The sequence below is a fragment of the Meleagris gallopavo genome, chromosome 8, assembly GCF_905368555.1.
Source record: "Meleagris gallopavo chromosome 8, MGAL_WU_HG_1.1, whole genome shotgun sequence".
Taxonomy (NCBI): Eukaryota; Metazoa; Chordata; class Aves; order Galliformes; family Phasianidae; genus Meleagris; species Meleagris gallopavo.
The window spans coordinates 7,160,234-7,304,412 of NC_139411.1; the positions used below are offsets into that span (position 1 = coordinate 7,160,234).

Below are 144,179 nucleotides of genomic sequence, written 5' to 3' on the forward strand. Positions count from 1 at the left end.
ACTCAATCCAAGATGCAGAAGTCTCTGATTGTATTTAGAACAATAGTTTTAAACAAATAATCTGATCAATTCACTGCATAAAAACTGACGGTGTTTATCAGTGCCAACAATTTATGCTTGAAGAGACAGCATGCTTTCGAAATACTAAATAACAGGGAACCTTTCAAAAGCATCCTAATAGTGAAAATGAGGGCAGAGAGCTGGCCCTTTGCAGGCAGAGACAGGAACTCAGCAGTATTTACAGTGCATCAACCACATCTGAATTCCAGAAACCACACAGCTATAGCTGTGCTTGTGCGTGCAGAAAATGTCTGCCTGTGTGCGTGAGGCACCCCTTGCATCCATCAGATCTTAAGATGAAAGATTTAGAGGTCGAAGTGGAGTTCTTTTGCTCTTCCCATACACAGCCTGTTTTTTTATTTTATTTTATTTTATTTTGTTGTTGTTGTTGTTTTATTCTGGAACATGGGCGTGGAGGAAGATATCATGCTATCCAAACAATTGGCTGTAGTGCAACTGAAGAAGTAAAAATGCTCAAAACCAGCAAGCAGGAAAACCCAGTTATGTCAGAAAACTAGCTGAACATTGTTTTGAACCTGATTAAACCTACAAAGCTTTTGAACACACTGTGACTTATGCCAAACAGTGATTCTCCTCCTTTTAATCTTTCTCAGATTTTTAGTTGCTATAATCAGCAAAATGCACCTTGGTAGAGTTAAGATTTCAGATTAATGGAGAAGTAGTTTATCAGCTTTATGATCTACCAATGAAGTGCTTGCCTAAGGCAACCTTATTCACAATCATGGAATCTTTTGAATTGGCAGAGATCCTTAAAGGTCATCTGGTCCAACTTCCCTGCAGTGAACAGGGACACCTACAGCTCCATCAGGTTGCTCAGAACTTGGTCGTGAATGTCTCCAGGGATGGGAGGTACCCACCTCACTAGGGTACTTGTTCCAGTGCCTCACCACCCTTACCGTAAAAAACTTCCTTATATCCAGTCAAAATCTTCTACTTTGAAGTCATTTTTCCTTTTCTTATCATAGCAGTCCCTGCTAAAGACTCTGTGCCCTTCTTTCTCATAGCCTCCCTTTAGATACTGAATCCAATTGTGAGTGGCTAAATCTCAGCAGATATTCTTTTGCATCTTTATGAACTGGGTTCCCAAGTTCATCAAAGAATCAAAGAATGGTTTGGATTGGAAGGGACCTTAAAGACCATCTAGTTCCAGCCCCCCTACTGAGGGCAGAGAGACTTTGCGTTACACCAGGCTGCTGGAAACCCCCATTCAACCTGGCCTTGAACAGAGACTGGGCATCCACAGCTTCTCTGGGCACTTCAGAAAGACAGACCTAGAAGACGAGCAAGCCCTGGATGATGGAATCAGGCAAATGCTGCTGCACTGCAGAAATGCTCATGTCTCATTATTTACTGAGCTTGCATTGAAAGCTCAGGAGCCAGACTTCATTGCTATGATTTCATTGGTTTGCTCCAGTGCTAGTTTCCATCCACTGCATTATAGAGCTGTAGTCCTTTGCAGCTGTACTTCTTAATGAAAATAATGCAAAATCATTGGGAAAGTCCAATTAAGAGCTATGTGTTTTTAACTGCAACATGATTGAAGCATTTTTTAAGAGGAGAAATTTTAGTATCTTTAAAATAAAATTGCTAAGAGAAAAAGCAAACTTGTATAGAGTAGACAGCGGTGAGTTGAGGAAACTTACCCTGAATATGCCAATGATAAAGCAATGAAAAACATGATTGGTAGCGGGGAAAGATCTGGAAGTCAGTAGTCCCCTCAAAATAACAGCAGAAACACAGTTAGTGACCAGGTAGGTCATTACACCACCCACCTACTCTAAAATATGCTCTCAGCCTGACCATAGAATGTAAGTGGCTGCATGCAAAATGTAAGTTAAATGTAGAAATTTTAGTTTTGTCTGCTGCTCTGATGTTTTAAAAACTGCAATTCTGCATTACAAATCATAAAAGCTCCAAGGAACGTCCAGCCGTCCTTCAGCCAGGGACCCCATCTAGCATGCCGCACCTTTGCAGTGAGGGGCTGCCAGTTCAGGGATTTCTCCCCCAGGACATGAGCCAGAGCTTCTACCTTGGCAAATGTGCAGTAGGAGATGCTGGGATCCTTCAGCTTCAAGTGCTGCCCTGACGGCCCTTACAGCTGCCCCATGTCTCCCCAGCTGCAAAGTAGCAGCGCCGGCTGAGCTCCCAGCTTCAACACGTTCGTTGATAGATGTTTAAGCTTCTCTTTCCTGGGTAATTTCTTAAGAGCTTTGCTGTTACTGTTAGAAACATTTTGTTTTGTAGAATGGTGGGGGAAAGTGTTGAAAGTGAGTGAAGTGGCTAAAGGTGGCTTCTGACATCGTTTTCCTCTTAGTGCCTTTGTTTGATATAAGGGCAGAGAAGTATAATTCCAGCATTCTAGGGCCATACTCCCCACTAATCTCAGATCAGGAAAAAAAAAAAAAAAAAAAAAAAAAGAGCAGAAACAAAGCTTATCCTTGGCTCAGGTTCCTGTCCTGTTTCTGAACCGTTACAAATCAAAGTGCACATGCTCCTGACATGCAGACACATAATAAACCACAAATAGAAACATGCAGGAGATTTCTTTTGTCTGAAACAAATGCCAAAATGCCTTCAGTGGTTTTGGACTTTTTTTCTTAGCTCTGCCTCATCATAACAGCCTCATGTTAAAACCAACACAAGCTCTGAGATAACTTTTCATCCACAGCTTTCTTCTTGTAGACTGTGGCAGCATTTACAGATTGAGCAATGATTGCTTGCCAGAAATTCAGCCAAAGGTAGGCTTAAGATTTCATGGCAGTCTGATCCTATTTTCCACAAATTGCATGAGACTGAAACAAAAATACTGACCACCCAACTTGAGTATTTCTAGGTCTGGTGTGCCTTAAAAAATAACATTAAGAGCACTTTATGTAAACCACAGAATTAAGTAACCACTTTTTTGTTGTTGTTAACCACAATGTCTAAAATGTTTTGATCTCTCTATTCTCTACAAGTGTCTAGATTCATCATTCAACTTGTTGCATATCATGAGAGAAAAATAACAAACCTTAAACAGAAATTTTAAACACAGGACTCAAAGGGCTGCGTGTGCTCAGCAGGTCACTTCAGCTCTAAAATATTTCTTTGAGTCTATTCAAATGCAGCAGGTTGTGCAGCCTCTTTGGTAGCTTACAGATGAGGTGGTGGCCCAGGATGTACTGCTCCACCTTGTCCTGGAAGCCATGGGCTGGGAGGGGTGCTGGTGGGAAGCCACGGAGAAGCTTGTGTAGGCTGGTGCCTGAATGGTCCTAGGGCTGTAAAGCATGGAAAGTATTTCTGAAATCCTACGGGATAAGAGATGCCATATAAATGTGGTAGACTGGTGTGAAAATTTTGCTTACTCTATAGGTCTCATTCTTCTCCCTTAGTGCAGAACTCTTCCTGTTTGAGGAATGTATTTCTTTGTAACATACAGTGCTTGTGGAATAACTCTGATTCAATCTGCTCCTTTTGTGACAGAGAATAACGCGTTTTATTTTATTCATTTGCTTTGAAAATACTTTTACTTGACCTTAGCAAGGCACAGTCTCTGAAGCCTCCTCATTTCTACTGCCTTTGTCCTATTTTCTGCCTTGAAAGTGGATTTGGACGTGGGTGATTCCCTTTGGAAGTCACTGTGATGTCCTTAGGCAGCAGCTGGGATTCTTTTGGCTACCAGCCTTTCTTTCCCTTTCTCAGCTAGGGGTTTTGCGTGTCCTTTTGTCAATGTGTCTCTAGCCAGTCAAAACAACTCCAAAGAGCTGAGGTCAGATTTAACATCTGAATGCTCTCCTCAAAGAACTGGGTACTGTTTTCCCTTCTGATTCCTCAAATTGGTGCAATAAACTTCATCAAGCACTGTATAGCAATTCCCTTTTAAGCAGCAAGACATTTTTTCTGGCTCCCGTTTGCATTGCTTCTGATGACTCGGAGGTCTGTGGAGCTGCTTCCCCTGCCGGGCTCACTCTCGGTGGGATGCTTTTGCAGCTGGTAGTTTGGATGCATGCAAACAGACGTGTGCTGTTTTCCAAGGCAAGCACCCATTTGTTAGCACGAGCTGCTCACACTCTCCTCTCCATGGGAGCTCTTCCCTGCTGAACTTTTGAACCATTGAAGCAAATCAAATCGTGTAGCTCCACAAAACAGAAACTGGCATTTGAGCTGCGTCAAGGAAGTGCTGCAGCCTCAGCACAGTTGCCCGGGGAAGCAAAATCAACAGAGGAACACATTGTCGGGGATGGCTAAAGAATAGCAGCCTGTGAAATGTGTCTTTTTTCTCAAGCTTCTCATATCTTACTTGTGCTGCCTCTTAGGTATGGCCATGTATGTATGTAGGTATGTAAGATGATAAACTTGCGTGGGATTTTTCTGTTTGACTGTGCGGTATCTGCTAATACAGTTTCCTGGGATGATAGGAGAGTAAGAAGCGTTGCCTGAAATAATAGTCCTTAGTTTGTAAAGGCCCTATGTATTTCCAGTCTTGTGATCAGGGAACATGCCAGAACTTACCAAATTGTGCTGCTCCTCATGCAGGAGACCGTCTGAGGCAAAGCCATGCAGCGGGCTGCTTGCTGCCCTGCCAGCTAATAGCTCCTCAAGTGACAGCAGGCCACATGTGGGCATGGCAGGGAGCGCAGTTCTCTGAGCAGTGTGCCTGGCAGGCCGGGCATCCCTGTGCACCTCTCCTTTGGCAGCAGTGTGGCTGAGCAGAGAGGAACGGTAGTGGTGCATCCAGCCGACAGTGAGCACTGGGCAGAGGTGCTGCGTGAGGTTTGTCTGAGGATGCTTAGATCTGACAGGTTGCGTTTGGTGAAAAGTGGAGGCAAGAAAAATAGTAGGTTTCTCTTTAAGCCTGCAAATAGTGATTGAAGAAAAAAGGGTTGATCTGTTATTGTTGAATGAATCACTTGAAAATGTCAGCATTAAATAAACTGCACTAGATGCACAGCTCAGACCTACCCCTTAACCAGAATCCGTTTAGAATGGCCATACCTGCCCTCAGAAAAGCTGTGGAACTGGAGACAGAGTTACACAGGAGATCGTGACCAGAGGCCTTTCCTCAGCCCCGCTGAGTTGTGTGTTGAAGTAAAGAATCTTTACTAACTGAGATTTGGGAAAGTGCTTTTCCAATAACACAATAGCTCAAATCCTGTCACATTTCAGGTCTATATTCTTCAATACAATGTCCTCAAGCTTGAGAGGACAGCACTGATTCAAGTAGGCTCAAACAAAACACCTTCATCTTTCACGCAAAGGTTCATACGAGCTTACACAACAGCAGTGAGTCATGCACATAGGATCATGTTTTTATTCATCTAGCGAAAGTAGAACTGGTGCTCTCTGACCCCAAACCCAGTGCTGCTAATACACAGAGTGCACATAATGGATGTGCCCCATGTCCTGGAAAAAAAGACGGATTTTTAGCAGGTGATGAGAACTCCATAGTGGACAATCATTCAATATTAACGTGTTTTTCATGTTCATTTTCCTTTCATCCAAGTGGAAATAAATCTGAATGACATTTCTGCACTTCAGCTGGGAAAGGAAAGGTCAAGGGTGCTAAAAGCCCTTCTCAGTATATGAGGTACTACAGATAGAGGTTTGCTCTTTGTCCTTAATACTATGTTAATTAATCCTGTTAAGGGTGGCGTGTGATTTACACATGCTTTAACAAGTGAACATCAGTCTATGACTGAGGACATGATTCAGTGAGTCCCTTTTGCTCCTGCCTGACTGTATGAGTGCTCTCATCTCACGGAAATGGGCTGCAGGAATGCCAGTTGTAATGCACTGCTGAAACAAGGCCTTAGGGCTGGATCAAACTTGTGGAATTAAGGAAAGAACATCAGCTTTCACTGCAGCTGGGATCAGATCTTCTGTATTTGGCTATCTAACCTTCAAGTTCCTAGCCATGGTCAGTCATCTGGATTGAGATTGGCTGGGGAGAGGGTCCCAATGCAGCGACGGCTAGGTGAGGTGCCTGTCCTATTGCATGGGTTGTAGAGGGGCTCTATCATATACATGGCAGTGCATGGTTACTGAGATAAATGCTAACTGCTCATTGTAGTCATCAGTTCATGTCAGATGTATAATCAGACCACACTGTAAAAAAAAAAGTAATAATAATCAAGAAAAAGGCACGTTAAGCAAAGGATACATGCCAGCAGAGAGTGTGGCCTTTGTTTTTTAATTGGGTATTTGGGTCTTTTAGCTGATGACCAGTGACACAGGATAAATTAGCTTTTAATTCTAAATTAGATTTCAATATGTAGAAATACACTACCATTCTTATGTCCAGTAAGCAGCCATGTTGTATAATATTTGAAAGCACAGCCATTCCAGCTCAGTGTTTTTTCCTGAGCGTTACCTTACTTCATTGTTTCATGTAGGGACCTTTACATGATACAAACTTGAAGACAACATAGAACAAATGTGTTCTTTTTTACTGTTGTTGCTTGATAATTTTCATGGAATTATACTGGTTTTGTACTGAATGATGTTTAGACATGGAGATCTGTGGTTATAGCATGCTGACAGCAGACAAAACAGAAAATACGTGTACTAAATTTGATATACAAATCAATAAATCATTTGTCCCTTTAAATAAAATGAAAGTAAGGGCTTGTATTGATCCACATCAACTGTGATTAGAGCTGCATGGTATTCTTTTTTGGAGGAGAAAAAAAAAAGTAGGATAGCTGCTGGTAAGTGAATTATAAGCATCAGCTATTACTTGGCTGGCTCATAAGGCAGTCAGATAGAAGATCTATAACAAGTAAGGAGCCACAGGACTTTGCTAGCTTCTATCAAATGGTGTGCATTTGAAAGAAGGGATTTTAAAGTATATTTTCTATAGCTCAAATGTTTTTCTGATGGTGGAAAAAAACCCCAAACACATAAGGAATCCCATCCCTCTGAGCTAAAGAAATGTCAGTGCACTTTGCAGTTTAAGATTTTGATTTAAGGCAAGCATGCAGAGTACACAGTAACCATGCCTACACTGCCATTGTATTCTCGGGTGAAGGGAAAGTCTTCCCAACATCCATCTTCACTTTCCTATGGCGCATGGATTTAAAAATAGGATATCTGCATGCTCTGCAAACTTGCATGTTCCAATTTACTGATCTGTGCTGCTCTGCTGGCTTGTGGATGCTAGCTAGATGTGTCTTCTGCAGTCTTCCCTGTGGAAGGGAGTCAGGTTGGGTAATGCAGCCTGCTCCAGCTCAGGCATTGATCAGATGCCAGGACCTCACAGAGCCCAAGTTCCTTGCTGGCTTCCTTTGCAGCTTGTTCAGTCGCACGTCGCTTTTTTTTCTGACTTGGGCTTGAACATGGCATATGTCTGGTTTGTCTGCTTTGGAAACGCTTCATCATCAGAACTTGTTTTGTGTCAGTTTTACTTTACCCTTGATTGCAGGTTTCCATTTGCTTATCTTTCCAGTTGTGCAAGGTGATGTTTTCAAGAGTGATGTTAAAAAGAGGACTCCCTGAGATTATTACCTTACACTGAAGATGATTAAAAGTATTGCTTTACTCTAGTATTGGATAAAGAAAATTATCACAATAAACTTAGCATCTCCCTACACCTGCATATTTTTCCTCAGCACCTTACCTCATCTCTCTCTTGCTGTAAATGTAGATAGATACACAAGTTATTATGGCACATAGCATCCTTGCCACTGAGGCTGCACCAAGGACCTTAGTCTCTCCCTTAGCCATGGTCTGTCAGCTAGATTATTTCTGTATTAATTGTTAGGCAATACCTACTTTTGCAAGAAAGTAGGCCAGTGCATCTTGTTCATGTTGATTACAGTCATAGCTCTAATTTCACAATATTATTTTATTAAAGGATATCACATCATCTTTTACACAAAAAAAACTTTTTACAAGCTAAACCTGCACATCCTTCACAGTGAGCAAGTGGCTGGCTTCCATGCCACATCCCAGCAAAACGGCTTTACTGAAGTACTGCAGGATTACTGGCAGACATTTGTGCAGATGGAAATGTATTGGGATATTCTGGGGGTTATTTGAAGCCAGAAATGGAGGAGCGCGCATGAAAGTGGAGCACCAGTAGTTAATGTTCCTGACTAATGTTTGTACAGAAAAACACTACTGAATTTACTCCATGAATAGAGTTTGAGAGTAATACTGTACTGTTTGTGTTTTCCATTTGCCACATCTTTATGTTTTTCTCATAATCCTCTAAGAACTCCAGGCAAATCAATTAACTGAAGTTGCACTTTGAAAATAGTGCATCTCCTTTCCCTTCATCAGAAGGGAATTTGATGTGCTGTACCTCCACAGGCACCGGAAAACACACCCTTTTTTAATGTAGCCCATTCATAGTGGTAATTGTTGAATTCTTTTTTATGCTGATTAAGAAGTACTGGCTGCCCACAAAAGATTAAGAATCCATACGGATCGCTTATCCAAGCTCAGATCTTGTATACAGTTAAAATCCCCCTGCAATTTTAGCTTGGCTTTGAAATTCAAATGGATTAAGAGAAAAGCTCCTTAAGCAGATTGCAACTAGTTAGATATTTTATTGTGTGTAAATTGTACATACATGCTTACAGACAGATATGCATAATGTGATAGTATCGTTTGCTTTATCAGATTCATAGGTGAATTTAGGAAGTCCCCAGTTCTAACCTAGCACAAAGTCACCCAATGTCCCTCTGCTGCAGATAAGGTCTGTATTTTGCCCTTGTTCTTGAAAAATCACAGATACTCAGTGCTAGTTTAAACTCACGTGCAGAGGCTATGTTTTATGTCTAACAGCCTGCAGAGCAGCACATCAGAGTTAAGAGGCAGAATACTGCTAATATTCAGTAAGAATTGGGCTAAGAATTGGGTAAGATCCTTCAGATGCTTTGGAAAAACTCCTATCCAAACATGGAAGAAGGAGAGACGCAAAACAGATTTCAAAACTTGCTTGGAACAACTTTTATAAACGTCTGATTGTGAAGCAGTTTTGAGGCCCTTCCTCTCCCAGTAATCCCCTCCCGTTCAGTGTTAAACACATCCTCAGCTCTGTGGAACAAGATTATATATCTTTAAAGCCATCATATTTTCATGTATAGAAAGCCACTTTTTTAGGCCAGGATTGAACTTAACCTCTTCTGGGCTTCAAGGCAGGGGTATTTTACAATGAAATGTCTGTATTCTAACGTGGAGAGCAAGCTGGCAGTGCCAGCTGCCTGAACCTGCTCAACAGAATGAAAACAGAACAAGTCCCAAGAGAGCAAGGTTACTGGACAGAGGGTAGAAAGACTAATTAAAGGTGTTTAATGAGTGTATTTATTCAATAGCTCTGTGGTTTATCACAGGGTTATCACTTCCAGACATTTCTGGCTGTATGTAAAATATGCGTTCCAGCCCTGTCCTTTTTCCACTTGGATATAATGTTTCATGGGAACAAAATATGTAGAAGTCAGAGATCAAAACTGAATGCTGTTTCCCCAATAATAATGATACACTGAACGCTGTCATGGAAACCTTCCTTACAGAGAGCCCTTAGCATAATGGGCAGTCATCCCACACTATGCAGCTCAGGCACTCATCTGTCACCACACCAGTCTATAACCCGTAGCCACAATGAAGCCACACTGTTTACTCACATGATACTGCTCACCTTCTTTTCATATCTGCATACCTGGCTATGCAGTGTAATGCTAAGTGATATCAGATGGACTTTGTTTCCTTAAGAAAATGGGAATTTCACTTTTCCTCTGAAATCCATATTAACATCAAAGGCTGCTGTGGTTTCATGATCACTTCTTTGCTTGCTTTTGCTTTTGGGTGCAATTCCTGCTTAATCTGTCCCATCAAAATCAACATCCTATCGTTACTCACCAACGCCTTAGTGGTCTTTCACAAAATCCTTGTGACTACTAGATATATCCTGAATTCATTTATCCTGCTTTAGTACAAAAATACATGGTACCAGATTTTCAGACAATATATCTACGCCTATGAGTGCTGGTGGTTCAGTGCCTATAGGCAATCTGTGAATATTTAAAAGGGTTCCACTAATTAAAACGTGTCTCAAAAAAAAAAAAAAAGAGAAATCTAATTTTGCATGATGGGAAGGCATAAGCCTTAATATAAGGAAATTACAAATGAAAAATTGAAAGATGCATGCTTCTCTGTCCCAGTATAGACTGTAGAGTTAACCTCTGTGCTCCTTATTGGGCTCCAAAGAATAAGGAGATGAGAGCAGAAGTTAAAAATGGGCATGGATTGTTAATGGGCTGGTAGCTCTTTGCTCTGTGGTGTCTTACACAAGATTGTCATGGCAGCACTAGAGGGACAGGGAAGGAGATGTGTCTTGCAGAATAGCACAGCAAAGTCTGCTGTTCGCATTGGTTTTAGCCTGATGTAACATCTGTGGCTCTGCCTTCTCCCCTGTCTACCAGCCCTGTTTTTCTGGTGAGTGAATAATAGAAAGTTTCATGCCAAATTTGTTAGGGGGTAAGCTTCACTTATGTTTTTGGACGAGTTAGACTAAGTAGGCCTTGAGAAAAGGAAAGCTCTTGCTTTTCTTTCAGGTTGAAGAGGTGCATCTGTGGTGGTGTTACCTCATGCTGTGCTTCTTACTTCAGAAAACATTGTTAATGGCTTGGTGTGATTGATCTCTCTATGCTGACTGACCTCCGGCCCCAGTTCTCACTTTCTCTTTTAGTTACGCTGCGATAGTTGCAACAAAATGAGATATACTAAAAAAAAAAAAAAAAAAGAAAAGGTTTAAGTTGTATGGGTCTTCCCTGCCAGACTTTAGGAGGCCCTCCTTATTGTATCAGAGAGAATATTCATTCTACCTGGCTTCGAGGCTGTACAGCTGCATCAGGAAGGAACGTCTTTCCCCCAAAATAAAGATACAAAATAATAGCAGCTGACTTTCTATTTAATATTTAAATTGCTCTGAAGCCCCAGTAAGTTTTGTAAGAGGTCTTCTGCCTTCTGCTTTCATTCCCTCCCATTTAATAGGAAACTCTTTGTTCCTACTTCTGAAAGTGAAGGAAATTACAATTCATTAAGCCCGCAATTGTTTAGAACTCAGAAGTATAGATTGATTAGCAAATACTCTACAATAGCTCTTATAATGAAGAGCTCTAAATAAATGGGTTCTAAACTATTCTTACAGTTCCTAGTGCTTTTTCTACAGTCTAAACATGCTGTGTACACTATTCTTTGACTCTGCTGTGTTCCTGGAGGGGAATGAATTGGAATATTCTGAATGCCTTATGTAACGTGTTTAGAGAACTTTTTTGTTTGTATCTTTGTTTGAATTTCTTGGACGGAATTAATTAATGGCAAAGTATAAAGGCCAACTTTGAAATCCTAGCTGACTTATACACTAGAGCTCAATTTGTATTCTACATCAAGGAAATGCTTGGATTTGAAAGAAGGATGCCATTATCAAAAAGATTTCTGTAGATGGTTCTGTTCTTCAGAGCGCCATCTCTTCACCACAGAAGTGTGGTTGTAACACTTGGGTAATTCAAAAGGAAGTTGATTTTTTGATCAGAATATGTATTTAATTCCTTGTTAAAAAATAAATGCAGATCAGGAAAGAGTAGCTGATTTGAGAAAGGATAAATGTTACAAAAAATGAGCTTCCTTCAAGCAATTTTAATTTCAGAGGGAACACAAATCTGTTTGTGTTCTATAAGTCTGTAGCCAACACTTTTATGGTCTTGTGGAAATCTGACAGGATAACAGCTTTTCATAACCATATTTGCATTTTGATTTTATTACTAGATTCCTTTGTACAAGATTGCAGCAATGTGTAAGAAGTAGTTTCTCAGTGGGTATAAATTTGTCAAGATGCATTGAGGACAGTGGAATTGAGATAACTTACATCAGCTTCTAAATGATTCCTGCAACAATCCAAGAGGTTGGACGGGGACATCCTACCTTTTGACCCTGTAGATAAGGGGCTGTTTAGTGAAATGCCACATTGTGTTTTAGAGGCAAGCAAAGCAGAGTCTGGCAGTGTGTACATAGGATATGTGCTTTACCCTGCTGTCTGCTCCACAGTGGAGTGGGCTGAGGAGAGGAGCTGGAGCTGCTGCTTGCTCACCTACACTGCCCTATGTTTCAGGTTCTGCATTCAGGGCAGGCTCCCACTGCAGGCAAAGCAACTCCTGCAAGCAATAAATAAAGAGAAGAAAAAATGCAATTTTGTTTTATGGCACATACACCAGCTCCTGCTGAAGCTGCTGGAATTCCCCCGGAGTTTACTGTAAGAGCACCATTAACTCTTGGTCTGTACATGGTGGGGCTCTAGAGAAGTCTGACACTCATATTTGCAGCAGACAAGAACAGGGCCTGTGTGACAGCTGTGGCAGGGAGAGCTGCTCAGCCATGAAGGCCAGGAGATTGAAAGTGAAGCTCTGATAATACAGAGTTTTTTCTAGGGTACAGATCTCAAAGCTTGCAAAGTACCAACTGTGCTGGCTTCCTTCTGGTCTAGCTCTGGGTTCTTGGGCTTGAAATTTATACAAAGGGAGAGTAATGCACTGGTAGTTCATATATAATGCATAGTGGTAGGGTATTAAGATTTTGGTGCCAACAAAAAGTCTTGTCTCTGTTCTTTCTGGGATTACTCTGGCTCGCAGAGAGAGCTTAGACAGGAAGGAGTAGGGTGTTGATAATTTTTATTGCTTTTGAATACTTGTATGGTATAGAGAGGATTGGTTGAGATGCTCTGTTCTGGTTTTAGAACTGCGTTTCTCCTGACAGTGGTAACTCTTTTTTACTTAAGCATTGTTTTTTTATGTCTCATTTATTTATATCTGAGGTACAATGGCATGGTCCTGTGAAATGCTAAACGTTGTCTAGTCAGTGGAGCATCAAAGGCAATTTTGAAGCATCAAACTCTGAGTGAGAATATTTTTGGAAATCCCATCATGATCTCTTTTCTTCTCTGATGCCAGAAAACTTCCATGTTGTCGCAAGAGATGTGGGTTGGGATACAGGCAGTAGTTGCTGGTGTACAGAAGGGTGCCCAGTTTCCTTAGCCCATTTGACACTGGACAATTGTGGATTTCCTCCAGCACTGTTGACTGTGCTGGGACAAGCCTGTGTTTATGCTCAGGCAGTACAAAGTGAGCAGTGGCACTGAGGCTGCTGCTGGGCTCCTGCCAAGGGGCCCTACAAAGGCAGCCAGATCATCTCTGTAATGTGAATATGATGGGAGCTGTGGGAGGACAAGCCTGGTTACAGCCTCCTCCCCCTCTGCCCTCCCTAGTCCTGGTGCAGAGTGAGCGTGTGTACCTAGCAGGAGGTTTCCAGGAGTACTGACTGTGAAGGGACCAGGGGAGGCAGGCTGTCTTCTGAGCTGAGAGCTCACATCTGCATGGCTTTGGGATGGCACCAGCAGCATCCCAGGTCCTGAATGCCCCTTCATTTCTGGTGCCTTTGGAGTCTGGCTGTTGGCCACAGTGGGCAGGGCCGTTCCTCACAGGGGCCCCAACACCACTTTAACAAATCTCTCTTCTCTGCACCCAACGAGGGGACTGGCGGGAGCTGGGGAGTAGCAGCAGAAGGCAGCACGGATCCCTCTAACGAGTGGGCATCTCCTGCAGTTGTGAAGGAGGCTCTTTGAGAAGGGATCCAGCCATCTCCCTGTGCATGAGGTATGGTGGTGCCGGGGCAGAGTGAGACTGGGAATAGGGAAGGAAGGGAACTGCAGCGGAGCTCAACAACCAAGAGAGAAAGGTGCAGGTAAGAGCCAAGAAGCCAAGACTTGAGGGGCTTGGAGGAATGTGACCACTGCCTGCAAGGAAAGTGAGATCCAGGAAGCTCAGAAATGCAGAAAGTAGGGAGAACAATGATGCAGGGAGGAGCAGGAGCAGGATTATTGTAGAATTAAGGGATTGGTGCAATCCTGAATGAAATGCCTGAGGGATTTGGGTGCGAATGCTCATGGTGTACAGATATAGCTGATGTGCATTTTTCTTTAAATTTTTGGACTGCTGAAACTAAGTAGGCTTGTCTGGATCCCATATCTCCCGAGTTTAAAAACATAAAATTGTAGTCTTTCATGTTGCTGATCTTCTAAGCCATGGTGCTGCGGAAATCTTAACAACAACTTTCAAAACTGGTTTCTATTCTTGAAGTCGTTAAGTAAAGGATTTGATACATCTCAGGCCATCAAGCTTCTCATCTGTTCAAAAAGTTATGGCTCTTTCTGTGGAAAAAATACATTTCATTTTATTTTATTTGGAGGTGAAGAGAGAGTGCATGACTGTGATTTGGGAAGAAAATGTAACAGATAGTGTTCTCTTCTGGAGGGATAGTTAGACCTCTTTCGCATGTGATAAAGCTCGGATACGATTTGTTCTCTTGGACTTGAATGCCTTTGAATTCCAGATGCTCTAAGATAAAGGTTTTCTTAATTGTTGGTTGTTTTTTTTTTCTGACTGGGATTGTATTTATTTACACTGTGCAACATGATCTATTTTACAGCGTAGGATATCAGACTATTTAAGTTGATGCCTATTTTGGGAAATAGGTGATTTTAATCTGCAGATGAAGTGTTTTGTTTTTAAGTCTTATGGTTGTAGAACCCAATGGCATGGTGGGACTCTGGAAAATGAAGAATGACAAGCACTTGGCTTTGTCCATTTCTCAATGCTTTCTAACCTACATAAAATTTTTGCATATAATCTTCCATTTTCATGGATCTCATATTGATCAGCATGCTCAGATTTACTGATTTTTATTTTTTTAATTGAAATTCTTACTGGAAAGCTAGTGATGTGGAACATTAAATTCAGACTATCCTTATTATAGAATCATAGAATCAATAAAGTTGGAGAAGACCTCTAAGACCATCTAATCCAACCATCCACCTACCACCAATGTTCCCCACTAAACTGTGTTCTTAGTGCCACATCTGTGCATTTCTTGAACTGATATTTCTTAGAAGATCTGTTTGGTATTTAGAAGGCATGCTGGAGGCAGCTGGCCAATACAGAGAAGGTTTAAGCCTTCTCCTACCTTTATCAAAGGCACAAAACATACAGAACTGAAAATGGGACAGGATCCCTATCCCTAAATCCTAGGAGTTGCTACCAAACAGACTTCACTCACCAGGTAGTTGGTGCTCAAAAAGAGAAATGCCTTCTGGCAGCAGGTAGCAGTGTGCTGCATCCCTTGAGGCATTCAAGGCTAGGCTGGATGTGGCTCTGGACAGCCTGGTCTGGTACTTGACAACCCTTCACATAGCAGGGGGGTTGAAAGCAGATGATCATTGTGATCCTTTTCAAACTAGGCCATTCTATGATTCTATGATCCCAGCAGTGGGCTGACCCCGCAGTGGCAGGAAAAGTGACATCTGCCCCCACTGTGGTCTGCCATGGCTGCCTGCTGCTAAAAGCAGTCTGCTGATACCTCACTTTCTGGAGCAATGTTGTAGCATCTTTGTTTTCATTCAGAAGGTGCAATTTTGTGTTTTGTCGGTGGTGGTACGGAATGTTGCACTTTGGTATTTCTCTACTGATTTCAAGCTTTTAGGCTTAAAGGGTAGAGTAGAAAAAGATTCTTCCTTCTTTAAGCTTATAGCAATCAACTACCAATGTAAATAGCCTACATTAATGAGGCTTACCAAGAGTATCATATTAGAGAAGTACAAGCCATTAACTTTTCAGTAACACAGCATAAATGGCCCTTCTTGTTATTTGGGTGGGAAGCTATAAAACTTAATTTCCTACACATAAAAATACATTTTTACATGATAGTAACATAAGCACTGTGATGTTTTCTTAGTTTGAAATAGTACTGTCATTTAGTGCTGCCTTTTCTCCCCTCACCACCTTAGTTTCCCAAATTCTTTTGTAAAAAACTAATATGTTTTTGTACGCTTAAATATAAATATACAAACATGGGTGATGTTCTGTAGATAGATTGGTATTATGTATCCTCATTTTGGATACTGCTTTGGAGACTGGAACAGCACCATTAACAAAGAACAGAAAAAATTTATCTCTATCACTTATGTATAGTTTTGCTGTGGATTTGATAGGACATTTTGTTGCATTTGTTTTAGAATTTCTTAGTGTTGAAAAATATACTTATTTTGTGGTAATATACTACATTTTTGTGAAAAAGAAGCCATTTCCTTAGTCTTAGAACAGTAATTTTAATGTTGTTCTTATTCCAATAACAACAAAAACATGCTGAAAATCAGAGTTCTTCTCTTTCATGGTTGGACAAACACATAGCACGCAGAGACTAAATCTCACTGTACCAAACAGTGATGTGCTCTTGACAGCAGCAGACTCTTTTCCTTGAGTCTGCTGGGGGAAGGTGCAACGGTGAGGATTACACTGCTCTTCTCTGCATAAAGCAGTTTGTGAATTACTTCACTATTATTTCACTGTTTCACCATGTGCGAGATTTCAAGAAAACAGTTTGGTGTATACAGTATTCTAGCACTGTTGATGTCCTGCTGATATTTGCTGGAATTACACATAAAATCCTGCTGCAAATGCAGAGAATATTCAGCTTTTTCCTCCAAAAAGCTAGTCAGGTCTTCACATATGACGAGAGATTTGTTGACTGCAATGATAACAGCTACCATATTGCTCTACTCCCACATCAACACAAATGCTGGCAAATGCTACTGTGCCAGCTGCCCACTTACACACTCTAGTGGCACCTTTGGTATTCCTCAAATCCACAAATTGCTATTCTGCTCCAATTAATGCTCAAACACAATTTTTTTTTTTTCAGTCTCCTGCATTTAGCAGATTTTTGTGAGAAAATAAAAGATGAAGGTAGATACACAGCAATCTGTCAAGCCAGAACACACCTGGTATCATTTTTTAATGCCAGAAAATACCCTAGTGTTATCTGTGGGAATATTATGAAAGAGCCAGAGATTAGTGCAGTGAGTGAGGACGTGAAACCTCAGCTAGAGTGAGTGCTGATGTTCATTTCATGGTAAGCAGCAATACTTAGAGCTGTGGTGGAGCTTCCTGCAATCACAGAGGTCCTGCCTCTCATCCGACCCAGGGACAGACCTTCTGCAGTATCTACTCACAGACACACTGGTTGGCTTGTATAGGAGCAGACAACTAGAGAAGGCTTCCCATGGTTTGGTGCTTCTCTGTAACAAGATAAGATGACTTCCATAACCACCATTTTTATCTAAACTGCCCACATAGGCTTTGCCCTCCTACTCCCAGAACATGCTCCTCCAGCCTATGATATATTCACCATCAAGCCAAACATGCATACAGATGGAGGTTGCAATAATTTGTGTTAATTTTCTGTCTCTAGAAGTATTTCTTTCAAATCTAAGTCTCTGACAAGGGAATGTACAAAATATGCTGCAGGATCATACTTAAGACTTGAATTTGTGTCCATTTTTATTTCTACATGTGTTTGCCTGATTTTAGTGGGGCTACATTTTGAACATTACATGTTAAAAAAAAAATCAGCTGAATTTGGTATGTGCCATTTCTGTGGTTGTATAATCACTTTTCTCTGTCCGTGAAGCTTCATTCTGATTATTAGAAGGCATTTTATACTCAGTGACAAGCAAGAAGTGTATAAAGATCACACTGTGGTTGTTGTTGACCAGTGAAACACAAGAAAAAATCCTGCAACTCTGCTGTGCATTCTTTAAGAACTTGATGGCAGCTTCCATATTCAGAACCAGAACACTGACAGAATACCAAAATAAGTTAATGACATGCCAAAATGCAAATAGTACTTTTCTTGTCTGAAGTTTGTGTGCTAAATCAAGAGGGATTCTTCTGGAACGTCCTTGGTTGAGTGCTCTCAAAGCTTCTGGTCTTACAATCCATCACTGTTTGGTATTTTATTGTCCTCCACAGAGTGCTTACTTTTGAGATGAAATATGAGAGGGTCATAGTTAATCCTTTTAGCAGTTCTAGTTCTTCCTTGCAGCACTGTGAAACTATTTACTCTTAAGTAAAAACCTCTAGAGTGTGTACACTGCAATGGTATTTGCTAGTATTCCCTTCTGACCTAGCCCATGTTTTGGTGTGATGTTGTTTTATGGGATGTTTGAATAGTTTAGAAGGAAAGTGTAAAAACAGGCATCCACAGGTATGCCTCTAAAAGCAGGGCTCTTCTTCTGCCTAGATAAAGTTTCTGATATCCCCTGCTGAGGGGTTGCTGCACATAAAGTGCTCCTCTGGATCGCTACCAAATTGCTTGTTTACAGTTTCAGGGCATATTACCTTTAAGCCACTTAGATTGTGTCATAACAGATAAAAAAGTAATTATTTTAATTAACATTGAAATACAGTGTTATCAAGTTACAGGTGTCATTTCAGAACATCTTCCCGTGAAAATCCTTCTGTGCCATTCTGTTGAGGATCATTGGGCCGAATCCTTCTTTTGCAACCTGTGCATTGATGTCAGCAAACCTCCTTCTTGACAATCTTGGTCTCATTGGACTTTTTGTAAGAGATGTGTTATCCTTCCACTTTTCCTTACCATCTATTCCGTACTTGCAAGATACATAGGTGCTATTTAATAGAAATATTTCCCTATTCATGCTTTGTTATCAGGTGAATAAGTCAAGAAGACAACTTGGCAAAAGAGAATTGAGAGGAGGAGAATGAAAACCATGACTTCAGTGTAAAAGGAATAGCAATAAGTTTGTAGAAGCAGAGAAAATTTGTCACTTCAGAATTCTAATATGTAGTTAATACTGACTTTTAAAATAGTATCTTCTGGGGCATGTACAGAGGAGCACTAAGAAAGCTCAGTTTTCTAGTGACTGCCAAATGACACTGCTCTGCAGCCACTGCCTCCAATACAAATAGCTCGGCTACACTTATGTATTCTTATTGGAGGTAATCAATGACATCTCGAACAGAGCAGCCATAAATAAGGTCTCCTGTTCATGTACATTCTGTTATTTTTGCAACTAAGCTATATTGTATCCAAAAGAAATACTTGAATAACTGAATGTCTTCCTCCTAGAAGTGAGTGGGATGAAAAAAGTGTGAATTGTCAGTGTAGGTCAACAAATAATTAAAATTCAGAATTCGGTGTCTGGATGCATTTCATCTTCTGAACCAAAGCACTGCCACCCTGTACAACCTTTCAAAGACATTGGAGCCTCAGGCTTAAGTACCTAAATGTCACAGCAAATGAAGAGATCCAGACAGCCAACTTACTGCTCGTGATGGAAAAGAACACTGCAAGTGGAACAACAGTCAGTGCTGTAGGAATGTTATAAAAACTACAGAGATGGTTTAGGAAAATCATTAATAGAAAAGGCATCTTGGAGCAGGAAGGAGTTCCTCGTGCTTCTATTTCTTAGTGTGACAATTGATAGCAAAGCGCTCTAATACTTTTCTTTTTGTTAGTATGTCTGTCCCACAAAAAAGAAAGCTTAGTTTAGAAATTTCAGTTGAGTATGTACCTGCACACTGTTGGTTACCAGCTCAGCAGAACTCTCTCAAGGAGTTTATCTCAAGTTGGATAACACAGGTGTATCTATAGCAGCAGTAAGGAACACAGATCCAGGTGCTGGGCGCAGGGCAGCAGAGCAGGAGGCTGGCAGCACTGGTGGCTTTTAGCAGCAGTGCTGAGTTACTGAAGTAGGGAGTTTGGAGGGGTTGATATCATCAGCTGCTGTGGTAACACCTCAGTCACATGTGGTAATTCAGTACTGAACATGTGAAAGTCTCTTTCTCATTGACTAAATCTATCTACGTGATCAATACATCATTACTGTTTTTCCTCTATTAAATAAGAACATATACTCTATCTTCTCCAACTTTTGGCATTCATTTTTTTTCTTCCTTTCCCTTTTTTTGGCAATTTTTTCTACCTTATACTTCAGAGCTATTCCAGAAGCAAAGATAGGTGCAAACTGTGTTTGGATTTGTTCCATCTGTGACATTTAATTGTAACCAAAGCAAATACTGAGAGCTTTAACTTGTTTTTCCTTGACTTTGGCCTTGATCTTCTTGCCAAAGCAATGCACACCAATTGATGTTGGTGTTAATGCAAACAGAAAAAAAAGATGACACGATTTAGATAAAGGCAGAGTTTTTCATTTGAGCAGCTGATAAAACAGAGCATGAAAAGTATTTTAACGTTAACAAAAATGCCAGAATTACAATTTTTTTGAAAAGAAAAGGAATCTTATGGACTTTTTTGCTTATAACTGATGCAGGGGTGAAATTTCATTTGTTGCTTTTGTCTCTAAGGATCTAGTCTTTGCTGTTGTATTATTCCAAATCATTCACAGAATAATTTGCATAATGATTTTGGTTTCTGTGAGTCTCATCACCAGCCGAATTTGTTTATTAGAATGTATGCGAAGGACATAGCTCAACTGGATTCATTGAAAAGTTTGAGCAAACACTGGCGAATATTCTCCCAGAATATTCTAACCTCTCCTAAGAACTGATTCAAATCTCAAATTAAAACCAGCGAAAAACAAAATTCTAGGGACAATAATACTGAGATTTGTAAATCTGCCAGCCTTCTATGCCCTGTGCACAGAAGTAGAGACAAGACAGGCTGCCTCCTGATTTTGACCTTTTTTTTTCCTTAGATGTTTTGCTGAGTTCTCACGTCGTTCCACACAGCCTCCACCCATGGGCATTTTTAATCTCTCTGGCGTGTTCAGGTCTTGCATGTTGGTGTTTTGCCAGTTTATCTGAACACTGTGTTCTCAAAGCTTGCAGTATGATAAATGATATTACAAAGAAAGATAAACAAAGCTGACAGTAATAAGTATGAATTTAAAGGGGAAAAAGGGGAAGATCAGATGTTGGGGGAAATTTTTCGGTGTGTGATGAGGAGCTGGAACAAGGTCCCTGGGAGGCTGTGGATGCCTCAACCCTGGAGGCATCAAGGCCAGGTTGGATGGGGACCTGAGCAACCTGATCTAGTGCCTGCTACTCTTGCTTCTTTCTCCTCCCTTTATCTTTTGCTTCATGTTCTCCTCCCTGTGCCATTGGGATTTTAAACAAGTCCTTCCTTCTGTTTCCCTGCAATAAGCATGAGGAAGGAACAGCAACAAAGGAATGCAGCACTCTTCCACAGCAACAGGCAGCCAGTAACATGCATACAGCAGAAGCCTCTGACACAGCACACAGGGAGTCTGAGAACAGAGAGAGTAACATGGCATTGGTTCCTAAATCAGCCTGCAAAAAGTGTCAGACTGTCTGTGTCAGCCCACGATAGCTGGTTAGGAGAAGCAACTCCCTTTTTTCCAACCCAGGAACAATCCATTTGCAATTTCTAGACATTATGTTTTGGAGCTTTTTGTTTGGTCTTGTTTTGGTTTTACTTAGGATTAGAATTTACTTGCTTAGATACCTGCCTTTTCATGCACCGAACATGTACATAACTAAACATCAGCCAGTGGATAGTCTCACAGGATTCTGTGGTGAGACAACTCTTATTTAATTTTCTTGTATCTATTTAAAAGTCATTGAATTTTATTTCAGTTGGCTCTTCACTAGCTTTCAATACTCAGAAAAGGGTGTTAAGAAGGCAATACCTATGCTAAGGTCCAGATCCCCTGTGGGCATTCTGCTCCTTGCATGTTTGCTTTCTCAGTCCTTATATAATGAGATTACATAAGCTAAGGCTGTAATGTTCAAAACCATTTACCATATTAAAGAGCAACTACCATCAATGGATTTTTATCAGTTGCCTGAAGCAGAAAGGATGCACATGGCTGTGCATTTGGAGACTGCTTGTTTACAATACTCATCAATGCTTGTTGCCAACCCTGGGCAGATGTCATCAAAAGTCATTACGCAGATCTGAAAATAGAATCAGACTTGACCTGGCCAGGCCCTTAAATGATCAATAATCTGTCTCTGAATGATGCAAATGTTGGCCCATTCCTTCTGCGAGCCTCCTGTGGCTCATGGCCCCCGCAGACTCGGATTTAGGGCAGCGTGATGAGAGGTGGGCATCACAGGGTGTGTTTCAAGTGGAGTCTCCTCGCCTCTAAGAGTCAGAGTATCTCACTGTGCTGCTATCTATCCTTATAGAGGGGCATGTGACCTGCACATGCCTGCAGAACAGAGCCCTGTTGCACTACTCGTCACCTCCAAAATGGAAGTTACTTGTGCCACCTGTTGAAACTCAATTTTGAAGGAGGAAAAGCAGCCTTGGGAGCACCACTGTGGTGTTTCCTTGTCTGCTTCAGCCACTGGGCTGCGGCCCGGGAAGGAAAGAAGCAGCGTCAGGGTGCACCAAGACTCATGTGCTGTTTGTTATCTTGCCTGCTTTCCTGAAGTGTGAGAGCCCAACGTGGACAGCTAGCTTTGCATGGCTTTGACACCGCTGCTGTAATTGTTCTGTGGTGTGAAGGGGACAGCCTGCTATGGTGTAATGTTCATACATTTACTCAAATCTGACTTCTTCTGATTAGCTCCCATAAAAGGAGAAAGAGTGCAGAGAGTAATACTCTCTCACCTTCATTCCCTCTGCCCTCACACAAGGCTTGGGAAGAACATTGCCTTCTCCTTTCTTTTGTGAAGTGCTGGCAAGCACAGACTGTTACAGTCCACTTTGGCATCAGAACCAGTCAGCTGCTTCCATGCTCCTGTTCGCTTGCTGGCATGTGACAGAGGGCATGAGAGAAAGAGAAGCAATGCTATACTCCTGAACTATAGCACTAAAGTATAAGACACAGCAAGTGCAGCCTGCTTGCAGACAAACACCAAGCCAGCCCCTGATGTTTGTCTGCTCTTTAGTTAGAGGGGAGGACACTGCAAGGGATTTGTGCAAAGTCTCTTGTTGTCAGGAAGAGACCACAGTCCCCCCACAATGGGTGAGCACTGGTGATCTTTTTAATATTTGCTTCTCCTCCTTAACAGTCTCTAAAAGTGTGCATGTGGAGGGGCCTGCAACCTGTCCAGCTTCCCAAAGTGCTCTGCAAGAAGGACATCACAGCAATATTTTGTCCACAAGAACGTTAATGTGAATCAAAAGTTGTTACGAGCGACGCAGCAAACTGCACAATTATATTTGTGCAGGGAGCGATCTTTTTATTCAAAGGCAGTTGCAGAAACTGAAAAGATGTTTGTGACTACAGTTTCTTTTCTTTTTTTTTTCTTCACTTTTGAAAGCATTCTCCCTCTCCCCTTTTTTGTTGTTCTCCCTCAAGTTGTGACATGAGATCAGGGGAGCTTAAGAGCTTAAATGACTTCTCAGTGTACCATCATTTCAAGATGAATAAGTGTTCATGAAGACAGCCTAAGGGAAGGGAACTGATGTACTATTTAAACGCCCTGGCTCATAATTCATAGGAAACTCAGCAGGAGTGTGCCCAGTGCTGAAAACTTTGCCTTGGGGTTCACATGGATCAATCAGTGATAAGATTTCATGGCTGGCTGGGTGTGAGGAAGGGGAGAAAACAATTTAAAAGCAGTGAAAGATGTTCCCAACCATTGTAGCCAAACTTTTTCTCCCATAGCCTGTGGAACCACCACTAGACAGGCTGGAGAAATGGCCTTGCTCTCAGTTGTCTCCCTTGCTACCACAAGATTGCAACCCCAGTGCAGAAGAACTGGCTGATGGAAAGGCAGCTGGCAGCACTGCTCAGCTGTTTTGAGATAAGCAATTTTCTGTTCAGGTCAGTGAGTGCTTGCCAGAATAGAAAGTTCAGACCATCATCACTAGAGAGGGTAGAGAAGTCCAAACTGAGAAAATAGGACCATACATTCTCTCTAAAATTGGTTGCATGATCAATTTCCATCTGAATACGTTTGTCTTAGAACTTGTTGTTCTCTGTAAGATACAGAAAGATGAATTCACAGTTTGCAGAAAAGTTGTGTAATATTTCAATTTAGACTGTGCTGTCAGGCAGTCAATTTAATGACTGCTGAAAAACCTAACACCACTGGAATCTAATCCGACTGCTTGCTCCATTTTTTTTTAATGTTGAAATTCCTGGCACCCCTCATCTTGGTGTTCTGCAACCAGCAACTATGCATTGGGAGTGAGCACCTTTGTCCAAAATGTTGTTGGTGGTAATGACTGTTCTCAGAAATTCTAGATGGCAAGGTTTCAAATGCTGAAGTACTGCACACTGAAATAAAACCAGGCTCCAGACAGCTTGTTTTCCCTCACGTTAACCATCATATTCACCACTTTTTTTTTTTTTTGATTAATTAATTTTTTTTTTTTTGAGATCATTCTTTGCATGTTTTAGTGAAGAAAGCAGTTCTGAGCAGTCTGGTGAGAAGTGTAGGGGTAGCAACCTCTGCTCTCACAGCTGGGCTTCCCATTATGGGTCTCCTGTCTCAGTAATCACTCCTTATTCCTTCTAAGCATGAGGAGAAACATGAAAATGTCTTGGAGCATCCTACTGTTTTTTCTCCCTGGATTATTTGCTGTCCCATTTTTGTCAGACATCCCTACTGTTGTGCTGGAAGCAGTAGGGTTGCTTGCAATTCAGGTAGAGGCCAGTCATGCATTTTTTGGTGGTTGCAATAGACCTGTTATTAACTCCTGAGGGCATGAGACTTAGTGATCAGGCTATAGATAGCCTATGGATCTGATATCTACTAATCTCATTAACCTTGGATTTAGCTTGATGTGTGCTTCAGTTGCTCTCCCAGCTTCATAGTGGCATATTATTCAGCCACTATTGCACTGTTAGGCGAATGTGAGTTGTTCTTGGTCAATGCTGAAGAATTTCAGCTTTCCACCTGTCTTTTGGGTCACTCTGTGCCATATATATCTATTCTGTATACTTCACTTGAATCAATTTTATGAATGTAAATACACAGGTAGTAGTATGTTTCTAGATTTTTGGCTATAAAGAAACATTTGGCTTTGCTCCCAAAATACACACAAGTTTCAATATTATCTTCATACCAGGGCTTATTTGGTTCTGGCAGGTGTTTAGTGGTATAGAGAAATTAAGGGTTTTCCTAGGTGGTTTTTCTATATGGCTTCTGTATTACTTCAGCTGTATCACTTTAGAGGTGTCTATAATTAGGCTGATGCAACTTCTAAATTAATTTGGTGTAGCTATGGCTATAAAACGTATTTTAAAGGGTAGTGAATATTCAAAAAAATATATATATTCAAAAAAAAAAAAAAAAAAAATTAAGCAGTGTAGCTATTGCCAAAGCAAAATCTAGGTGACTAGCAATTAAACTCCAAACCTTCCTATAGCTCCATCTCATACAATTACTTTTGTTGATCTGCTATTCTAAAACTTTCCTGTCACTTATATGCAAATTCGTATCTCCACAGCATGACGAGGAATATGTTACAGGACTGATAAAATCCATGGAGACAGCTTTATTGTCTAGCAGCTGCTACTGTAACTAGTCACACTAAGGACAAGACACCAGTAAATTTAATTTCACTAAAAAGGACATTTTCAGCACTGAAAACAATTGCTTGACTTTTCCTTTGTTCTCTACCTCATTTCTCCTCCCCACTCAGAAATGAGCAGCTGGATGTCATATGTTCAAACCTTCAAAGTACTGTCAGTGGCTACACTGAATTTATGTGGAGATATGTTAATCAGAAGTTGGCATTGAGACAGGTGAGATTAGACATGGTTAGCCTAAAAACGGAGAAAAATAAAAAAGAAATAAGATGAAAAAGATGAAAAATACTGATACTGAAAGGGAAAAACATAGGAATAACTGTAGTAAATTAGGTAAGAAGAGCTCATGCGAGATAACAGGTTAGCAGTTAGTGAAAGAAGAAAAGAAAATTAGAACAAATCTACAGGTGACACTTTTGATGTGAGTTCAGCAGGTTTCAGATAAGCTGTGTTCAGACAAATCAGAAAACAGACCCACGCTCCATCACACAGGGCCACAGTCAGACCTCTGCCATCAGGCACCAGCTGTGCTTGGACAAATGACTGCTTGCCCTGCTTTGCAGCCAGCACTGTCCCTGCAAGCGTGTGATGTATGTTAAGCCCCTGAACTTTGGACAGGGAGTTGAGAGGCTTTTAGGAAGGCTAACGTTAGCATAGGAGGCACAGCTTTAGCCACATTTGTTTGCTGTTCTCGTTTCTCATTACAGTGTATCCTGCAGATTATCAGTGGTGGCTGTTACGAATATATAAGAATTATCTGGAGGGCATTCACAAAGACTAGCTTTAGCTTCAGGATGCTTTTCTCTTTCACCTTTCCGTAAAATCAAGAGAAAGCATTTCTGTGGAGGCAACTGAACATGACTACAAGGAGCTTTTGTGGAGACACGCTGTCTGGCAGTTTACTGCTCCCCACTGGCTGTGGAAAGATCCTAAGGCAAAGAAACCCCTTTGGCTAACAGTGACCTTTGCAGCTGTCCTGCTATGTGGCCTGGTGTAAGAACCAGGAGCAGGGAATCATTCACTGAACAGTTTTGGAACAAGCCTGTAAAGACTGCAGTGATGAAAATAAATAGCATCCTGTAGGGCTGTCATATATTCAGAACACGAGTAACGGTGATAAGATATTGCTCAGAGCAGAACATGGTTTAATTCAAATACTGGTGAATGTTAAAACAGTGCTATAAAGTTATGGTTGCTTTATTGTCTGCATACTCTCCCTATTTTATCTGCCTGGATATGGCTGGTGAAGCAGGCATACACTCCTATAAGAGCAAAAACTTGTAAAACACCGCTCTTAATTGCTGTTTCTAATGTGTTTCTTTGTGAAAATCTAATTGTGGATGCTGAACTTAATCAGAGATCTGAAAGAGAGTATAAGAGCTAGTAATAAGTGACTATGAGTCAAGTGAGTGAAATATAAAACTAGTCTCGCTACATATCTAGGCTCTGAGCCAATGAGAGGGAACGTCTGGGTGTTCCCCTTCTCATTCATTTAGCAAAATTTTCCTTCTGCTTCCTTAGCAGTTAATTAGCTTTTGTTCACAGCAGCAGCAGGGAATAAGACAATGATTTCTTTCCTGTCTTGCCACATCACCTGAGCCACAGTAGTCTTGATGGTACAAAAACTGGTAGGCACCAGGATTATTCTGGAATGACCATCTTCTGTGCCTATGCAAAACAAACCTAAAGCTCTGTAGGTGTAAGAAAACTAGGTTGGTAGAATCATTCACTTAGACTGTCTTTATTCCTTTTATGTGTTACCTCCCTTGTGAAAGGAGTTTAGAAAGATTTTCTATGTCATCCAATGAAGAGGTGTAGTATTATGAGGAAAATCTAATGTGCAGAACCATTCAAAATAATTATAGAAAGCCCTTTTGGAAAGGGGAAGGGCTGTGGGAAAGACTTCTTGATACTGTAATGGAAAGCCAGTAGAAATGTATCTCGTTTCATTGAAAACGGGAAATAATGAAGAAAGGAATTGGTCACTGTGGGCTACTTAAACAAGTAAAAGTAAAATATTAACTACACTGGAAACAGAAAACTGGAGGGCCACCAAAATAGGCTTTCACATTCTAATTTAGTACACATGAGAAAAATGGGAACAGGCAAAGGATGCACTGAAATGGTTGCCGAGAGGTTAAAGATAATGTGAAGAGGCTGTTTTAAGTCCTGAAGGCACAGTACAGCAAAACGACTTAACCAAGAAAATACTAATGGTAATTAATTTGTAATGGGGAGATAAATTCTGGGGCCAGTTCTTATTCCCAGTAAAACTAATTGGACTTTTGCCATGGAGTTTATTGGGAAGGTGATTAAACTTTGAATAATGACTTGGTTAAGAAATCATTGATGTAATTGTGAACTGCTAGGAAAAAGTAACTAAGAAGTACATAATGAAATATCAACACTTGAACAAATATAGTTGAGGTGTCCCTTTGGGTATTTATAGAAGTGATGGAACAGCTAGTTTTTAAAATATCACAGGGAATTGAGGAGGTATCAGGAGACAAATAAGTGTCAGCATGACGCAAGTCTTTAAAAACTGAATTAAGAGTAACTGTGAAAATTATTGTTTTAAGAGCATGGTTCCAGTGCTACAGTAAAGTAAGCCATAATAAGAAAATTCCTTCCTGCATGTATTTTTTTTTTTTTTTAATAAGATGATGACAAGTTGGTAGAGTACAGACAGGCATCAAAACTTTACAAAGACATTTGATGCTCTATTGCAGAATTTCTTAAGGGAAATACTGGTTCAAGTCAGTTAAAGGTATTACAGGCTGGCCACAGAACCATAGATAGAAATTAAATCTGAATAGAGGTCAGCATTTTTAAGGGTATGCACTCAGTAGTATCCTTTGAAGGTCAAGTTATGGTTCAACATTTGGAGGATAAATCCAAATTATTGGATATAACACTAATTAAAAGTGAAAATGATACTGAAGTAAGGAGCATGAAGTAAGCAGCAAAGACAAGAGAGGGAATATAAAAAGTTCTAGTTGTTCCCCAGAGATACTATAGATCTAATAAAGTGAGGCTAAACTTAAAGAAAAGCAAATAAATAAATGATAATGCCAAACATTAACAGTACTTGGTGCTCATTAGGCAATAAATAAATGTTATGAAGCCACAAATACATTACAGTTATCTGTGACACAGTCTGTCTTTTCTAAATGCTTATTTGGGTTTTATAAAGCAGATGTGAAAACTGAAATTCAGAAAGCGCCATAAATAGCATTAATGACATGATAGTTTGCTTGATATTTTTCCATTAATCTGAGAGGAATGTTTTCTTTTAACTATTTACATTGCTCAGAGTAGGTTGGGAGTTGCAAATCCAGATGGTACAGCTGGAGAGTGGCATTCTTTGAGGAGTTTGTTATGAATGGGGATGAGGTGGGGAATGGGGAATAAAGGGGCAGGTACCAGGGCAGCTCCTTGGCTGTGCTGGCTCAGATCAAACGTCCAGCAAGTCCATCTTCTGCAATGGTTGAACATGGACGTTGAGAGAAGATGAAGAGCGGGATAAGCGTGCATATGTACTCCTTGGTAATGCTTCCCCAGCCTCTAATTGTTTTCAGGTTAGGGACCTTGTGCTTTTAGTAGCTCTAAAGGATTTCTTTTCAGCCTCTCCTTGAACTGAGATAAACTTTAGCACTGACATTCTCCTTTGGCAAGCAGCTCTACAAGTCTAACAAGTGCCACCTCCTTCTGTTTGTTTTGGAGCTGGTTGCTTTTAAGTGCATTTGACACTGTCTGATACTTGTCCTGGGAGACTGGGAAAACAGTCAAACTTTGGTTGCCCTCTTTGTGCTAATTTTGTGACCTTCTCTTGCATATCCGCAGAGTTGCCTCCTTCTCTCATTGATGGGCTTTTTGCCTGCGTAGCAGACTAGTTTTCCCATACAGATTCCATTCCATCCCCTGCTATACAAAAAGCTAGGTTCCTGAGTGTGTCCCATGGCACCAGAAGTCACAAGATTACCTCAGAATTTTGTCTTTGATGTTCTGTAGTATGCTTTAGAGCCTTGCAAGAATAGCCTGAATGCATGAACTGAATGCAGTTGCTGCAGTGAAGCCTTCCTAAGAGAGGAAAGACATTTGGAGCTGTATGAGCTATTGTATTTCTCTCACCGGAGAGTTCCCAGAAATTATAAGGGCTTCCCAGCATCTCTAGCACCATCAGGGAAGAAAGCAGCAGATCCCTTGCAAGAGGGCTTCCAGCCTGCCATGAGGGTGCCTGGCTGCAGTGCTCACCCTGCAGAGATGGAGGAGAGGGAGGAAGGCTCACTCAGGAGCTCTCTGCTGCTTGCCTTGGATTTTCCCAGAGAAAAAAAGAGTGCCTGTTGCCATCACCCTCCCTGTCTGAATGTTTGAGGGGGCCCTTGCTATGCTGTCTGAGAAAAAGCTGAGATTCTGAGCCCAGTGTGCCACATTGTCATACATCAATGTCTTTCTCAGTGTAGAAAAGGAAGCTGTGTCACACTGCACATTAACTCTGCACAGTCGTGGCTTTCACTGGAGGGTCTTAAATCTTTTTGATTTTTTTTTTTTTTTTTTTTTTTTTTTGTCTTCCTGTCATTACTGTAAGGATTTTCTTCAGTCCTGTGGTGTTTCGAGAATATCTTGCACACAATCCTTTACAAGTATGTATCTTTTTACACTAAAACACTGCAATGACCCCTAAAGACAAAGAATGACTGTGAAACCATGGAGTATTTTTTCCAAGAAACTTCAGGAATTAATTGCTAAGTTTAGTCAATGTTCCTTTTAGGACTGATCCAAAATACTGGATGGTATTTTTGACCCTTCTATATTTCTGTCCTTTAATGTTCTGCTCTTCTCAAAGGTGACGTATTAATAGAAAAAAAAGGCGGCCTTTTTTTCTCCCTTGTTTTCCTTTTCTGAAAGCCATGTCTGTAGCCTTTCTGCCTTCTGTTTCCACAGCCCATTGAGCAATGACATAAGTCTTCTTTATTCCCAAGTGGGAAGGAATAGCTGGAACTCTTGCTGAAGTCTGAGAAAGGAGGTTTCTTTTTCAACTCGTGAATAAAAACCTGCTAGTGAGAACTGTGAAAGTGTTTTCAAATAAGAACAATGCGGTTGCCTTAGTGCTCCGTGCTGCTACGGGGTGGCTTTCCCCAAATGGGACGCTAAATAAGTGGCAGGACCGAACTTGTAGTAGGTGGTGGCTTCTAGGAAAGAAGCCGTGCACTTCTGCAGGGGATGGTTCTGCCCGTCTGCCGTACATGGCAGCCCTGCAGTGAGACCTTTGTGCCAATGCTGTTGCACCTGGCCAGGCACAGGGTGTGTGCCACTGCTCATGTTCCCGATAGGTGTAATGTGTTAGAAAATGCTGCTGCTTTCTGCTTGCACGAGTATGCTGTGATGACAGATAGACACACTCTTGTTGAGCTGCAGAAACTGGTAATACCCTATTTATCTACTGCTGAATGTGCTAAAGGTTGCTGCTGTGGTAAATCGTAAGCATTTGCAGTTCTAGACACATGACACTGTTGTCTCTAATATTCTGCTGCCATTGGCAGCCTTCCTATTATATAATGTTGACCCATATTTGTGGTATGTGACATTTTTGCTAAACACTGTCAAGGATAATCCATCTCAGAATAAACTTTTTGATTATAGCTGAGGCTCTGTCATCCCTGAGCACAGACATAACCTGTCCCTCAGATAGCACTATTCCTTGTTCAGGAGACAGCCAGAGTATAGCTCTTTCAGGTAAGAGGACCACAGGCATAGTTTTCCGTGTGCTTTGAGACTGAAATATCTATGGTATCACTGAGTGATTCCAGTACAGTAAATGGAATAAAGTCTGCAAGCAATTTGAGCTATAAGAAGTGTCTCTGTGTAGCCCAGGTGATGGGAAAAGCTGTTGGCTGGAGGAAGCGTGTCAGAGGAGTGACTCTGCAAAATGCTGTCACAGGCAGCTCTGGCTCATTTCGTGCTATAGAAGGGCAGAGCTGTGGAATAGGTTTCTCTGCTGCACCATTCCACAGAAGTCTGCCACTGTTTGTAGATTAACTGGTCTTTTCTTCAGAAAAAGAGAGTCTTATGATCTGGGGAGGTGAATAGATGCAGCTCAACCAGGGATTATTGCCAAGAGAAATAAGAAGCCTTGGAGGAATGGGAACACTCCCAAGGCTGTCTGCTTCCAAAGACCTATGCAAAATCCACCAGTTCTTAAAAACTCAACCTCAGTAGCGCAAAATAAAAAGTAGGGGAAAGAAGAATGTACAAAACAGAGGCAGAGAGAATAATAATTTTAAAAAAGCAAATTGTCTCAATATTCAGCAACAATGTCTGCTTCAGACAGACTTTATGCAGTGTTTTGGCAAATAAGTAACGCAGCTATGTGAGCTGCTGCAACATCTGACATTGTTGTGGAAAGGAGTGAACGTGGAGCATAGTGCTGAGAGACTAAACACACCTTCAGTCATCAAACAGAAATTACCCAGCCTTATGGAGGAATGACGGTGTGCTAAGAATGTTCGCAGCATTGAGTAGGAAGGGTTTGCTTCTGTGCAGGGAATGAATGCTTGTCAGAGCCAGAATTAAACCTGATGAATGCAGTCTCCCCCACTTCCATTTCTCCTCTCTCGCATTCTACGTTTGTCCTCATTCTGTCTGTGTGTTCATTCATATGTTCCTCTCCCTTCCCACCTCCCCATTGACTCACACTCCTTCCCTGTCTGTTACTGCTTTCCTTTCATTTTCCTTCAGGTTTCCTTCCCACTCACTCCATTTTTCCCCTTCCTGACACTCCTGTACACATTTTCATCTGAGATGAAAAAACAGGAGAGAGACAAAGAGGGGGAACAAATGGAAGGTGAGTGAAGCAGGGAAGGAGCAAAGTGCATGGAGTGAGCAAAGTGCAGGCAGTTCAAGAAGGGTGATCAGTGTCACGCTTCTCCCTATGCTGCACCACGGACCTCTGAAGGTGCCAGGCCAGCCAGGGCTCCATTCTGCTCCTTTCTCACAGACAGCAGCTCATGGCTGTGGCTTTGTGCACAGTAATGCCAGAGCTCATTTCCTCAGATTAGTGTCCCTGGGATCCTTTATCAAGAACAGGATGATCCTGCAGTCGGGTAAAAATCCACCTCTGTGACCAGCATTCGGCCATGCGTGGAGCTTGCTGTCATTCTGGAGTAGAGAAAACACTGGGTTTCTCCTGGCACCACAAAGCAGGTGCAGACCAGGAGTAGCTCAGGCTCACAGCAGTTACGCTGTGTGCTGCCAGTGGGTGCAGTTTGTCAGTGGCCGCATGGAGCCAAATGTGACTTTGTGAAACAGCAGTTGATGGGCTGGGACTGTTTAGTGCACTGCAAGGCAGGATACAGGCTTACATTGGCTTCTCTGGACACAGGCTATCCGTGCTCCATCCCCAAGCTGGCTCTTGTGGAAAGCACACTGTGCTGCCGAAGGTCTGGCCTTCATCTCCACCGAGGCCTATGGAGAGGGAGCGGGGCTGTCATAGATGTGTGTTGTGCAGCGCTCTGGCAGTTTGGGGTTCTTCTGCCATTGCTCTCTGATTAAATTTCCTGCTTTCGAGCCCAGTTCTTGTTCCAGAAGCTGTTAGCTGAGATGGAATTGCTTCTCCCTGATAGAAATGAATCGAGCTTCATGCAAAAGGCTGGGCAGGGTTGGTGTGGGGATGGTCAGTGGGGGTGCTGTTGATAGGGATAGCATTGGTAGGAGTGGTGCTGGTGGGGATGGCGTTGGTGTTGGCAGCGATGGTGTCGGTGCTCTCTGGGTAATTTCTGCACTGAGAGCAAGAGGAACGCGTGCAGGGCAGGCAGGCAGAAATGACTAATTGCCGCACTCTGTCCTGACACGTATATCCTTCTTGGTTTAGCAATGGCCAACATTTCTTTCTCCAGCTCCTTGCGTAACCGAAGGCTCAAAGCACTGCACGCAGCATTGCAGTTCCACGCCATGCTGGGTGCCACGTGCACCCCGAGCGCTCCGCCGCGGGAAGCCGGCGACCGCGGGCACTTGTCTCCGCACACCGGTGCCTCCCTGCTCGCGGGCACCCTCGGGACGGAACCTCAGGCGGCAGCGGAGAGGCGGCGGGAGCGCAGCGGAGCCGTCCTGAGGGGCGCCCGGAGCACGCGCGGCCGCGGCCGTCGGTAGCGGTCCCCGCCGCGGGGCCGCGGGGAACCGGCGGGGAGCGAGCTGGGAGCGAGCTGAGAGGCGCGGGGCCGTTCCGGCGGCGTTACGTAAGGGCGTGGGGGAGGGGAGCCGGCCGACCTGCCGTCGCGCCTCGGCGGCGGCGGCCCCTTTAAACGCGGCGCCCGGGGTGCGAGGAGCGCGCCTCTCTGCTGCCCCCTCCCCAGCCCGCCGCGGCGACAAATCCGCTGCCGCCCGCCTCCGCCGAGCCCAGCCAGCCGGGCGGCGCCGGGAAGCGCGGCCGCGGCTCTGCACCGCCCGAGCGCCAGCCCCAGCCCCACAGCAGGGAGCGGCGAGGGGCGCGATGGAGGCTCCGCGCCTGGCGCACGCCGTGGGCAGCCCCACGAGCCCCTGCGAGGAGGTCATCAAGAACCTGAGCCTGGAGGCGATCCAGCTCTGCGAGAGGGACGGTGAGTGCGGCTCGGCGCGGTAATCCCCGGGCGCACTCCGCGGCTGCCCGGCGGACGTAAGGCGAGTTAATCGCCTCTGCGTGCGGCCCTTTGTTTGCCCGGCTGCCGGGAGATGTCCCCGCGCCCACCCCGCCCGCCGCCCTCCCGCGCTGAGAACAAAAGGCGGACGGAAGGCTGCGCCTTGCGGGAGGGAGCGGAGGGCGCGCCGCCGCGCCCCGAGCCCACCCCGGTGCGGCAGTGCGGCTGTACCGGCGGGGAGCTGCGGCACGGCGCGGCGCGTGCCGCCCCGCCGGGGCCGGCCGCGGGGCCGGAGCGGCGGCCGCGTCGCGGTTCTGTCGGCCGCGAGCCCCGAGCCGCTTTGTGCCGTAGGGCAGCGCCCGAGCCCGGCACGCGCGGACGCGTCCGCCGAGAGCTGCGCGCCGGGGGCGAAACTCGTTGCCGGCGCCGGCGCTGCTCGGCGCGGAGCGGGGCGCGGAGGGTTCAGCACCGCGGACAGCACCGCCGCGGCGGGCGCCGTTGGGGGCGAGCACGGAGCGGGCCGCTGTGCGCGGGGCTGAGCCGGCCGTCCGCGCCCACGGCGGCGGCCGAGGGCGATCGCAGCGGCAGCGCTGAACGCGCGTCGTTCGTGCACAGGTAGCAGCGACCTACTAGACTAAACTACAGGCACTGATGTTCAGAACAATGAAAAATTGTTCCGTAGGAGGGCGGAGTATCGTTTCTGTCCGTGTATCGGGCTGCTCTCTTCTTCTCATCTGTGTATGCGATCAAAAATAACTTCTCGTTTTTTAATGTGATCTGCTTTGACCGTGTTACCTGGTAAATATCTTGGGGATGGAAATACCTCATCAGTGAGTGAGATAATTGAACTGAGGAAACTATTTCCTTGTTGTGATACATTTTTGGAATGTAACTGTTGTAGGTAATGTTTATGGCAACAGTCCAGCTTTCTCAGTCGCTGTTTTTTTGTTTTTTTTTTTTAATTAAATTATTTGTGTTTAAATTCTTCACTTCTTTGACTTGATACTTAAAGCAGTTAATTTTTTAAGCTCTCAATTTCTTTTGAAATATCAAACAAATTGCTATGGAATTGGAAACTCTTTTTCATAATTATTTTTATGTTGGCTATGAAATTACTGGATTCTCTCAGCGTTTGATCTAAGGTAGCGTTTGTATTTCCATCTATTCATGCTTAGCATGCTACACAGAGAAACAGAATGGCATATACGGTGTGGTAGAGGCCACAATGTTGTTTTGCTAGAACATTTTTTCAAGTTAGTTTCTTTTTATTGATCCTGGAAAGAAATGGAAATAGATAAGTTATGCACTCCTTAATATTTGTCTGCCTCAGGTAACTGTGGTGAAGCATCCATTTTAGCCATTATGGGCACTATTTAATTTGACATAGCATAGTTAAGCACTGCTTGATTTCTATGAAATAGTGTTATACAGACCAGCAAGTGGAAACAGTGCAGTGTTTTTCATTTTTAATTTGAATTTTCATTTGAATAGACTTCATTACAAAACAATGTTATTCCTGTAGCTCTGACTTTAGAAACTGATCTTCATCAAGTAAGCCACTATCATACAGGGTCATTCTTACAGTACAGGGTTGAATTTCTGAAAGAGAAACCTGTATTTGGCATACAAGATACACAACTTGGTGCCTTGCTTGGCACAAGATTGTATTTGAACATACTTCAGTACTTCCTACAGGTGGCACTTATGTATCAAAAAGATTGCTTAAATGGGATCATAAAAACAAGCAAGCAAAGATTTGGCCATTGATCTTTCTAGATAAGCATGGAAATGCATATGCAACCCATTTAGATCCCAAACTGTGCACATGGGTTTAGTTAGTGCATTTATATCATAATTTATTTTAGGATATCTTGTGAAAGAGTTAGCTCTCAAGGTAGTGTGTATTACCAAGGCCAGTCAAAGTTCTGCAATTAACATTAATGTGTTACTTGTAGTGAATTAAAAATAAGCTAGATTTTAACCTTTAGAAAACGCCCTTTATCCCCCAGCAATAACTGTGAAAGCATTCAGCAAAATGATAGCCTTACAAATTCAACCATGATAAATTCTACAGCACATTTAATTTAGAATTGCAGGCAGTGTTTCCACAAATGTAAGAAATAATGGAGTACTTACTCGGAGACCAAAATATTTTGCCTTGTATTTTTAAGATGAGGGAATTATTATTGAAACATTTTGTGCTCGGAAAATGGGGTTATGCATCCTGTGGTGGAAAATGCAGGAGCCAGAAATCCAGGAATTGGAGCAAACAATTAATGATATTATGATTCATGCCTTTATAATATTTTTTTTCTGGTTGTTTCAATGTTCTTTCAAGCATCACCACCTCTCATAATGAATCAGACCATTTAGAAAACTTAATTTCAGACAAAATAAAATATGCCTTTTGGAAATCTTTAAATAAAAACATCTGGTAAGGTTTGGCTTAAAGTGAAGGCAACATTACAAAGCCAGTTATCACCTTTGTGATCTGTGAATGTATCTATCATTCCTTATTTTCAGTGAGTCTACTGGTACAGCTTTTTATATGTCTGTTGCACAGTCTAATGTTTAGTTAACTCTGATGAGTTCATCTTGTGTGTTGTTTCCCTTTGCCATATGTAGATGTTGTAGCCAAGTTTCTGTGAACTTAGGCCAAGAAAGAATGAGCTGAGTTAAAAATTCTGGTGATAATTTCATAAATTTTGTATTTTTCCCACCTAGGCATTAAGCCTTTAGTGGATACATGACTCCTGTGTCACGAACAGGCCGGTTCTATGGAAATATATATAACAATGTAAAATTATAAACCTTTTAAAAAACAGTTCTTTTCAGATGCTTGGTAGAACAGACTTAGGTTTTAACATCTGAATTTCATGAAGCTTCACATTATGGTTGTGCAGAGCTCCCCCTACAGATACTGCTCTTCAGCTGCTGGCATCCTGCCTGAGGGAGAGCAGTGCCACTGTCTTCTGCTCTTACAGTAGGCAGAGGTGGCTGCAAAGAAGAAGGCAGCTATCGATCTGCAGAAAGAAGAACAGAGTAATAAATCTTCAATGACTGTATTGGAACTTGGGAGGCTTGGAGTGGAGAGAAGAGCCAGAGAACTGGCCCAGAAGGTACATAGCTTTGGAGCTAGTAGAGACAGGCTGTGGCTGGTCAAGGGTGGAAGAACAGGAAAAACTGAAGAGGTGGAGATGTTTGTGAGGATTAGATTGAATGTGAGAACAGAGGTAGGAAGAATGACTTTGAATGAATAATGGGAAAAGAAAATGAAGGAGCAAGGGAGGCGATCCAAATTCAGAAGGGATGCACAGAGAAATAAAGTTGGGAAAAAAGATGAGGGGATGTTCGCCTAGATTAGGGAGGTTTGATAAAGGAGAGTGGAATTAGAAATGGGAGCCTGTGAAAAGTAAACCTGGAGACCTGTCTGCAAAGAAGAAACAAGGTATGAGAATGTGGAAAGGGAAGTACAGACAGCAGAGGTTAGAAGTAAGTAAATGTAACTGGGTCTTGTTCAGTGAAGAGGCCAGGATTCCAATGGCAGCCTTAGGAATGAAAAACAGGACTCTTGAATAGTGACTGGGGAGTAGAGGAAGGGGCAGTATGCAAACAAACTCAAGAAACAATACAGAAGTAGCTGTCTTTTGGTGTGATAGACAAAAGTCAATACGTATGAGCTCATGCAATCTTCAAAAGCCAGACATGATCCCAGTATACACTGTAGTTCTTGTTAATTTACCAGCAAAGATATTTAAAATCTGCTGGCAAAGCATGACACCCCTTTTCTGGGTTTGTTTGTTTGAAGGATGACAGTCTGGCATGGCTGATGGTCAGCCCTTTAGCTGAGATGGGAGCTGTACAGGGAGATAGCTGCTACAGTGATCTAATATGTTACTCGTATGAGAACTGAGGTGAAGCTATTGGTAGAATTCTACATATTTTTTCTTTTTCCTTTTTTTTTCCTGATGTTCTGTAAATCCTAAGAAATTGCAGACATGATGGGTTACAAAGTTATGTGCTCAAAACTAGGAAATGGTGTAAGTTTGGTCATCCTCTCTGCAGACAGAACTGGCATGGTGATAGGATACTTCATGTTGCACAGTGGATACTGGCTGTGTTGAGTGGCATGTTGAAAGGTAGAGGAAGAAGTAATGGAGAAAGCAATTTTAGTTCTGACCTGAAGGCTATTCCAGACTTTCTGCATGAAACTGAGCAAGAGCTGCCTAATTTTCAAAGGGGGTTGTTACTTGTTGTGTTCTTCTTTTTCTGCTTGCTTGATTCTAATACCAAGGAGTGAGGCCTTAAGGAATACTGAGAGTCCACAGTGGCAGCTAATCTCAGTGAGTGAATGAGACTTTGAACATGTGTAACACAGTGCTCAATGCTTAAACATAGGATATATTAACCAGCTTAAATAGGTACTGAAAGTCAGTATTTGTTTATCTTAACCTTTTTGTGCCTCAGTTTTCTTGGTGTAAAATGGAAGTGATATGATTGCCTCCCCTCCAAGAGATGATTTCAGAATAAACTAGTGAATATTTGTTAAGAATCCAGGCACCATAGTAGCCTGGAAAACCCATGAGGTATTGGAAAAGCCCACGATGAAGTTCATAATTTTGTCTTCAGAGCAGACTCTGAATAATGTGTAGCAAATAAGTCCTGGAACTACTGAACACTGGTGTACAGCTGATAAAAGAAAAGTAGTTCATTAAGTACACACTATTCATTATGCTGAATGAGTCAGAATTTGTGTGGAAAAAATAGTATACAATCATGCAATTAAAGACTATGTCATAATCTGAACATACAAAGGGGCCAATTTAAGGTTATTCAAGTATGTTTCATTCCAATGTTTCTCCTTCTTGATTGCTTAAACTATACAGTCTTCCTAATGTGCTTTTAAAGATGTTTTTTCCTGTATTCGTTTCCAGCATGTGAAGACAATATACAACTATATTCCACAGTTGGAATTGGTGTCTTGGCCAGTTTCAGTTGCATAAATCAGTTTCATTCCCATCCAAACATTTGAGACCATCAAAACTGTTTAGTCTAAAAATCTTACATAAGTTTTTTACAAGATAAATGTCATTTCTGTCTTATGTAAACTATTTGCGTCTCTGGATTTCCCTATTGTTTGAGGATCTCTCATGTTTTCTTATTTATTTCAGAAGTTTATTATGCTGGATTACCACAGCATTCTGCAACATATTTTTATAGTTTTTAGATGGGAGAAGTTTTCTTGGCCAGGTCATGTACACATTTCCTTTTGAACAGAAGGAATACAGTGGCACCATTTAGCCCCTGAATCCATTCTTCAAATCCCTCTCTTAGCATTATGGAGCAGCATCATTGCTGTTTCTGAAATGCTATCCAGCAAGTCTCAGAGACAGGAAACGACTGAATTTCTAGGTAGACTCTCACGTGCAGGACAGCTGAGAGATCCTAATTTGACGTTAATTGTTAGTGTTCCAAATGGTGCGACTTGCATAGTTAGTTGTTGGGTTTTATTTTAACTCTGAGAGTTCTGAGCATAGAAATAAATAACCTGTGTTTTCATATCAAGTGATAATAATAGAGAGGCGCCTGTGACACTCAGTTATGACACAGAATTCAGAAGTTGTTGTTGTTTGTAATTACTGTCACTGTTGTTCCTCTCCCCAGCTACAGTTTGGAGAATTAAACACACACTTTTCAAAATAGAAACTGCATAATTTTTCTAGAATTTGAAGGATATGGTAGCCAACCAAGAGATGTTTTGTTGTTTTTTTTTTTTTCCTATGAAATTTCATCTTAACTGATAGAGCATCAAATGATCAAAGTTGACTCTTTTTATTTTGTGACAAGTAATATTGCTGCTCCGGGTAGGAACTAGAATCTTGTATGTAGCTTTAGAAGGAAAAACATTTACCACTGACATTCTTGCAAGAGTCAAAATTTTTCATATATGAGGTTCTGTACCGTTTGGATACAGAATAATATCAAATGGGGCCAAGCAGCTATATGGAAGTCCTCGTAAATGATATTTAGAATTATGTAAGAGAAGAAAACTAATGATTTGTTTATACCTTTCACTTCACCTCACTATTGTAAGAATTTTGTACTATCATTTTCTGTCATAAGCAATGATGCCACTAATTAGCTGGACATTGCTGGAAACTGACTATTCAACATTCCTGTGTCAAGAAATACAGTTATTCCCATCCTTCCTTACTGTTCCTTAATTTTTAGAGTTATTTTACTTCCTTCTTTCTCCTTCTTCATCTCCTTTTAGTGCTTTTTTGCAAATCTGTGTGATTGAACATTAACTGTTTTATCTGTTAAAGACCAAACTAGCTGTCCAAATCTTGTCTGCTCTTTTATTTCTGCCCCTGGTTGAGCTAATTATTGTTCATTGAAACTCTTCTAGATCCTCTGTAAATCAACTGAAATTCTTAGTGTGTAATTATGCCAGATCCACATACAGACGTACTGTCCTCTCCCAGTGCTATGAGCTGATACTGCTAGGTTGCAACTCAAAGTTATGTTCTTTGTAGTTAATTTCCACCCACTGTTATAACTAGGGCACTTTAGCCATTACTGTTTCACAAGTGTCCTTTCTCTCTCTCTCTCTCTCTCTCTCTCTCTCTCTCTCTCTCTCTCTGTGTGTTTTCTTTCAAATTATAATTTCCAGATGCATTTTATTTATTCTGTATTAGAATCCATTTTATCATTTTAAGCCTCTCCAGGTTTTGTGTTTCCAGGTCATTTTAATGTCATCTGCAATACAGAAGTGTAATCTCTTTTTCCAAACATTCATAAAGGTGCTTATTTAGCCTGGAGCAAGGCCTGGGTTCCATGGTATAGCCCATTAGACTCTCTAACTCCTTGCGTGCTCTGACATGTATCAGTCTCCTCTCTGCAAGCCAGTGTTCAGCCCTGCAGATTGGAAGTTCTTAGTAATGCAATGGCAGGAGGAATCATTTAAGGAAGAGAAATTCTACTGCCCCCAGCATTTATGAAATTGGACAATCTCAAATACAAAAGCTGTTTTTCTTGAGTAAAAGTTAAGCTGTTAGTAACTCCTTTGCCTATTTCAGCTTCTATCTTAAATTGTATGTAGCAGTGTTCTTCTCAGTCAACTAATTAATCTGATGGTTCTAACACCTCTGGTAAACAGTGTTCTGAGCTCACTTCTCTGAATTTTCAGTTACCTTGCAGTCATGCCTGTATAACTAGATCATTGCGTGCTATGGACCGCTTCAGCTTTTACAGGACATTTCCAGTAAGTTTCCTAATTCCAGAGCCATGGGTTCTTGACCAGGAAGAAGATTGTTTTCTCACACACAAGAGGGAAAAGAGGGACTCTCATTTTCTTACATAGAGATGTCTAGAATTTCTTCATTCACTTTTGAATTGCTTTGACAGACATCATTATTTTAAATTATCTCCAAAGGCTTGCTGAAACTTATCTTCCTGACCTTGGATTTGCCTACCGAGTATTCTCTGCCACATTAATTTTCCCTTTTTTTCCCCTCAAAGATCTCCTCTTTTACACGTTCCTGTAATTTTCTCCATCTCTTACTATTCATGACCTCTGTGTAGCAGGTTTAATGTCCCCAACTATATCTGCCCATAAGGTAGATTTCAGTTTCAATTGTAATGCTGAAGTAGAGTCAGTGTCTTTAACCAGAGTTGAGGAGATAATCTTTAAAAGTCTGTACAGTCTGGGCTTGCTGTTCTTTGTCTGCTTTGTATTGTAGGTATGTCTACCATGCTCTGGCATGCATGGTCTTGTGTGCTTTATGTGACTTTGGAAAGCTGCTTTTAATTCTGGATTATCTGAATTATCTGCTGTGTTTTCTTGTGTCTTGATAGAAGTCTGAAGTGTTCCTCCCAGAGTACTGCTTCCAAATATTTAGAAACGTTTGAAAAAAAAACACTATTTATACTGTCAATCCATGATATATTTATAAAAATATGCCACTGTCATGGCAAAGTGCCACAAATTAAATATTTATGATGTTGGAACAGAAGAAAGCTCTGCTCCAATGTCAGTTCCTGTGATTTCCATGCTATATTCATTATACAGTGAAGAATCCTTTATTTGACCTTGAAAATGTTTCCTTCAGCACAGAAGGTTTGTTTAGAATTCATTGTAGTGTTTGTAGCTGATCAATTTTCGCAGTGGTGTTTGTAGTTGAATCATTAATCCATTTTATTTTATTGTTTTCACAGAATGTTCTTGTTTTATGTATGCTTGAATGAGTAAGCTGTTTTGTGTGGATGTTTTCAAAAACAATGATTAGCTATACTGTTTTTATAACCTAACAACAATTTCTTTGAGCCTTGGCTGTTCTAGCTGCTGTCAAAAAGGGGAAGCCTTAAAACTAGTTCAGTGTTACTTTTTTGTTCCTCCAGAACGAGGGGAAGTAACTGTTACCAGAGTTGCCCTCTCAGTTCCAAGTACAGAGTGGTGTCTAGAGATTATTTCTTCAATGAGCCAGACACAGCTGGCAGCATTAGGCAGAGAAACACGGTCTGAGGAATTCCCATGTTATGCTTTGTCTGTGAATATACTCCAGTTGTGAGAATTGTTTGCCAGAGCTATTCCATACATTTATACATTTATTCCTTGAGCTGTTCTATTATGTTTGAGAAAACTCTGAGTGGAAGTAAATTTGGATTCATAACTCAGCGCCATCAAGACCTTACAAGTACTGTGTTTTCCTAATGTCTGTTGTATATATTCACTCTTACACATACAGATGTGTGTCTAATATGGATTTTTTTTTCTTCCAGTTTCAGTTTGTATGGATTTCATCTATCTTCAGTTTTGGGCTAGGAAAAAAAAAAAAAAAAAAAAGCTTAAAAAGATCCTTTTTTTTTTTTTTTTTTTGGAGTTTGCTTCAATTTGTAGCTGAAGACGTATGTACTTTGAAATCAGGAAATCAGGTGGATGAAAAGATGTTTAAAGGCTCTTTCCATCTTGGATAGCCGTAACTATAAATATAGCAAACATCAGTGGAATGATTCATACTCTGTCTCTGTTTTTTTTAATCTCAAGCGAATTATACATCAGTTTATATAAATTACGGGGTAAAATTAAGAATAGAGCATGTAGCGTATTGTTTCCATGCTATTTTTAAGGTATATCTGATAATACAAAAATGATGTACTTTTATGATGGAAGTTATGCTGGTAATGTAATATTTTAGATAGTAGTAAACATGGATTTCAGAATGGTGATGTTTCTGATAAATTACTAACCTCTAAACTTTCAATGTAGTTAGAAGATACATCTCTAATCACAGGAGTTGAAAAGCCCTATCTTCTCAGGTATTCTATTACATCAAAATTTTGTCCTTTGCTTGTGGAACATACTGAAATTTTAGCCAGTGTCACATGTTTTCTGGTGACACATATACCACCTTACCCTTCCCTAAAGGATAAATTTGAGCAGTAGGACTTCATACATACACAGTTTATTGGGATTCTCTCAGCTTTGCCCATAAGTAGACCTTATTTTCTGCTCTCTCCTGGCTGGAGGCACCTGAAACTACAAGTCTTTCCTCTGTCCTTGAAATGCTTTATGCCATGCTTTGGAACCTCAACCAATTGAATAAGCTAATAGAATTATAGAATCTTAGAATATCCCACATTACACTGGAAGGAACCTGTATGGACCATAACGTCCAGCTCCTCCACACAGACCACCCAAACTAAAATCCTGTGTCTCAGAGTGCTGTCTAAATGCTCCTTGAACTCCAGCAGCTTGGTGCTTAGACCATTGCCCTGGGAAGCCTGTTGCAGGGCCGATCAACTTCTGGGGAAGAACCTTTTCCTAACCTGACCCTCCTCTGATGCAGCTTCATGTCATTCTCTCTGGTTCTGTTGCTATCACCAAAGAGATCAGAGCCTTCCCTTCCAGTCCCTGCATGAGAGAGCTGTAGGCTGATGTGAAGCCTTCCCTCAGTCTCCTCTATGCTGAACAAACTAAATGACCTCAGCTGCTCCTTGAGTGCAGCAAAGACAGAATTAGGTCCTACATCTGAAAAATGAAATACTGATTCTCTTCCTCCTATTTTTGTATATTCTGTAATGCTCAGCTGGTTTCTGGGTTGGTTCCTTGAGCAAAGCATCAGCAAACTACCTAGGCTGTCTGGTGAGGCTGTCAGTGCTAATTCAAGTGTGTAGTGCTTGAGATGAAAGCAGAAAGACCTTACAGTGAACCTAAATCCTTCAGTGTATCTTAGAACACTTATATTTAGCTCACATGGTAAGGAGTGTGAATTGGAAAACATTACTTGCAATGCTTGTATATGTTCTAAATCCAAAACATGAAAAATAAATCTGAATATGAATCATTTTTAAGTAACATATCCAAGGAGACTTTGTTGGCTTAGTGAATTTGTGTTAGGTTGTGCAGCTATTCCTCTCCAGGAAGTAATTTCATTTTGTCTTAGCACAGTTATGATTGATTCCTTGTTACAATCCGAGAACTATATGACAGCTGGATGACAAGACTACAGAAGACTTCATAAGAGAAGTTGAGTTGTGTTTTTAAATAATAATAATTAGGGTGCTGTCGAGGTCTGCAGATGCCCAGAGGATTTGAATCTGATTATCGGAGTAGTTGTACATTTCTTTTAACTCAAATTATATCAAGATTTCAGCTTGAATTTTCTCCTCTTCATTTGGGCATCAGGGAACCTACATGAGCTGTCCGATACAGATGCCATCAGGGCAGGAAAATGATGAGCTGGAGTCAAGTTTCCTCAAACTACTGAGCTTATGTAACAATTCAAATCACAGTTAAAATGCAAAAACTGGTGTAAAATAAAGTCAGATTCTATTCCTTACAAACAATCTATCCGTGTGAAAGGCAGGCAGCAATTACCAATGCTTTGAAGTAAAGAAATGCTCATTCATGCTGCAGACTCCTGTGTATCCAGTGAGTCACAAAAGCCCACTCACATTGAGCTCCCTGCTTTCTCAAGTAAAATAATTTGTAAAATTGTGTTCCCCAGCCATGACTTATTCCTGCTGCCCGTCAAGCGGTCTTTTGCCTTTCTCTGTAGGCTTCACTTTGCTTGAAAGGAATGTGGCTTTTAAATGAAAATTCTTATACAATCAAGTCAGCTGCAGTTTTCAGACAAGCTGGCAGGTCAAGGAAAGCTCATGTGAATATGAGGCTGCCTCTTCTTGCTAGATTTGAACTCACATGACCTAACTTGAGATATGTAACACGTTTTAAGTTTTTGATTAAGATGCAGCTGCAGTAAATGGCACCAGTTGTTGCCAGTCAAAGAAGAATAAGGTAAAACATGTATGAATGTGAGGTTCTTAATAATCAGCTAAGATCAGCTAATTGGTGTTTGTTTGCCTCTCTGTTTTGCTCAGTGAAATGTGAAAGTAGAAATCATGTCCAAGAGGCCGCTTGTTTCTCTAATACACAATTAATATTAACAGCGGTAGAAGATTAAGGGCAGTGCTTTGCCCTTGGTTACGTTGTTAGACGAAGAGCATTGGAGCAATTAAACCAGTGACCTAGAGCAGTGTAACTTGGATAAGAATCTGTCCCCAAGCAATTTTTCCAGGGTCATACAGTCAGTGCCTTCACCTATTAGATCTGTTTTCTTTCATTGTTAGTCTTGGAGACGTAGACTGTTCCACAGCCTCAGAGAGAGCTGTACTTGTTTACTCATCAGAAGAGGAAAACCTCATACTATAAGAAGCTCCAGATCCCTTCCTGTTCCAAAACCCATCCTTTTAATAATCAACAGAGGGGGAGCCTATGTGCAAATAACTGTCACTCCTTGTTTTCTACCAAAACTGTAGTAAGCTGTAATATTGAGACAGCATCCTTCCAAAAATAGTCCACACTCCAGGCCTGCGTGCAGGCCTAAGTATGGTCATAAGGAATTTCATAAGGATTCATAGATTCCTAACAATGCAGAACTCACCTGTTGAATGAATAAATACATTCAACAAATTGATTTGCTTCTACAGTAGTGAATCTGGTGAAGTAATTAGCTCCCAAAATCTGGTATTTCTTACAATGTCCATATGCGTTATGTGTAAATTTTAGTACATTTAAGTGTATGCATAGTTCATCTTAATTTTTTGTTGATATTTAAATTAAGCTTGAAGGTGGTTTAGAGCCTTTTACATCTCTTATTGCCCTGTTTCTCTTTCAGCAGTTGAGAAATGTGCATTTTAATTAAAATTTGTTTTTAAAATGTATCTTGCAGTCAACAAGTGCTGAGGAGAGCCACCTACCACCTATGTACTGTAAGCTCGCTGTCACGTATATTGACTAGATGACTGGACTGTTAGGCAGATAAAGAATTGTTTGGATTGGTTGTAGCCAAGGTGTGTCAATGGCTCTGTGCCCAGGTGGAGGCCAGTCACGAATGGTGTCCCCCAGGGAGTCTTGAGACCAGTGCTCTTCAACATCTTTGTCAGTGAGGCAGACAGTGGGATTGAGTGTACCCTCAGCAAGTTTGCGATGACACCAAGTTGAGTGCTGCGGGTGGCACAATAGAAGGGAGGGATGCCTTGAGTTGGGCCTGGATAGGCTCAGAAAGTATGCACATGAGAATCTAATGAGGTATAACAAGGCCAAGTGCAAGGTGTTGCACTTGCGTGGAGGTAATCCCGGATATGATTACAGACTGAGAGATTTCATTGAGACCAGCCCTGTGGAGATGGACAAAAAGCTGGACCTCAGCCAGCAGTGTACCCTTGCTGCTTGGAAGACCAACTGTATTCTGGGCTGCATCAAAAGAGGGCTGACAGGAGGGACAGGGAGGTGATCCTGCCCCTCTACTCTGTCCTTGTGAGGCCCTATCTGGAGTACTGTGTCCAAACCTGGGCCCCCAGTACAGGAGGAATGCAGAGCTGTTGGAGCAGGTCCAGAGGACAGCCACAAGAATGATTGAAGGGCTGGAGTTTCAAATGAGTTGAGTGTACATACTAAGTACTTCCAAGACATTAAGATACTTGATAAGAATTTATTCTTGATGAAACAGTGAGGTCAGTCTTGCTATACTAGCCATTGCACATTGATCAGACTTTTAGTCAGGTTTCACCCTATGCTTTGGGTTTATGAAACTTGTAGGCTTCCACAGTTCAGTCAGTCATCGGCATGAATTGTTAGATATTTGCAATAAAGTTTTCAGGAGCCCTTAATTGACTTTGCTTAAAGCCCATTGATTTAGAATAAAACTCTTCCAAGTTGTAGGCACTTCTAAAGATGTTACCAAATGTTACTAAAATGTCGTCTTAAAATAAGGATGGGTCAAAATTCAAAGGGAGAATTGTCACGGACTCAGAAGTATTAAATGATAACAGCAGTGGGCTACTTTTATAAAGTAGTATACCTGAATTTTATTTATGGGAATAATAAAAGAGGAAATAGAGAAATTATTTTAATGATTGCAATTGAATGCATTATTTGTTTTTAATTTAAATTAATTGCATTAAACCTATTAAGTAATTTAGTACATTATTTAATTTCTGTAAGATATGAATGCATACGAATTTGATCTTTCATAGATGTGATGTTTGGTTCCATTAATTATTCCTGGAGAGGAGAAAGTGGAGTAAGTAGAACAACTCTGAAGCATTTGACGATCAAATTCAGATAAATAATTATTGAAAAGTGTATCCCTTTAACGTATCCAGGGTTATTTCTCATTGAGATGTGTATTTCTTTGCTGAGGGAGTTCAGAAATTGACTATGATGTAATACTTTTTCCCATGTTCTCTGTCTTCTTTCTCTTTGATGGGAATCTTGCAAAGTATCAGAGGATTACTGTTACATCATGAGAAGCTTGAGAACGGATGAGTATAATTTAGTAAATTATCACAAAAGGTAACTTCAGCTAGCTCTTAACTACTGTGACCTCCCTCTCCACTCAGTGAAAAGAACTAGGTTCCTTGAAGCAAAGTTAAATGAGAGATCTAACTGTAGGTACTCATACTGTCCAACTTAGGAAAACGTCTTTCTTTACTGAACAGAAAGTGAGCCTGAGGAGAGTGGGCCTTTGTTGATAGTTTCTTTTAAGCATAATAAAAATATTAGTGGTTTCGACACTAGCCCATCATATCAGTAATGCACATGAGCATCACTGCAAAAAATGTGTGTAAGGTCTTCTGCGCATCAGTACTTGATTTTTTTAAATTAGAGGACCATCTTTTGCATAACATTTATTTAAGGCCTAATCCATGCTATTATGGCAGGAGGGAATGTTGTTCTTGCTTTTTTCTTGGTGCTGCATCTACTGTTGTCTTTAAGTATCAAATAAATGATTGGGTTTTGTAATTTTTAAATTCAAAGAGCTATATATAGCCCAACAAACCCACTTGAGAGAATTTTGAATCTATACCAAAATTTATATTCCATAGAAGTCTTACATATTTTTTTCTGCTACTAATTACAGTAACTTTCTCTTACAGTTGTACTAATTTCTTGTTTATCTTGAGAATGCATTCAGTGTCTGCTGAGAAAATGCTAGTCCTATAAACCAGTCCTGTAGTGCTGCTGGCTGTCCATTTTGTCATGTTTGCACCACGTATTCCCATTGGTGTGAGTGGAAAACTTGCACATTTGAGGAAAGCTCCTGAAGACCCATCAGCACAGGATCTCAACTATGTGATATTCAAGTGATTTCAGAATGAGGATTTGATTTGAGTTAGTATTCAAGTGGATGGCAAACCTTCAAGACTATGTTGAATACTTTTCTTTCAGTTGCTGTACTATACCTTCTGTCAGGTAGCAGCTGGATCAGGGAGCCTTCTTTGTGCAAGGAGAGGCTACTTGGAAACAGTGTTTCAGTCTTCTAGCTGACAGCAGTGAGAAATGAGGCTGGGGAGAGGTTGAGGCACTGCTCGGTAAGAGCTAAGAACTGCACATTTGTTGCTGTCAGTTGCAGGATTGAGATATTGGTCTGCTCCTGATATGTCTCACGGGACCACTTGTGGAATACATTTGTTTTCCACAGGAGGAAGAGTTGAGCCCTTTGTTAGAGTTTTCTACTTTTTTTCTTTTTTCTTTTTTTTTGGGGGGGGGTGGGGTGGGGTGGGGGGGATGGGGGGGGGGGGTGAGAGAAATTCCCTAATACAGAAACAAGAAAATTTGTATTGCATTCATAAGTTCATTCAGCCTCCAATTTCTGCCGGTGGCTAAATAACACTTCAGGAGATAGCTCAGTGAACTTTACGTTGTCACAGTTTTCTATAGCATCAAGTGCACCACAGTCAACTGTACTAAGAACTCACTTGTGCTCACAATGTCTGGGTTTCTTCTTTTCCTTTTGCGATGCATGCAGTATTTCTGCTGAAGTCAGTGGTGTAGGTTAAGAGGAAAGAGCTAAATTATGCCTTGAGTTAAACCAAGTAATGAGAATCTAAATCTAAAGGACATTGAGTAGCCCGCTTCAATTTGCTCATTTTTTAACATGAAAAGATGCACAACTGAGAGATGCACAAATACTACTTATGTGACTATGAGTAGGAAGTTGAACTCTGAAATAGGATAGCCCTCCTGGAGAGCATTGCTTACATGGCCTAAGAACTATCAGCCTGTATGGAGCTGACACCTCACAGAAAAATCTGCTACTATTGTTTGTGTCTTTTGAAAGACAGTGCGGTGCAGCCCTTCCTGCAGTGTCTTCTGTGCAATAGCAGCATAGATAAACTATCTGAACAAGCCTAGAGAACTTAGGTTAGTGTGGGCCAACGTTGTGGTGATGTAGAACTGGCATGACGACTGTTTCACTGGCTTTCTTCCCACTGCTGGTTGTGGAATATCAGTGACTTTCTTGTGCTTTTGGCATTCCCAGTTAGTGCAGTAGCTCCCAGTTGTCTCACTTACCACAAAAAATCACAGCAATTTAGAGGCTGCTTGGAGTTGCTTTAGCACAGACAGCTGTCATTTGGATGAATGGAGAAATTGCCAGTGCACTTAGGCTTTCTTTTTTGTAGTATCCTTTCAATCTTGTGCCACAGGTCCATGTTGGACTTGGTGGTTTTTCAGTATCTTGGCATGCTACGTAGGGTACGTTTCCTTTACTGTCTGATAGTACCCCAAAATATTAAATTATCTTCAGTTAAATTATTTGGAAATTACCAGATTCCATGACTTTTAAGACTGTGTTTGTGTGAAATCTTAGATATATGAATTTCTGTTGGAAAACTAAACTGTGGTTTTGAACACGTGTATTTTGCAAAAGATCGTGGAGTCAAATTTTAAGAAACTGCTGTCCCCAAGTAATTAGTTGCCATCTCCTCAGCTGGGAATGTGGTAGTGAACTTTTAGGATGTTTCAGTGTGGCTTATAGCTGGAAAAGTGTGGCTTGTAAGTGGAAATAGCCATCACTAACAGGCATCGTGTTGTTTGTGTTGTGTGTTGTTTTAAATCTAGACCACGTTAAATGTAGAGTTTCATCCTCAGACAAAGAAACTTCTTAATAGCAACTACTTAAATGGAGGGACGATCATGAAATTTTCAAAGCACAACTTGATAGCCTAAAATGCTTTATTTTTTTTTTTACTAATCTTTTGGGAATGTGTTGTCAAAGATTCAGGGCAGTGGTGCTGGCATTCTCATCAGAAGCACAATAGTGATTTTTTGCATGGCTGCTACTAAAGTGTCAGAAATCCATGTTTCCCACAGTGTGACTCTAAAGACAATGAAGATTTACCCATGAGTGCAAAGAAACTTGAAACCATGTGGCTTGTATTTGTCTGCACAACTGGAGATCTTCCAGTGTGGTAAAAATGAGGCACATGTATTTTTACCTGTTGAGTGGGATTCATAATGCCTTTAAGTAAAAATGTAAGTTGCACCATCATTGAACTGCTGCACATTGCAGCTTGAGAGACAGGAGGAAAATGCTTTAGCAGGAAACACTGCCAACAGTCTTTAAAATAGGAAGGAAAAGCAAGGAAAAGCTGTTTTATCTCTTTCTTCTCCGTTGGCTGCTCTTCTGGTGTGTTTGAGTTCCATGATGTGTAAAGTCCATTTATATCACTTGAGAGATGTTTAACTCTCCGCTACTCCTTAGGACAGCTTTAGATTTGATCGAGTAGTGGTTTGAACATATCTCTTGCTTAATTTTAAAGTTTACTTAGGTGTTTTTTTGTTTGTTTTTAATAAATGCATAAATAATTTTTGTCTAGATATTGGGTAAATGTCTGGAATGGCTGGATCTCAGTGCCATGAAGAAGGAGTGATATGAAAATCCTTCTTGTATTTTTTTGTTGGCCACTTCCTCCTAGCGTCTAAATTGAAGCTGCAGGTAGGCAGTGATGTTTTACAGATATGTTTTGTCATCTGCTATGACAGAATTGTAGGGGTTGGAAGAGACCTCAAGAGATCATCGAATCCAATCCCCGTGCTAAAACAGGTACCCTATGATAGGTCATACAGGTAGGCAGGCGACCAGATGGGTCTTAAATATCTCTGTAGGAGACTCCACCACCCCTGTGGGCAGCCTGTTCAAGTGCTCCGTCATTCTTTCCATAATGAAGTTCTTCCACTTGTTGTTATAGAACTTTCTATGTTCAAGTTTTAGGCCACTACTCCTTGTCCTATTGCTGCACATCACTGAGAAGAGCCTGGCCTCATTCATTTGCCTTCTACCTCCCTTTAGGTATTTATAAACATTAATTAGTTACTGAAGAGAGAAAAGAGATTCAGCTGACCCTTCTTTCTTTTAATTTTTCTGAACTTAATGAGCATCATTGCAGCAGAATGAATATTTCACGAGTTTACTTCACACTTGAGTATATGCAATCCTACTCATTACAACTGCAGTATTAGTAGTTTTAGTTTCCTCTTGATGGGTGTCTATTATGTCGCTATCAGTCACTTGCAAGTTCTATTTTCTGTCCTTTCATCGATAACAAACAATTTGTTTGTGAAATGAAAAATGAGCAGACAAGTATTCCCTTGCTCTGCTGAAAAGTTCTACATTTTTAGAGCTGAGCAAAAAGAATATTTAAATATTTTAAAATTATAAAAATTCAGTGGCTGGGAGTGCTCATTAACTGCAATTTGGTGTCTGTGTCCCAGTTTTTCTTGACTGTCTTGCCACTGCTGCAGATGTCATGGTTCAACAGCTTGTTTCGAATGATGAGGCAAATAAAATTAAAAAAATAAAAATAATAATAAAAAAAAAATCCAAATCTTTTTAGCATGGACTTACCAATTTCCAAGTCTTATCATTTGTCTCCAATAAGGACAGATGAAAGCCATGAATGTTCAATGGGAATTTTCTGCCTTTTTTTTTCCCCATTCAGAGATAATTTATGTAAGTAGAAGATATAATGAGAATACTAAATTAAGTGTGTCTGTGTGTATATAAATAAAATCGGTTTGTTATCCATTTGCCAGCATTTTGGCTCAGCTGCAGCAGTGACTATCATGACTGCTTCAAAATTGATGAGACAATTTAACTTGTAATTTAACTGTGGATATGGTAGAGAGAGATAAGCCTGTGAATAGGACCATAAAACATGGATCTTGCAGTTCTCCAGCTGATCTCAGTAAAGCTGCAGTTTTGTGTTTATTTGGCTTTGAAGAAATTCAGTATCTTATGCTTCCAGTGTAACCTATGTACACATGAGTGGTCTTTGACTTTTTTTTTATAAGGGTCAAGAATCACTGAGCCCTTTAGCTCATTGCTCATTATAAAAATAAACTTTTTGTGTGTGTGTGTGGTTGGGTGTGTGTGTGTGTGTGTGTGTGTGTTAAAACTGAGGTGTCTCTGCAACACACAGATATTATATGCCTAGGTTTTTTTGGCAGTGAAGAGCAGGTTTGTCTGGCTTCTAGCTCTTCTATAATTTTCTGCCTGAAAGAAACCAGAAAGCAGTGTTTCTATCAAGACCTGCAGTGGTATCCACTGTTTAAGCAACATGAATGTGCAAAACAAAGCAGCTATTTTAATTGCAAGCTGATCTATTTTAATTTGATATGAAGCTATTCAGAGCAACATTTCCTATGCCACTTTTATTTTCAGATTTTTGTGTGTTGTGATGTTTTGACAAAGGAAGATCAATTTACCCTCAGTGAAGTGGCAAGACAACTAACATGAGAGCAGATTGTTCTAAATCATTTTCCATCTATTTGGCATCCTAACTATACTAACTTCTTTTCAACCGGAATTCTGAAAGCTTTAGGGCAAACATATGCTACGAGGGCTGCTCCAAAAGTTATGCCTCCTATTTTATTACGTTGGCTGTATGGCCAAGTAGGGGTTGAACCTTCCCACCAATATTCCATTCCACGTTGTTGCTGCGTGACAGATGGCAGCAGAGGGGCAGTCTGGCAAATGGTGTCTGACATGGAAGTGTGAATGAAGCAAAGGTGTGGATCTGAATTCCTCCATGCTGAAAATTGGCACCCAATGATGTTTGCTGGGTGTTTTTGGAGACGAAACAGTGGATGTGATTACAGTGAGGTGGTGGGTTGTGCATTTCAACTCTGCAGACCAACATGAAAGGCAAACCATATTCTGGAAGGATGCATACACAGCTGTCACACCACAAAATGAAAATGTGTCTTGGTTAGCTCATCTGGGCAAATGGTGGTGACTGTGTTGAAAAATAGTGCTTTGTAGCTGAGAATTGCTCTATCACATACTGTCATTCTGCTTTTTGTATTTGTTGTAGCTTTTGTAGAAAAAAATTAGGTGGCATTACTTTTGCAGTGAGCTGTGTATTTTTGAGGAAGTCCAGCTGCTGTTTGTCATTTTAGTAGTTTTCCTGTTGCCCAGTGTTGAGCTATTCTTTACGTGAGCCCAATGTAAAGCAGAAATGTTTGAAGTAGACAAAATGCTTTCATACATGCTTTCTGGTATGAAAACCAGTTCAAAGCACAACGGAGAAAAAGGGGAGGAACAGATGCATTAACTTGTTAGTCAGTTACATCTGTGTGTGAGAAAAGCTGATCCAATACCTGCATGCACGATCATTAGCAGTTTGCTATGCTGTGTATTAATTCAATGCGTTTTGACACTCAGAACTACGCAAACAGGTATCAAAATATATTCATGCATTGCAAATATTGCAGATACTTCATATTCTAAATAAAAGGGAAACTGGAATTTTGCTTGCTGATGATTCAGAGATATTTATTTCATAATCTGTTCATATTCTTTTCATTTCGAAATCTTTAAGATGATTGCTTATCACTTAGTAATGCAAGTGTTTTTATTTTCTCAGATGTATTAAAAATGTTTGGAGACTTTTTTTTTTTTTTCAGTAAACATGTACTCAAACTATTCACTTCTTAAGTAAAGGAGGAAGTAAAAGAATCAGAGCACAAATATCTAAACATGTGTATGAGATGCTTCCACTTACAGGTGTTCTTTTGCTCTTTGACAATCATTAATATGCTCTGTAATCCTTTCTCATTTGTTACTTTGTTTGCAATCAGTGCTGCTTTGCCTTCCTCCTGAAGTTTAAACTATCGTGACCATTTATGTGGTCAGAGCCCACCAATATAGAACACAGAAGCTCTCTTTGAAGAAGAGAAGTTGCACATTAACATATCATGGATATATATGGCTGTGTATGTGCTCACATTCTTATTTTGTTATTTGTTGTGCTGGAGTCTTGAGTTCAACCAGTTCACCAGGAGGTCTGAGAACCTCAGCAGAATCACCTCCATCTTCTCCTGTAAGAGCAATCACATGTAGCATTTTTAGTGTGCACCTGGCAGAGATTTCAGTCATTTTTCAAATACAAAATACTTACAAAAGAAAATGATGCTGTTTTCTTTCTGCTGAATTCTCATGGAGGGAAAAACAATAAACAGTGTATTTTACATGACCAGGATGCTTTCTGTAACGACTAGGATTTCTGACCGCTCTTGCAGGCAGTGCAGCTGCATGTCTTTCTGCCTTTCTCCTCTGGATGTGATTTGGGAATTTTCCTTTCTTTTTCATGTAGACTTTAATCTTTTTTTTCTCCTTTATTTCTTTCTATTCTTATCTAAGGATTTGGTTTGTTGTTTGGTCGGGTTTTTGTTTGATTTGGTTATTTTGTCTTGTTTCTTCACTCCTTCGCTTACATCTTCCTGTTTTTTTCCCTTTTTTACCTGCTTATTTCTCTGTTATCTTCTCTTTTTTATTCATTCACTTTTGACTCAGGTCTGACACAGTGCAAAACCCCTTAGCATTTCTGAGTTTTAGTGCTCGTTTTGTGCTCTGCAACAAGGTTGCCCTGGAACTAAGGGAAGACCTAAGTTTGGAATCTGTAAAGCCCAAAGAAACTGCCATGTGTATCAACTGAGCAAATAAAGTAGAGGGAAAACAGACAAGAGATTGACACCTGTGTATATGTCCTTCTTACTATGGCATACTAAAAGGACCATTGTTTGTTTGTTTGTTGATTGTTTGATTGTGAGGGGAAGTATTTTATGCGTGTGTATGTGCACACACCATCTATAAACCTTGAAGAGGTTGGTTTTACTTTGTGCTTGAAAAATACTTTCAGGATAAGTGTGATTTCTGTTTGTCTTTATTTCTCTGACAAGTATGGATAGGGCCATTATATTAACTGTAGACTACACTGGCATCTTAACTATTGAAGCACCAGAAGGCTTCAGATGTTTCTCATTCTCAGAGCATAACTGCACACACAGTAGTTATGATACTAACCAGTCTGTGAAGCCCACTTTGTGTTATTAGTACTTATTCAATATTTCTAACGCTGAAATTGAGGTTTCTGTAACTGTGCCTTACTGTTACTTCTGAGTACCAAATATGAGATTTTGTGAAAGACTGTTCAGAGTTGTCATCATATTGGGCCACAGAAAACAGATATTTAGTAGGCCTTTAAGTTAACTAACTAACATAACTTAAACCATGCTTATTTTTTATGCAGGGAATAAATCACAAGACAGTGGGATTGCAGAGATGGAAGAACTTCCAGTGCCACACAACATTAAAATAAGTAACATCACGTGCGATTCCTTCAAGATTTCTTGGGACATGGATTCTAAATCCAAGGACCGCATCACTCATTACTTCATTGATCTCAACAAGAAAGAGAACAAGAATTCCAATAAATTCAAACACAAGGTAATTTTCATTTAAAAATCAAGGCAGACATTTGTGGCTTTAAATAGATGAATCTTGGTGTATCATTAACCTTTCAGAAGCAGGTAATGGACATCTGGCCAAGGTGGGTTTAAGTGAATCCGATTGACAATATTTTTTTTACTCGGAACACCAATGCCTCTACAGTGTGGGCACTGTTCCGTGGGGAACTGAATATTACCTCTTCCATTTCATTTGGAACTTAAACAGTTTTTTTTTAATCCATACAATTTATTTTAAGGTAGGTATTTTTATTCCTGATTAGTTCTTTGTCATTATTTAAACAATTCATGTATTCTGTGCTTCTCCATAATCAGTGACAGACTGATGAGAGCAACACACATCGTTTCAACAGAAGAGTCAAAAATTCTAATGCACTTCTAGGAAGGCTTCCAGCAATCTCAGTTTGTAGTGTTCAGTACTGTGACCCAAATATTCATTTGGCCTCTTTCCTCAAAGCACTAATGCGGAGATTTATTGAATATATTGCTGAGTCTATTGTTATCAAGCCCAGAAAAATTTGCTTCAATCTCAAAATAGTTCAAATACTGAGATATTTTACAGAAATATGGAATGAGATGGAGGAGGAAATTAAACGCCTCAACCATCTGCAAATTAAAAAAAAAAAAAAAAAATCTTAGCAAGATCTGTAGAAGATAAGGTTTGCTATGGCACGAACAACCTTGGCAAACCATGTGTACCTGGGAGAGCTACACAAATATTTTATCCTTTCAATTCTTTATCTATTGGTGAATGCATATTCAGCTTGTTTAGGGTGCATATTGTTTTATTATTTATGACAACTGACATCATATTTAGGAAGGAGGAAATCTGTAGTAGTATGTAAGTGCTAGAATTCTATTAAGACTTTATCCTTTTCTCAATGCAATTTGTATGCGTTTCCACTTTTTTTTTTTTTTAATATTTAAGTATGATTATTCTCATGTGAAAAGTAGAGGAATGAGGCTCAGATGTACAGAAAAACTAGGACAAGAATGGAGTGCTGAATTCCTGCATTGTGTCACATGAGCGGACTTGGCAAAGGGAGGGGTGAGATGAAATAGAAGAAGACTGAATATTGAAATCTGTTTCCTTGGCATGGAAAAGGAACTACAGAACAGGATTCTGTTCCCAAAAAGGACTGAGGTAGTGTGAGTGGTTTACCTTGCTGCTTAGTCATTCAGGGCTCACAGGTTGTTTTTATTGTAGCCTAGGTACCTTTACTGTTGTGTATTTAGGAATTGGTGGTTGAGCAGTCATCTGAAACTCCAGGTTCCTGACTGTCATTGAGCTGGAATGTAACCTCCTTTGCTCTTCTTTGGGGCCTCAGCCAGGAATAGAGATCGGTGATTTCACAAATAGGCATGCAGACAAAACAGATGCTTAATGCATTCTTCACCTTTGTCTTCTACACCAGTGATGGACCTTGGGACTCTTGGATGGGCTGTGACTGCAGTAATGATAAACTCCCAACCAACCTCAAACTTGTGCAGGATTTGCTGCTCCAGCTGGATGTGCCAAAGTCTGTGGCTCACAGTGAGGTTCACCCCAGGTTACCCAAAGACCTGACTGATGTCATTGCAAGACCTCTTTCAATTATTTTTCAATACTTGGGAATCTGGAGAGTTCTCAGTCAGCTGGAAGCTGGCAAACATCCCAGTTTTCAAGAAGGGCAAGAAAGAAGACCCTGGCAATTACAGGCCTGTTATTCTTACATCTGTCTGAAAGACAGTGCTATCATTGATCACAGCCAACACAGGAACACAAGGGAAAAGACCTCTTTAACAAATTTAATCTCTTTTTATGACAAGATTACCCATGTAGCTTTTCAAGAAAAGTAAGCTGATGTAATGTTTCTGGATTTCAGCAAATTTTCCATACCGTTTCTCACGGTATCCTCCTGGAAAAAATGTTCCAGCATACAGCTAGACAAATACATCGTGCAGTGAGTGAGCAATTGGCTGATGGGTCAGGCTCGAAGGATTATAGCAAACGAGGTTACATCACACTGTTGGCCATTCACTGGTGGTGTTCTACAGAGCTTCATTTTAGGGCCAATTTTCTTTAAAGTTTTCATCAGTGACTTGGATGCAGGAATTGAAGTTATACTAAGTAATTTTGCAGATGATACTAAATTGGGAGGAGCTGTTGACTCTCTCAAGGGTTGAGAGGCCTTACTGAGGGAACTAGCGAAGCTGGAGAGCAGCCCTGTAGAAAGGGATCTGTGGAACAGGATCCACAGGGCAATGGTCACAGCACCAAGCTGCCCAAGTTCAAGGGGCATTTGGACAGCGCTCTGAGACGTAGGGCTTGAATTTTGGGTGGTCCTCTGTGGAACCAGGAGTTGCATTCATGGTCCTTGTGGGTTCCTTCTAATGCAGGATACTCTATGATTCTACTAACAGAAAAGAGATGAAAGGAAGACATGGAGAATGCCCAGAGAACTGTCTAAGTTTTGCTTATAAAATGAATAACAAATTAAAAAGAGGAATAACAATGTTATGAAAAGCAAATTCCTCTCTTCTGCCTGTGTTCCCCCTACATCCCATCCTATTCTCCCCACCCAGCCACACAAGAGAGAAACCTCTCTAAGTAATATTGCAGCCCTGTCTTCTTCTGATGCAGTTGGAAGAGCTTCCTGGTACACAGATGGGAGGTAAGGCTTTGAGGCGTGGTGGTAGTAAGGCTTTAATTTTGTTTGAACATTGACAAAATTAAACCACCACTGTATTATAGGCACAGACACTAGACTTCAGGTTGAGGTGGTTTTTATGGCAGCTAAAGTAAAGGCAACAAGAATAATAATGACTGCTAACTGTAGCAGCTGCCAACTGCATTAGCATTGGTAGATGCAGTCCAGTGGGATGCTTTTACAGTATAGTTCAAGAGTGGTAATTTTAAATATCACTGGGGGATTTTTATTTCTTTTTCCCTGTGATTTTTTTAATATTTATTTCAGTTTATAGATCTGAGTTCTTTACAATTTCCTCCAAGATATATATTATTTTGAGAGTTATCACAAAAAGAAATCAAAATAACATAATCTTACACTTCCCAATCACGTTTCACTTTCTGTAATATAATAAGCTGCTAGCTTTACAGTTTTGTAGTACAGAAACTGAAGGAAAAATTATAGAAGAAAGATATTTTTTCTCTACTAGGAAACAAGCAAAAATAAATCTCTCAGGTTTTGTTTTTACAGATCATGAGCAGTCTCTTTCTATTCCTTTTTCTCCTCAAAGACCTACTTTACTAGTATTTGTAGGTGGACAATTATTGACTAGCATTTATGTGGAAAGTTACATATGTTATCTAAAATGTTTACTTGTCATATGGCAGCCAGGCATCTTCCTGTTCTGTGGAGGCTGACAAATTGTCAAGAATAGGCATTATTTGTTCTTCCCCTCGGTGGTCTGAGCTGCAGGCTTTGGTGTTACAGAAATTGGTTCAACAACAAGCAGCTATACTTCTATTTTGCTCTATCATGCCATGCACTGACAGAGCAAAACAGAAATCAGAAATGCAGGGGGGAGCAAGAGGTGCAGTGGTGACCACAGAACATCTAGCTGGTATGTTTGGCTTGTCTCTGCCATTCTCTGTATGTAAGGTTAATTTGAAATATGTGGAATGCACAAAGTTATACTGCAATGTGTTTTATTTTTCTCTGTTGAAGTTGGAAGATACCAACAGCAGCAATATAGGTGGACTGATTGATGACGGCACGAATTCTGTTTGGTTACACTGACTGAAAGAAAAGCTTGGCAATGAGAGCACAAGAAGCTCTTAATATAAGATGTCCTTATGCTCTGCTTGCATACGTAAGCAGACCTTAGGGCATTGCCCTAGGCCATCCTGTTAAATTCGCAGCACTAATGGACTGTGAGAAGTAGCTCATATTTACACAGAAGAGCCCAAGGAGGGCTGGGGATTATGTTAGGAAGATAACAAAGGCATGGTGGGTTGGCTTGGTTGCTGTGCTGACTTTTTTGTGTTGTTTTGTTTTCTTGTTCCCATCAGGATGTACCCACTAAATTGGTGGCCAAAGCTGTTCCTTTGCCTATGACAGTCCGTGGGCACTGGTTCTTGAGCCCAAGAACAGAATACACAGTAGCAGTGCAGACTGCATCGAAGCAAGTTGATGGCGATTATGTTGTTTCTGAGTGGAGTGAAATCATTGAGTTTTGCACAGCAGGTAATGTTGCTGAGAAAACATACACCATAGGACATATTCAATTAAGGCTAGCTTTGCTGCATGAATGGATTAGCCATCTTCCAGTATGATGTAGCCTGGTGGGCTTATAATATTTACACTTGGAAACTGTGAATGCTTGCTTTTAGGCTCTGCGTGCACTCAGGTTTGGTGTATAAATGAGAGAAAGAAGGAAGCTGCAGTGCCCCTTTGTTCTACAATAGCTTAGATGCATTGAAGTGCTGTACCTGGTACCATTGCTTCTCCCAAACTAGGCAAGGAGACTGGTGAACTGAAGTGGAGCAGGGTCATTTGTGTGCCTTTCACTGGCTACAAACCCTTTTGGAGAAAAGACAGTGGCAGTTTGCTAGCAGCAGATTGTTCAAGACATTCTGCTGCTCCCATTTCTCTGCATTCTCCAGAGCCTGAGCACCACCACCAACCTGTCTTGAGGACTAGTACACATACCTTCAGCATGTTGTTGATCTAAATGTGCCTTCTGTTGAATAAGGGCCACCCAATACAAACATGCCTACATGAAAGTTGAGAGCTGACTCATGCTCTCTGTTAAGTCTATGTTGGTTGAGATGCAGCTGAGGTTGGGTCCTAAGCAATCTTTTTTTAGTTAATTGACTACTAATTGGTTCACAACCATGTATACTGCAGGAAACAGATCATCAACAATTCTGTCAGAAATCAGGGCAATTCTCAGCTCCTCTGCATTTCCCAGATATATATTCACTCTAACACAGTTAATCCCCAGATGAAAGCGACTAGAAGCTTGCAAGGTATTCATAGAGAGGATCAAGCATGCATGCTCCTGCCATTTGTCTCTTGCTGCTGCTGGAAAATGGTGCTGGACTTGATAGTTATCTATAGCTGCTACACGATGTATGTTGCTAATGCTCGATTCCCAATTATGTCTGTAGTTTTTGGAGATCGTTGTGTTTTTTTTTTTTCCTCTCTCATACTAGCAGATTATCTTTTCTTCTTAGATTATTCAAAAGTTCACTTAACACAGCTTTTGGAAAAAGCTGAAGTGATTGCAGGCCGTATGCTTAAACTGTCTGTATTTTATCGGAATCAGCACAAAGAATACTTCGATTATATCAGGTAAGAATGTAAACATATGCAAAATTGCTTGGCAAATTAAAGTAGTAATGAAAATTTGTAAATGGAAGCAGCTGTGCTAAAGCTGGAGCAAAATATGTGCCTCTTCAGAGGGAAAAATAAAAGGTAACTCATTTCTTCCACCCTGCCTGGCTCAGCGCTTAAATTAGGGAAAAAAAAGTCTGTGGTTTAGAGCAGAAACTTCAGTAAGTATTCAGAGTCCCCACCCTTGCTGAAGTCCCTGTGTTTTCATAGCAAAGTTTAAAAAACAAATTCTGCTTTTGTGTTAAGAAATTCAGGGTGAGCTGTGTAATAGTAGAAATTGTATTTATAGATATGTACTGCTATGTGTACACAAACACCTATCTCACATATTTGCTCTCTGCATACATTTTTATGCACAGACAGAGTAAATGGGATTCTGAAATCCAGACCATAATTTAGAGATTGTGCTTACTTGAGGAAGAGGGTTGTTTATACAATTTCAAAATACTGTTGTTCAGTTGGAATGAAGAAAGGGGATAGCTGGAGATAGCTTCCTTATTCTTGCATGGAGACCCAGTGTGATTTTTGCATGCACAACAGAATCATCATTACAGTAGAAAATACTTTTCAATGAAAGGGGTTAAAGCTCGTGTTCTGACTGAGCAGGAACAGCCACCACACAGCAGTAATTTGCTGTTAGAAGAATATGAATGAGAGGTAAGCAATGTGACAACCTCTGTTTCAGTACTGATGATGATTCTTTGATGTATAATAAAAGACCTGGGGCTGCTTTTGTGCCACGTAATTCCAGCTGTATGTATGTGTGTGTGTGTGTCATACTGTACAGAACTAAAATACCCAATATGTCCACCTTGAAAGTGCAGACTACACCAGCCTTGGAAATGTTCCAGATTTGTAGTCATGGGTATGAAGGGGACTCCAGGATTGTCTCTTATATTGAAGAGCGTGAAGCTTGCTCCTAGGAATTACTTTGTTGCACGTAGTGATAGAGCTGCTAACTGTGGAGATAAAGAACGACTTGCAGTAGGTCTTTGAGAACCTACTATATCTCTGGTGACATGCTGAACTAGATACCACAAAAGAGAAATGGCCTGTGCTGTTTCTGATTCTCATCCAGTTTTACTTTCAGCTGTGTATCACAGGGCTTTTGTGTATCACATCCTTTTGTGTTCACAGAGCTTTGAAAATTGCTAGTTTAATACGAGGAAAGACAGAATTTGTTCTTCTATTTGTGAGTTAGAGATGAGAGGTTGACTTTTGCTAGGTCAGTATGAAGCTAGGATACCTGTAACTCCAACAACAGTCTTTGATCAGAAATATACTAGGCCAGACCTTCTGAATGTTGTGTTATAAACCCTAACCAAGTGATTGTCACACCATTCCTTCCAATGGCCTCTGTGATTTCATAACTATTAAACAAGACTGAAAAAGCTCAGAGTAGTGCAAGTAGTAGCAATAGCTAACAAGCAACTGTCACTATGCTAAAGCAGCAATCCCTAAGTGTAGGGTTGTTTTGTTTTATTTTTATGTATCATGTTGCTGCTGCTTCCTTGAGCTGGAAGCACAACAAAGCATCTCAGATCCCTGAGATGAGTGACTTATAAATAGTATAACTGGCCACTGGATGTCAGTATCTTGCCACAGAAATGAAACTGCAAGCCTTTTCCTGAGGTTGCAGAGATGATGGTTATTCAAGCTGATTGTTTATTTCCCTTTTGAATTCATTTCAGTTGTAATATACCAGTTGTACCCCACTTCCCTCGCCCACACCCACAAAAAAACCCAACAACCAGCACTGTCTTGTGAAATAAAGCTTGAGACAATAATTATGGAAATGGCTGAGAAAGTCTTTGAAATCTGAGTCAAATATGTTTCTGAGGAAGTCAGAAATAACAACAAATGGAGGCATTTCTATGTTGATTAGGAGTTTTCTTACATTGTTATGAACGAATCAGATAATTAGAGATATCAGTGTTTTGGAGGCTTTTTTGTTTGTGCTGTTCTTTGCACTGACCTAATAGCCACAGCTCTCAGCTGACAGAGAATGCAGACTGGAAAAGAAGGGCTTTTTTCTCTTTGAGGAGGATTTACTCCACCTGAGTGAATCTGGCTTCACTTGATTTCCTTGGTCCTAAGATCATGACACTAACTAGAGTTCTCAGAGTTCTAATGATTTTCCTTTGTGTTCCTTCAGTACTGTGGCAAAACAGAGTGAAGTAAATGAGTCCTAGCTTATCATTCTTGTAATGTTACAAAATAAACAATACCGTCATCCATTTGTAGAGAGCACCATGGGAATGCTATGCAGCCTTCTGTTAAGGATAACAGTGGCAGCCATGGCTCTCCAATCAGTGGGAAGTTGGAAGGCATCTTCTTTAGCTGCAACACTGAGTTTAACACTGGCAAACCACCCCAAGATTCACCTTATGGAAGATACAGGTTTGAGATTGCAGCTGAAAAACTCTTCAACCCAAATACTAACTTGTACTTTGGAGACTTCTACTGCATGTACACAGCTTACCACTACGTCATTCTTGTTATTGCCCCTGTCGGATCACCAGGAGATGAATTCTGTAAGCAGCGCCTTCCTCAGCTAAATATAAAAGATAATAAATTTCTGACCTGTGATGAAGAAGATGGAGTAATGGTTTACCATCATGCCCAGGATGTTATTCTGGAAGTAATTTACACTGATCCTGTGGATCTCTCCCTCGGCACAGTTGCAGAAATTACTGGTCACCAACTAATGAGCTTGTCTACTGCAAATGCAAAGAAAGATCCCAGCTGCAAGACCTGCAATATCAGTGTTGGACGTTAAAACTTCCCTTGTTCCTTAGGAGCCTTCAAACCTCTGTTGTCCATTTCCATAGTCAGCTGGTTTTGTCAGAAGCATGCACATGCCGCTGTCACCAAGAGCAAACATGAGTCTCCAAACTCTCCAACTAGCCTTTTTAGTATTTCTTCTCCCTCTCTTTCCCTTCTGTTGTTCCTCCAATGCTTTAACTGATTAGAAGTCCTGGATTATTTTTTCTCTGGCAACCATTTATACTTAGATGCTGCAAAAATTGTTTTCTGTTTCTTGCCAAACATAACAAAATCCTATATAAACTGCTTTAGCAAAATAAAAATAACGGCTTATAAATGGTGTTTAAATATGCATTCATTTTAACTACTGAACAAATACTGGGATAACTCCAAACAGCATGAGAGGTTGTAATTGCAGCATGATTTCAAAGCCTAGAAATGTCAGCACTTCCAACGTGTTGTTTGACAGTGTTATTTATGTTATTTATATTAGCTAACTGAAAACAGAAACTGTGTCTTGACATAATAAATATAATAGAAAAATATTTTATTTGTACTGTTGTATAAAATATTATACAATCATATAGAATATATAGATTACGTTTTAATATCAATTGTATACATATGTCATGAAATCATTTTCCCTTATCAAAGATGTAGTTTGTAAACTTCAAATAGTTCTGTATCTGTTCCTGTTGCTCTAGATGACTTTAATTAAAACAGATTTATGAAGGAGACCATTCTGATTCATAAAATTTGAGTTACAAATTATTAAATTGGTACACTGAGACAACAAACGTCTGAGAAATAAAAATGTCCTTTTATAGTCATCATGCTTTTTCCTCCACGCTACTTGAAAATGTGTACGTCTTCAAAAACATTCCCCATCACCACATACAATATAAATACGAACGTGGTTGGCACATAATAGGCTTTATAAAATGAAAAATTTCTTACCAAGATAGGTATAAAACATGTTCCTTATACTATGTGGCCAATACAAAATTAACAATTAAACCAAAACACAAAACACGTTTCAACTTACACACATCCCTTTTTTTCTTCTCTCATTCTTCCTTTCTTTATGCCTGGGCTAAGTATTTCCCAGAATCCCTGCTTTTCATTTCTAGTACAAAAATGCTGATAACCCTTCTGTTAATAATTCACACTAATGAGTTATCACAAATAGAGGGAAAATTTCCTTAATATTACAAAGTCTGGTGCTCTGAAAGTTAAGAAAGATGTATCATTTGAATGGAAAAATATCTTCTTTATAATCTTTTATATAGTAAACAAGAAGTCTAGTGTTCCTCATCAGATAACTGTGACACTCAATTATATACCAGGTACTTTACTTTATCTATTCAAAATATCTTAGCATAATGCAATACTCTAGTCTTTATATATATGTGGCAATTTATATAACAGAGGAAATAAATAACTTGACATTGTACAAAGTGCATGCTTCTAAACAAGCTTTGGTAATCAGAAAAGCAAACATTATAGCATCAGGCAAAATAAAGTGCAGAAATTCAGTATGGAAATAAAAATTAGCATATAGTTGGTCTATTTCCCCGATTTTATGTACCATAAGCCAGGTGCTTTGAACCATGATGAAAAGGACAGCATCCAGTACGTTTCCTAAATCTCTTCCTGGTAAACTCCACCTGTTTTGTTTTGCCAAGTACTTTCTCTTATTTTTGAAATACAGTAATTCCATTTGGCAGTCATGCCTCTTTCCTCTAAATCCTGTCAATTTTTTTCCCTTGAATGTACTGGAATCAAGTGGCAACTCTGTCTTGAAAGACAGAATTTGTTGTTTTAAACTTACTTACTTGTGTTCCTTTTAATCTAGTGAACCAATCAACACGTTGAGAACCAAAAGTTATAGTTTTATTTGTACTGCATGTTAACTCTGTTTAAAAAAAAATAAAAGCGTGTGGTACATTAGTGTATTCTAAGATGTACTAATAACCTGGAGGCATTTCCTCACACTTTTTCAACCTAGGAACAAGTCAAACAGAGAGTCAACAATACTTCAGTGTCCTTTTAATTTCTAACATTCTCACAGTGCACTTCAAAGCTTTAAAGGGAAAATATATATATATATTCTATATATAGTTCACTCACCCGTTCTTAATATTCTCACATATTGCTGTCCACCCTCATCCCCGCTTTTAGAATTAGTAAAGTGCATCAAATATCTCAGCGTGTCAAATAATTGTGCAGCTGACCAAGACCTCTAAAACTACCACTTTGTTTTTTCGTTATTGTTTGTTTGATTTGCTAGAGAATTATACCACTGCATTGTACTGATTTCAAATTGTTTTGGAAACATCATGCTTACTGATGAGAACTTCTATGAGCCTGATTTTGGCTTTTGTGTGCTTGTATTCTGAGTATTCTTCTGCCATTGGTACACGATCTTCCTTTAGAGGACTCCTATAAAAAGCAAGCAGAAGTACAATCACTTTTATGGATTAAAGGAGAAACAGTCTTTAAAATTAATTTTGCAATAACTAAAGAGGTTGGAGTCACAAATATATGTATTTTTTCCTAACAGTAGGCAACTAAAGATAACGTGACAAGAACGAAAAAAAATCTAATAGAAATGAAAGGAATTGGATTTTAAATATTAACAAACTTTTCATATACAGCAGGAAGTTTTCTTTATCGTCAGCTATGCAAGTGTAATTACTTAATTCTGAAATATGCAGAAAAGTTATTAGGCAGTACTTTGAAAAATGTTACCAGCACATATACCCTGCAGTTTTCAGCAAACAAGTGTGTTAAACGATAGGAGGAATATAAATACAGAGTGAAAAGTATCTAATATTTCTGCATGAAGGAAATTGTGGTTTCAGTTTTTATATCTGCCCTTTTAGATATTGTCAAACTGCTCCGTTTAGTCCCTGTGGATTGACAACTTCAGAAAGAGCATTAGCAAGACTCTTTGTGCCTCAGGAAAGATCCTGCGGTGAAACAAACACTGGACAGTTACAAGCATGTTCTGGGAAGATCCCAGATGTAGAAGGTAATCAGGGATGCCCACATCCCAGAGGAGCTTAGCAAGGGTCTGGTCGTCTTCACAGAGACCAGGAACCTCCATGTTATCTTCGTGTCCCAGGCTGCAGCTCCTTTGATCTTCCCACATAAGAATACCTGCTCTCATAGAAACAAATGCATCTACATGGGTATCCAAAGAGGAAAAGGGGAAGGGCGTTTGTCAAGTTGGTCATTTACCTTCCTGTCTGCTTATAGAATTGTTCTTCAAACTCTCTTAAAGCTTTGCGAAGCCTTTTCTTGTCTGCTCTTGTTTCTCGGAGATGTTCAAGCAGAACAGGCCTGTAAAACAGAGACAAGACCATGAAACCCCCAAGTGCCTTGACTGACTGCAAAAACCGTGGTTTGGAGTAATAGACAGGCCCGGCTGTGGGCCATGGCAGGTGTTCATCTCAGTGCCTCAAGGCATGACAGCATATCCCACCAGGTATGGATATGCAGTAGTACAAGCATATGTGATTAAACAGTTACGTTCCTCTTTACTAGTGCTAGGTCTCGCTCTTCTAAAAAAGGTAGAGACTGTGGACAACATGGTAAGAAAAACTTTCAGGATTAAAACTTGTTACTGATCTCAGTCCTGCATGGACAGGGCTTGGTGGTTCACTGCAAAATAAAGTCACACAGCCAAGCCCTGCACTGAAAAGCAGCTGTTATTAAATATTACTGTGATTCAGAGGAACTGCTAATGGTAATCAGATTCAACTTTTTTTTTTTTTTCTTAATTTTTTGAAGGACATGTTTTAGTAGGTATTATTTGGACAGTAAGTTTTTTTTTTTTTTAAGCAGAGTAATAATTTTCTTAGTTATGCTATATCCCTACTATTTTTTCTTTTTTTTGTAAGAACACAACATGAAGAAATATATCACAGCATTTGAACACAGAGCTGAATGCATAGTTGTGTTACATAGGAAAAGACTGTTTTTTTTACTCTCCATTTTGGTAGTGCCTAGTAAGTTTCATTTTTGCATCTCAGATACATCAGTGAAAACACAAGAAAAATATCCCACGAGCTATGATTGATAACACCCCTTGTGTATCTAGAGACCTGCTGTCTCATGCAACCTGGAATTTTTAAATGCAAATCTTGTGATGTTTATGTTTTGTTTTTAATGGAGAGCAGGAGTGCACTGTTAACATTTCAGGGCATCCAGACACTAGTAAATACACTTCTGCAAGGAATAAAATTATTTTACACACATTGAATGGCCTTCTCAAGGCCACGTAACACATATTTCTTTCTCCTATCTAGTAGGTACGGATCATGCATTTACAAATTGTGCTTCATTTATAAAGCCTATACAAAGCATTTTAAAATGTCTATGACAAAAAGACAGAACTCACATGGTTGCCTCATGTAAATTGGACATAGATAAGGCTGTTTGTCTTAAAGTTTTCTTTTCATTTGGAGGTGAGACATATGCAGGCTCACTCTCCTCCTGAGAGTAACACAGGTGCTCATCGACAGGGAGGCAAGATATTGGACCAGACGATAACTCACGACTGCTTTGAGAATGGTCTTCATCTGAGTCTTCTTCTTCCTGCTTGTAAAATATAAAGCATGATCAAATTAGTCATTTACAGAACAATGTAACTATTATTAAGATGACAACACAAAGAATTAGGCTGTAATTTCCCAGATGCATCGACTAAAAGATTGCAGATGTTGCAAATGTTACCCAGGTCTACTTGAAACTGTTCATGAGCACTTTCACGGGGCTTGTTGGGCTACTGGGTACTGTTCATAACTCAACAGGACAGAATCCAGACCTGTTTCTGAGTAGCTCCAAATATCAAATTTCTCAAAAGCATCAAGTTTACTCAAAAGCATTTGCAAGTTGAGAAGATTTAGAGAACATTCTGCATTTATGCAAGCGCTGCTGGAACTTGTACTGCTCTTATTTACTATTTAATGCATTTATTATACCTGGAAATTATGACTGTAATATGCACTGCAGATAGGTAGAAATTTTACATATGTTTTATAGCTACAAATGTGAACTACCAAAACAGAGCAATGTTGCTGTCTTCCCCACATTCCTTCATCCTTAAAAGAAAAGCTGGGCTTTTAAACTAAGTGCTTAAACATGAAATTCTGTGGAACAAAACTAGACACAACTAACACAAGAGATCTTTCAGTTAATTTTGAAATTAAATATCTGTGAGCACATGTATAAAGATTTGAACTGGGATTTTTAAAGAAATCTGAAGCTCTATTAACATCTATCAAGATAATAGTTTGTAATTTTTTTAATTGACCCAGCCAACTCCAGAATAGCCAGACTCCACTATCTCTCCTCATAGAGAGATCAGTTGTCGCATGACTTCTATGCATTATTAAATTAGAACAAATGATATTTATGTGCCATATGTTTAATACAAGCCTTTGCAATAAATAGAGCAGATAGCTACGTCAGGATAGCGCTTCATTTTAATTTTATATAGCTTACATCAACTGTAGTAGGAAACTCATGACAGCCTTTGATCTCTTGCCCAGTGGTTGAAACCACTAAGGAAACTGCCTAAGGAACCATTACCTTGTATTATTGACCTCTGTTACGGTTGGAAGTTGAATTTTACAGTTTATTTCATCTAACTGAAATACTAACACCCTGTTTTAACTAATGAGCAGATTATTCAAATAGCATTAGTTTTACTGTTGCCAAGTTGACGTACAGGCACAATCAAACACATTTAGTATGTTATCTTGACAACAGCTATGAATTCTTTCCAACTTACAATTGTTGTGATCAATGATGGAGTTGCAAGAAGTTTCTTGATAATTCTGTATCTGTCATAAAGAGGTTTCATAAGATTCTTTTCTTGTTTAGTTATCTAAGGAAAAATCATAATAAAATATAATCATCCAAAATTAAAAATGAAAAATAAATACATTTTTCATTTGCTCCTGTAAAGCTGAGAAAAGTATTAGAAAAGTATGAGCTGATGTTTATTTTGTTTCCGAGGGTATTTCACAGGAACTGTACTGCAAGGCATGAAAACAATTTATAAAAGGAACCTTGGCATAAATTTGCATGCTAGGCTGGGCTTCTGATTGTTCTCTTGTAATCCCAGCTCAGCATACTCAACTTTTGATAATGATATGAAATAGTACTTGTTAAATGGCATGGCATGTCATTGGTTGCTATGTCACACATCTGAAGCAGTGATTCTTGATGCTTCAACAGTTCATGTACAAGCATTATGAAAAATCTTTTTTCTGCAATCACACAGCTCTTTGAAAGCAGAGAAGCATCTATTCTGTTGGCTAATTCATTGGAATATTTCTGCTTGCACACTCACTCATGTATATCCTCCATCTTAGTCATCAAAATCTGCAACTTCCATTTATGAGGAAAAAGACAGGGCCATGGGAAATTTGCCTTTTTACTTGATTTTTTTAAAAAATATAAAACAAATTCATAAAGCACTAAAATTTATATATGAAGATTAGTTTGAAATGTTGATAGCAGAAAATTAATCTAAATATGTTTAATTAATGAGTCCAAAAATACTTGGTAGAGAACTTATATAATCTTCAATTTACTCATCTTCCTATGGTATACTTACAGGCCATCCGTGATTACTCTCAAATATAGCAGACATTTTTGAAGATTAATGTTTTCCAAAGCCTTTATTATTATTATTATTGTCATATTCTAGTTTTAAAAAGTTATTTCTAAGATTGTGAACCAGGATTTCATGACAAGGATACAGGTAGGTATTTATTCAATCATCTGTTCTCCCCAAATAAACAGCCATGAATTCTGTTTCTGTCCACACTGACGCTGAATAGGACTTGGCAATGATTTAGCAAGAACAGAATGCAACTTTATATGACTTAAGTCTTACATAGATCACAAATGTGTATTTCCCCACTCAAGGTCTAATGCAGACGAAATCTAGGAAGAGAATGAGTAAAACTTTTTAGGTGAGAAATACAGTGTGCAAGAGCACACTGCTGGCTCATACGCGGCTTCTTGTCCACCAGAACTCCCAAGTCCTTCTCCACAGGACTGTTCTCAATGAGTTTTTCTCTCAGTCTGTACACGTTATTTAGGATTGTTCTGACCCAAGTGCAACACCTTGACATCAGTTACCCTTCCTTTGTCACTGATGTCATAACTCCATCACAGAAGGCCACCAGATTGGTCACGCACAATCTGCCCTTGGTGAAGCCATGCTGGCTGTCTTGGATCACCTTCTTGTCACACATGTGCTGTAACATCTCTTCCAGGAGGATCTCCTCCATGATCTTCTCAGGCATGAACATGAGGCTTATCATCCTATAGTTTCCCCATGTCTTCCTTTCTACCTTTTTAAAAATGGGAGTTATATTTCCCTTTTTCCCATCACCAAGGACATCACCAGGGACATCACCTGACAGCCATGACTGCCATTGGCTGGCAAGAGATGACAAACAGGAAGTTTCAGCTATGCAAACACAACACATTAACAGAGTAGAATGACAGACTGACAATGAAATCTCTAAATGTCTAACCATTGTGATACAGTGATTAAAACACCCCAAAAGCTGAACATATTGGAAAACAGTGCTATTTTTAAAATGAAAGGGAACAATAAGCAGCAGGAATTTGCAGCTGGATAGTGTGCATCTGTAGAACTGCTATGGAAAAGCTGCAGAAAATGCAGTGCTTTACTAACAATGGGAGCAGACCTGGGTTGCTTCCCCGGTCACACTCATTGTTCTGCTGCACTGAACACCACTTCTCCTGCAAGTGCTGAATTCTTTCTGCAGTGATGTTTCACAAGTGAAGTGTTTTATTTTTGCTCAAAAATCACAATATAAATCAGTGGTAGCAGAAAGAGAAATGTTGATTTCTCAACAATGTGATTTATCAGTGTTGGTGATGATGTACCGCTATGCTTGTGTTTTGTACAGAGAGCACACTATTTAACTGCTATTTTTTTTCCTTCCCCCCCTCTTCCCAAGAAAATCTGCTCCTAACATGTCCATATTTTCATCTGGGTTGGAACAGCAAGAAGAGGAGCATGTGAAGCTAATGTAATTTTCCACAGAGTCTGCCAGATCATGACAGATCTCTAGAATTAGAGTTAACTGCTGGAAGGTTTGGAGCAGAGCTCCTCCACTGCAATGAAGTAATGCAAAGAATGATGGAACTGGGGTGGGGGGATACATTTCTGCGAGAGATCGGTGACCAGGTTTTTTATTGAAAAATTGGAGAAATAATAATTAGCCATTTCTTTTCAAAAATATATCAAATCCTGAAGAAGTAATGTTCTTTCCTTGCTATTAACTTTGCAGGAGCATAAACTTTTTTGATTGTTGTCCAAATGCAAAAACAGAGCAAAACCTCTTGTTCTTAAAGGTCTGCATGAGTTAATCACTCTGAAATTATTTGTCACTCATGTTAAAAGAAGAGCTGCTAAACTAGAATTTAGGAGTATTATAAAACAGCTAACTGTATTGTTTATTGCTATTTCTGCAATTAATACAAGATTCATTCTTTCAAAAACTATTAAGCCTGAAGCAGCTGAACGCTTAACAGGAAACAGAGAATAATCATTAATATTGATTTTACACATGAGAAACAATCTCAAGAGGGCTTAGCATTTGGGTTTATTTCATTAGCTCGTTTCATTAGCAATCTCAAGACAGGTTTGTATTCAGCTGGGCTTAAAATGGCTGATAATTTCAAAATGAGAAAAGACAAACTCCAGAATCGTCTTGAACATCTTCTGATTATGGGCTGTGCATAGCAGCATGAAATTCAGTGCTAACTACATAAAAATACTGCTTCATAGCTAATGAAAAGATAAACAGAAATAGGCCTATAATTCATTCAGGTTTTGTAGCTTGTCCTCTTTAGACACACAGGATGGTTTAGGATTCTAAACGACTGTGCCTCCCACCTTCCTCTCATCTTATCTGCTATTTTATTAGGGTGGTTGTTGTATATTTGATGAACAAAATAGCCCTCCAAATGACTTGATAACTTTGGGCTAAAAATTAAAAAATCTGTGATCTACGAATCCTATTATCAACAGTCAGTAAAATGTTTACCAAACCAAATTTCACAAGTCACATTCAACTTTGCATCTTTTTTAAGGACACTCATTCTCTCATTTCTGTTTTGGGGGACAACAAGGCAACCTTGTATGGAAACACTATCATTGCCCCAAGCAGTTAAATCTTCAAAACAAAACAAAAAAAAAACAACCTAAAAACATTTAAACATTTAGCTACTCTTTAGCTTGCTATTAGTCCAGCTCACATTCTGGTAGAGAATCTAAATTCTATACACAAAATAAAATATTGCACACCAAATTAACAACAGTAACACAAAAGTTGCTTGTAGATTAAGTGAAGATCTTGATCTTTTTTCTAACCAGCAGACATCCTTAATTCATTTTTACTTACGTTCCTGTAAACCTTTCTACCTCAAAAGACCAGAATCACTCATAACTGAAGATCAATAATTTTAATGTTAAGCATAAGGACCTAATGATTCAAAATTATTTTGAAATAGCTCAATTTGACTTCCTATTATTCCTCTTCAAACCTCTGTTCCATAGCAGCTTTGTATAAATATTTTCAATCATCTTTACTAAAAAAGGATAGATCTTTCAGAAGAAAAGTAGTTGAGATGTACAAATGAGTGCTTAAAAAAAAAAGGGGGGGGGAAATATTAATTTGTGCAGACATTAAATTTAGATTACAGCTCTGCCATTGCACAGAATTAATCAAAAATGGAATGGGACCTGCAGCCAGCTTACTCTTGTACTCATAAGAGTTCTTCTAGATAGGATTTCCTCACTAACATCTGTTTTGGTAGCAGCAGATCTCTGCAGAGCAACATTTTTTTTAACAACTATAACTATTATCATGTAGTTTGTACTGTTGTGACTTAAGAGTACAAACAGGACTGCATGCTTTTGTTGTTCTCTTGTGTTTTCTTACAAAGGAGATATGCTTGTGAAACCATTTTCCTTACATGTTTTCAAAAAGTAACCTATAAAAAGAAGGAATTAAAAAGTCAACCATCTATGCAGAGCTCAAAATCTCAGCTACAGAAGTATGACATAGTTTTGCACAGTTCTAATTTTAATACAGTAACCAGTTGTTAAGAACCAAGAAAAGAAAAGAAATCAAAAATTACCTCTGCTGGGTACTTCATGCTATTGAAATCCATCCTAAATCATTTCCTAGTGTTACAATATTCTAGCACAGTTTAGTGTTTTGTTCTTTCTCGCTTCTCTTAGGCTCTCTCCCTCTCCCCATTCTCCCTCTTTTTCCTTCAGCAGCCAGAATCCAGATGTTTCTGACTGCACTGAGATTTCAGGTATCTTTGTGAACAGAATTTGTCATCTTTCTTGGTTATACAGCACCAAGCATAGCAACATCATTTGACAGCAGAAATAGGAAAATGAAATAAAGCAACACAAAATAAAAATAAAATATGCTCTTTTGTGGACAGTATGTTCTGTGGAACTGCTTTATAGAGATCCTAAAATGTGCCAGTAGCATGGATGTACAGAATTTTAAAATAGGTATTCATTTGAAAAAATAATTACGTCCCCAACTACGCAAGTGCATTTCATGGGATATTAAATCTTCTCTTAGATTGAAAAGAGTAATTGAGAATGTAGAAGAGCAGAGGCAATACGAACACAAGTAAGTGTATCAACATCAGAGGGCAAAGCAGCCTGGATGGTTTTCCTGCCCACATGACATTAATGCAGAGCTATCAACTAGACAGATATTTTTAGCATTACTCAGGTGAAAGGGGATCTTTACTGTCAAAATAACTGCACATGTTCCTAATTTCTCTGCTTCAGAAACATCTGGGAGAGATCCACCAAGGAGACTTGCAGATTTATTGTCTACTAAGGGGGGACCTTGTGGGTCCTGGGCAGGAACCAAAGCTGAATTCACCCTGTCTGCTATTAATGGCCTTTGTACATTTGAATTCTGCAGTGGAAGACTGATCAAAACACACTTTTTTACACCAGTGAGGACTGACTTAGTCACTGTTTCAGCCAGTGGCCCAGGAGCCAGAAAAGCCTCCTAGTCAGTCCACAGGGAGCTCTTTGAGAGACTGAGACTGTGTCAGTGGTTTAGTGGGGGAGAAGTCTTGGTCCCTCATTACAGCAAAGTTTCTGTGGACTCAAGATAGGATTACATTTGCTTTCAGCATTTTTGATACAATGTGCATGCTCTTCACATGCACACAACCTCAAGTAGGCAAGTCTGGCTTATAATTTTTTCATCCATCTGAGCAAAAAGTGTTTGGCACTACTTGAAAAAAACTTCTTCACCTCATTGTCTGTGCAACTCTTCACAGAAAAATCACTTCAGAAAACTGCACTAGTGCAGTTAGAGAGAAAATGCCCTGCAGTGCCTGAGGGCACAGGATGCTTAGTCATCCAGCAACTAATATCTGTTTAAGATGATGAAGTACTGTAAGAGACAACCAGATTTGTTAAATACCTTAATAGTCTCAGGAATGTTGAAGTGTTGTCTTTTCTCCTTTAATTGTCTCAATACACTGTCCACGGTTTCTTCTGCTGAAGGAGCTGGTTCCATGCTTGTGGCCTCCTGTGTCCTAGTCTCTATGGGGGTCCCAGAACTTTCACTACTACCCTTTCTTTGGAGTGCTCTGGAGGTACAGTTTTGCTCTTCTGACATTCTGAGTTTCAGCTCTGAAAGGTAAATTATTTGCTTGTAAATAGGTGAGAAATATTTGCAAACAAATTTCTTGTGATACTGTAAGAAAAAAGCATCCAGACTTCCCACGTGCAGTTATTATAGTGCAGCAGATTAGGACTTCTGGTGCAAGACTTTGTGCAGGGTCTAGTATCTAATGGAGAACTTTCCAGAAGAAATGTACTGGAAGTTGAGTTTTTAATTCTTTACCACAATAACACCTTCTCTATTCAAATGAGGTATAAAACATAACAGTAGGATTTAATTAGTAGTGTTAGTCCGTTTATAATGAAAAAGAACTTTTAGATAATTTATGAATAGCCTTAAGAAAATAAAAATCAATCAATCCTGGTTACATTCTCCCTGAAGGCAAGCATGTGATATACCCACAGACGTTCACAGAGCTGTGTATGGACAGTCAGGGCAAAATGTGACCCCCAAGACCAAATGAAATATCAGGGAAATATCTCTTTCTACAGTCAAATAAATAGAAGCTTTAGAGATGCATAACCTCAGTCAATACTATTGCTAAGAAACTTTTAGCTTTGTAGTTTATTATTTTACATTAATTCTACTTATATTAGACCAGCAAACAGACACTCAAATATACTTCAAATAACATTGCCTTTTACGTGAAGGTTGGTATTTATGGAGGACGGATGATGTCTTTCACCCCTCCCCTTGCTGCCTTGTTACGAGTATCAAATTGACTTTGATCCTTGCTGTCAGGAATCAAGGCAAGTCATGTCACCTAATATCTTTGTTGTCATTAGGAGACTTATTGCCATGCACTAGAGAAAAACATGCAGAGCACCAGGAATGGAGAACTACTTGTAAAATATTCCAGGTACACTCGTGCTGCTTCCAAATGCTTCAGCACTAAATTGAAATGACACGCTATTACGTACCTTTAAGCTGCTTACGACCTTTGGCCAAATCGTTCATCCATTTTAGGACTTCAGGATTGGAAGTCTTGTCACCATGTGAAGGCTGAATATAAAGCACGAAGGAAGGAGGAAAAAAAAGGAGGAATTGAGAATTAAACAGTCAAACAGAAAAAAATAAAAAAGGCCTGAACAGATAGAAACACTCATACAATGCTACAGATGTCCACATTTCCAGATGTGCATATTTCCAGATATAGAGTCACACAGACCATTTGGCTTGATCTCAGTACAAGCTGATTGTGGTTTATCTCTCCTCACACTGGCACAGTGCTACATGGATCTGAGTATTTTGCTTCTGATCCTAAAAAAATTAAAATCCTTGACTAACTGGATAAGTAATTTCAGTTTCTTCAGAGGACTGATAAAATGCCTGATGTTTGTCATTTTCCTAAAGAGAAACCTGTTGCAGGTTATAGGATGTCAACTGAAGCACTCTACCTTTGGAGGGATAAGCCTTACCTCCTTTACAACAATAATTCTTTTGGGAAACAGCACTTTAAATGTTTCAGCTGAACTGTTTAACTAATTAGATGAAAAAAAAACCCTATGCAACAGAGTTACAACAGTTCTTCCTTCACACTGAGAAATTGCGAATTAAATTAATAATTAAAAATAATTTACACTGGAACACTGAAATTCAGGTATTTTATATTATAAAACTTTTTTGCAAAATATAACCTTTGAAATAATTTCTTTCCTGTCACAGCATGATGACTACTAATGAAATTTTATTCACGAAGTACCTAATGACCATAGGATAGGACAATTCAGTGACATACGTCTAGGTTTGCAGTCACTGATGAGATCACAAAGTAGTATTACAATTTGCTCAATTTTTAATTTTAGCACAGTCATAACATATCACAAATTTCACTGTTTCATCCTTAGCATTGTGATGCTTTGTGTTTATACTACTTTATTCACATTAAACAAACTAGCTTGATAATGAGCAATGATCTTGCATACACTGCATAGTTTCCAGCGTCTCCCCATCAGCAACATATCACAATTAATATTTCTCTTATTTCTTCCATCAGCTTCTATGGAGCTCTCTCCATGTTTTGGAAGTTTAAAGGAATCTTTGTAAAAGAAGGCAGAATGATAATTTCCAAGCAAATGATTTAACCATGAAGTAAATAATTGGCTTTTCATCTTCTGAATCAACTTCAATTCGTAAGCCTATCAGTTATGTTTAAGTGACTCACACTTCTCACTCATGTAGAAGATGCCTGTTTTGTAATAAAAGTAATACAAAGAAATCACAAATTAGTCTCAGAACTTCTGAATACACTGAAAGATGATAAAATATATTACTTCACTGATAATTTTCCAAAAATATCCTTTATCTTATTGTTGTGCATATTTCCAAACACGCTGGGATTCCTCCCTGCCTTTTGCAGTATTTCCCTTTATCTACTCAGTGATTTTCTTACCAGGTATTTTTTTTCTTGCTCAAACTTTTCTTCATACTTCCTAATTTTTCTCTTGAGACTCTGAAGATGCTTGGTAAGTTGTGCTATTGATTGGGGTTCTTTGCACTCTTCACAGTTACATCTAGAAGAACTTCTTGGTCTGCAAAAGCCAAAAGCATAGTAGCTCTATAAAAATGGCTAAAATGATCTGTGTCTTTTTTCAGATGCATGTAACACTTTCTTAACAAATCAGAATTTACACATAGGTTCTTTCACAGGTTAGAGAGAGTTTAGTTTTATAAAGCTAGCATGAAATAATTGTTTTTCCTTGAGGGTACTCACACAATATGCTAATATGTTTTATATACTTCTTTTTCCAATTAATTTTTGAATTTCTGAATATTTTTCAAAAAATAGTTTCTAATTTTTTATAATTACAAGTCAACAGAATTGAGTATTATTTATATGCAGTTGATCTTGTTTCTGACTGAAACTCATGTCTTGATTTCTGGAGGTCGCATATTGCTCATATATTCTATGACACTCATATCTAGTAAATTTTTGTACTTCAATAACCCTCTCTACTTTATGTTCACTTAACAGAATAGCTACTTAACTAAATTTTAAATCTGTCACTGCGTAACTGTATTTAAGAAAGACTTAAAACAACATTACACTAAGTTATTAGCAAAAAATGCTAGGTCCCATTTCTGATATTTCAAATTAGCCATGCCGAAATACACTACAACATGAAATTTTCTTATTTATACCACAGGACTAACCGAGAGACCAAAAGAGTCAAAGATCATGCAGTGTTCAAAATGAATTTAAAATACAGATACATTTAAATATACTTTCTTACATCATGAAAGGTTGAGCACTTGGTGGAGAAGGGGCAGATTCTGGGTCTAAATTAAATCTCTGGCTTTGGCTAAAGATAGAGCAGCGTGGTGACAAAAGAGGATTGTCTCCATCAGTAATGTGATACAGCAGTCGACTGGTTCCTAGGGAACGATGTTCTTGTGGGCTGCTGTCCATGTCATTCTGCCAGTCTCTGTGGGCTGGTAAAGGCTCTAGAAAGAAAACACAAAACACTGTGTATTGAAGGTCATTCATTAGGTATAGCTACTTATATAAACAGAAACCTGTACATAGAAGGATTAAAAGTGCAAGTATTCAAAGTAAACATAGCAAGTATTTCAACAAAGTATCACATGCACCTTGAGCATTATACTAAGGGTAAGAAAATACAGAGGGCATTTATTGCCTTAACATACGGTGTCTTTAAGGTCTACAGGAGAAAGCGGGTGGATATCTTTCTAACTATGGAGTATAATATAAAGATGAACAGTTTCCCAGAAGAGAAACATTAATTAAACTTTTATAAACATTTGCTTTTGAGAGCCACATTCCCAAAGCAGAAGATACATATACAGAGCAAAATTTGTGTTGTGATGTAGCATTTTGTCCTTTGGTGAGTGGAAAGGCAGAACACAAACACTGTATTTCCTGATACTAAGAACGTCGAATGTTGTTTGTAGTTTTCTAATTTCATAAGGTTTTGAGATAACATACATACGACTCTAAAGAACACTACACATGAAAATAAAAATAACAAGCAATCATTTGAAGTAGTTAATCAAATTAATGTGCAGTAATAACTGCTCCTTGGAAGAGTCACACTTACAGTACTGTGTTAATACTGTCTTTGACTGTAAATGGAAACCACCTCAGCTGCCTCAAGAGAAAAACTTTGTTTTTTAAAAATGATTAAGCTAGAAATCAGAATAATTTATTCTGTTCTGAAAATGTAGGAACTGCTGAACCCTATCATACTGATTGTTCATGAGTAACATGAAAAATGATGGGCACATTATGGAGCCTACCTCTATGGAATGCCAAGTGTTCATCTTCCCTTGAGTATTCCTAGTTTACTAGTGGGGAGAACCGTTGAATCTTTCTCCTCACCCTCAGTGGGTGAAATGGGTGAAGATAATCTGGCCTAGTTGATATTTTCACTATCAGATGGCTGTGCTTGAAAGCAGATTTTACTTCAAAGGAGAAACCCCACATTCTTCACCAAAAACAATAAGTGTGTGTTGAAGCAAACAATGTGTGTTCTTTCCCAGATTCCTCTGTGTTAATCTCCATAGTACATAGCACTTTTTATCAGCTACGTTATTTTATCCTCTAAGGCCATGTATACATACAGCCTTTGAATGCACATCATTTGCTATTTCCAGGCAGCATGCATGCTATTTCTAGTCAGTATCATGTCTGCAATATAACATGCATTCTACTATATTTTGCAGAATCCTTTTATTAAATAAAAGCCTTAAAGTGCACAGAAAACAAACAAACAAACAAACAAACAAACAACTGTACATGAATTTTTCCCCATAAAGCTAGCAGATCTAGGAAAGTTCTTTAACCTTCACTTTCTTTGCATTCTCACCCGTTTACATAGGACATGATACTCCCACAGTGAGTAGGTATCTCCTTCAGGATTTTAATGGAACCTTTGTAATACATTTTATTTCACCTCTGCCCAATAGATTGTGGAGCTATAAACCTGTACTTCTACACTAGGATGTTGAGGACACATTGGCTCTAAGTGGAACTCATCGTAAAAATCAATTGTTGATTCAAAAAGTAATAGAATAACCTAAAATATTATTTCATCAGAGAGTATCCAAATGTTTTTGCTTTGCTGACAACGGAAGTCTAACTGTATACTGCATAATCACAGTTTAGTATGTCATGCAAAAGTTACATGTGATTTCTGTGTCTATAAGTTCACTTACTTCAACAGCACCATCAATTATAATTACTTTAATCATTTTATCGCAATAAGACAATGTAGGTGATAATTAATTCTAACCTAGTATCTTTCCTCTAATTACTTCCTACTCTGTTGGTAAAATCCACCTCTTAAAGATACGGAAGCAACTCCCAGAAGTTCTAAACAGAGTATGAGAACTAAATCCTCCCAAACAGAGATATCCAGAAAGGCATCTGGGTGAAGCATAGACACGGTATTGTACCAGCCACAGGAAGTTATTTACACAGGCAACATACAGTGATAAAGACTGGAGTAAAAGCTGTTCTGCAAACAAAAGTGCTGTTAGTTTCTGGCAATTAATCTTCTCTATTATTACACTTTCTATGACCACAAGAAAGGTCTTAGACCCAAACTTATCATGCACCAGATGCACTGAATTGCTGTGTACAGTCCAGAAGTGCTCAGTAAGTCATGACTACTTATTCATTTGTATGGCCAACTTCACTTTTAATTACATTTTAAGGCAATTGTCCTGATTCCAGATCTGTGTAGATTCTAAACATGACACTATTATTTTATGAGTAACACACATACTAACCCAGTATCTACACGTGCCTGACCTAATTTCAGCCTCTATTTTTGCTCAAACTGGGAAACATAGCCACAGCTAGCCAAGCTCATATGTTGCTCCTTAGCATGCATCTACTCTGTGTCATTTATTCAGTCCAGCTTGCCACAGGCAAGGGTTAACCAGAGGATTTAAAGCCAGTATCTAGTACCTTATAATAAGCAGTGAGCTTAATAGTACAGACTTCAATCATATAATACAGGTTGACTGATGCATATATTTGTGTTTAGTTTAAGTAAAATAATAATACAACATCATCTGTTATATATAAAAGTAAATACACTGATGTAATGTGTTCCAATGTGTGTCAACATTTGTGACATCTTTGAATGCAGCAGCTCGCTGCTCAAGTCACATGTATACTCATATCCAAGAAGTATAACTTACATTCTGCTTTTCTTTTTTTCCCATTAAAAAATCTTGCTTAGTACCCCCTTGTAATTCTTCATGGACTTATTTTGCCAGCTCTAAATCAATTTTTTCCATATCCAAACAGAAGCTGCTGACTTGTCTCAACAAAACTTACCATTGATTCCTTAAAATTTGCATTGGGAGTAGCCTGCCTTTTTAACAAACTGCTGGGGCTTCATTTAATCACACATATAAATGCGTATGTATATACTTTATAAAATACATTACGCAAGCATATTTATACTAATATATTTACACACTGTACATTTTTTTTCTATTGCCTGATTTGCTAAGCAAAGGCTAACAACTAGACACGTGGTGAATATGGTGCATCCCCTAAATAGTCTGTTTCTAGCCTGGTGCAAATCTCTGGACCTCCATCCAAATTCAACCTGAAAAAGCCAATAGTCTCATGTGACACCTGTACCTAAACAGAATGAATCAGATTTCGTTAGTAATTTAAGAGACAGAATTACGACAAGCTCTATCTATAAAAAATAGGAACTCAATAAAGAAAATTCAATCAACCACAGCACAGGTGTTAGCATGGAGGGTCCATTAAAATCGATTTAAATAAGTGAACTTTAACTGAAGCACAAGTTTGAACTGCCAGAGTAACAGAGCATGCTCTAGACTGCATGGCAGGAATGCTACATCATCCAAAACTTGTGTGTGTATATATGCTTTATAATAATTTGGATTCTACTTATCATTTCCCTTAATTTTTCAATACAAACATCAAACTTAAGTACATATTAACACTATAATTTGTCCTCTTTTTAGGTATTTAACTTGTTATTTCTTGCTGAAAATTCTAAGCAACAGCTTTAGAAGTAAGTTATTCTGAACCCAGCATTTATTCAGTCATAAAATGTCCATTGCATAGTGATTACTTACCTATCTGTTTTAATTTGAACCATATATGGTCAACAATGTAAGTGTTTGTGTATTCATGCCACTTGTCTGTGAGATGTATTAGTCATATTGCCTTTGACCTATTTTTCACGAACCGTGATTCCTTTCCTGAGCATCACGACTATCAACCCAGTGACTAGAAGCTATGAATTGACAAAAATAGTGCAGAGCCTTAGGGCTATTTATTTGCCAGGACTGGTTTCCATACTGAGGAAAGAGAGAGAGGTAGCACACCACAATTTGCCCAGATGAGTAATAATAGGGAATCATTAATGATTTAAATGCACATGCCATAAAACTCACCTTCACTATCTCTCTGCTGATGCATTAAACTAAAATCAATAATAGGAGAAATGAAGTGATATTGGTCTGACAAAAAGAACGACAAAAATAGAATTACATGATATGGCAGATGATCTCACACAATACAGGCACAGGAAACAAAAAGCATAAGTTCATTTGAATAAATAACAGACAAACTAAAAAGAATCAGGATTCTTAAAATCTACTTGAAAAGTCAAATTCCCTTGCAGAAAGACAAAGGCTATAGCCATTAATTTCTGCTCTTTTAACAAGTATCATCCCTTTTTACATTAGCATTTGCATCAGGAAATGGTGCTTTGCATCAGCTCGGCAGTTTCCCAGAGGACTGCAAATCTGAGATCAGACTGCAAGTCACAGGGCTGCTTTATAATTGCAAATAAGAGCACATATGACACGATCCCTTACCTCCACTACTGGCCCCATCAGCTTGCACACTGGTTTGGACTGATGAAGGGGCTGGATCCTTGGGTGCCGGCAGCTGGGGAGTTTCCTCCTGGGTTGGCAGAAACGCAGAGCACAGATCGGTTTCAAGGGCTTGTAGCTTCAACAAAGAATTCTGCAGACAAAAGCAGAACATTTGGCTAGATAGAAAGCAACAAAATACAGCGGTAGCTCTTCAACTCACTGAGCCCATTAGGAGCGCCTGCAAAGGGGTGTTCCACTAGCAGCTCTGAGGATGTACAAAAGAACAAACATGCACTATTCCACGAGTTTCTTCACTTCTGGTTATTTAAGTCCCAATTTAAATGGATTATTCGTGACACGTGGGAAAGATGACATCGTCAGCGAAAGACAATTTATTCTAGGAAGCCAAACTGAGATGGTGTCCCTTTTTTCTTGGTTCTGAAGCAGTACACTAAGTAAGTATTTCATTCATTGGGCTGACATCACGATCTGATGACATTATGTCCCTCCCCGTTTACCATTCATGAAAAAAAAGTCTCCCTCTTCAGCCTATTGTGCACTACACAGCAGTGAACAAAGGGTTACTGAGAACACGCTGCCTCATGGGATTATTGGAAGAGATATTATTTAATTGGCTTTTTTAGAGATACTTCCTTATGTAGACATCGCTTTTATGTAGGTGGCTGCTGCTTCTGCAAGGCAACCAGATCGTTTCCTATCTGCTGCAAAGGGAAAATTAACAGATCATTGTCACTTACTGCAGACAAATCAATGGGGATAAAGCTAGTTACCTATAACATCACTCCCGGCTACACTGTCATGTTTGGTCCGTTTCTCATTTTAATCTTCAATGCTGCATGCAATACTCAGCTGGACAATCTGACACAAGCATCTTGCTATGATGCAAATGCTGTAAAAGCCCTAATCACCATTCAGCTGGGTGAAGTGAGTCACCATTGATACCAAATGTATTCAGCTTCCCTTTCTCAAGGGAAATAGAACTTGCAGCATAAAACAAAAACACATACAGCTGTTTTAATAATCACACAGCTGATGCATTCAGAATATACATAAAATGTTAAATTGCTCACAAGAGCATATTTACAAAGAGCATTTTCTGAAAGAAATCTGAATTACAACACGAAGAAATTCCTTGAGTTTATATCCTAAAAAGGTACTTTCCCTACTGCATCAAACATCTGAAACTAATGTATTGATTCATTTAATGAAATAGCGAATTTATTTATTAGAGTAGCTTAATACATCTGCACATTACTATTTAATTTTAATAGAGCACTTTTGTAAGTTCAAGGGTGGCAGTATTTTTGGCTAAAAAAAAAAAAAAAAAAGGCTAGTGAATTTGACAGGGAACAGCAGGGAAGCCTTGGTCTTTTTGTTCCTTACGTAGAATTCAGGCAGTGAAAAGGGAATAGAAAGGAGCTCTTTCAAAGAGATACCTCAAAATAGAGAAATTTTGAAAAAGCAGAAAGTGTATTTTCCCCATGAAAATAAGGATGCTGTCTTGAAGGGATACTCATGGCACTGGTTTGTGAAGAGTCTTCATTTTCTACTTCCTCTCACCTCAGCTAAATACTGTGGTTGTGGAATCACAACACATGGACAGTGTTTAACAGTTACTACTTGATTTACAGGCCAGGGAGGACTCTGATCATAGAATCATAGAATGGCTTGAGTTAGAATGGACCTCAAGGATCATCAGCTTCCAACCCCCTGCCACAAGCAGGGTTGCCAGCCTCTAGATCACATACTAGATCAGGTTGCCCAGGGCCCCATCCAACGCAGCTTTGGACACCTCCAGGGATGAGGCATCCACAACCTCTCTGGGCACTCTGTTCCTTCACCTCACCACTCTCTCAGTAAAAAACTTCCCCCTCACATCTAATCTAAATCTCTCTTCCTTTGGTTTGAAACCATTCCCCCTTGTCCTGATCCCAGCACAGACCTTATTGCAATGACTGTGTATGGCAAACATCCTTCCAGAGTTTTCAAAGCAGTCTCTAAGTCTCCTGGTAAGAAGAACATAGGTGAATGACTGACAAAAAATTCTAGCCTTCATGGACTTTGGCATTTGAATGAAAAATCCTACATCAAGAAAATATACTTGTTTGCATTTCTTATTATATATTACTTGTTAAACACTTCCAATTTCAACAATTTCAGCTGTTGATTCACTAGCTAGTTTGCATTTTGTTATTTTCTGAGATATTTTTCACCCAGTTGTGGAAAGTGGGTGGATGGCAAATTTCCAGCCATTTCCAAATACTAAAAAAAATCATGTAATAATAATAGAAATACCTTTTGTGATTTCTTGAATGTGCCCTTGACAGAGATTTGATGTAGGGAGAAAATGAGTAACTAACTTATACCATTTTGATGTTACCAGGGAAATGATGAATCTAGAGTATGCCATCAACCTTATCTCACTCTTAAAACACAGCTGAGCACTATGGTGCTGACAAAGGACACCGTACAGGAAAAGCCACCAAACATTTGTGGGAACACACACAAAGAGACAGTTTTAAGCAGAGGCCTAGCAGAAAGCTGCCTCGTATCGCAGACTCACAGGCATCAAAAGTGTCCTACTAAATGGCAGGGACAGCCCTGCTGCGTGCCCTGCCTCTCTGGGAGCTGCCCAAAGCACCAGCACAGCCAGAGCTGCCAGGTGCATTCCACTATCATGGGCCCTCTTCCCCTGTAACCAGAGCAATGTGTCCCCACATCTACACCTGCATCCCACGTAGGGCAAGAGGGTGTTCTGCGAGGGGGCAGCAGGTCGTGTACCCACCCTTGGGCTCGCAGGGGTCAGGACAACTGCTGGAAGAATTCAGAAAGGAGGAAAGTAAAAGTCCTACACGGCACACGCTCAGCAACACACCCAGTCTGGAGATAAACCAGCCCATGTACATCCTATTTACAGACCTCTCATGTTCCAGGGCCTGCCTTTGGAACCCAGATAGGCTACCTCTGCTCCTGACTGTTTTAAAAGTGTTACAGACCATGTTAGAAGCAAATATGAGCAGCTACAACATACAAAGAAAGAGGCAGGTGTTAGTTCATGGAAGGTACTATCATAACTTTTGGTAAATTCTCCAATGAAAAACCAGTATCACTGAAGTAATTTAAGTTATTGCATATTAGAGCAGATAATTAACTCAGTTCAAATCCTTCCGATTTTATGCTCATTCCAATGTTATTCTGGTGCTTAACACTACTGTCACATAATAATTCTTGATTCATGCTAATGTAAATAAGAGGGCATTAATATTTAAAATGGATCTTCATGTTTATTTGGAAAAAATATACATAGGACTGCCTCTTAGGTGCAGTACTTTGCAAGTTTGAAAAAGAAGCAATTAGAATAGCCATCATTATTGTCCTCTTGGAGTAACTGACAACTTGACCTATACCAATTTCACTAGAAGAAGAAATGAAATCCTGCATTTTTGCAAATCAAATATAATGAAAAAAAATGTAGAACTTTACAACAAGTCCAAGGAAAACAGAAGGATGTGCAGTTGTGGCATTTCTTTCCTACTTGTAACTCCTGCTACTGCTTTAAGAGAACAGTCATGAAGGTATCACATATCACACTCCTGCCTGCTGGAAAAAAAATATAGTACAAAAGGACAGCCATTGGCAGCAGAAGTTCAACCTGCAGTAAAGAAACCATCTTTACAAACAAGTCAGCTTGTAGCCTGAACCCACCCCTCCCAACCATCTCTCTTTCCAAGGGATTTTTGAAAACCAAGAGAGTTTTCAAGGAGCTATAGAGATGGGCAAGGAGCTATAGAGATGGGCAAGGAGTTATAGAGATGACAGATAATTTCTTACATCTAAATACCTCACATCTACACTTGCACTGCTTTATCACCCTGGAGAACATGACACTGAATGAACAAATACTCCCTTTCTATCACCAAAATGCTCTGGCAAGGAATGGAAGACCTCTGAAATAGCTTATGTATTTTTTTCAGTTGGTGTTATCTCCAACTGGAGGTCCGTGTGTGAGGCTGGGCAGCATCAGTGCCACGTGCTGTGGGTCAGTATGCCCAGTGGCTGCAGCCCAGCAGGAGGCAATGAGCCCAATGATGCCTCACGAATCTCCCTTTTTGCACCAAGGGCTGTGCACCACTGATCAGCCCGCAGCATAGAGCAGATGGATATGATGGCTGATCAAGAGCCATTGCTGTTAGAAACACTTCTTTCCCTGAAAATGCATTACTATAATCAGCTTCCTTTGATCCCTGGGGAAGGAAGAAACATAGCCTGTTTAGGAACTGTTGAGGAAAGGGAAGGAGAATGTGTTTATCACTCACATAGATCCTGCCCAGGTCTCAGGGAGAAGCAAAGCCTATGCTTGGTCCTTTCTGTGCAAATACAGCTGCCCAGCCATGCACGGTGTTTCTGACTGCTGAGGGTGGTTGCACCCTGCCCTGGGCCTGCCTCTGTCCCAAAATTGGAAGGCAGCTGTTTGATTTTATCCAGCTTGCTGATGGATTTATGCCATTGGCTGGGGCAGAGAAGTAGAACAAGCTAAGCTTTCAGTATTTAATGGCCTTTGGAGTGATTCATACAGAAAAGAAACAGAGTAAATATCAGTCCTTTCAATTTCTTCACAGTGAGGAAATTAAAAGCAGCACTAGAACAGTGACATACAAAAGCATTTGCCTTGCCTTTTAATCTGAGGGTTCAGGTTAAAACAAGATAGGCATATTTTACGTAAACATAAATAAATCCTTGGTACCTGCTGGGGCAATACTTGCGTCTTGAGGCAAATGACATTTTCAATTCAAAACTTCCCTCACGGGTAACAAACAAGCAACAATAAGATAGAACAAGATATGCCCTGGATCTGTATAATGTCACTGGTGACTAGTGAGGAGAGACAGCACTTTCTCTAATCCAAGAAGGGAATTTATTTTGTAATACCTCTCCATTTAGGCTTGCAGGAGACCTGAGATACACAGCAATCTAAGATTTTGCAAAGAAAGTTAGCACCGCAGTGTGGCTGTGGCTCATTCCCCACAAATGATATGAAACTCATTTTAATTTTTGAACTAATTATCTGTTTTAATATTTTTATTTACTATTTTTAGGGTTTTTTTTTAAACTATTTTTTTATTTACTATAATATTTACCTTGGAGGGATCCTTTGCAAGAATTTAAAATCTTGATACTTAAGTCTTGTGTGAAGACAAGAGTGGACTCAATGATCTCTGTGGGTCCCAACTTGGGATTTTCTATGATTCTAACTGCAGAAACTCTGGTGATATTTGCAGTGGAGCTTCTCAGAAGAAACAATAACAGTGATTTCTCCCAGAGCCTTAACTAGCTAGACCAGGACTGAGAATTCTCCCTTACACTTGTCACATAAAGGGCCTTCCTAGTTATTATTGGGATTTTCAACAGTGAGCTGCACAGCAATGACATGAATGCAGAGGAAATAATTATAGCATTTTTTATCTGAATTCCTTTAAAAGGACACAGGATAGTTTTCTCCTAATGAAATTCAGGCACATTACAGAAATAAAGCTGGTGTTCTATGCTTTGACAGGAATAGACTTCCTTTTACACCCAATTCTTCCCCAGCACATCTGCCCCCATCTGCTTATGTTGTCTTCTTAGGCCACACTTTAAAATATCATCTGGTCCTTGTTTATATCCCAGCACATTCACTGCTCTTGCAGAATTGAGCTTATATCTGCTAGTAAACAGATACCCTGGCTCGTGGTACTATTTGGCCTTCTGTGTTATTGTTATTTGGCTTTTCTCTCTTCACTCCAACCCTCCCCTCCTACTCTCTGACAAAAGCACTCTTCAGACTACATTGCCCTGTTCGTGGTTTATTTATGTAGGATGTAGCAACCTTTGAGACGTCCTTATTTTTAATCAAAACATAATTGATTTAAGCTGTAATATGAGGAAAAAATCAAATCTTCTTGCAAGATGGCATTTCACTTAGTCAATATTGAATGTTTAATTCTTTTCTGATCACAAATAAAATGTAGCACAGTTCATTTAGTTTAAAAGTCTGACTTTTAAACCATTCCAGCAGTCTCACATCACATTTTTACACCTGTCTTCAAAAACATGGATGAAATGATTCATTAAAAAGATAACCTAGGATTCTCAAGTGATTGTATTATTCCAAGTGCTGAGAAAAAACTCATTTGATTCAAAATTTTAACACCATATTTCCATTTTTGGTTACACTTACCTCAGTTGAGCTGCATAGTTGCTCGGTTGCTTCATTTTGTGAAATACATGTGTTTTGATCAATTCTACAAAACAAAACAAATCTTTTCCATCAATAGATTTCTTGTTTATGTTACAAATGTTCTAGACTATTCATCACATTTGTACATAAATTACAAGTTACAAGATATTGGAAAAAGAACATTTGTATGAAATTTACTTCTGTATTTTATACCTCATGCAAAAAAATACCAGTGGTTTTACGGAATTCTGCAAAACCTATATTTAAACTATGAATGAGAACCTGGAAACTATGTCATTAAAGTGTAAGTTCACTGTGTTACACAGAGTCCATCAGCAGCACCATCGGCTCATGACAGTTAAAGCCAAAAAGAGTTCAATTGTTTAAAACTAAGCATTATTTGTCTCACATGCTTTAAGAACAAGTATTTTCCTCTATCAGAGCCATAAAGAATAAGCCTTTCATATTTAAACTCGATGGCATTTTAGGCTCTCAACCTTCAGCTTTCTGCTTAAAATTATCTTTTGCAAATTTCACACAGACCTGTGGGACTCTCATAAGTAGATGGAAATCCTTTGAGCAAGAGAGATTTCCATGTTTTGTACTAAATGTCATTTAGCAGCCCCCAGTGGTGTCCATAGCTTTGCTTTTCCCTCAGCATATCACTGCTTCTCCATGTGGAAATAGAAAAGGAAGGTCCTGGACCAGCAAGGGGAAAATCTGTTCCCATTGACTGCTGCTAGTGTGAGGACTGCGTGCCACATTCAGGCAGATGCAGCCATAGCCATAGCAGGTGCCCATCTAAAAAAAGCTCTAACTTTTACACAGCAGAAATGACATTATGAGACAGCAGAAGAGTTTTAGAACACTATGAAGGAGCATGGAAAGATCTAAAGAACTAACTTATTTGGAAAGAGTGAAATGTTATTTACAGTTTGGTTTGGTAACATGTAAGGAACGACCTGCAAGGCTACAAAAAATGTACTTAAAAAGTGATTTATTACATTGAAGTAGTGCTAGACACAAGGCAAAGGAATGAAAGGACATGTCAGCTTTGTGCTCTTCTGGTACCCATTTGGATGACTCTTTTTCAGAGTAATACATAACTTCCTTAACAAAAGAAGCAGTTCTTACAGGCACTGTAGGATATTCTGCTTAACTCACAGCTACGTCACTCACTTCAGAGACTAAAACCTGCATAGCTCCCTTCCCTCTCTCATTCAGACTGATGTTCTCACCTACTTTTTTAGGGATGCAGACACGTTGCATTTTTCTATTCTATTTCACTGAAAATACTAGGAGGAGATGTTTCCAGTTTTGCATTCATGGGATTCTGGAGATGCCAGATGTTTTCTGAAATATCTGAAGCAAATAACCATTTTTGTCTGAAAATGATTTACACTAGCAGTAAGTATGCTGAGCTGGTCCTACGCTACAGAGTTCTGGGGTGTGCCTTTTTTTGTTTTCACTAAGACCAAATGCTCCACTAGGCAAATGCAGGTTATCTGAATGTTGTCAGGCAACAAGGGCTTACAATTTAATAACTATGGGTTGGATCCTACGCTCATTAAAATTCAATCACAAAATATCCATTGACTTCAAAAACAGCAGTAACAAAGTCCTGATTTTCCATCTGTGCTGAGAACACTAAAATTTTTTTAAACTTCAACCTGAATAACTGTAGGTGATTCATATTCCTTATTACTGACATCACATAAAATAAAGAAAACACATTTCTCTCTACAGATACTATTCATATATATGTAATACCATCCTTACTGAACTACAGAAAGCCATATCTCAAACTCTTCATGAAGTCTGGCAACTCTGGCTTTTGGCAGAATTCTGCTATTGCACAGATGCAAAGATTGAATCCAATAACATGTACATTTGAAGCTTGTGGACATAAAAAAAAAAAAGTTAATTATCCTACCAGAGCTCCTAACAGACTTCAAGGGGCAGATGAATTAATTTGCATGAGCAGTGAGCTGTTTGAAAAACAGACCGGAACATGTGAATTACTGAATTATGCATGATGCTGATATTGCTTCTAAACTCACGTAAAATTCAAGTAAAACTACATAGATTTAAAAACTAGGAAAAATATTTAAACATAAGCCAAGCAAATTTAATTTTTATTTCTCAGATTAAAAGCAGGAAGGAGCATTATATTCTCTAATCTGCAAATCTCCACCCTTTATACTCCTCCCAGTTCTCTCTCTTGGATCAGGACTAGATTCCTGTACATTTAAATCAGCCTAACCCTGAGTTATACTACCATCGTTCTCAGGAGTCCTATTTATTTATGCACTACAGTGCCACATGCACTTGGTGTCCTGGGCCAAGTATCACATTAGTGATACTACTGGTGATAATTCCTTGAAAGCAAACCACATCCCATGCTATGGAATGGATCTTCTTTTCCAGAATCACTTCTGGTCTATCCTGGGCCAACACTCTTTCCCCACCTTCAGTCTTGACATCAGTTTTACCCTACCCGCTGTGAGGATGACCTACCAGGTGAACAGCTCAGAAAAGGTAGTCTCCCTACCACATAAGAGGATTGATTCAGCCTATCAACAGGTTACTGCACAACCAACACATCTCAGAATCAGGGAAGTAGAATCATCTTTTCTGAGACCCCCAACAAACAGCAAAAAGCACTATGAAATTCAAACATAGTCACCACCTTACTACAGGGCTGCAAGTAAATGCATAAGTTTGCCTATGAATCTTTAAAAAGCAAAGCAGAACTACAAGAGGCTTTTGCATTAACACAGAGCATTACTCGCAATGTAAGAAATAACACCTTTAAGGGCCTAAGAGTGTTTGGACACATCCTATGCTGCTCTATGGGCTGTCTCTTAATGCTGGAGCAAGCAGATATACAGAGATTCAATAGAGCAGTCTCTCTCAAACTGCAGCACTTTGGAAAAGGCTAGCTTTGGCTGACTGCCACAACTACTTTTCTTACATTATGAGCGCCTCTCATGCTCACAAGGCATAGTCCTTACTTAGGATACAGTGATGTGTTGACATTTTTGCCCCTCTGCATCCACTCCTTTTTTCTTTTTTCTTTTTTTTCTTTTGTTTGGGGGGGGTGGGGTGGCTGGGAGGGAAAGGGCATATGACGGCTAAAGAGCTTACTCGAGAATTTTCCATTCCATGATATAAGAACTGTAATTGGAATTTTGAAAACCAATATTTTAATATCAAGACTCATGAAGAAACTGCTTTTAGGAACATAGGAAGAGATCCATCATTTTCCAGCAAAGCCGTGTTTCACCATCTAATCTTAATTTGCCAATACAGAAATATACACAGAAACATAGTGGTCATGATGAATTTTTGCTGGATCAGAGGGATTTGGCCAGCTTCTCTTCTGGCTTGCTTGGTTATCTGCACGGGAATGCAGCCTCTCCAGATCTGCCTCATCCATGTGGCTCCATCCTATGGCACAGAGATATCAGCACTTCTGCACCTTCCCTGCTCCTGCCCACACATCCCAAAGTTGTAGGTGTTTAGCAAAAAAAATGAAAGTTATGTGAGAGAGCTGCCCTCTCAGAAGCTACTTGCCTTGAGAACTTTGATACTGAGGGCATTGCTAGAGTTTGCTCTCCCCTGGGGAAGGGAGCAAGGAAACCCTGGGAAGCCGTGGCTGTACCCCAGAGTTTTTATTTGTATCTCTGTAGTTTTTTATCCATATTAAGACAAGTTAAAATTGTCCTATTTTTGCCTGACTAGAACATATTTCAAGACAAATCCTGAAAAATTAAGAGGTATTTAGATTTTAAACTGCAGTGAGACTCGTTGCAGAGATATATCAATCTGAAGAATCAAACTAAAGCAGAAGGAACAAATCTCACTAGAAATAGTCAACCTTTCTCCTTAGTACAAGGCAGAAATAAATCCTTCTTCTCCTCTCCTCCCCACACATATGTGATAGAGAAGCTTGCCCCATGGCACCCCTGCAGCAGTGTGGTCATCTCCTCTTCTCCAGAAGAGCAGAAAGCTTTTGGTCTGTGATTTATGGATCTCTCAAAGTTGCAGTGTTACAAAGGATTTTTAATTTTACCATTAATCTAGCACAAGTAGAAGACAGTGAAACTCAAGTTTTGCAAGGCTAGCATATGTTTTCTGTCAAAATCTAGCTGTGACCAAGCCTGAATGCTTAACCTTTGCCATGTTCCAGAGCAGGGAAAGCAGAAAACAAAGCACGACATACCTTGGCAGCTGTGTTTCATAGTCCATTGCACAAGCCAGTTCTGTGATTCCGATACAGGAGCCAGTGATCTACACAAGCTGAGACAAGGGCACGCAAAGACAAGGCCCTATCAAAGCTTGTTAATGGTAAAGAACTGGGGCAAGCTGTTGGTGGCTCCTCTGAGGAATCACCAGCCAGAGTGAACCTCAGACTGAAAGCAGTAACTGCAGCATATGTAATTCAAAGTCCTTTGCTCCATCCAGGTAGTGGGAATTTTTTTCCAAGGATGGCTAAGGCAGTTAACGTGAATACAATGTGTGCGTGAGACCAAGGACCACAAGTTAACATGTTTACTCCATGCTCAAAGTCCCTAATTTGGGAGTAAAGTCACCCCCATTTTGAGGTAACAATCAAAGTATGAGATGGCCAGACCTCAGGTGCTATCACTACATTTTCACAACTCACAATAAATCCAGGTCCTCTATTTAACAGAAATAACACTAGTAAGTAACAGGCTTCCTAAGGAGCTACCCTGATGTTATACAGGAGTAAACAGCATAGTGAGTAATGGTTTCACATCCAAAAAACTAAGGTTGAACTTTTGAAGTGGGCAGGGGAACTTTGCCATAGTTGCTGTTTTATTCATGCACGCTCTACTCTGGTTTTTATGTTTAAAATCCACTTTTCTTTCATTACATTTCTGTCATCAGTTGAAATTAATTAGTGTTACATTTCATTATCTGTCCAAATACAGGGCTCCTATCAGCAGAGCTGCTAGGTAGGTCTAACTCTCTGATAACCAAATTCACTGTTCTCTTCCTTAAAATAAATTGGTGTGATTTTTTCCAAAGTTAAGAATATCAGAGAAGCAGAAGGCAAGTTCCTTAAGCTGGGGCTAATTAGAAACATTTTCTAAGAAGCAGGACTTGCAGTGTCTCAGTGGCAAATACAAGCATTGGATGGTGAAAGTAGTTGATCATGAAAGCTAATTAAATGCTTGATGATTCTGCTAAAGTTTCCTCCGAGAGCATAAATTAATATCATTTACAATAATGCCTACTAAAAGCTGTTGTGAAGGCAACTGGTTCCTTTCACATAAAGCACCAAAATGCCATTGGATTGCAACCGTCACAACTAACCTAGCCCTGGCTTGGAACAGACTTTGGAGGCAATAAGTTCCATATGTCCACTACCTGTTTCCTCACCCACAGATCATCTCTATGATTGTACAGCTGCTGTTGACTCCAGCCAGAGTCCCTGTTACACTGCTGCCATGGAGGCAATTAGAGCACTGAGGCTATCATGCACCTTTAAGCAGAAATAAAGATCAGAGCCCTGGCTTGTCTGTTTGAAACTCTATGTAAACAGCAAATCAGGGCTGACCAGCAACTGAGCATGTGAAATCCATAAAGCAGTGCCCAAAAAAAGGATAACTGTGAAGAGCACAATCTTGTTTACACAGTCCAAGCTTCTTAATAAGAGCAGAATCTTTTCCTTAGGACACACCTTTACTGCTAAGTTGGATCAGCTGGGTGAGTTGAAGCCCCATTTCTAGCCTTTTGCTTATCTATGGAGGCTTGGGAATGGAATTTTGACTACATGTATGAGCCAGATGTGAGTTACTTCATGTTCTGCTGAGTTGCCTCCGGTCGAAAGTTGCCTAACACCTAAACTGAATGTCTCTCCCCTTTAAGGGGCTACTTTTACAGTATTGAAACAAGAGGAACGTAAACTATATGTAAATGTACACCCATACCAAAATCAGGTATGTTGCTTCACATTTCTATTTCTCAGTGAGAAAACAGCTCTGAGAAAGTGAGGCAAGTCAGCAATGGGAAAAAACAGAAAAAAAAAAAAAAAAAGAGTTGAGATATTTTTGAAACTTGGCACAGAGGAACAGCAATTTCTGAAGCAAGGATGTTCATGCTGCTTGTAATATAGGGGATTTAAAAGTGGATGAAATTTGCATTTTTATCTTCATCCCTTTCATTTTCTCCAAATAGTTCTTGGCATATAAACACTGAATACAACTGCCAATGGGAGACAGGAGTCTGAATATCTTATACAGCAGGCAGCAAATGAATTAGCCTTTCCTACAGTTAATTAGAAGTGAAATGCATTCTCTTATCCCAAAGCTTACCTTGGCTGAAATCTCACAACAGCTTCCTGGCATCTAAAATCCACGTTCCATGCACAGTCATTAGCTGAGGATCCTGCCTTCCCTTGCCGCTCTGAGAGTCCTGGCAATGAACTCTCCAGCTCCTGAAGGAAACAACAACAATATTCTACGTCCTGTCAGTGCTGATCAAATGTAGCTGAATATTTTTTTTTAAGAAAGAAAGAGGTCCATGAAACTGGATTCTGATTTGTAGATCATTGTTATTTTTTGTAATCTGGAAACAATTGGAAAACACAAAAAGGCTTTAAATAAAGCAGCATCTTCATTCTCAGAAAAACACTTCTTGTAGCCAAAGCAGACAAGAAGCCATTGTAAGCCATTTGTTGTGTATTAGATAACAGATGTCAGAATATGAGTAAGAGGTTACACACAGCAGTCAATATTTTTTGTTTAAATATACATTTGCATTTAAATTGAAATTACTTACTCTTAGTGAAAGTCTGAGAAAAGAAGTCACATCAGTTACCTTGCCATACGGAAAATAAAGAAGTCCAACAAACTGAGACCGTAACTAGGAATTAGAAAGATATGCCTTTTACTTCAAATAGCCAAATACCAATTATATGAGTATGACAAGTTATTCAGCATGTCTTAATTCCCTTACCTTTAAAATGGGTTATAATATCTCCCTTGCATTGACAACAGGTAAGTTAATGAAGTTATTTGAAAAATTAAATCAGATTTGGTTTTTTTTCTTCTTCTTTATTAGATTTTATCAGTCAATATTTTATTCTAATTGTTTCCAAACTGAAATACAGAGTGCTTTGCAAAAGAAAAGCATTCACTTCCTCTGTTAAAACATTTCTGATTTTGCTTCATTTTCAAAGCTTAGTTAGAAGCTTGAAGGTCTGAACATGGGGTAGAACCACTTGCATGGAAACTTGGAATGATGGGGTCATTCTACATCTCCAAAAAACATTACTGCTTTTTTTTTTTTTTTTTTTACTATTATTATTATTTCTGTAGTCTGTTCCATCTTTGAATATTATGAATGAAGTTTGCTTAGAGATACACTACTTAAATAAAAGTAAATCACACTTTTTAAAAACTGTAATTTTTATTAAAAGTTTTATAATTTAAGGAGGTTGTCTAAGGGTTCTTCTCTCAGGAGAAATATTCGGAAACTGCCTCTCAAAATTTAAGTTGGAGGACTAAAGGAATTCATAAAAAGATCTTGTGAAAGTTAATTAAAAAAAAATCACTGGCCTTTTACTTCCTCTTTGTGATTATATTCTAACTATACTATTACAATTTATTTTAGTCAAAGTCCTCTTTTAAAGTACCAGGATATTTATTGAATTACAGAACATTAGTTTCTCCTACTTGGCCTATGAGATCTATAAAAATAGCATTGAAATCTATTTCCAGGAAGAGGCAGCTGTCACCATCACACTGTAAGGTACTTGAGAGGGCAGCAGTCATGTGCTACCTCTAAGATACAACATGTGTGTCCAGTCACAGGTTATGTCCATACTGCATTTACAGAGGCATAAATATTCATGTTTAGATCTGCTTGGACTCAAAAGTTGACCATAACAGCTATTAGTACCCATAAAAGTAGAACTGTGAGTACTATGGAAGCTTATCTTAATAACCTTTTTAACGTTAGGCTATTTAAGTTAATCTGTCAAAGAAATTCAGTCCAGTTAAGGTGCAAAACCAAAACTGCATTCAAGTGGTAAATTTGCTTCAGCAAAATACATTTCATATACTCATATATTGAGAGCGCTGTCTCAGACAGGCCAGCTGGGCTGAAGCCATTGTGATGAGGTTCATCAAGACCAAATGCCAGGTTCTGCACTTTGGCCACAACAATCCCAGGCAGCGCTACAGGCTTGGGGCAGAGTTGCTGGAAGACTGCATAGAGGAAATGGACCTGGGGGTATTGATTGATGCTCGGCTGAACATGAGCCAGCAGTGTGCCCAGGTGGTCAAGAAGGCCAACAGCATCAAGGCTTGTATCAGAAATAGTGCAGCCTGCAGAAGAAGGGAAGTGATCATGACTCTGTACTCAGCTCTGGTGAGGCTGCACCTCAAGTACTGTGTTCAGTTTTGGGCCCCTCACTGCTAGAAAGATATTGAGGCCCTGGAGTGGGTTCAAAGAAGGGCAACAGAACTGGTGAGGGGTCTAGAGAACAGACCTTATGAGTAACAGCTGAGGGAGCTGGGATTGTTCAATTGGAGAAGAGGAGGCTCAGGGGAGACCTTATTGCTCTCTATAACTACCTGAAGGGAGGTTGTAGTGAGCTAGGGGTCGGCCTCTTCTCTCGTGTAACTGGTGATAGGATGAGAGGGAATGGCCTCAAATTGTGCCTAGGAAGATTCAGACTAGACATTAGGAAATACTGCTTTTCTGAAAGAGTGGTCAGGCAGTGGAATGGGTTGCCCAGGGAAGTGGTGGAGTCACCAACCCTGGAGGTGTTCAAGAACATTTGGATTTTGTGTTGAGGGACATGGTTTAGTGAGAACTGTTGGTGATGGTTGGACTGGATTATCTTGTAAGTCTATTCCAATCTTGGTGACTCTATGATTCTATGATCATTGCGCACCAAAGGTGAGTGGTAGGAGAAAGCATTAGGAAAGAGTACTTTCCATTCCGTGCCATTTGTCCTCACAATTAATCCCTGAAAGCTGTTCTGAATATATGCTTCTTCATATCTTGAAATGCAAAAAAAAAAAAAAACTTATTTAATTTGATATTCTATAGATCAGTGCTGCAGAACTGATAAAAAAGAAAAGTTCTTGAAAACAACAGTATTCCAAGTAGCTGGAATATGAAGACAGAACCACGTTCCAGCAGCCTGCTTCTGTTTCAGTACTTTGAAAAGTTTACAAACCCCTCCACACCCAGCTCTAGCCTCCAAAAAAATAATTGCATACAGTATCCAAGGAACAGCTTTTCTTTAATGTTTTTGTATCAGTTGATATTTGGTCAGCTGAAGTCATCTGGTATTGAACTTTTATTAGATTTTGTCCTGGTAATCATCACAGCAAATTCAATAACCTTTTATTCAACAAGATCTAGGCTACGTGTACACAGTATTACACTTGTGTCATAAAAAACAGGCACAAACATTACACTTCAGCACACCGTGGGTCTTGTGAAGCCCCAGATCCCCATGCTGGATCATCTTGCTCTACTTGAGCACAGATGCCTGTTCCTGCTGGGTGTCCTTTCCACAGTGGAAATCACCTGGATTCTCTCCAGTAGAAACACACATCAACTTGTTTTCCATTCAAGCAGATTTAAATCCTTTCCATACATGCAGCAAACTTATTTACCAGACGTCTCTTCTGATTTTAATAAGACTATTTTCTAAAACTACAGCTAATAGCAGCACATAGTTGTGAGTAGAAAACATTCTTGGCTTATCAGGGCAAGATCTTTTAAAAAGATACTGTCACTGAAATATTGCCACATTCTGGTTTTGATGTCACAGAACACTTCTGCTAGGGAAGCGAGGAGTCCATTGAAAAAGTGCTCTGTATCAATAAACCCAGAAAAATGAGGATGAACAGTTTAGTCACCATTCACAGTGCATCATACTTTTCTTTTACAACACATTTTGTAACATTATTGTTTGTCAGCTTTATATCAGCTATTTGTATGCACATTATCCCACAGAAGGCTTGGAGGCAAAGTGTTTTCACAAAAGGAAAGTATATACAGTTGAACAGTCTTTGAAAGCATCAATCTGTTCCATTTTTCCAGGTAACAACCACATACATAAAAGCAAGAGCTGAAATAGCTGAAATCACTTTCAGCTTCAAAATGGAGAGAGGCAGATGTGACCGACTAAAATTAAGGGCTGCAATAGGATTTTGATAGTCACAATAAAACAAGGATCTCAGCGAGAAACTCCACACAGAAAACAAACACTTTCCAGAGCACTTCTGCAAGCGGAGACTTGTTCTTCACAGGCATGTTAAACATCTTGTTTTTCCAAATTTAAGCCCTAGAAAATTATTTGCCTGACACTGTATTTTATTCCCAAGACTGCAAATGTGAGTTGCACTGGTATTTGATGACAGACTAAATATATGAAGAATATATGAAAAAAAAGTTTCCCATGAAAGACTTTAGGACACATAAAATACTACGGAGCAGCAAATCTCTTCTGTGTTAGCTGTCACTGAGTGAGGGATCTAGGCATGGCATACTTAGGAAGGGGGCAGACAGGAGACTCAGAGGTAGCTGAAAGAGCAAGAGATGATCTATGAGTCAGATGTTGCCCTTTCTTATGACTTCCTCACAACTCTTTGTCTCCATTTGCCCTTCATAGGGCAAAATTTCCAATCATTTATCTGCCAATAAGCACGTATATCTCATCTACCTGCATCCTACATAATATTTTCTAGTAATACAATACATCCACAAAATTTAAAAAAAAAAAATGCAGAAGTTAGTACTTCATTACTTATCTCGGGGATAAACTCCAGAAAAAGCACGCAAGAAGATTAGGGAAAGAGTTGACATCAATACTCTGAATATTCTGCGGTAATGTCACTAGGATGTTACTGGCTTTTGATTTTGTTTCAGGATCCAAAAAGACGTTCCTCATCTTGAATGAAAGGCATGCCATCCTAAACAATGAATTCTCATTCTAAATTAGAAAAAAAAAAAAAAAAAAAGACGGACCATAATCACTCCTGGTCTGTGAAGTGTTCAAAGCACTTCAAAAAGCTCTCTGCAGATTTCCATCCACAAACAAGAAGAGACAAAAAATAGCCAAATACAGCTAACATAAAAGAAGAGATGAGCTACAGACATCTCACAAGCCTTGTCTCTGCTACAGGCTGCCAGTATGCCAAAGTTAACATCAGTGGTCCCTGTCGTGAGAATATTTTTGCTGAAGAGTGAAACCTGGAGGAGACCTCAATCCTTTACACTGCACATGAGACACAACTTGGGAAGAACCAGGAGGGAACAGAGGCACTACCAGGAAATGCTGCAGGGTGGTAAATCTCAAGTCAATGCAGCAATGTACATGAACCATCAGCTGCAGAGGCTTCTTCATTTATACCCTTTTTCTTCTTTTTTTTGTAGCTTTTAGAAAAATTACATTTCTCCTCCCCTCAGCTCATGCCAAAGAAACCCGTGGGCAGATCAGTTGTAGTAGACTCTGTAGTCTTTTGGAATTAAAGTATTATTTAAGCATGAGAAAAACAGAAAGTAAGACATATCAAAACTTCCCACAAGCAGACAAAATACTACTGTAAGAGATTCTCATTCAAATAAAACAGAAAGAATCTAATCAAGTAGTCACAGGTAATCTGAAGAGATTTGTACTTCTAGAGATATGCTCTCTACTCACTTCTGACAACACCTGCAACCTCTCTGCAATTCCCTGCCTCCAAAAATTGCCTATCATTACAGGAGTGTGCCACAGAACTCCAGGTCCCTGAAAACTGAAGTAGATTGCTGTAGAATCATAATCACATCACGGATTTCAGTTTTCATTTTCAGTTTGCATTTCAAAATGAGTGTTTGCTCAGATATTAGTAAATTCAGTCTTTACCTGACTTTCCTCATGGCCTTTTCCATTTTCTAACTTTGACACAGGCTTAGGCTTTCTTAGCTTTAAGTTGCCCATGTCAGGCTTCAAAGCCTGCTCCTTCTGCTGCTGAGTATCTTGCAAAGGCAGCCACCTTTCTTCTAAGATAGCTGTGTTGTCTGGATAATTTTCTTTGTTATCATCATCTCTGTAAGAGAATTAAAACGAAATCCATCAGACAGGACTTCAGACACCTGTCAAAACATTATGAAGAACAGCAACAAGAACTTAGCTACTCATGGTGGTTTAATTTTATGAGATTGTTATCTACACACCAAACAAACTCTGCATATGTTAGTAAAATGATTATAAGAGGCTACTGTTTATTGAAAATTCACAAGCTAAACTACCATTCATATTATTACTGTTCAGTTAGGGAGCCATTTGAATAAGACTAGTTTTGGGGGCACTCTTTGCCCTCAGTGCTACATTTCATACTCCTCAAATAAAACCTGAATGTAGCAGACCCATCCTTGTCCAATGCTTCACGCTGATTTATAATCCCATATAAATGATGGTATGTGGAGTAATTTCTCCCTACAGTCACACTTCCCTTATGACACTTTCTTTCTCATATTTTGAGGGCTTTTACAGAAAGCAAGGAAGGTTACACACAAAGTAGGATTTGAACAACAGAGGAGATATTTAGGTAGAAGGAATATTTAAAATGTGCTACCAGTTTGCAGAAAGGTCCCTCTGCATAACAGCACATCTGCTGGTTTAAATAGACATTGCTCATGGATACTCTGGAAATCACTGAACTTTGCCTATTCTACAGGGTGAAAACCTGCCCTGAAGAAGACCTTGCTGTCCTTATCTGCACCTAGCCAACCCAATCTTTGGCAGATTAATGTATTCCATGAAGAGCAACCCTGAAGCAGGATGCAAGACTGCCTGTGCAGCTGGCAGGATGAGCAGATGGGCACTGCTGCTTTGAAGTCCCCAGCTGCTGCTTAGTTTGTTGGGGGAATCTAGATGTTAGCTTTAGTTGGTCAAATAAAGGTTAACTGAGAAATTACCTCTTTCCTGGTGTGAAACTAACAAGGGATTCTAGGGGGTACTGAATTAAAATGCCTTTAGTTTGTTTTTTTGTTTTTTTTTTTGTTTTTTTTTAAGAAATACTAACTTGCTAATACAACATTTTAACCTAAGGATTCTGAGCTGCCAAACTCGCTTTCCATCTGTGACCCAACAGCCTCCAGATGGATGCTTGCAGGGTGTTTACAGACTTTAAACCATTGCTGCCCACGCTTTCTGCAAGTGTCCTCCAAGGCAGTTGTTACAGGGTAGGTTGCTTTATATCCTATGGGCATTCCAACAATGTGAAGTGTTGCTAGTATTAAGGTATTGTCTGATTTAAAAAAAGTTATGTTGCATCATCTAGCAATTAACAGACAGGCATAGCCATGAGAGACTCATATGTCAAGAATACTTCAGTTAAATTAGTATGAAGGATTTTTTTTTTTCCCCCACAAGAACTCTTCAGTGTGTATATCCTTGCACAGTTACACAGCTCCACTTATTATTGCTTTGCATCGGGTGCTCTACAGAAGAATTCACTGTAATAGCATCAGAGCTGCACCTGAATGAAACTAATGTGATTTTAAGTTAAGAAACATAGAACATATTTATTTATATAAAAACATTTAATTCTTATACTGCTTATACATAATTATCTACAACAAAAATGCACTTCCCACAAGTAGTAATAGCTATAGCAGATAATACCTTAGAGTTTATGCATTCTCTTGATAATAAAGGTTTCTTTCTAATGATTTAAAAAATGCACTCTGGTGGTTTTACTTGTTGCCAGCATATTTGAGACAAAATTTGCTGTAGAATACCTGGGGCTGGAACTGGCTGCGTGAGCTCCACAAACAGAATCTGAATCCTCATCACACCTTGGAAATGGATACAAAATAATTGCTGATAAATAATTTCTGCTACTTAAATTTAGCTTTCAACAATCATGACTGTGCAGCTCAAACTAAGCATAAACACATTTCATTTTCTCACACCTTGGCTGGTTTCTTTTAATGCCACAGCTTCTCCACTAATGTAAATCTCTAAGTCTAAATCTCAGAAGAAGAAAAAGATTTGAAATGTTAAGTGTACACAGTTTGACATACATTTTTCAGCCAGCTGAAAGTAACGATGAAAAGAATTCAGAAGTTACTGGGAAAATTACAAGAAAGTCTGAGTTCTAATTTCTTAAAATATACTTCATGTAACACAATAATAATTAGAGACAATTTCTCCCAGACTCACAAAAACATTAGCAACAGTAGAGCAGTCATTCCTTGTGCTCTGAACAGCAGGGAAAGGAATCCCCAAATAAATTACAAAATAATCATTAATCTTTAAAAGGGAACTGTCAGAATTTTTTAAAATGCATGAAGAATCATAATCAATTCCATCCCATTAGGTAAAAAACAGCACAATTGCCCTAGGACTGCATAATCAAACAGAGAATTTCTGGATAAATATGCAAAATACAGTGATGAGCAGTATACTGGGCACTAACTTTAAAGAATAAAACAACTGCAAAGCCAAAAACCAATTTTTCTTCAAATAAATATACATGTATTTGCACACACTCGCAACAAAGAAGTACATACCCTTCCCAGGTATTATTTCTGGGGAAAAGTTGGGGCCCTCTCCTCACCCTCCATTCATACTCACAGGGTGCAGGCACTAAGCAGCCCTGGATCACTGGAAGTCAGCTGGCAGAAGAATCTCTTCATTACAGGAGAAGCAGGCTGTACTTCCACTGACTTATTAAATTTTTAGAAGAACTGCCCAGCTTAGGACAGAGCATATTAAGTGATAATTTCATAGCTTTGCACTGCAATTTGATGGCAAGATTTTTAATATATTCTTCTTCCCCACCAGTCTTCTGCCAGTTTTTATCAAAAGCCTGACTGCTGCAGAAATTATTTAAAGGGACAATGAAGTGTTCACACTTCCTGAATAGATAAGCATTTGGATGAAAGCATTTGCTGCATGCAACTGGAATACATACCTACAGTTGCATGCTCCAACTAATCATATAATATTCCTGCAGTGGGTGCAGTTATCCCCTTCCCTCTGGAAGGATGGTGGGCAACTGAACTCAGCCAAGTTCATGTGTGCATATTTGTGTGAGTACTCCTTAACTTGGGCAAGTATGCCAAGGGGTCACCTGCTCTCAGCTGGCTGTAATAACAGTGAACTGGAGAAGCAGAAAGCCTAAGTAAGCATCTAGTACAGTCATAAATGAAGACAAGTTACAAACGCTCCAACTGAGCATGACAAAATGTGTTTGACTTACAAGATACCAGTAGATAGAAAAGATTAGCGCTAATGAGTCAGAGAAGACGGTGGCCATCATGCAATGAAAAAGATTGTGGGAAAGTTCAGAAGCACCAAATCTGAAAGGGTGAATAGAATTTTTTCTATCAGCAAGGATAAATATTAACTGACAAAACTCACTCACACAGGATACTGCTTAAGGCCAAGACCGTAGTAGGACTTTTAAAATGATGAATTTGTGATATAATGAAAATGGTCACCATGAAAGCACAGAGTGTTTTCACCTTGGTTTCATTAAGAAATGCAGCTTGTGTGTTCTTGACACCAGTTTGCGCATACACACACACGTTCACGCTCCTTTCCTCCTATTTCTAAACCTCACTGTGCAACTTCAGCTGTATTTAACAGCTAGAGGGATGTGCAAGAGTTTGATACGTTTTTTTAAAAGCTTGTGGCCATGAGGACTAGATGGAGTTGTCACCAACAGAAAAATCACAGCAGCATCTTACTCAATCCTGAAACATAAAGTGTACACCAGAACAGCTTGAAGGCATAAATCTACAGGGGCTGAAGCTTACAATGGGCGGGACACTGGCCACTGACGTAAAGAGTGGGGTCTCAATTTACACAGGCTTTGCTCTGTCTCCCTAGCAATGCCTCTGTACTCCAGACACGGTTTAGTGGGAATGTCTTTTTAATTTTTTTCCGTTTTCACCTTTCAATAGCAACCATTACAGCTGGAAAACTGCTTCCTTTAGCAAACTTGACCTTTAAGATGTTCGTGTAAACAATTTCTCCACCAGGCTGCATGCATGGCTTGCTGGGAACACAGCAGCCCCAGGCACTTGCCTGATCTGGAGATATGTTCCTGAATGTATTGTTTCACTGGTTTTATACCATCCAGCCTTACCATAAGCAAAGTCAAATAGGAATGTCTACCGCTGCATGGCAAGCTCTCTCTTTATTCTGCTAAATAGAAGAAATCTATTTCCAGATACAGTCACAGCACAAACAATGAGTGCTGAAGTCTGTAAGAATTGCATGTTCTCAGCAGTTCTCAAAAACAGGCTTTGGGGGCAGGCTTTAAACAGGATCTAGGGAAATCAGCTTTGGAAACCAAGTTGGATAGTGCTCTTTGAATGATGTTGTCTGTCTGCTTTGTTTTCTAAAAGCATGTTTCTACTTCTATGTTTGGTAAGATAAGATTATGAATTAAAGGCCCTGGAACAAAACCAACAACAGCTTAAATAAAGAGATTCAGCCTTCAGACAACAGCCCAGCTCTGCCACGCTGCTGCCTCTCTGCTCCACACAGCACTGCCTGCACCCCTCTCCCCTCCCTTTCCCCAGGGATGCCACACACTCAGCCTTTCTGCCCTCGTCTTAATGATCACACAAAGCTCCAATGAGCAAAACCATCACATTCATGTCCCAGAAAACCTCAAGGGTGAGGCAGGCAGCACCAGGCCATGCCAGGGGAATCTCTCTGGGAAACACAGATGGATGTCAGGGGACAGTGCGAAGGAAAGGAGACAAAAAGAAAAAGAAAAAAATATATACTACCTGAAATTTGGATATTCTTTTATGAATTTTACATATCACAGTTCATCACTTAAATGATAGGGACATGTGGAAACAATTCAAAATGATTTGATGATTTATTATCTCCTATTGAGTCTTCCCATATTTACCACAATCCCACAGAAAGAGCAAGTAATGTAAAATATCAAATAAAGCAAGACAAAGAATGTAGGAGATAAAAATTATTTAGACCTCCTCAGTAAATGTTTCTTACCCTTTCCTTTAGTGATTTTGACAATACTGAGTGATAGCTCAAACTAAATTACAGCTTGGCCTGCTTTTAGAATGCATCCCTGTGACACTTAAGCAAACAAATCACAGTCCAGCTAGGGTTTTTTAAATTATGGGCATTTTAGCAGTGTAAAACTCATCTAATATACAAACTGATCTACAAATCACTTCCTTCCTAAGGTACTGCTTGGTACATTACTGATAAAGAGTCTTCCTTAAAAGCTTTTGAAACAATCAAAAGCATGCAAAATAACACAGAGAATATCTAAATTGAAGTGTTTTAAACTGGAATTAAAACAAGATCATTTCATTTGTAATCCTCCCTAGAGACTTTGCCTTTGTAACTTTCTATTGTCCTCACCTTCTGTTGTCTCTTTATAACAACAACAAAATCAATACATATATTCTTATGATCACAATAAAGATGAAAACCTTTTCAATGATTTTATGGGAATAATTACAAAGGAATGATGTGTTTGGTGCCCGGTCTGTCTAAATGATGCTTTTGTGTTTGTTGTCTTTTTTTTTTTTTATATTTTTTTTTAAAGAATTGTTATTCCTACTAACACATGCAGGAAATACAGAGCATGCGTTCTGACACGCTTGTGTTTGTCGAGATCATCAGCACCAGAAATGAGCAATACATTCACAAGATTTATCCTACTCTGAAATCATGCATTTAAACATTTGTGATGTACATCAAATTTATATCCTCCCAGAAAAGTACTCTCTTTCTAAATGTATTTACAAAATGTAAAGGCAGCTCTTTTATGCAATTCTTTTCAGAGTCTCAATAATATACTTAGATTAAGAAAAACCTGAATAAAATATATGACAGAAAGCTGGGGACCTCTCACACAGTACTTACAATTATTTTCTACCACCCTTATTTAAAAATAAGGCACATCTTTAAAGTGTTGACTTACTTTGCTAAAGCTGTGCTGTTGAAGGATTTATCCTGAATGCTGAAACAGAAACAAGAAAACATCAGACAAGTCAGCAAGGCAGGCAGGCTCCCTGTTTCCTTCTCAATTGTAGGAACACATGCACAAACATGGCATTGCAAGGCAAGTCTGTATGTGTGTTAGCTCTACATGCGCGACCTACCTTCGGCTGCTCTGCACATGCTCATAATCAAGGAACCACAGGGATTAGCCCTACAACACTTACAAAGCCCATCCAGCAGTGCTTTGAATAAATATGAGGATGCAGGTAGCCTGTGAGGCTCAGAAAAGGATCATATTCTGTTACAACAGTAACACTGCTGCTAATAAAAGCCATAGGTTTACAAAAAAGTATTTGGCATTCTGTTCTTTAAACGATTGCACTTGGCTAATCAAACACAGTGTTATTTTTATTTACTCAAATAGGATTGTTAAAATATCTGGAGGTTTTTTTCTTCTCATTTGGAAGTCTTTTATACACTCAGCTCATAGTCAGACCCCAGGGGAAGCAATGAAAAAACAATCTGGGAGAAAGGGCAGTTCAAGTAGCAAAAGGTTATTAAGCAAACAGCAAGGAATAGATGAAACCATTTCTAAGAAAGGAATAGGCTGCTGCCCTCCTGCAGCAAAATTTTTCAGACTTGATGTAATATGTTCAGGAAGGGTCAGCTCAGGATACAGCAAATGGCTGGTTTTGAGGCAGCGGTGGAATTCCCCCATAAACAACACCTCTCAAATCCAGTTGGAACGGTTGGAACATTCTGAAATCTTAGCAGCAGAAAACAAACAAAATCCATTCTCACTGAGACATATTAGAGCTGGGAGGAGGAGGAGAAGGTAATGCAGACAACAGCATCTCATGAGCACTCCTATTTGTGACAATGGCAGCACACAGCCCCCAGCAGCATGTGGAGCAGGGACACAGAGAGGGGCAGCATCCCCTCCCCACAGCAGCTCACATCACAGCAGCAGCAGCAGCCAAGACCACAGAAGTGACAATTTCCCTTCTCCCCCAAACAGTGTTGGCAGTGTGCCTTATCTTCATCTCTTCCCAGCCTCTTTACCTGCTTGCACACTGTGTTTGCTCTTTTCTATATTTGTATATATAGCAATTTATTTCATGGCACAAATTATCTGGGGATCAGTCTGTACGGACGTCTGCCATACAAAGAAACAGACTCTGCGAGAGGAGGCGAATAGAAAAAATGAAGGAGGAATCACAGCTTTTAATCACAAACATCACATTAACAAGCATCACAGATCGATTAGGGTAGATCTTAAAGAGACACTACATATTTATTCCCATTCCCCTTCCTACACACACACAAGAAGGAAAGGGAAAACAGAATGATCTTGTGAACATAACTTCTCCGTTTCTTAGTGTTAAGATCAAATTCTCTGCTAATTCAGCCCCTGTGCAAATATACTGCAGTACCTTGTTACTACCAGTAACAGAATGTGACTGAAGACCAGCCTGTGAAACAGAGATGCTTCAAACTGAAACCGAGTTTAAAATATCATCTCTTACATTGTTTGCACAAACTTTGGTGCTATACAGCTCTTACTAAATCTCTTCTAGGCAAGCTCTTTACATTTATGTCAGGTTCCTCACGAACTTCCATTTATTTTAGAGATGATGCTCTACCACTGTTACGGGATAGTTTTTCCTCCAAGGATGTGACATCATTCGGAAAAAGAACAACAAAACAAAGCCAAGCCAAAATAACAGTTTCACATAAAACAGAATAACATAAATAAATATATGAAAATAGAGGCCAGATAAAACTAGGGTCCTGTTTCAGAGCTAATCTTCCCATCAGAGAGATGAAGCCAATCTTCCGCTGGGGGAACCCAAGGGAGAGAGCTAGAGCAGACTCACAACATCTCTACATCCTTTCTTTTACTCCCAGAAGGAAGAAATTTCTCTTAAAAGGGAAAAGCATCTTTCACAGATGATGTTGGCTATGGCCTATGGCTACTCCCAGTCCTTTCACATGTTTCCCATGTGCTCTGGGTGAGACTATACACTGTATAATGAGCCAGCACCAAACGCGCTTAAACTTGTGTCTTTTCCCTCTGTGCTACAAGTGCAAATATATAGAGGGAAAGCACAATATGGCTGTTACCTCCTTGTTTTCAGCAGTCAAGTTAAAGTCAGTGAGGCCTGAAATGCTATAAAATGCTATTCTTCAACATACTGGAAGTTACCGTGCCAGATGTATTTCATCAGAACTTTCAGATGATGTTTCAGTTTTCTCATCATCCTGAAATCCTGAGAAAAATAATTATGCACCTGGATGTAAAGTAAGCTATACTTCAGTAAGGTATGCATTGAAGTATTTCTTTTTATCCTTAAAATAAAGGCTTTCATATCAGTTTCTCCTCTTTTTTTTTTTTTTTTTTATGTTGAGCAGTTTAAAGATTCATATTTTTCCTAGTCTGTATTTTTGGAAAAACAATTTCTTGTTTAAAAGTACATGGTTTTGTTTTCACCATCTCATACACCAGATCTCAGCTGATATTAAGAATGCTAGAAAACTCCAAACTAAAAAGTCTCCACGTATTTTGGAGATATCAGGATTCCAAAATATATTGCCATTCATTTCTTAAAAGTTGAATAATATATGGTCTTTTTATGGATGACAAGTAGATCGGTATAAAAATTCCATTCTTCCTGTTTTGTTTTGTTTTGTTTTTTCACCAGCAATTACTGCTAGCTCAGGAAGAAGACTGAGGTGGGAATCACTTGGTATCCAGCTCAGTTTTGCATGTAATAAAGGCATGCTCAGTACAAATGATACATTCCTAAGTTCAGAATAGATTAGTGGCATTATAAGCATGTATCAGCCAATGAATTCTATACAAAGATGGTATGGTCTAGTTGCAGAAGACTATGACAGAAGAGAGAGGTAGTGAGACAGAATGTGATCATATAGGCAGAGGTCACACTGTAATTTACTTGAAAAAGCAGTTATGGCTTCAGGTGAACAGAGTGGAGAACAATCAAGACCAAAAGGCCAGACAAGAAGGAGATATGGTGAAACTTGTTAATCTGCAGTTGCCTAAATGCTCACTACCTGCAGACATTGTGGCAGCTTGATTTCACCTGTGCAGCAGAATCTTAGCCACAATTTCTAGACTTCGCTCATTTGAGTAAATGACCGTTCTCCTAAGATTTCTGACACAAGTAAATGATGAGGCCTTTCAACCTTAAGCACTGAATCATTAAGAATTTGTGCCGGGAACTAGCCTGAATGTTTAGAGGGGAAATTACTGGTTTACAAAGAATTTTAACTTCTCTAACATTCAGGGAAGTTAGTACTTTAGTATTTAACATATGCCGTCTGCTAATTACGAATTCAGTGCAATCCTATAATGTAAGTATAGCACTTATTGTGAGACTTTTTTCTTGGTTATTACTTTATTTGCTATTCCACAGTGTACAGAGTGCTTGTGCTGAAATGACTGCACCAGAGATAATTGTGCTTCACACTATGGTTATGCCATATGAGGGAGCTGCACTAGATGATGCAGTGGAGGGACACGAGAGATGCAGTGTGACATGCTGCGCATGGCAAGGAGGCCGCATTGGCTCCCTCCTGTCTGAGAAGACATTACTCATGTTCCATTTCCCAAATAAAGGGAAAGTTGGAATGAGCTCTCCCCTACTGCCTCTCTGGATTAAGTCATCTCTGCCAGAACCAGCTGAGCTCAGAGACTCATAAAAATATTGAGCAAATTTTTTTGCCTTCGAGTACGTGTGTTCCTGCCAAATAGCAATGCCCTGAAGTGCTCCTGCAGTCCATTAGCTCTCTCTCAAATTGTAGCTGAATGCAGATGCACTCAATCCTACCTGTGCACATATATAGCATATTCCCTTATAGACGAAATACATTCAAACCCACCAAGAGCAGATTAAATACATTTATGTGTCAGGTTGCACTGCTGCTTCTGAAGTCAACTGAACACTTTTATTTAGGCAGAAAACAAATGGGTGGACTCTGCAGTCACTCTTCTTCACCTTCATCTAGTCTGTTCTCTTCTAACGCACCAGATTTTTACGGGCTAAGAGCAAGGATCATTCTGAGGCACAGTGTTAGCACTGTGGACCATTTCAGTGTGTTGTACTCTCTTCAAAAGGGTTCTGCAGGATAATTCTGCTATTCTCTGATCAGGAAGGCATAAACAGAGGAACTGTTAACTGAGAGAGAAGTCACATTCTCCTTTTTTGTAATGAGAAATACCAAATGCTTCACCCAAGCAGCTCAAAATATTCAACTGTTCTATGACTTGTTTGCCTGACACACAGTCTGCCTTTTTATGGGTAACACTCTCAGAGATATCAAAAACTGCTTAAGACAAATTAAGCTAAAATACTGCAGTTACATGCAGGAGCCAGTTTGTGAACACTCAATCCAGTTTTCTGTGTCTTTGATTTTCTCAGTGACCTAATTAGCACATCATCTGAGTTAATGGACCTGGGGGAAAAGGAGGCATTCAGCTGATCCTGCTGTATATCTTAAAATGCACAGACATGCTCATGCAGGAAGAGACTCCAGCTGAGCATAGGTGCAGGCACAGCTGTTGTAATCCATTCCAGGGCAATTCTATAAGGTATGTTGTACTGGATAAAATTTTAGGTAATTGCACAGACATTCAGGGTCGTATTTGCTGAAGACATATTAGTGAGCAATTAAGCTGCACAGTACTTCCTTACTCAAGCCTCCTCAGCAGTGTGTCCATAAATTCCTTTCATACTCCCACAGTACGTCCAGGTTTGTACTGAGGGAGGTATGCCTACTCTTGTCCAAAAGGCACAGCCACACACCAATCAAAACCTCTGGCTTCAAAAGGAAAAATATAATGGAAATGCACAATGTTGTGCAGACTGGAAATTCTGACTTGTGAGCCACTTAGTCCCATTAGGTTCCACTGCTCAGGTTGCATACACCTGCTGTGCTACTGGTGTCCTGGCCAGTTAGCAAAAGCAAATATCACACAGGTCTGTAGACTAGATTAATTGTGCTATGTTATTTTATTTTGGAAACACAGAACTGCACCTTAAATCTCGTTATTAAAGAACAAGTGGCTTTGTGAATTCCATTCTGCTCTGCAAGCAATCTCTGTAGAGAAGAATCCCAAGAATCATTACCCAGCTCGCACTAAGCTGCCTGATAAACTCAGCTGTACCATTCAAATTGATGCTAGTGACTGAGACATTGAAGACACTAAAACTTGCTTGACTGCAGTCATCCGCTGCAGGTAATTTGGTACTGCCTTAGAAGATAGAAAGATTTCCAGCAAGATCACACAAAAAAATTCAGGCTAGTCTCAAAAAAGAACTAATCCAGAATGAGTTTTCTTCTGAGCATTGCAAGAGTGGAGAAAAATTCACACACATCTAGTTCTGATGAGGCGTCCAGAATGCTTCAACAGATCACTTAACCTAAAAAATAAACATTTTTATTTAAGAAGTTTGATCTTTAGCACCACTGACAAGAAAACAGCAGGGTTGCACGAATGATCTTTTGAAGGAACTTCTCTTCCTGATGTGTGCCAAGCTCACCATGTTCCTTTTGCTTTGTGTTAGTAGGAAGAAAAGAGAGGCAAGTACGGGCAATGATGCTGTACAAGATAATACTTCCCTGGAGCAGTGCATGTGGGAAGAATGCATTTAGATAACAGCAGCAAATGTGTTCCTGCTGTTTTGTTTTGGTGTCTATGTTTTTTTTTTTTAAACATTGCTCCCTCTTTGCTGTTCTAGCTATCTAACAGTGCAGGAGAACTGTAGGGTCACGCTTCCTTCTCTACACTCCAGACTGATTATGTTAGAGACCTAAACAGGATGGAAAACATTAACGGTATTAATTAGTGTTACATACAGTAAAGTTATTAAGAGGAGCACCTCATGAACATCAGTAACAAGGAAAGGCAGGACTAGGGATGTTCCATAGTTTGCGTTATATGGAGCCACACAATCAGTTTGGCTCAAGTTAAGCCAGGCATGAAAAAGATACACAGTGTTTGCATGAAGATGCCCTCATAACTCTTGGCTTTTTCTTCAAGGGATGACCATTACCATCTAGAAGAAGGCTGACTCTACTGGGCAATCTGCTTACTTTCTGCAAGGAAAAAATAAGCAAGAAAGCATGCACACAATTTTACTCAGAATTCCCAATGCAGAACTCTGCCTCATCACCTGGGAATCCAATTGTGTAACCTGCATGCATGCAAATAAACATGCATGCATGTACAAACATGTTTCAGTTATTCTTTCATACATCTCTCAACATACAAACTTGATAGATTTCAATACTTGCCCTTTTTTCTGCAGTAACTTCCTTACTTATGAGATACTTTGCAAACCACTGTCCCCCTAGTAACTAACACACCAGTACACACCACACTGGTTCTCCTGCAGCTTTATCCTTTAGATGAGCCAGAATGATACAAAATGAAATCTAAACCAATTTAGAAATCACGTAACAAAACTGGCTTACAACACTGCTTGATGTCAGAGTTTATTCTCTGTGACATATAGGCAAAACCACTTCAATTAGCATTATCAAAGAGCTCCATTATCAGTAATTATGTGCTTTCATCATGCAGCTGGCCTTCTCCTCTAGCATGCACTGAGCAGTACATGATGACTGCTGATTAGTCTTAGTGATGTTTGAGGGACAGTTCAGGTAACACTAAAAGCAGAATCATACACCAAAGCCCTTATAAGCCCCTTTTTCCAGTTCACAAAACGCAGTGTGCTTTTCTACTGCTCTGATTACAACAGCAAGAGGCTGCTCTCAGAGGGCCAGGCAGGTGTACCAGTGGTCCACACAGAGCTATGCTGGTTTATACCACCTGAGGAGGCTGCACAAGTATTTATAGCCTAGCAGGTCCAATCCCTTGAATGTGATGTGCCTGAACACATTCTGGGAATAAAGCCAGACAGGCTCCTCAAGTCTTAGAATAATTATTTTTCATAGCTTATTTCCTACTTTCTCCTAACTGCAGGAAAATCTAATTGGTCCAGACAGATTATGAAGTATTAAAATATACGCTAATCACAGATGTGAAATGTAAAATTGCACCACTCTATGCTACTTAACTTCAGCATAATTGACTTTCTATTTATGAATTTTGATTATATTCAGTGAATTCTGATTAACTGCTACTGTTCACGTGACAGTAGGAGTGATGACTAAAACTCAAAAAGAGAATAATAGCAATAAATGCATTTACAAAATATAACCTGTATCTTAAGGCTCTTGTACCATAATAAATAACCAGAACTACTTCTCTCCTGGAAACAAAACTGCTATACAAGTACACTTGGATGTTTAGGTATGAATTCAGCTTTACCTCATATTACTGCATATTTTAAGACTGAAAATCTAGCAATAACATTACTTCCTACATTGCATATAATAAGGAATCTTCATTTGCACAGAAAATTCAGAGAGAGCAAGCCAAAAGATCTCATGGGGAGCTTTTTAACCCCATTTGCTTGAGTAAGCATCTGTTCTTTAAAGGTATAAATCTTCTTATTTCTTTAATGAATGTTTATTAACTTCAGAGTATATTATGTCACCCTATGGTAACTGCTGAGTCACAACCAGAATTACTGATTGAGCATCTGGGGAAAGAACCTGGTCAGCCCTGGGAGCACAGGCGAAGACAATTCAGCTGTGTGACCAGAAGGGGTGGAGCCTGGCAGCACCTCTGTTAGACCTAAATGAGGGCCGACTGCCAGGGGGGAAGGATTGTTGGTTGGAGACTTCTTTCTTGTGAGGTTTTCTCTGTGAGCCTATACTTTCGGAGACAGGTAAGCAGTTTTCCTTTCTACTTGTAGTACCTTTCCATTTGCGTTAGTCCTTTTGTTATTACACCTGTATCACAATTTCACCTCACTTTCATTTTGAATGTTGTAGTCATTAAGACAAAAATTAATATAATGTGTTCATTTAGATGGCCTTTTTCTAAGCTTACTCATGTCATAAGTCTAAAAGCAAGATAGCCCCAACTTCTCATAGGCACCTTTGGAGCCCTTCTAAGCTGTTTTACTAATGGGCATTAGCTTATTTAGTTTTGAAGTGGCTTATGAAACTCCAGTTGCTCACTCTCATTTCTACTACAAAAAAAGCATGACTATTTCTTTCCAAGTTGTTTTGTCTGAATATCTATTTGTTCTAACGTATAGTCAATGATACTTAAAACATCTGATTCAGACCATTAAATTTCCTGATATCATAATTGTTGACTTCAGAAAAGCCTCATCAGTTATGGCATATTCCCCTGCCCTTGTATTTCACCAAAAAGCAGTGAATATGCCAGTCAGCATTAGCCACGGTCAGTGGGCAACTCCTGCTCAGCTTCTACCTTGCTGTTTTAATTTCTTTTCACAGCAAGTAGTCCCCTTTCATTTGACTTCTATCCAGGCTCCCAACCACCTACTATTTTAACTTCCTGAAAGAGTGATGCATCACTCCCCAGCACAGATAATTTTGCTCTTCAGAAGTTTGTGGAAGTGTTCAACTCAATGCTTTTTTTTCCCCATTAAGCACGCATATGCCTTAGATAAAAGGAAAGACAGGAAATCTTTTATCTGAACATACACCCTAGGCAGAATGTGTCTTTCTGTCAGGATAACAAAGAAAATCACAGAAATTAAATAAGATAATCCTATTACATAATATTCAGCTCTGTGGATTAAAACCAGAACTGTACAGAAAATGTAAATAAAAGGCACAGAGATGCATTACACACAATATTCAAAGTTACCTTTTCATTACTTAAATGCATTTTCTTTTGTGTGATGGCTGTTCAGGAAAATAGATTAACATCTGTCATGCCCTGAAACACAGAAAACATAGAACCTAATTTTGTTACAGAGCTAAGAAAGTGTCCATGTGACTGCATGTTGTCAGTGCTCTTAGCTTTTGTTCTCCTGACACACCACGCATTACTTAAGAATGTGTGCTTTCATATTGTGAGCTTGGCTCCCTTCCTATGCAAAAAATATCCTAACATTGCAGTGAGTTCAAGCATGTTTGCAGGTATGCCTCATGCATGGGACGTGTGGGACATCTCCATTTGTTAGGAAGCAGAACTTTGTCCTGTTAATGCAATCTGAATCCTGACGTAGGTAGTCCCCAGGAGATCTGTCACTCATGTCACTACTCCAGGTTCCTTACATTACTCCTTGATTTACCTGGTGTCAGACTCCACATCTCTTTCCAATTCCTGAGTGCACGCACTCTTCCAAGGGCCAAAACAAACCTTAACCAGACTTTGCAAGAGCCATCTTTTCATTCTACCTCACAGACGTCTCCAGAACTAAGTCTGTGTGTAGCACACACAGTGGACAGCAGTAGGCCCTTCGGTTGTAAAATGCTTTCCTCACGTTCTTTTTCAGTTATTTCTTTAAACACTCACATCCCAGGCTAAAAATGGACTTTAGGGATTAAAAATAATTTGAAAGCAATCATTTTCTCTACAATGACCTTATGCAGCTTTACAACAACTGATGACACTGAAAAAATTACCACTTCTTGCACGAACGTGGCCTCTGTGAAAACTATTTGTGACTCAAATATTTCCTGCATAAGATCTGCTGAAACGAAGCAGAAACATATGAAAAAGTAATTTGCAAAAGCAGCAGCTTTACCATTTTGTTATCTATTGCAAAAGTTCTGTTACAAAAGGACAGTGAAAATTGCTTTTTCCTTTTCAGGCATTCTTTGTTGCAAAGTACATTGAGTGCTCTTCATGAAATCATCACATTTTCCAATTCAAATTGTTTGTCCCCCGACCTCTTTGATAAGCTAGAGAACGTTGTTCTTGCTTTTATATTGTTCAATAGAGAAACGATAATGAGATATTTTTATTCTAATTTTAGTAATTTTTGTTGGTCCTGCATGATTGCTCAATCAACAAGACATCAGTCATGAAGAAAATATCACTTCTAGGTAGCTATCCATTTCTGAGAGAATCAGAGTCGTTAGAAAAATTTTCAAAAGTAGAGCCAGTGAGAAAAGTAATAAATTATTCTTGAGACCATGACTAATATCTTTTTTGTTGTTGTTCATGGAAATGTAGTCTTGTCTTTATATTAACAAAAGTGCTGACAGTACTTTTTAAAACACAGCAGCAGTGCATATTGCAATCTAAATGTAGGAATATTCAGAAGTATTCAGAGCTACAGTAACTCCTCTCTCTTTCCTGATGCTTGTAGCACTACAGCCTACATCTTCTAACCCAGACTCTCAAGCCCACATGTAAGCACCTACACAGTTTCAGACTAATTTTAGGTAGCCACCCAGCTGAAAAACAGTTGGCCAGTACATATAATACTAATTTTATTTCTGGAATGATAGTTGTAAAGGCTCTGGGATTATGCCTAACACTACAGCTGTGTTGATACATGCTCACTACAAATATAGAAGGGGAGGGGGGGGAAAATAAGAATCCCACATCCAGCTTCAACAGTTATGAAGCTAACAATCCAGTCACCATTTCAAGACAAATTTTTGCCTCCTCCCCCAATTGTTCAAACTCTTCCCCACAAATTATCTCTATCTTGTATAACCATCCCAAAACTCTTGTCCCAGCTGCTGTGGGTGGCTAACAGGCCCATTTAAGCCAAAACGAATATTAATATATCAAATTAACCCCCACAGAAATGGTGCAAATCACTGGCTGATGGGGAGGTCCCATACTTGCTCTCTCTTATCAACCCAATGCTTCTTTATACTTATTTCATTACTTATTTTATGTAGCCAGCAACTCAGTGGTAGAAAGAATGGGCCAAACAATGACATTGTAAATGTAAAAATGTATTCAGATAGGGCATCCTGCACAGTAGGGAAAAAGCATTCTCCAAAGCAGTAATGCATCTTAATGCGGCATTACTCATAGCTGTGTGGAGAAACAGGAGAGCCGGATAATGTATAGCTACAAAAAGTAAGCATGACTCACAACTGAAATGAGTCACGATTGTGACTAACCTGTTTAATAGCTCTCTTTTTAAAAGTCAGCCTTTAAATCATTTCTGCTTGTTTGTTCTCAATTGCCCTGCATTCCATAATCTTGAAATGATTACTAAAGCAGAATCACAGTGTAAATCTAAGCAAACAATTATATAAATGTATCTTGAAATTTTAAATAAAGAATAGGGTAAGTTAACATTAGGAAAGTGTTTTTGTCTAGACTCTACCAGAAATAAAAAATACTTTTTAGCCATAAGTGAGGCAAATACAGTTGAATGTGAGAGTGGAGAGATGAAAGGTTGTGTCATCCTGCTACTAGTCACCTGCACCCCACCTGCAGATCCTCTACAAGTCCCTCATTATCATGTTATAGTTCTGTGCTGTGAATTTCAAGCAGAATGAAAGTAGTTGAGTCCATAATGAGAACCAAAGCAACTGAGCACAGGAACAGCTATGCTTTCAGGGAGAGCTTGAGGGACAACCATCTTCTGGCAGAAAGTATTTTGTATTTTTAAAACAGTAAGCATATCAAATCTATAAAGAATATAGTTTAGTGTTCCTTCATTATTAGCCCACTCTCTTCAACACAGGGTAAATATTCCTCCTCATGCACTGTTAAAATGAATCCCCACTGCTTTAAAAAGTTCAGAAATCCTTAGCTACTCTTTGTATCTGAGACACTGAGTAGGCAAATGAATTTATTACTAGTTCATTTTCGCAAACTATCATGTGCTAAAGTCAATTGGCAGGCAAGAGAAAAGAAATCAAATTAAACCTGTTCCCCAGTGCATCACCAGACAAAGCTTTCCAATTTCAATTCTTAACACAGACTGTCCTATCATCCTTTGCAATAAATGATTCTCATATCTACCCAATGCAGCCAACACTAACTTTTCAACTCATTGCCTGAAATCAGCTGAGGAGATATACTGTAACTGTAATTACATACTGCTGTAATTCATCTGCTATTTTGCTCTGTATCACTAAGTGAATATATAGAGGTACCATGTTTCAAGATTACACTTACACCTAAAACTACTCGTATAATAAATCACCTGTGTAACATTTTCCAAGGGTCTTTAATCAGGTTTATCTGACATCGACACTGATGGAAAATAGGACGAACGAACTTTATTATTATTTACTGTTCTCACCTTGACTGTATAAAATCCAGTTGCTTTCCCCGAGTTGTTGCCAAAAGCCTTGATATTAATACCTACTTGCAGACTTAGATGTGGGGAAATGTGAGAATGAGGACAAAAAGTTAGTGCTATCAAATGGGGGATGAGGCACTAACAGAAGAAATACTGAATTGAATCCACAGTATAGGAGCATTTGGTTGATTCACTGAATGCTGGAGTAGGGTAGTCAAGCATCTCTCTGCTATCAATGAGAAAATTTCCAGATCATTGGTCAGAAAAATATTTAATTGTGTGTGCTGAGGAACTCCCGAGTTTCCTCAGCTCATGCACATCATGCTTTTAAAAAACGTTGAAATGTTTCATACTGAAAAGTATGAGAAACTGATCGCAGTTAATGAAACAGACATGGTGAGAAGTCATATAATGAAAAGTTAAGGAATTTTATCTTGTGTATCAAAGCTGCATAGGCTCTTCAAATAAATAAGCCAATACACTTACCCAAATACCTTTTAATTCCCAGCAAAATAAGAATATTGAATTTCACAGAACCATACAGTCATAGAATATTCTGAGTTGGAAAGGACCCACAAAAATGTTCAAGTGCTCTGTTTTAGGAGGCGGTCATTTCATTTTCTGGGAAAAAAAGATTACATTATGCACAAAATATATTATGCAACCCCACATTTCATTAATATTTTGTTTGTTGGCAGAAACCTGTTCCAATTTTCAAAATCCATTACAAATGTAGGGAATTACACCCATGAAAAGGGTCAGTCACAACACTGCTGACACTCAACAGGAATAATCATCCACTTCTTTCATAATGCCCTCTGATCTGCGTAAAAGCAACTTTCTTCTTTAATAGATTACGTTTGAGAAAGAGTAATTCTATAAGAATGTGTCTCAGATTAAGTCTAGGAAAACAGTGACATTTTCCTGCATTGATTAAATCTAGTCTCTACTTTGTCAGCTCTTTGGTTTTTTTCCCTGGCCTATATGCAACATCCCAGGATTTACCTGTTGTAAATACACAAACATTAGTATCTGCTTTACTTAAAAGTCAACATTAAGCTGCACAGTTACCTCTTCCCAGCCCTATCAAAGCAAGGTTGGTGTATCTTAGATGTTGTTACGCCTTCTACTTTGTCCTCTTGGGCATTTGTACGTGATGCAACAATTCAGATCCATTGGGCAATCTATTAAAATCTTGTCTTAAATTTGAGATTCTCAGCTATACTTACGCAAAAGGTCTCTTCCTTTCAGCACAGATTCTTAAATGTTTTTACCTGTTTAGTAAAAATCCTAAATACTTCTGACGTTGTGTACAACTATAAAATTATAACAGGAAGAGAGAGCTCTTTACATCAGTACATGACTTATAAATAATACTGAATACAAAAAAACTTTCTCTACAATAACTTTAACATCTCCATGCACAACTAATGTTCTGTTTTCATGTGATCCAAAATGAACAATTTGTTACCAGTTGCAATCTGTTTATACAGCAGGAGAAAGTACACAACTAGAGTAACACTGGGACATACTCCCTCCCATATTAATAAAACTACATATAAATTATTACATGCATACAAAAGTATAACTAAGACTTTGCAGTTGAAAATCTTAATTTCTAAGATTCAGAAATTTCTGCAGATTTCAGTCAACTATCTCAGCAGGTGTTTGCTTTATACCAGCTGTATTCTAATTGTTTGCAAAATCTGCAAAAGAAAATCCACAGCAGCTACTCTCAAGATTAATTCTCCTTCTCTCAGCAGTGAATTACATACAAGTTCATCAATAATGTGACGCAGTTCTCCTTCAGAGACGCAGGTCTGAGATATGCACAGAAGAGCCAAAATATGCAGTAACCAAAATCTTGTGCGTATATTTCCTGAAAAACAGCTAACTTGTTAAGTGCAATATTCTTCACTCTGGTGCTCTCAGGAGATTAACTTCCAAATTAGCTGCGTGAAGTTGTGTTTTGCTATACGCTCTAAAATTACTTTGCTATCTCCCACGTTCCTCTGTTCTCTCCACCTGCTTCATACTCCTCTTGTAAAGTCTCTGTCTCTAAGTGTCTCAGGATGACAAACCTCAAAAGTTTTTAATTAGATCATCTCTGGCGATTAAAAAGGTTAAGGAAAGAAGCTCAAAACTTCTCATATGTAAGAGATCTACCTGTTCTTCCCAGGAAGATGACGAGAAACAAGTTTGCGTACAGCTTGGGATCACTGCCATCATAGCACTGATGTAGACAGCACAATCTAAGTCTGGATGCAGAGCTGCTATCTAAGGCATGAAACATGCTAAGAATGTTGAGAATCACATGGTTTCCATAAATCAAACCATCAGCCAGCCATCTGTGTTTCTATATATGTTTCCACAGTATGTAGTTTTCAGAATATGATTTTTGCTATTGCTGAGATCAACACAATGCGTTCTTCTGCAGAAAGAAATCATCCAGTTGTAAGATTAACAGCCACACAATTTGAGAATCTGAAAGCCTCTTATTAATCTAGGAAAACATTCTTCTAACTGTTTCAGACAAAGGCAACATCTATATAATGTACTTTCTTACTAGCATTCATACAAGCATAAATTAGAAATACATCACTGCTATCTGAAAGAAGCTTCATATTGCTTATTTAATTTGAAATGTGGATTTAACACGGTGTATGGGAAGTGTTGAGTCGTGGCCTGAACCACTGATTAAGCATCTGGGGAAAGGACCTGGTCAGCCCTGGGAGCACAGGTGAAGGCAATTCAGTTGTGTGACCAGAAGGGGTGGAGCCTGGCTGCACCTCACTTATACTTCGTTTAAGGGCTGATGGCCACTGGAGAAGAGTTCTTCCTGCAGATCCCTCTTTGGTGGAGCTTTCCCTCGCAAACCTAGAATCTTCTGATACAGGTGAGCAATCTTTTTCCCTTTCTTTATAGCACCTTTCTATTATGCTCCTTCTGTCATTACACCTTTGTGGTAATGCTTTTCCCATTGTATTGATCTGTCCAATTGCTACAAGGCTGCTAAATACCTAGGTTGAATATGTTTGGATCTTGCTTTCTAGTGGCCTCTCAAGATGAAAACTGAAAAAGACCTGGAGCCACAAACATAGAGATGAAGAAAGCATTGTTGTTTCCTTCAAAGTCAGTCTAACAGAAGTCCCAAGTTTCCAACTGCCTAGCTAGCATTTTAGAGATTAATATATCCTGCAAGAACATAAACAACACCATAACTGTATTTAATCTCCTGTTGAACTACTTTCTGAATGACTTGTCTTAGGCTTACTTAGCTCTTTCTAACCAGTAGCTTTTTCCAACAACTGTGCACCCAAAAAAAGCCTTTTGATTGTGAAGTTAAACCAGGGTGGAGGTATCTCACAGTAGAGTAAGTAGGAAAGTTGACGAAATCTGATTCATATGGAGTGGAAGATGCACTGAAATCTGAGGAGGGGGGAATTGGTCTCCTGTTGAGCTAGGAAAAGAGGAGAAATGAAAAGTCTGAATCCTCATGATAATTTTTTTGTAAACACAGAAGGAATTAACTCTGATAACAGAGAAATAATAGGCTAGAAAAAAGGATGGATAGGAGCCAAAGTAATTTATCTCCCCTATATTTATGGAGACACACAAATCGGGCTGGCTTTATGTGTTTTTTTTTGTTTGTTCTGCAAAACCTGCAAACCAAGATGTTTAGATGAGCCTTCTTGTGAGTAACCAGTTCTTAGCAATGCATTGTAAAGAAATTGTCATGGTTGATGTGGTTTCCAGCTATACCCAGAAGTAGACTATGGAATCTCTGAAAATCTGCAAGTCTAATTCATCCAAGGCAGAGTTTGGGGTTGCTAACTATGCTTCCTTTATTTTATATTTCAGTTAAAACACACACACATTTAGGTTGCTAACTATGTCCTAACTACGTTAGCTGTTACATTGTTCATCTTTTCCATTGAATTAGCACTAGGAAATATGACCATAAGAAACTATGTTGTAATTCCAGGCATGGAATCAAGTCCAATACCTGCTCTTTAATCCTAACAAACCAGATAGCTAGGATGCCATGTTTATGTAAAATATACACAACCAGTAACTCATATGAACACGAAAGCACAATCCACATTTCTCCATCATGTGTTCATTAAACTGGGTTTCTGTATGCACAAATGATGAGTTGATTGAATTAATATGTGCATAATGCCCATTTGCAACTAATGCAAATTTTATGGGAAATGAGTATCTTGCTTATTTTGATCTTCTGGCAGCTTACTATTACTCTGGTTTTTAGAACAGTCTTCAGAGTGCAATTTATAACATAACCTCTGTGAGTTCTGAACAATTAGGAATAGTTGAACTCAGTGATAAGAGCTTGGATTAAAATTAGAACTACCATAAAATCATAAATACACATTTTTGTTTGTTCTCATTCTAAATTCCAGATTTGAAAAAAAAAAAAAAAGCCAGACTTTTTAAAAATAGAATTTATTAACAAAATTGTATGAAAGATATTTCATATACAGCTACCTCAGATGTAAGGTTTATACTTTGATTTATATCAGCTACTGCCAGATTAACATTTGTATTCATTCTCTCCTGCTCCCAGCTCTAATTTTCCATTGCTGGAAGTGTAGACTTTCACTTTAAAATAGGAGCAGAAATTCTAACATGTTTAGTGTTTGTCCAACATTTATATCTGGAATGGTAGGGGCTAAACAGATAGGACAGATAAGCAGATGATGTTACAAGGTCTGAAATGAATAGAATTGCCTGAGTTCTAATTTATTTGGAAACTAGTATGTTTGCATTAAAACAGCATGAAGAAACCATTTTCTATAGATGGAATTCTCCTGAGCAGCTAAGATACAAACATTTCAATAATACTTTGAATGGATTGATCTTGTTTCATTAAAAATGGTTTGATTGTTTTTGGCAAATGCTAAGGAATGAAAGCAGAATGTGCCCAGTTAACTTAACACAGTGATTAAGGGTAACCCCCGTATGCCTTGCTAAAGTTAAACGTATCTGTTTAGAACTCCATCATTTAGTCATTAGTGACAAAAGGATAAGAAGCAAAGAGTGCCAGCTCAGTACCTACTTGGATACAAACAAAACATTCCCACTAGCAGATTTTTTTTCAAGGGAGAAAAAAAAAAAAAAGTAGCCTTATTTAATGAGTTACCAAAAAAAAAAAAAAAAAAAAGGCAAGAAAAGAGATGCTTACCCTCTCCTTCCCTTCCTCTTTCAGTGTTTCAGTCTTCTCCTACCATTCATGCATGAATGACCAGGAATCACAACTTAACCCGACCTCCTGGAGAGTGAATGTGGAACTTTAGCTGTTCATCTCCAAAAAGTCTTCAAAATTCTGGGTTACAGAGAATGAGTCTCTCCAGTTAAATTCTTCAGTTTGTATATAATTCAACACAAGAGAGGACTAGAACTCCAAATGCATCTCTTGAATTCAGTGACACTCACATTTCCCATGTGAGTCCCATTCCCCAAAGTGAAACATTATAAAAATATTACAAAAAAATGGGAAATAGAAGTTTAGGGAATACAAATTTTCACTAGAAGCAATCTGCATTAAATGGCCCTTTTCAGTAAGTACATAATTCTATTTACAAGGCATGGAAAACTTGGACAGAAACACTGCTAAGGCAACACTTGGCTGGAGATGAAATTTGTTTAAATAATCATTTGATTGTTTAAATATCTCATTTGAGACATAATGTCAGCTAACAAGAAAAATATAGTTCAGGAGCTCAGGTGTGTTCCTGGTTTGGAATCTATCCTCACATATGACCAGGTTCAATGCATATGTTCCTCTCCTGAGCAGAGCTTCTCTCCTAATCTTACTGTACGGTGAAGGACGCAGATCCTCTTCAGAGGATGAGGCAAAAATGTGCCAACCTTTTTCTACTAAGTATTTTGTCAGACAAAATGAAAAGCCCTGAGCCATTCAACAGAGGAACTATAAGGGAACAAATACCATCCTGTCAGCAGGCTGTCAAACAGGCATTTACACAGTATTTTGTGGAGAAATTCTAATTTTTTTCAGAGCTGAATGAGAGTCTTTTATTAAGACTATGTCACAGACAGAAGTAATATGTAGATTGCCAGTGCAATTACATTATTTTCAATGACAAGAATACCACAAAAAAAAAAAAAACAAAAAACAAAAACATTTTGATGCATCCAGTTTTACATTTTCTAATATCCACCATTAAAGGCATCAGAGATTTAAAACCAGGACCAGAGCTCAGATGTTTTGGTGGCACTGAGTTTAATTTCCTTACCACTTGCAGTAGCTCACAGGACTGATATCATTTTACAGGTAATGTATTTGTCAGAATGCTAAAAATCATACATCTGGCACTCGGTTTCTTCAAACTCATAGTGCACGTGGAACTCTTTTAAGATCAAATCCAGCATACGTTCAGGAATGAAATAGGTCATAAAGTTAGAACCAACACAAGACAAATTTAGTTTTGATTGATGCAAATTAGAAACATTGTTTAATTGATTGTTTCCAGTGAATTAAATAAAGACATTCTTTCTGCCTAGTGCACTGTAGGCATTTTCACTTAATATTTCGCATCGCGTCTCAGTCTTTCCTTGTGGAATACCTTGATTTGTTTTCCCCGCACCAATTATAAACTTTAGTATAACACTCCTGTGTGCAATAAGTACAGATAAATATATAAAAACAATTTGGCATTCAACAGATATAAATATTTATAAAGGAATATTTATTTTAAAAGGTAAAATAGAAGCAACATGTTGTGAGGCCACCTTATGTTAAGCAAGCTGTGCTCAACATACAACCTCAGTGGGACATGAGCAACACAATCTGTCACCATGTCCTGGGGGCCAACTGACTCTGCATTCAGGTACCAACACGTACATGGGTCTTCGCATACAACACTCGTACCTCATGTAAACAGAGCAGAACCACTGCCATGCCCCTTAGCTCCAATGTGCCCAGCATAAACCAGGCTATCAGAAACTGCAGCACAGACTTGTTTTGCCTGTCTAGACATTATCTAGAAAATAGATTTTGCTAATTTATTGACTGGGCATCATAAACCACCTTTGTAAGACCTAGTGATGGGCTCCAGTGTTTTACTGAAACACAAATTTCACGTAAGATTTTGGATCTGTTGTTTTGACAGAACAACTAATGTTTGGGCAGATAATTTTCATTACACATACATTATTATCTGATAGGATTTATCCTGTAGGATATGCTATATATTTTATGCCAAAATACATAAAGCCTCTATGCAAATTAATGATATATTACTCTCAGCAGTATCTTTACGTGCAGTAAACAGCCAAAGAGTTCCTAAATGATTTGATATGATGTGCTTCAGAAGCAGAATTTCTTCAAATTTCTTTACATGAAATACAGTTAGAAATCAAAGAGAGTACATTTGGTTAACATGAAGCAAAATAAACTTTTCTTTTGGTCTTCACTTTCCTATTTTAAACTAACCTTAGAGAGCTGAATCACTTTATTTTACCTTCAGTTCACACCTCACAAATAAACACTGCAAAAGCTATGGAACTAAAGCAAATGACAAAAAGCAAGAAGTAACCAAAACTAGAGAAGAGAAAGATAAATTGACTAAGTCTTGGAGCAAATTGTCCAGGGATGTTATTCAACCTCCATCTCTGGTGCTTTAAAATCAGGTTAGACAAATGCCGGTACGGAATGTTTTAAGTGGAGTTTACCTTGCCTTCAGGCAGAAGTATGGATTGCACAACCTCCTGAGGTTTATTCCAGATCTCTGCGTGTATAAAGATAGCATTAATCACTGTCTGTCTTTGGAGTAGCCTTCATGGCCCTTTTAAATCTCAGGATGATGCTCAGGAAGAACTGCAGCTACTATAGCAACATCACAGAGCTGCATCATGCCTTCTTCTACAGGGCAAAACCATGATAATCAGCAATAATTCTGAGTCTTGTTATAACGTGTCTTTTTCCTTCAGTTGGCTGCATCTTAGCAGGTAAGACAGAGTGACTTAAGGGATTTCAAGCAACACACACTGTAGCTGGCTGGCAAGCCTTGATAAATTATCTAGTGAGAAGCAAAAAGCGATGCATTTCCCCATTGCACTGAGATTTTGTGAGTCTAAGAGCTGCTTGAGGGGAATGAGGACCTGGGGAAGGCTTGCTGCACCTGCACATTCCTGGCACTGCCCCAAGACCATCTGCGCAAAAATCTGTGGGAAGGAGAGCTTTATCCATTCAATGTATCAAACACGTTTGCTGTTCTGCTTGGCTTTGGTGCATTTATACAAGTATTTGTTCTTCTAAAAAGCCTTTCACCATTCTATACAGCTATTATAAACTAAAATAATGCTTTCAATTTTAAAGATTCCTTAGCTGCAACCATCCTTAGTAGAAGTTAAGAGATGGTGATAGCAGTGTGAAAGCCCTGCATCCATTTTTTATCATCTATTCTCTACCCAGGATCTTGAGGTCAGAAACAGCTTTTCAATTTCTTCTTTGGCATCCACAGCAAACCTGTTTCAGGAACACACGGTTCTATGCTAGAAATACAGACATAGAGGCAGTGTCTATGGAACAGGCAGACAGAAATTGATACTGTAATCCTATGAATGCTTTGCAAAATAATGGAAAAGTTTTTAAGTGAAGAAATTATATCTTAACCTGAAACTTTGTCCAATTTATACCTTAAGTATAGCTTGAAACATAGTAGGAAAACCACAGAAGAAAGAATTTTCAGAGTTTAGTTTTCTCTCTTTTAAAATATGCTATACAGCAAATCACAGGTGATACAGCAGAAAAGTAGTCTGCTATATTAAAAGAAGGAAATGGAGCAATTCAGACATAAAACTATATTACAATTGCATTTTATTATCTTGGCTTTAAAATGAGCCCCTGGCTGAAATGTTACAGTCTTAATAGTAACATATATATACTCCCTTTGCATTATTAGATTTTTGTTCCTGATTGTAAGAGCCAACTAGTCTCAAATGCTGAAGGAAAAAGAGAAAAGCACACTCAGCATGAAGAGAAGTTTTGCCATGCTTCAGTGTGGGCAACAGAGGTCAAAGCCATCAGCTGCTTTGTCAAAGGAGTAGCTGCAAGGCCTGCTGTGATGTTTCTGTTACATTGTAATGTGTACAAATGTGCCTTTGGTTTACACAGTTTCAATACTCAGCTCAGCTGATTCAAAAGGATTTAAAAACTTTCTGCAACCTCTTGGGGGAGGGGGGGGAGGGGGAGCATTGATGGAAAATCTGTTTGCAAGATAGAATTCCCTGTAATCTCTGAGCACTATGACCACTCAATGGTCACTATATACACAGCTAAATGTCAGACAAAAATGTGCAGTACTCTGATTAAATTCCTCTCCTTGCTTTTTAAAGGCACTAACTAAAGTTAAAATATTTGATTGTGTAGTGCATAATTTATGAATTAGGTTGATAACACTTGTTATTGTTACATAATCTGGAAAATTCCTCGGAATACTTCCCTGATGACAGTGATGAAAAATTCGGTTTTAAGCAACACGAGAAGATAACTTGAATCTGAAGAAATATGTACAATGAAAAATACACTGTAATGACATTCAAACAGGGGCTAACATGAAGTGAGTCTTTTAGTAAAATGAAATAAAATGTCTAAAAGCAGAATGACCAGTGAAGAACAAAATATAAGGGTCTAAGAAACAAAGAAACAAAGATCTCAAGAGATCACCAATGCCATTTTGGTACATCCAATCTTGGAAAGCTCTTCAACAGCAAGGCAATGTTTCTTGATCTAACTTTATTTAATAACATCTGTAGAAACGCTGTGCTGCTGATCTGTGGAGATAAACCGTATACGAGGAATAGCTGGGTCATCTCTATGATACATCAACACTCCTGATGAGTGGCAAAAATATCCTAGATTTTCTGAACAGGGACTTATACTGAGTTATGAATGCTATTCTGTTATCCCACTGCTCAGATATCAAGGTTTATGTCAACTTTAATAACAAAACAAAATTAATATTGCAACTCCCAGAGTACCACAAATGTCTAAGACTATGTTCAAAATTACACTGATGGTTGTTATACAAATTTTCAAGTAATAACACAGTGCCTTTTCTTATAAACAGACAATCCAAAGCATCTGAACTGCAGCAATAGTCTTTTATTGGCTTTGCTTCTTGGTTACCCCTTTCGCTCCCTCCCCCTATTTTTTCTTTCTCAACAAAAAAACAAGTACTGGCAAACTGAGACCTTTGCATTTGTCCTGGAGTCAGTAATCTCCACGGCTGACCAAGTGCAGTCACATTCAACTTGTCTTTTTTTCACACCTGATGATAGTCTTGTAAGTTCTCCTGAACTGAGAAATTGTTAATAGACTTATTGATAACAAAGACCATAAATGTTCTTTCATTCATAAAGAAGAAAAATCAGCACTGTACTTAAAAGAAAAAATATACCAAAAAAAGGCCAATATAATTCTCCACAACCAGCACCTTGAAAAAATCAAATTTTTCATTAATAAAGTGGAAGCCAGAATGGTGACTGTCACACAATTGGAGACTCACTGAAATTCTACTAAGATACAAAGCAATAAATATACTATAAAATAGTTCCCTCTGATAAGTGGGCCTATCTTTGCTAAACAGCTCTGGAAAGATGTTCTTCCTTCTTATTTCTGGAAATTGGCATTTTTTTTAACTTTGACCCTTATGCATTTGCATTCTGGGCTGTGTTTTTATGAAACACAGACATGCTGGTGAACAGATGCAATATACCAATTATGGAAACTTTTTCTTTTTCTTTTTCTTTTTCTTTTTTTTTTTTTTCTGTGAACAGTTTGTTTTCCATATGCCACTTGTGCCAAAGTACTACCTGCAGATAGAACTTCCTTGGGCAGGTAGTACTGCCTCCATGGAAAAGACTTGCCCATCCCATCACTACCAGGCTTCTTGGTTTTTCCATTACTACCTGCACAAACTGCTTTATTTATGTGGAAAATACACTCGGGTAAGACACTGAAATGTTCAAAAAAGCAATATCAAAGACCACAACATAGCAATGGAAAATGTATCCCAAGGCAAATTATGTACTACTCTGTTTTAGCACTTGTGTTTGTCAGTGTTATCCACACATGCTGTGATGTTGCTGTAGAAAAAAGCTTTGCCAAAACTACAGGCAATATATTATCCAAGTAACGTACATATGAATACATCTTTGCTTTTTGACATCTTAGATCATAAAGAACACAATATCCAGGAAGTCCAAGACAAACATAGATAGAAAAACCTATCTTACACTCCATGTCACAGTATGAAAGAGAAGCTGAGGAATCCAAAGCCCTCCAACAGCCAAAATGATAGTTTCAGTTGAATTTTGAATCATCTGCTTATTGAGTAACAGAAAAGTCACCTCTTCAAAAAGAACTGAAATTCTTCATGAAGATCCTTCTTTGAATCGGAGAATGAGAAAGAGCAACCAGCTCAGACGCCTGTGCTAACTACGCAGCTGGATGTGAGAGGTAGTCTAGCAGTATTCTAGATGATGGAAAAAGCATAAGACATCAAATGTAATTTCTAATGTTTATCCTAAAAGGAGTAATTAAGGAAAAATGCCAGTCATCTCATAAAAATTGATTTATATGGTGCTGTTGTAAGAACTGCACACCTAGAAGTACTGACTTCCAGAAGGAATATCTCAGATGGGCAAGCAGTGAAGAGCAAATAGCCATTTTGCCAATTTAAGATTGAACTGGGAGAGATTTCTGCTGATACAATAAATCACCTTAAAGTAATTAACTATCTCCAAAAGAAACTTTCTCACCATTTCAATTGTGGTTAGGTGCTGCTTTCAAATTTTAGGTTTTGAACTAGAGTAAAACGTGTATGTGTGCTTGTACATGATTTCAGCTTTTAACTCAACTGATATGAAAATACTTGTAGTTTGATACAAAAAGTCTATCTCTGCAAGACATTAAAAAACTAAATTTTTTGTTACTGAACATTATTTCTGGTTATTTCTGCTGGTTATTTCTAGCATATTTTTCCTGAAAACATGCAACCACATCTTCTGTGGATGTTGCTACTACTGTAATATGGCATTGTAGATACAGCCAAATTCATTTTCAATTAGTTAATTCAACTATAGGCACCTCCTGTTCCAGCAGAGTGAGTACATGCTGAGCATGGGTTCCGTTCTCTCAGTATTTAGCCAGTTCCTAATTTGATTTTTATAATCTACACGGAGCTCTAAACCAAAGCAATGTTAGTTCAGCTAATCTGAGTTAATTTATCCAAACCTGCTCTTTTACAAACACTATAAAGCGATTTCAGTTACCAGACTGCAGAAGACAAGTAGACATAGAATTCTTTAGAGGAAAAATCCCAAAGCAAATCAAACCACTGATGTACTCCATAATCACATAATAAAATAAATGCTTTGCTGCTTTTAAAGCATATTTTAAAATGAACATTTTTGTTTTGTTTTGCATGAAAAAGAGAAAACACATTAAAAAAAAAAAAGTGGAGAGATGAAGTTATTTCACATATAGAGAATGAATTGGGATGTTGATGTAACATTTATAAGATTCTCAAATTTTCTTGGTAACCACTTCATAATATTTCCATTAACCCGCTTCACACCTTTCAGCTCCATTGAAGGGAGACTAAACAAGCTGTCACAGATTAAATTGTGGAATAAGGATGCCTTCTTCCATCCTGGAAATCAGACACAGAGTGTCTGTACACTTGCTGCATGTCTGGCATATGCACCCTACTCTGATTGCACCACAACCTTGGCAGCAGCCAGGAGTAAATCTACTCCTTACCTGGCAGCCCAAAGACATGTCTCAGCATCGTTGTAAAATGACACTGTATTTTCTCTAGCCTTTTGTGACATCTGAGACTGTGGGCTTTTTATGGATATTATCCAGGAGTCCTCCCACACTGTACTCTCACCATCTGTTTTCCCAGCACAGCCATGTTACACTTCTACAAGTGTCATCAACTCTTGTATGGTCTTCTTTGGTGCTCAGATAGACCAAGCTGAGAGCTTAGAATATTCTCAAAAAACAACATCCTCCAGTTTACCATTTTAATTCTGTACAGCTTACTCAGTGCTCTGCTAGCATCATTCAACACTGTCCCTAATCTTCTGAATAAATCTTCTAAAATAAAAAAGAAAAAGAAGAAACCACGATGCAAAGCATTTCCAGCAGGTGGTATGGACCATGAAGGGATATTGTTATTACAGCAAGTGAGGAGGGGGGGGGAAAGGGGGAGGAGAAACCTTCAATTTTCTGCTCCACAGAATTAAGAAAATCAAAACAAAATATATAGAATTTAAATCAGACCTGGAGAGAGAAAGGCAGCTCCAGCTAATTCCCTCAAAACCTCTGTCAATTTGCTTCCCTTAAGAGCAGATGGTGAAGGAGCCGTGGACTTGATTTTCTGAAAGGGGAAGAAGGTTAAAAAATGCAACAATTTCACTGGAAATATATTTTCTGTGAGAGAGCAGCTGCAGCATGCAGTTTTAATGAGATATTGTATCTGTGTCAGTACATTATATTTCTAATCTGCCACTGGTAAAGAATGAAAGCTGACAACTGCAAGAGCTCAGCTAAACCTTTTCCTTGGATTTTCTGTTTTTGTATGATGCATAGTCATAAAACAGCAAAAAACACAGCCTGAATTTCAGTCAGGATTAAGTCTTTCCTGTTAACAGTTTTGTTTAGTCTCTAGGGCAAGCCAGCCAGAAATATAAGCAGCAGAAACTTCTCAGATGCTTCTCTGAAAGGCAGCTGGCTGTTTTCCTGATGAAACTAAAGCCCAGTAAGACCACAACACACAGTTTTTTTGCTACACAGGTACTTTTTACCTTGACAATTCTAACACATTTGTTCATTTGTGCTCACATTAAAAGTGTAAAAGATAGATATCAGCCTTCTTGATGTTATATATTTCAAAATCATAACAACTCAAATCAGATATCAAAATTGATTTTAAAACAACATTTCAGCAGCGTGATTGGAAGCTTGCTGGCGTGTAATCAGCTGTCTTTTCCTTTTAAAATGTGAAGTCTTCCACCTGCAGGCTATTAGATTTAATGCTTTGCAGAGAGAGTCGAAGGAACTGATAAACAGAAAATACCAGCTCTTTTTGCCAGCCAACAGAAACATTGGAGGTGACTCAAAGTTAGCCAATATGAAGTAGCTTGGCATGAATTTTCCATTAACTCAGGAATATTCTATTTGTCTGGAAAACTACTGAACCTCAAATCTAGAAAGAAAAATGCTGCTGCTGACATATGCATTTCAACATATTACAGTGAAACCATAACAGGAATTCAGAGTTAGCTTTTATGAAGATTACAGTGTGAAATAGTAGAAAAAATAATGATTAAAAGAAAAAAGAAAAAAAGAAAAAAAAAAAAGGAGGTCTGTTCTTTCGAATAACCCTAAACTCACTACGTCTCTGTGTTATTTGGGAAAATGCTGCAATGTATATAATGCGAAAATGACAAAGCTTTGGAAATTCCTAACTGAAAATTGTCAGGAAGGGCAGATGGCGGAGGAAAGCCATTATCTTTTTTTTTTTTTTTTTAAAGAGGGGGGAAAAAAACAGTATCAGAGAAAATAATAAGCTTTCACTGAAAAAATTACAAGTTGAAGTGCTGAATTGTAGATTGACCGAGATGTACTAGCTGCACATACAGACACTTCTCTGGGTGAGCCCAATGTAACAGCTGCCTGGGTTACACTGCACAGGATGCCAGCTGTAACACAAAGTTAGCAACCTTCCACTAAGTGGTACACGACCTTAGCAACAACAACAAATAAAAGGATGAAAGCGGTGTTATGGTGCTTGGCACAGTTCCGTACAGACGTGCAATGCCGTTACCTTTAAAACCATAAAAAGAAAATATCCAGTGTACGAGTTGCTACAAAATTAAAAGTTTCTCAGTTTGCAAAGGGGCTTTACAAAGCTGAGAGCACGCTCCCAGTTACCCCATCCACACAGTGCCACTGCCTGTGGGCGCTGGGACAAGGAGAGCCGTCAGGCTCTAAAGCACTGCTGGGGCTAAAGCAAACCCTAGATGCAGTCATATTGCGATGTAAGGTAATGTTTCTGAAGCACCAAGGCTGTGTTCCCAAGCTCTGGTGGCTCTGAAGCCAAGTGCTGCAGTGATAACCCCAGCAGGAGCCTGAATGTACCATCCGCTCTGCAGTGTCCTCAGCCATGGACAGATTGCATGAGACTTGTCTGTCTTTGGGCTACAAGAAAATAGCTTGTGTCACTTAGGAAGCCTGTAGCCCATGAAATTAGAAGAACGAAACATCCTGAGTTTCCATTCCTTCCCTCAAACAGTAGCAAGCACTGCATCAAAAACTAGGGAAAACATTTTATTCTGCTTCCTTTCTCCACTAGCAGAGGTTTTCTTTAAAAGCCTCCTACAAATCAGAATCAGGCTTTTCATTCTCAGCAGCAACGTGGCTGAAGAAAGGAATGATAGAAGAAACATTTTCCTCTGTGGCAGAATCCAAGCAGTGGACAAAATTAAATTTTTAAATTAAAATCAAATTTAAAACTGAAATAAAATGTTTTCACCTGTTGTCAGTAGCATCATACAGGAAAAGGAATCTATGAGTTTATTACTCCATCACTCCAGGTCTGTGCTGATGTAACTTCATCTAGTAAAAAACTAACCAGACTAACACATCGTAACTCATATATTAAACAGTTTCCAGCTATACAGTTACTAAGGAATTTATGACCTTGGCTGTACACAAGAAAGAATTCACAGCCATTCAGGACATCAGCTGTCAGCTGTAACACTTGCAAAATGCTTATCCTCTAGCAAAGAGCTGGCTAGAAAGTTTCTCGTTCCATGCTCAGTCAAGTGTCACCAAAACATCCAACGTTATCAGCAAAGGAACACTCTGCAGAGAGATATGGGTCTTATGAAAAGCTTTTTTCAAGAAATCTTTTTGGATTAAGAACTCTTGCAAAACTCAGCTATGAATCACAATTATCTGAAAGTAAAAAGGTCCGTGCAGAAGCACAGGGTGCTGAACAGTCTCATGAATAACTATAGCTCCTGAAGAACTAATAAGTGCAAGGCAGTGAAACTAAATTTTTGTCTTGAGGAGGAAGAGTGAAAGATATTACAGGAAGAAAAAATATCTTGTTAAAATCCAAAGCAGAAAAACAGAAGCAGAGCACGAGTAAAAGAGGGCAGAAGGAAATGGGTAGAAGGAACCATTCACTGAGGACAGCTTCCTGCTGGACCTGTTGGTTGTGATGAAGGATGCTGACTGCAAGCATCAAGATGTCTGGTCTGGATAAGAATTTATTTATTTATTGAGAAACCACGCAAGGGGAACAATCTTAGTTAGACTCCTTCGTACATCAGAGAACAGGGATAGGACATTGAGAAATTTTACTATTACTACTGATTCCTAAAAGAAAAAATAAAATAAAATAAAAATTAAGAAAGCTTTGTGAGCCTTTTCAGCTATTTCCTTCAGACATCACACATTCCTGATCAGTGAACACAGATCAGAGCTTCCTGAGGGCACCTGGAGATGCATCACTGAGCTGGAGCCCAGAGAAGCCCAGTCCCAAGGTACCAAGGAGTTCTGGAAGCCCAGGTGAGCTACAGACATCCTAAAGAAACCAGAACTGGAAGCTCTGCTTCACCCAGGGACCTGGCATGGGTAATATGCACAGTGGTGCTGAGGACATTTACGGCACTGATAGTGTGCACTAAAGCCCAAGCTCTTTTCTGTTACTCTCAGTTGTGGCATTTGCACAGAAGTTTTACAGCACAGTTCACACATTGCACAGCACACATGTTGAAACAGATCCCCTTTCCTCAAACTTAAAGAGGGAAGATTTAGGCCGGCTATAAGAAAAAAGTCTTTTTCCACATATCCTTTCCACAGTGAGAGCAGTGAGGCACTGGCACAGGTTGCCCAGAGGTACATAGGATGTCCTGTCCTTGGAGAATTTCAAGGCCAGGCTGGACAGGGCCCTGAGCTGTGGATGTCCCTGGTCATTGCAGTGGAGCTGGAGTAGAAGATTTTTAACGGCCCCATCCAACTCTAAGATTCTGTGATTCCTTACACTGGGAGTTTGAACTAATTTTTTCAGGTAAAAGCATACGGCATGTATCAAGAGGATAATGGGACATTTACTTAGTAACAAAAGTTCTCTCAACCTTCTCTGCAGACTGAAAACATTGCCTTCAAGTCATCTGAGTTTGCAAAAGAAAAGGGGTGCCTCTTAATAGAGTCTCCACAGCATCCCCATTAGTTCATTTCAGAACATAGGCTTCATTCTCTTTATGACCTTCAAAAATATTTCATCGCAAATGTTCAGAGAACTATGTAATGAATATCAATAACAAATCATATTTTTTGTCCACCATCAAAATTATTTCAGTACTTCATAAAGAGCCAATAACTTAATCTAATTCATCCAATGAAGTTAATCATAATTGAGCTTTCAGCTTAGAGAAAAAAACAAATCTAAACAGGGAGCATTGCAACCACACACACTAGGGAAGCCGAGATGTTGAAATATTAGTACAAATCAATAATTATTTATGAAATAGAGGGAAAATCAGAAGCCTTGCATAGTGCTAGTGGTTTATAAGTACCTTCCAATCTGAGGTTCAAGATGCTTCATTAAACTTGATGAATAATTAGTAGGCCTAATGGTAATCTTTGGCAATCTGAAACAAACAGGAATGTTTTTTTCTGGCCACATTCATCTCTGGATTACAATAACTATCCAGCATTCCTGCTCTCCTGTACTAAGAGAGGTTTTTTCAGGTTTTTGCACCACTATTCTCATTACTACATTAGACCAAAATAATTAAATAGAATTAAACAGTTAGATGGTTTATGGTATCAAAGAAAGCTGCAAGGAATATTGGGGACATTCTTTCTCAATCAGTTGAATTTCTGGTCTCAGTAATAAAGCAAGATCAGATCCAGAGCCGCATCATGGACCAGTATTCGTGGAAAATAACATTACCACTGTTTTTATGATGACTCATATCCTCTGATTTTCAAACTCTCTTGACAGCCATGCTGAGCCACAAACAGCATTAATGTCATACCAGAAGAAAAAAGCGAATCCTAAGTGCCATTTCTGAGAAAAGCGCTCATATAATTCATAATCTGCTATTTTCCAGGCTCAACTCTTGTCAAAGGTAGATCAGTAACAAAGTCAATGGGGAATACAGACCTTCAGCACTCCTGAAAATAAACATCACAAAATATAAAACATATTTTGCCACAGAAATAAAAACAAAGTCCTAAAATATTCCATACTGACACTATCATTGTGTCAGTACGGAAAAAACATCTTTGCATACCACCTTTCCCATGCAGATTGAGCCATGAAAAATAGAATACATTGAAGCTAGGATAGAAGAAGCTAAGATAAATTCAATTAGTTGCAGAGTTCTGTTCTTTAACCTTGTTTCAGCAACAAATAAAATCCTGCATGAAGAAAGATTTACTCATTAACTGACTCTCAAGTTAAGGAACTGCTCCAAAAGCAGAGCCCAGTACCATGTTGCATTAGCATAGCTGCTAATGCTAATTACACTGGTGGGTAATTAGGCATTCTCCATGCCTTTGCACTGTACATTAACACCAGAACACCACTATCCCCCTGAACCCACAAGCTGGCCCATAGATAGTGTATATCTACTGTACATGCAAAAAGAGTTGGCTACGTGTATTTTTTGCATGTATTGTTATAGCACACAACAACAACCTGCTTTATAAAGCACTGACAAATTTTATGCTAATTAGAAAGTCCAAGTAGGGGGGAAATCTGAAAATGCAGGCAGATTTGGTTTGATGCAGTAATAGTTGAACAGAGAAAAATCTAGAAGAAAAAAGAAGTCTTTAAGGTATTTGAAATTGCAGACAAACTAAGCCTGTAATTAAAAGTATATGTAACATATGTTTGAAATCTGTTCTTCTCAACAAGGGATCTGACTTGGGAAAATGTTTCTTGACTCTGTTCTCCAGCATCTTTCCTCTCAATGGAATAATTGGCTTATAGTTTCTCTGGAGACAAATTTTATCCCACAGGAAGAATTATCAAGAGCTAATAGCAAATGCAACTTTGGCTTAGCAAGTTATATGCCATCATAAAACATTTCTGAGTAGAAATACAATCACATTCAATTCCCAGTCAAGATTCGTCAACTAGCTGGATCCAGAAATGCAGCCTCGTTATTCCAGAGATGCAAAAAAGGATGTCAGCTTTGAGACACTGCTATTTAACATGACAGACAGATTGTGGAAGTTGGAAGTAAGGCAAGCCCAATCTCAGATATAGGATGAAATCTGAATTTTATAGCTCGATCCCATCCGTTGTGCAAATTGGTCTGGTTTTTTTTACATACACTACTCAAAGCTCTTAATTTAAATCAACTATATTTTCATAAGAAATCAATAAGGTGACAGTTTATGTAATTCTAGTTCCTCAGCTCCACCCCCACAGCTGAGATCACTCACAATTCTCAAAGACCTTTCAGCTTTCAGAGTTATTAGTGCTTGCCCATTCAATTTACTGTAGTATTAGTTATACTGAGATGCAAACACCTGCTTTACAGCTGCATGAAAAATAAGCTACTTGACAGCAAGTAAGGTAAAACCTTGCATAAATCCTGCAAGAAAGAAAAAATCTAGTTTCTGAAGTTTGCTATGCTCCCTGAGGAAAGGGTGAAATGTCAGCAAATTTTAATGACTGCTCTTAAGGGGAAATTTGAAGAGAAATTTGAACAATTATACTTGCAGATTAAAATACGGTAATCTAAAATTTCTGTAGAGCTCTGCTGTCAAATCCCCAAAGCTGGAAGGGCACCCAGTGAACTATGATTCACAATGACTGCCAACAGCATTTCCCAAGGGTTTTGCACATCAGTTGTTAGTGGATTATATTTTACTAGAGACTGGATGAAAACTAATCACTCTCACTTGGAAAATACTCAAATTTTCCTTCCCCCCCCCCCACTTCCAGGGAAAGTTAAAAATGTTAAACACAATAATTTATGCCTGCATCCTCATCCAGAGCACTTGAAATACTTCCTGCTACGTACTCAGTATCACTATACTGAACCCAAGGGTGCACACTCAAGGACAGATAGTTCAGAACTGAGCTGACTCTGAAAACTGGATCACATTGAGCTACAGTCATTCATGATGATCCTTCTTGCATATCTTTTAGTGAAGACATGCTTGCATCAGTCTGGAGAAGAGGAGGCTCAGGGGAGACCTTATTGCTCTCTATAACTACCTGAAGGGAGGTTGTAGTGAGCTGGGGGTCGGCCTCTTCTCTCATGTAACTGGTGATAGGATGAGAGGCTTCAAGCTGCACCAGGGGAGATTCAGACTGGACGTTAGGAAATACTACTTCTCTGAAAGAGTGATCAGGCACTGGAATGGGCAGCCCAGGGAAGTGGTGGAGTCACCAACCCTGGAGGTGTTCAAGGAACATTTGGATGTTGTGTTGAGGGAGATGTTTAGTGAGAACAATTGGTGATCATTGGGTTGGATGATCTTGTAGGTCTTTTCCAACCTTGCTGATTCTGATTGTGTGATCTGCATAGTCTGGATCTTTCCCTAAGAACCCACAGGCAATGCTTAGAATGATGAGACTAGTTTCCCTTTGTCCAGTCCAACTGTACAAACAGAAAGGATTAGTGGAAACAAAATTAGTGTTTAAAAAAATAAAAATAAAAAGGTAAGCAGTGGAGTAGCAGCAACAACAAATAAAACAGGCCATCCTGATTGGATGTGGGGAAAACTGCAGTAGTGGTAGCGTACCATATTACCCTGGTGTAATTGTGCACAAGCATATGATGGGGAAGTAATAATAAGCTGACTTACTTTCTGTGTGGATGCATAGCCCCTTAGCCAGGTTTAATTTTATTTCATTCATATCACCTAGAAACAATTCTTAAGATAAACTAGACATAGTCCCAAAACCAAAGGAAAAAAGGATCAGTGAGGATGTAATATCAAAGTAAGCCTCTGTGCATGAGTATGCATGTGTACGAACACAAAATACAGAGAATTTCTTTAAAACTTTTATCTAAAAGATGCAAAAAGGTTATCTGGGAGACCAAAGCAAAGCCAACATTTGCTGATTAATACATTTTTATCTTTGACCGTAGTACCAGGAAAATATCAGTACCAATTTTTCCATTCTATGTATTTTTTACTTGAGAAAAACACACATATAGCTGCAGCATATTTTAAAAGGAGTTGGTATCTGAAACCCACAATGCAGGTTATCCTGAAAGTAATGCCTCCTATTTATTTCCATCCATTCCAAACTTTTCTTTCTGGACTTGCTAGTTAGATATAGTTTCTGACAAATTGCTCTTGATAGGTGGAACAAAGCACTTCAGTTTTACATTGCTAGAATTTTATATTTTAAGTTCTCTGGCTACTTTACACATCTTTTTTCAAAAGGAGAATCAGGATTACATTGTCACTGTGAGATGTGCAATGGAATTAGGCAGGACAAAAGACCAGTCTCTCATAACTATAACAGTCTCATAACAGTACTTGTGCCTAACAGATTCAACTGCATTTAGCATCACATACTAGGGACACTACCCTGGTTACAGTGTGCTACCCTGGGGCATTCCTGCAACTATTCTCGAATTCACCCAGCACAGTTGGTAAGTCTAATTATATTTAACAATTAGCTTTTACATGAAAATAAGTAGCAACAAATGAAACCCAACAGGATGAATCTGCCACGTCAACTATTCTCAAAAGATAAATACCCTGGAGCATTTCCAGAATCCTACAAATGCTTGTAGTCTCCACTTTTCCATGATAAGAGGAATTTGATTAAAGTTAAATAATCAGAGAAAATTTTCATTCCATAATTTGAGAGCACAAGATTTTTTTATCTGAGAAGCTCACATTGTAAAAGAAACTACCATCACCATATAGGTGTACTGAACAGCAACTACCATAACTTTGCATCAGTGATGTGAAGGTAATTCAGCCTTGTTCTCAGTTCAGAGCTGCCTAGACAAGAAACTGTTGCACTAACTCAAGCAACCCCTTGAATTACCTGTTACAGGTAGTCCTATTTTACTTGAAACAAATCGCTAAATAGAGTGGCAGTAACAAGCAGGGTTACAGCTTTGTAATTGGTACCTCTTAAGGGACTGAAGGTCTGCCTAGCATATGTTTACCAACCTTACTTGCTCAATTTTCTTTGAACAAAAACAAAACAAAATGAGAAAGTTCATTAAGCAATTGGTGTATTTGCTAATACTTATTAAACAAATAAGATACTTGCTCATATTTATTAAACAAATAATAAGGTAATGCTTCCATGAGAAACATATTAGAAGTTCCTTTTGTAGTTGCAGAAAAATGAATACCATTGAATACTAGGTTCTTTGAGACTTGTGAATCCAGCTCTGCCTCAAAGATACATAAAAAAATTAGATTTTCTGCAGAAGCTTCATTTAGCAAGAAAAAATCCTAGAAAATTAATTAGAAAAAAGTATTTATGAATGAGATTGTATGGTGACTGTTGAGTCATGGACTGAACACTGATTGAGCACCTTGGGGAAAGGACCTGGTAAACCTTAGGAGCACAGGTGAAGGCAATTAATTCATGTGCATGACTAGAAGAGGTGGAGCCTGGCTGCACCTCTCTTAGATGTCCTTTAAGGGCTGACAGCCATTGAGAAAGGATTTCTGGTTGGAGATTTTTTTTCTTGTGGAGTCTTTCTTGCAAACCTAGATCTTCAGAGACAGGTAAGCACTTTTCCTTTGTAGCACCATTCCATTCATGCTAGTCCCTTTGCTGTTACATTCCTGTATTGCCCTTCCACTGCATTAATCTGATTGCAACAGAGTTTACTGTTTGCTTTTTTTTTAAACCAAATTTTATGTCACAAACTCAAGATAGAAAACTTGACTTTAATTCTACTCTATGCAAAGAGATGTGAATTGAAATCCTTAAGAATTAAGCCCTGAAATCCAGCAGTGGAAGTTGAGAATTTCTAGTCTCTTATCTGTATGTTCCACTGTTTATAAAATACATATGTATATTATATATATTCAGTGGAACAAATGATGTCTTATATCTGTTATATAAGTAGTGGAACATATATATACGCATACATATATGTACACACATATACATATTCACCGTGGATACTGAAATTCATCTGTTTTGTAAACTGTTACTTGCAGTTACTGTTGTAAGGCAGGAAGGAGTCAAACTCAGTGTGATCAGAAAAAAAACACCCAGAATTTCTGCTCTCTGTGGAATTCTCCACTGTATCTCAGTTTTAAATTAGAGTTAGGACTATGTGCAAGTCCTCCACCAGACCTAACCAATCACTATGATTTAGAAGATACGCTCTCATGGGACAGATGATTACTGCAGCAGTGCCTGGAAACGTCTACGGTGTTAAAGGCTCAACACCAAGAGGTATTTAGTACCTGCTGGCAAATAGAGCTAGTATTTGTGAGGTCTTCTCTCGTGACTTTGTCTCCAAAATGATCTATTATACACTTGTATTGCTCTATTGCTCTATTTCATTAGCTTTTGAGAAATGCCTGCTTGTCTCTGCTTCAATAGCTTTGTCAAAAACCTTGAATTATCTTCCTTAGCTCAGTCAGAAAGCTATTTCCTAGCTAATGTGGTTTGTTGGTGTGCTGCATTTCTGGAAAAGCAAGTAGAATATCGAATGGGATTAAGTAGCAGAGTCTGGTGTTCCAAAACATCTGGGAAATTCTTAAGTTCTGAACCATAGCAACCTCTGCTTTTTCACTGTAGAGCACAATATAATTGGCTTCCATTATGGTGTTTCACGGAATTCTCAGAACAAATCCCACAAAATCTAAGAGACAGAAATATGTATCATGATTTTCCAGTCAGTGTATTACTCCAAGTATTTCTACTGCAAAATGCAAACATGAGTGGGGAAGCAGTACTATATTTTTAAGCTTTATGTATAAAAACATTCCTTTAAGACATACTTTGGCTAAGCTA

General features: G+C 39.1%; 2 protein-coding genes across 15 annotated transcripts; one reads left to right on the plus strand and one right to left on the minus strand.

Annotated features, from left to right (window-relative positions):
• Positions 1-13,684: 13,684 nt before the first annotated feature.
• Positions 13,685-65,030, plus strand: PHYHIPL (phytanoyl-CoA 2-hydroxylase interacting protein like). Of its 4 annotated transcripts, XM_085229993.1 has the most exons (6): positions 34,150-34,611; positions 36,981-37,115; positions 55,876-56,072; positions 60,108-60,282; positions 61,275-61,392; positions 63,679-65,030. In XM_085229993.1, exons 3-6 carry the CDS (start codon positions 55,908-55,910, stop codon positions 64,211-64,213), a joined length of 993 nt encoding a protein of 330 aa, XP_085086119.1. In that variant the 5' UTR covers positions 34,150-34,611; positions 36,981-37,115; positions 55,876-55,907; the 3' UTR covers positions 64,214-65,030. The 4 variants fall into 4 exon arrangements, with proteins under 4 accessions (XP_085086120.1, XP_085086117.1, XP_085086119.1 ...); XM_085229994.1 differs by lacking the exons at positions 34,150-34,611; positions 36,981-37,115 and adding an exon at positions 13,685-13,709; XM_085229991.1 differs by lacking the exons at positions 34,150-34,611; positions 36,981-37,115 and adding an exon at positions 33,287-33,978.
• FAM13C (family with sequence similarity 13 member C) lies at positions 64,731-108,427 on the minus strand. Of its 11 annotated transcripts, XM_085229981.1 has the most exons (16): positions 108,160-108,426; positions 107,979-108,017; positions 103,795-103,851; positions 101,915-102,098; positions 96,357-96,478; positions 90,013-90,076; positions 83,775-83,925; positions 83,349-83,414; positions 79,172-79,382; positions 78,331-78,469; positions 76,859-76,940; positions 75,735-75,946; positions 70,001-70,096; positions 68,606-68,805; positions 67,444-67,545; positions 64,731-66,642 (listed from the first exon to the last, which is right to left on the minus strand). In XM_085229981.1, exons 4-16 carry the CDS (start codon positions 101,987-101,989, stop codon positions 66,519-66,521), a joined length of 1,644 nt encoding a protein of 547 aa, XP_085086107.1. In that variant the 5' UTR covers positions 101,990-102,098; positions 103,795-103,851; positions 107,979-108,017; positions 108,160-108,426; the 3' UTR covers positions 64,731-66,518. The 11 variants fall into 11 exon arrangements, with proteins under 11 accessions (XP_085086107.1, XP_085086108.1, XP_085086103.1 ...); XM_085229982.1 differs by lacking the exon at positions 103,795-103,851 and having other exon boundaries at positions 108,160-108,427; XM_085229977.1 differs by lacking the exon at positions 108,160-108,426 and having other exon boundaries at positions 83,775-83,862; positions 107,979-108,152.
• Positions 108,428-144,179: the final 35,752 nt, after the last annotated feature.

Bases quoted from the DNA above. Each gene is read 5' to 3' on its own strand.
- FAM13C (XM_085229972.1), bottom strand. From the start codon at position 108,040: ATGTTTTCTTGTTTCTGTTTCAGCATTCAGGATAAATCCTTCAACAGC. The intron at 90,077-96,356 runs GTAAGCTTTGGG...TTTGTTTTGTAG, and splicing joins GTTGTGAGATTTCAGCCAAG to AATTGATCAAAACACATGTA. The intron at 68,806-70,000 runs GTAAGTTGGAAA...ATATTTTACAAG, and splicing joins CATCATTGATCACAACAATT to CAGGAAGAAGAAGACTCAGA.
- PHYHIPL (XM_085229991.1), top strand. From the start codon at position 33,873: ATGGAGGCTCCGCGCCTGGCGCACGCCGTGGGCAGCCCCACGAGCCCC. The intron at 56,073-60,107 runs GTAATTTTCATT...TGTTCCCATCAG, and splicing joins CCAATAAATTCAAACACAAG to GATGTACCCACTAAATTGGT. The intron at 60,283-61,274 runs GTAATGTTGCTG...TTTTCTTCTTAG, and splicing joins CATTGAGTTTTGCACAGCAG to ATTATTCAAAAGTTCACTTA.